Consider the following 144,179-nt stretch of genomic DNA (forward strand, 5'->3'; position numbering starts at 1 on the left):
TTCTCAGAGAGCCTCCTCAGCGTCGACGAGTCTGGCATTTCACTCAGGCCAACTGGCACGGTCTTCAAGCAGCCATCAATCATCTGGACTGGTCTCCCATCTCTACCGCCTCTGACATCAACTCATCCTGGGAATTCTTTCAAAGTAAATTGCTCTCTCTCATGCACAGATTTATACCATCTCGTCTTCAGTTGTCATACCCTTCCTCCCGTCCATGGTACACGGAATCTTGTGGTGAGGCTGTTGCCCTGAAACAACTTGCTTTCGTCTCCTGGAAAGCAAATCCAACGGAAGGAAATCTCATTTCCTTTCACAAAGCCCGAAACAAGTGTGTGTCCACCCTCAGGAGAGCCAGGAAACAATATCTCACCATTCTCAAGACCGAACTCTCTTATCTGTCTCCCTCCTCCAAATCCTGGTGGCGTCTGGTCAAATCTGTTTCTCGTGTTTGTTCCCCCTCCATCCCCTCCCTCACCTCAAACGGCTTAACGGCTGACTCCGCACGTGAAAAAGCTGAATGCCTCAACTCTGTGTTTGCCTCTAAATCTTGTGTCCCAAACCCATTCCTCTCTGTACCCACCGTACCCAGTCGTACCCAGCCGCTCCTGGACTCTGTGTCCTTTCCTACTGACAAGGTGGAAAAGTTTCTGTCAACCCTCGACTCTGATTCTGCAACTGGTCCTGACGGCATCAGCCCACGGGTCCTAAAATCATGTTCTTCTGCTCTTTCACTCCCTCTTTCTGTTCTCTTCACCCTCTCTTTTGCTTAAGGTCATCTGCCATCTGCTTGGAAATCAGCCCCCCCCCCCCTTCCCATGCCTCCTCCCCCCAAGCCCTCTCCCTTCCACACATCTCCCTGCTCTCAAATGTTGTGTTTGTGTGCTTCACCTTCTCTCCCCTTCTTGTTTTCCGCTCCCGCTTTTTATATATTTTGTTTGTCTGGTTGATTTGTTTGTGAAGTAAATGTTAGCTCTTTCACGAGCCTCGATTCAGTATACAAAAAAAAAAAAAAAAAAAAAAATAACATCACCGCTTTGCACAAAAAAGGTGCAAAAACAGATCCCAGCAACTACAGACCAATCAGCCTTCTCCCAATTATCAGCAAAGTCATGGAATCCATCATTGCTTCAGATATTAAATCTTTCCTCTTCTCCAATGGCTTGATCTCTGATCATCAATTTGGTTTCAGACCTGGTCACTCTACTCTGGACATGCTGCTTCTGCTTTCTCAAAAATAGATGGAGGTCCTCAATGCCAAACAGGAAATTAGAGCTGTCTCCCTTGACATTTCACGTGCCTTCGATACGGTCTGGCACCCTGCTCTGCTCTCCAAACTCTCCTCCTTTGGTATCCATGGAAATCTCCACGCATGGCTGGCGGACTTCCTCTCTGGTCGTAGTCAACGTGTGGCCCTGAATGGGTTTCTCTCATCTCCTCATCCTGTTCAGGCTGGAGTTCCCCAAGGTAGTGTTCTGGGCCCTGTGCTTTTTCTGGTCTTCATCAATGATCTCTCTGACTCTCTTGAAAATCCTCTCTATCTCTTTGCTGACGACTCTACTCTCTGTCGCTCCATTCCTCATCCCTCAGATCGGCAGTCTGCAGCCTCCTCACTCTCTGTAGACCTGGACAAAATCACAGACTGGTCAAACAAGTGGAACATGTCTTTCAATCCTGACAAATCTCACACTCTTACAATGTCTCTCCAAAAGGACCGACTGGACAACCCTCCCATCTACTTTCTCAACAATCCTCTCCAAGAAGTTGTGTCGCTCAAGCTTTTGGGTCTCACTATCTGCCATGATCTTTCTTGGGAAAACCACATTTCCAAGCTGGCCTCCAAAGCCAGTCGCCGACTGGGCATCCTCCGTCGTGCGAAGTCCTTCCTTGGCACACCTGAGCTCCTCACCACATACAAGGCTTTCATCCGCAGCTCAATGGAATACTGTTCCCCCCTCTGGGCTGGTGCTCCTGCCTCACACCTTGCTCGGCTTCACGCTGTTGAGGCCAAAGCTTTCAGAATCATTGGAATCTCCTGCGATGTAGTCAACGCAGAGGGCCTTTCACTCACTCACCGCAGGCAGGTTGGTGGTCTTTCTGTCTTCTACCGACTCCTCTCCGGCCTTGCTCCCCCAGCTCTCTCTGTGCTCTGTCCCCCCAATATTCCTTCAGGTCGCACAAGATCTGCCTGCAACCCTCTTATGGTTAAACTGCCAAAGTCTAGGCTCTCTGCTCACCTTCACTCTTTCATTCCCCTTTTCTCCCGCCTCTGGAACAAACTCCCCCACTCCCTTCAATCCCACTCCTCCCTCCAGGTCTTTAAAACAGCTGTTCACCACCATCTCTTATCTTCCCCCATCGAAAACCTTGATCATTTCTACCCCCGGTAATTCACCCCAGAGTCCTTGCAGTGTTCATATGTTTTAATCCTCTCCCACCTCCCCCCAAGTCCTCCCGATGTCCCTGCTCTCAAATGTTGTGTTTGTGTCCTTCCCCTTCTTCCCCCTCTCTTTTGTGTCCTCCCCCCTCTCTCCCCATCTTGTCTGCCACTCCCCTTGTTTTTTGTGTTTTGTGTGTCGGTTTGTCTTTTTGTGTGATTAATGTTTGCTCTTTCACGAGCCTCGATCTTGTATACAAAAAAAAAAAAAAAAAAAAAAGTGCTTGGATTTCATCAGAGATGGGCAGGCGTCAAGTACCTGGATTTCATCAAAGATGGGCAGATGGAATGTACCTGGATTTCAAAGATGGGAGGTTTTTTTTAATGAATTCGGGGAAAATGTCAGCGGCCCCTGGAGCTTGGCCTTTTTTGGCTGCGGACAGTGCGGCGTCCATCTTTCTTTGTGCGTGGGGCTGATATGTGATGACTCAATGGGCTTTTAGACAGGTCCAGATTTCAATATTTGTGCTTCAAATAAAGTGTTGTGGGCATTTCGTGTGAAAAGTCGGCAAACAAGTTTTTTAGGATAATTTGAGGGTGTTGAATGAAAAAAATTGTTTGCCAGGCTGAATTTTGGGGTTTTGACCCTCAAATTCCCCAAAAACAAAATGGCCGCCATTTTAACCATATTTTGCACTGTAGCTCGGCTTTTATATACTAGCTAGGGAGATACCCGTGCTATGCACGGGTGGGAGGCCAGAAGCAAACAGACAATGCAGGCACGGCGAATGCTAAAGAATGAAACCAATAAATTCCACATTCCTGTAGCACCTCCAGTCACACGTCAGACATGGACAGCAAGTTCGTGAAGGACTTCCATGAAAAACGTACCCGTTCACAAACAAACGGGTACGTTCACGTATAGAAACATCGATCGTGGGACCGTGGCGAATCTACATATGGCGAACCGTGAAGTTCACGTTCAGAAAGTAGAAACCATCACGGCATGTCGTCATTAGAGATCAGTGGTCGTCATTCACTTGAACTCGATATCTCTTTTTTCATTCCAAACAACATAACTCCAATTAATCACAAAATAAACTTTTAACAACATTGTTAATGTGTCCTTCATTGTAAAAACTACCAAAACAACAGTTAAAAGGATTTTGAGCCGATAGCTGTTACGGCCTTGGCAAGATCGAATGAGACAGCGATCTGTTAGCGTATTCACCACCCAAATAGCCATGTGGAATTCTCTCATTTAGAGATTAAATGTCGTTTGAACTTTGGCCGAGGTCATTATTTACTTTTAATGATGTTTAAATAAGAATGATGTTTCATGATGTTTATATTGGTTTTGGGTCGTCTTTTCCACATATCTCATGGGATTGTAAGTTGGAGTGATGGCGGGGAGCGAGGAGGTTGGAATTCTCTCAAGCAGGGATTCAACCCGTGTCCTTATAAAAGGTCTTTGTTCGAGGTCACCGAGTTCGATCGGTGCAGCTGTGCAGCGATCGGTGCAGCTGTTTGTGCGGCACCCGGGAAAACAACATCGTCACAATGAAAACATCGTCACAATGAACGTTATGCGAACGCAAACGTTATGCGGGAGTCCAAACCTGAGAATGCTGAAGACCAAAGCTGAAATTGGGAAAACTAAAGAGCCTATTTTACTCCTGGAGATCCCAGGATTACCCACCCAAAATATCGTTGCGATCGGTTCAACAGTTTTTACGGTACCTTCGAATGGACAGACAGACAGACAGATGGACGGACATTTGGTGAATTATAGTAAGATCACAGCAGGTTAAAAATTGTGACAATACCCATGTTTGTGATACTGAGGAATTCCAGATATGCTGTTACCGAAGTTACGACGAGTTTGGTTTGCGTGCCATCTTGAATTCCAAGATGGCCGCCATAATTTAGCCCAATACAGTAATAAATGAGCCCAGCCTGCAGGAATAAGCAATAGAGGAAGTTGAAAAGTGCATGGTTATACACAGGTTTGTGATACCAAGGATTCCAATATGTTGCGTAAATCTAAGTTGCAACCAGTTTGGCTTGCTCGCCATTTTGAATTCCAATATTGCCGTCATTTCTCAGTTTCTTCGTATTGCATGTAATTTTTTTTAATTTTTTTTAAATCAGGCCAAAGAGACAGATTAATCAAACATCTATACCGTAAATACATAACAGACATGCATGAATACACAACCAAACACATCCACACACCATCCACACCACCAGCCTCCCCCCCACCCCCTCCCACACAGATCCCTCACACACACACACACACACACACACACACAAGTATACAAACATAAACACAAGTGTAAAATATTACTTAATTCATGCTTAAGTTAATATTGATTATAATAGTTTTAAAATTGACATTACTAATTACGTGTTTGATAATTTTTGATTTTTTTATAATATGAATAAAGGCAGAGGTCATGCTGAAATCAATGGCTTGAATATGTTTTTCCATCTGAATTGTGATGCTTGATAAATAAAGAAGTTTATTTTAATTATGATGTTGTTACTTTGTAAATAACATACAAGATGAAATATGAAATTCCAAAAGTATTAAAAGAGAATTATAATTAGAGCAGTCTAACTTAATGTTAATCAATATTTAACCACAAACTATTTGGGCAGAGGTCGAGTTGACTCCAACAGCATGGGCAGAAGGCGGTGAATTCCCCAACGGTCAGGAAAGAGACGGAGAGGAGTGGCGACCCCCACTCCCCTGGTCTCTACCACACACTTATCCGTGTGTACCAGCCATAGAAAGGCAATGCCATCATTGCCCGAGGAGGCTCGACGTCATCATCAGGTATGCAACTCTGGTATTAATTATTTTCTCCATATTCCCATATCAAAGGTTTAGTGAAGATTTGATGGCAAAAGCTCAAATGGTAAAAACGGTATCGCCTGGACAGACAAACACACTACATCATTGGCTACCATTATCATTATCAAGGGTTGTATTTGTCGAATTATAACATCATAATGAAGGCAGAGATGACATCATCATCATCAACATATCTTATTCCCCATGGGGAGTGCTTAACAATAAGCCATGTTTCAATTATTTCCATTGAGCGGTTTCGGAGATATAGAGATGCAACGTTTTGCCAAGATGGCGTTCGTACCACGTGACCTATGACGTCGTACTTATGAATAAAAAATATATACAGGTGGAGGCACTCATATAGTGGAATTTTCATGTCAATCGGACCAACGGTTGCTGAGAAAATGAATTTTAAAAATGCAGACACGCACGTACACACCCGATCGCTTGTCCCTGCTTTTCGCTTTCCGAGCGCAGTGTAAAAAACCCACAGTGTGTAAATACGTCAATCAGCAACAAAGAAGCCACCAGACTTACCTGTCACAGCTGTTGCAACCCCTTCAACACTGCTCATTTCCATACATTTCTCTCCACTTGCGAGGCAAATTCGAGTCTTGCTCTGCTCCTCCTCCTGAGATCCCTCGTCATTCAGACAGGCAGGCAGCAGGCTCTTCCGTCTCTTCATACCTTGAGAGAAATCACAAACTTGTCAAAAACTTTGAATATGTCTTTTTAATCCTGACAAATCCTACACTCTGTCTCCCTCTCTCTGAAAGGACCACCTGGCAAACCCTCCCATCTACTTTCTTATCAATCCCCTTGAGGAAGTTCAGTCCCTCAAGCATTTGGGTCTCACTATCTGCCATGATCTTTCCTGGGATAACCACATTTCCAAGCTGTCCTCCAAAGCCAGCCTCCGACTGGGCATCCTCCGTCGTACAAAGTCCTTCTTTGGCACACCTGAACTCTTATCCACCTTCAAGGCCTTCATCTGCAGCTTGATGGAATACTGCTCTCCCCTCTGGGCTGAATCACCTGACTCACATCTTGTTCAGCTTGAGCCGTGGAAACCAAGGGCTTCAAGATCATTGGAATCTCCTGCGATTAAACTGAGTCTATGGGGCTATCACTCACCATCGCAGACAGGTCGGTGGTCTCTCTGTCTTCTACCACCACCTTTCTGGTCTTGTACCCTCTACTCTTTCCCAGCTTTCCTCGTCGGTGTTTGCCCCTCTCTGTCTCCTGTTCCTTTTATCCCATAATGTCCTGATTCGTCTAGTGTACCCGCACTTACACGAGCCTCGACTAGTAATGTACAGGAAGTTTTTTTTCATTAATCCTTCTACGTTATTTACCTTTTCAGAGATTATCACAAAGTGATACAAAGCTTCCCAAAAACATGTTCACCTCATTTTATGAAGCACAAGCCGCCAATAGACAAGACTTGAACCGCGGAAGAGCACTCAAACAATAACATCCAAACAAGTACACGCAAACAAGTACACGCGAACAAGTACACGCAAACAAGTACACGCAAACAAGTACACGCAAACAATAACATCCAAAGAAGTACACGCAAACAAGTACACGCAAACAAGTACACGCAAACAATAACATCCAAACAAGTACACGCAAACAAGTACACGCAAACAAGTACACGCAAACAAGTACACGCAAACAATATCATCCAAACAAGTACACGCAAACAAGTACACGCGAACAAGTACACGCGAACAAGTACACGCAAACAAGTACACGCAAACAAGTACACGCAAACAAGTACACGCAAACAATAACATCCAAACAAGTACACGCAAACAAGTACACGCAAACAAGTACACGCAAACAAGTACACGCAAACAATAACATCCAAACAAGTACACGCAAACAAGTACACGCAAACAACTACACTCAAACAAGAACATCCAAACAAGTACACCCAAACAATTACACCCAAACAAGTACACGCAAACAAGTGCAGTAAAACTTCCTTCAACGCGGGGGATGCGTTCTGGGATAACCTCGCGTTGGAGGAATCATTAGGCATATGGGGAAATTGGGGATATGTTCCAGGCTCCCAAAAAACTGACCCTAAAACAGTCTTCCTTGCTTTTTTTACATGTTTATTTGTATGGAATGGTGCGGCATTATTAAATATACATTAAAATAAGTGTTCGTATCATAATAGTACTGTATTATTGCAAAATAAGTCACCTTGTTGTGAGGTGGTTGTTGGAGGTTTGGGTGATGATTTGCTGGTGGAAGGGGTTAAAGTGCTGTTGGTGGCTGTTGAAGTAGGCCTAAATAATTGTGTTATGAGCACTTGCTTCTCTCTGTGAAGTTCTGTGTAGTGTGTATGTATTTAAAGCTGAATCTATGGCCCACTTGAACTTCAAGCTGCTTTGCACAAAAGGATCCATCCTCACAGCAATTCATTGGGCAGTTGTTGTTGCCTTGAAGAGCTCCTCCAGCAGTTTGGTGGTTCAGTCTGCCTTTTCTGGATCTTCATCATATTCTTCATTGTCTTCTTCATGAGATGTCTGGGTCTCAAGTTCTTCAAGTTCTTCAGTGGACAGTTCTTCTCCATGGGACTTTAACAGTTCTTCTACTTCTTCTTCTTCCACGTCATCAAATCCTTCCCCTCCAATATGTTTCGCAAGATCAATGATCCTCTTCACTTCTTTTTTCCGACTTGGGAAACCTCTAAAATCATGGGTAATCCCAGGCCATAGCTTTTTCCAGCAACAGCTGAGGGTCTCACTTCGATCCAGACACTCAATCTTTTCTCCATTTTTTCAACAAGGGCGTCTCTCCTGCTGACGTATGATGTTGCGATGGAGGCTCCTGCACGAACGCTGGGACGGATTTCATCTTCGGCCTTCCGTACCGTCCCAATGGTCGATTCATTCACGCCATATTGCCTGGCCAAAGATGAAGCAGAAACTGATTACAAGTTATTCAGGATATCAAGTTTGACCTCCATGGTCATTGTTTTCCTCCTCTTCTTGTCTGGTTGGTTCAAATTGGGTCTTTTGGGAGCCATAATGATCGACGTTAGCTTACTTGATGGCGGCAGGTTCGGAGATGGCGGCAGCTGGCAATTCGTGCCGCGCGTATATTTAAATGAAATAGTAATTAATCAAGGTAATGAAGAATAGGGAAAAATAATAAAATCTTTGGGGAAACGCCGGGCGTTGTTGTCGCAATTAATCCGGAATATAAAATCGAACTGCGATCGCCGATGACGGCAGGTGGCGACTCGTGTCATCGTATGTATAAATTAAATATTAATTAACCCCTGTCCACACAAGGGGGGTCTTTTTAGCCTTGTATTTAGCCTAAGAACGCCTGCCTTGTGTGTACAAGGGTTAAGTAAAGTACAGTAACAAGGAATAAGATTAATATATATCTTTGGGAAAACACCAGCCATGATCGCGTAAATGCGAAACACACCCTCGTGTTGGGGAGGTTTTGACGCATTTCTTTGAGCGCGTAAATTGGAAAACCGCGTTCGAAGAAGCCGCGTTGGAGAAAGTTTTACTGTGCACCCAAACAATTACACTCAAACAAGAACACCCAAACAAGTACACCCAAACAAACTGGCTCAAAGATCAACACTCACTTGCTTTGAAGATTCCAACTCGTCGTGACTTTTTCTTTAATTATAACCTTAGTATCGTTTCGATAATACAAATGAAACAGCAGGTTTAACGAGCAATTCGAAGGAAACCAAAATCAACGCGTGTCACTCGTCAAGAATTGCTGCAGCAACGAACGTCCCATTGACCATTGTGACGTCGACGTAGGGGCGTTCGGATAATTAATGACGTCAGTCACTAAATCGGTAGTTTATTGGATACCAGAATCAACATTCATTTGATAAAATACAATTTTAAAATAAATGATTTAGGGGGCATGATGCACGAGCAACCCTGAATGTGGTTGGGGGAATATTAAAAAAAAATTAATATATATATACTGTATGTATGTATGTATATACAGTGGGGAGAACAAGTATTTGATACACTGCCGATTTTGCAGGTTTTCCCACTTACAAAGCACGTAGAGGTCTGTAATTTTTATCATAGGTACACGTCAACTGTGAAAGACGGAATCTAAAACAAAAATCCTGAAAATCACATTGTATGATTTTTAAGTAATTAATTTGCATTTTATTGCATGAAATAAGTATTTGATACATCAGAAAAACAGAACTTAATATTTGGTACAGAAACCTTTGTTTGCAATTACAGAGATCAGACGTTTCCTGTAGTTCTTAACCAGGTTTGCACACACTGCAGCAGGGATTTTGGCCCACTCCTCCATACAGATCTTCACCAGATCCTTCAGGTTTCGGGGCTGTCGCTGCGCAACACAGACTTTCAGCTCCCTCCAAAGATTTTCTATTGGGTTCAGGTCTGGAGACTGGCTAGGCCACTCCAGGACCTTGAGATGCTTCTTACGGAGCCACTCCTTAGATGCCCTGGCTGTGTGTTTCGGGTCGTTGTCATGCTGGAAGACCCAGCCACGCCCCATCTTCAATGCTCTTATTGAGGGAAGGAGATTGTTGGCCAAGATCTCGCGATACATGGCCCCATCCATCCTCCCCTCAATACGGTGCAGTCGTCCTGTCCCCTTTGCAGAAAAGCATCCCCAAAGAATGATGTTTCCACCTCCATGCTTCACGGTTGGGATGGTGTTCTTGGGGTTGTACTCATCCTTCTTCTTCCTCCAAACACGGCGAGTGGAGTTTAAACCAAAAAGCTCTATTTTGGTCTCATCAGACCACATGACCTTCTCCCATTCCTCCTCTGGATCATCCGGATGGTCATTGGCAAACTTCAGACGGGCCTGGACATGCGCTGGCTTGAGCAGAGGGACCTTGCGTGCGCTGCAGGATTTTAATCCATGACGGCGTAGTGTGTTACTTATGGTTTTCTTTGATACTGTGGTCCCAGCTCTCTTCAGGTCATTGACCAGGTCCTGCCGTGTAGTTCTGGGCTGATCCCTCACCTTTCTCATGATCATTGAGGCTCCACGAGGTGAGATCTTGCATGGAGCCCAGACCGAGGGAGATTGACTGTCATCTTGAACTTCTTCCATTTTCTAATAATTGCGCCAACAGTTGTTGCCTTCTCACCAAGCTGCTTGCCTATTGTCCTGTAGCCCATCCCAGCCTTGTGCAAGTCTACAAATTTGTCCCTGATGTCCTTAGACAGCTCTCTGGTCTTGCCCATTGTGGAGAGGTTGGAGTCTGATTGATTGAGTGTGGACAGGTCTGGAGATGGCTTTGCGGTCGGTCTTTGCGGTCTTTGTGGTCGGAGACGGTCTGGAGACGTCTTTTATGCAGATAACGAGTTCAAACAGGTGCAGTTAATACAGGTAATGAGTGGAGAATGGGAGGGCTTCTTAAAGAAAAAACTAACAGGTCTGTGAGAGCCGGAATTCTTACTGGTTGGTAGGTGATCAAATACTTATTTCATGCAATAAAATGCAAATTAATTACTTAAAAATCATACAATGTGATTTTCAGGATTTTTGTTTTAGATTCCATCTTTCACAGTTGAAGTGTACCTATGATAAAAATTACAGACCTTTACGTGCTTTGTAAGTGGGAAAACCTGCAAAATCGGCAGTGTATCAAATACTTGTTCTCCCCACTGTATATACTAGGGCATGCCCGTACTATATATATATCTAAAATTATATCCCCCCCCTATTTACATGAAATGGTTTGGTCCAAAGCGAACGGCTTGCGAGTGGTGACAATCCCCCCCCTCTATTTACATGCAATGGTTCGGTCCAAAGCGAACGGCTTCCGGAGTTTGGTAAAGAAATCGCCATCGCGTACACAAACGCGCAGGAAAGCGAATGAATCGCAAATTCGTTTTTATTAGTTGTAAAACATAATGCCCAATTATTCAATTAGCGCCAACGTATTTTGGCTGTTTGCAATTTAATCGCAAGGCAAAGTAGAAAGAGAAGAGGGAAAAAAAGAAAAGCCTTGCCTTGCTGCAAACAGCTGCTGCAAACAACAACAACAGGGAAGGCTGCACTGTCCGGAAGTTGGCATATCGCAGTTACGATTATTTTAGTGTTAATGGCCAATTATTCAATTAGCGCCAACGTATTTTGGCTGTTTGCAATTTAATCGCAAGGAAAAGTAGAAAGAGAAGAGGGAAAAAAAGAAAAGCCTTGCATTAACGCATTAACGCTTGCATTGCATTAACGGTTCGGCACACGTGATAGCTCGCTGCTCTCTGATTGGTTGAAGCGTTTTTTGGACATAGCTCGGTAGGTACTTGTCCGATTAATTTCAAACCTTGAAAAGGCACATCCTCGGGTCCCCAGCAATATACCTGGCAAGTTTCAAGTATATCGGACCCGTGGTTGTCGAGAAACAGCGGTCACAGACACACAGACAGACACACAGAGATTACTGGCATTATAGATAGATATATATATATATATATATATATATATATATATATATATATATATATATATATATATATATATATATATATATATATACTATATATATACTATATATATATATATATATATATATATATATATATATATATATATATATATATATATATATATATGTATATACTATATATATACTATATATATATATATGTATATACTATATATATACTATATATATATATATATATATATATATATATATATATTTATATATATATATATATATATATATATATATATACTGTATATATATATATATATATATATATATATATATATACTGTATATATATATATATATATATATATATATATATATACTGTATATATATATATATATATATATATATATATATATATATACTGTATATATATATATATATATATATATATATATATATATATATATATATATATATATATACATATATATATATATATATATATATATATATATATATATATATATATATGGAGGAGGGAGTGGGGAGGGGGTGGGGTGGGGAGGTGGTGTATGCAGGCGAAGCTTTGGTGGTGGGGAGAGGGGGATACAATAAATCGTTCGCTGTGATTCATTCACACAACTAGGCCAACCCCACATCCCTTGCTTGTGTGTACCGACTACCCAAATCCAACCTTTCAGCACCCAATGTGCGTACGTATTATAAAAACAAACTACTCCGAAACTTGACACATGCAGATCAATGCATGGCTTGTTTTGCGATGAAGTGCTTGGATTTCATCAGAGATGGGCAGACGTCAAGTACCTGGATTTCATCAAAGATGGGCAGACGTCAAGCACCTGGATTTCATCAAAGATGGGCAGATGGAATGTACCTGGATTTCAAAGATGGTAGGTTTTTTTTAATGAATTCGGGGAAAATGTCATCAGCCCCTGGAGCTTGGCCTTTTTTGGCTGCGGACAGTGCGGTGTCCATCTTTCTTTGTACGTGGGGCCGATATGTGACGACTCAATGGGCTTTTAGACAGGTCCAGATTTCAATATTTGTGCTTCAAATAAAGTGTTGTGGGCATTTCATGTGAAAAGTCGGCAAACAAGTTTTTTAGGATAATTTGAGGGTGTTGAATTTTAAAAAATTGTTTGCCAGGCTGAATTTTGGGGTTTTGACCCTCAAATTCCAAAAAAACAAAACGGCTGCCATTTTAACCATATTTTGCGCTGGAACTCGGCTTTTATGTACGAGGGAGATACCCGTGCTATGCACGGGTGGGAGGCCAGAAGCAAACAGACAATGCAGATACGGCGAATGCTAAAGCATGAAACCAATAAATTCCACATTCCTGTAGCATCTCCACTCGCACGTCAGACATGGACAGCAAGTTCGTGAAGGACTTCCATGAAAAACGTACCCGTTCGCAAACAAACGGGTACGTTCACGTATAGAAACATCGATCGTGGGACCTTGGCGAATCTACATATGGCGAACCGTGAAGTTCACGTTCAGAAAGTAGAAACCATCACGGCATGTCGTCATAAGAGATCAGTGGTCGTCATTCACTTGAACTCGATATCTCTTTTTTCATTCCAAACAACATAACTCCAATTAATCACAAAATAAACTTTTGACAACATTGTTAATGTTTCCTTCATTGTAAAAACTACCAAATCAACAGTTAAAAGGATTTTGAGCCGATAGCTGTTACGGCCTTGGCAAGATCGATTGAGACAGCGATCTGTTAGCGTATTCACCACCCAAATAGCTATGTGGAATTCTCTCATTTAAAGATTAAATGTCGTTTGAACTTTGGCCGAGGTCATTATTTACTTTTAATGATGTTTATATACGAATGATGTTTCATGATGTTTATATTGGTTTTGGGTCGTCTTTTCCACATATCTCATGGGATTGTAAGATGGAGAGACGGCCGTGATGGCGGGGAGCGAGGGGGTTGGAATTCTCTCAAGCAGGGATTCAACCCGTGTCCTTATAAAAGGTCTTTGTCCGAGGTCACCGAGTTCGATCGGTGCAGCTGTGCAGCGATCGGTGCAGCCGTTTGTGGTGCACCCGGGAAAACAACATCGTCACAATGAAAACATCGCCACAATGAACGTTATGCGAGCGCAAACGTTATGCGGGAGTCCAAACCTGAGAATGCTGGAGACCAAAGCTGAAATTGGGAAAACTAAATAGCCTATTTTACTCCTGGAGATCCCAGGATTACCCTCCCAAAATATCGTTGCGATTGGTTAAGCAGTTTTTACGGTACCTTCGAACGGACAGACAGACGGACGGACATTTGGTGAATTATAGTAAGATCACAGGAGGTTAAAAATTGTGACAATACCCATGTTTGTGATACTGAGGATTCCAGATATACTGTTACCTAAGTTACGACGAGTTTGGTTTGCACGCCATCTTGAATTCCAAGATGGCCACCATAATTTGGCCCAATACAGTAATAAATGAGCCCAGCCTATAGGAATAAGCAATAGAGGAAGTTGAAAAGTGCATGGTTATACAGATGTTTATGATACCAAGGATTCCAATATGTTGCGTAAATCTAAGTTGTAACCAGTTTGGAGTGCTCGCCATTTTGAATTCCAAGATGGCCGTCATTTCTCGGCTTCTTCGTATTGAATGTAATCAGGCCAAAGAGACAGATTCTCAAACATCTATACCGTAAATACATAACAGACATGCATGAATACACAACCAAACACATCCACACACCATCCACATCACCAGCCCTCCCCCCCCCCCCCCCCCCTCCCACACAGATCCCTCACACACACACACACACACAAGCATACAAACACAAACACAATGTAAAATATTACTTAATTTATGCTTAAGTTAATATTGAATATAATAGTTTAATAATTGACATTACTATTTACGTGTTTGATAATTTTTGATTTTTTATTATATAAATAAACACAGTGGTCATGCTGAAATCAATGGCTTGAATATGTTTTTCCATCTGAATTTTGATGCTTGATAAACGAGCATTCTGAGTATTGCGCTGCAATACATGTCCCCTACCGGCAGTCTGTCGTCCGGAAAACTGTTGGGGAAATTACCAAGGGTTATTTACCCACAGGTTCTGAATCGTTCCCAATCGCTAATTACCCCAGGACGGGCTCACCTGTGATTCACACTCGGGACTTCGATTTGCACACCTTGCAGACAGGTCAGCAGAAGCACGAGAAAATAAGTTGTTGATAAAGAACCTTTCGAGTCGCTAAATATCAGTAATTTATTATATTTTCCGGTTCACGATCAATGATCGATGTGTATATATATGTTGCTCGGCTTGGCTCCGCCCCTCCCGAAAGCACGCGCTGTGTCGCGCTGTTGACGTTCGCGAGACAAGGCTGAGGGCATGCGGTGCGGCTTGAGGAGAACTCTGGAATAAACAAGAGATATCCATTTTTAAAATATTTTCGTTTAACTAACGATATCTGCCAAACCACGTGACCTATCGCAAATTCCAAAAGGACATTTTATTAGACTGACATGCTGAACAGATCTGTGAAGTTTCCCCTCGATTGGATCAAAAATGAGGGAGGGCTCGGTTTTAAAGGTTCATGCTTAAAAACGTCATAACTCTGAAACCATGTGATGCATGACATCATGCTCGCTGACTTTTTTGTTCGTCATGGGTATGCGATTCTGTCTGCAAAGATTGGCCTCGATCTGTTCAGCCGTTGCAGAGAAAAAGGGGTTTTTGTGTTTTCACGAAAAACAATATGGCGGCCGAACCACGTTAACTGTGACGTCATAATTACCATTAAAATATTTTCCAGACCGAGTCACCCCGACGATGAAAATTTGATCTCAATCAGTCCAATTATTGCAGAGAAATTGGTTTTTAAAGGAAATTTAAACTTAAAATGGCACTGAGTTAAGGATCATCAGAATTATCAGAATTCCCAAAGTTCAAAGTGCCATAACTTTGACAAAAATGATCGAAACGTCGTGAAGTTGATCTGAAACTTATCATGAGGAAACCATGTGCCAAGTTTGAAATCATTAGCATTAAGCGATTAGACAAAAAGTCCGGAAAACTGTTCTTTGCGTGACGGACTGACGGACGGACAGACTGACGGACTGAAGGACTGACGGACGGACAGACGGAGGGACGGCGTGCAAACCTATAGTCCCCTCCGGTGTACACCGGTAGGGGACTAATAAAGTAAGTTTATTTTAATTATGATACTGTTACTTTGTAAATAACATCCAAGATGAAATATGAAATTCCAAAAGGATTTAAAGAGAATTATAATTAGAGCAGTCTAACTTAATGTTAATCAATATTTAACCACAAACTATTTGGGCAGACGTCGAGTTGAATCCAACAGCACGGGCAGAAAGCGGGGAATTCCCCAATGGTCAGGAAAGAGACGGAGAGGAGTGGCGACCCCCCCCCCCTCCCCCCCCCGCCACTGGTCTTTACCACTCACTTACTCGTGTGTACCAGCCATAGAAAGGCAATGCCATCATTGCCCGAGGAGGCTCGACGTCATCATCAGGTATGCAACTCTGCTATTAATTATTTTCTCCATATTCCCATATTGAGGGTTTAGTGAATATTTGATGACAAAAGCTCAAATGGTAAAAACGGTATCGCCTGGATAGACAAACACACTACATCATTGGCTACCATTATCATTACCAAGGGTTGTATTTGTCGAATTATGACATGATAATGAAGGTACAGATGACATCATCATCAACATATCTTATTCCCCATGGGGAGTGCTTAACAATAAGCCATGTTTCAATTATTTCCATTGAGCGGTTTCGGAGATATAGAGATGTAACGTTTTGCCAAGATGGCGTTCGTACCACGTGACCTATGACGTCGTACTTATGAATAAAAATATATATACAGGTGGAGGCACTCATATAGTGGAATTTTCATGTCAATCGGACCAACGGTTGCTGAGAAAATGAATTTTAAAAATGCAGACACGCACGTACACACCCGATCGCTTGTCCCTGCTTTTCGCTTTCCGAGCGCAGTGTAAAAAACCCACAGTGTGTAAATATGTCAATCAGCAACAAAGAAGCCACCAGACTTACCTGTCACAGCTGTTGCAACCCCTTCAACACTGCTCATTTCCATACATTTCTCTCCACTTGCGAGGCAAATTCGAGTCTTGCTCTGCTCCTCCTCCTGAGATCCCTCGTCATTCAGACAGGCAGGCAGCAGGCTCTTCCGTCTCTTCATACCTTGAGAGAAATCACAAACTTGTCAAAAACTTTGAATATGTCTTTTTAATCCTGACAAATCCTACACTCTGTCTCCCTCTCTCTGAAAGGACCACCTGGAAAACCCTCCCATCTACTTTCTTAACAATCCCCTTGAGGAAGTTCAGTCCCTCAAGCATTTGGGTCTCACTATCTGCCATGATCTTTCCTGGGATAACCACATTTCCAAGCTGGCCTCCAAAGCCAGCCTCCGACTGGGCATCCTCCGTCGTACAAAGTCCTTCTTTGGCACACATGAACTCTTATCCACCTTCAAGGCCTTCATCTGCAGCTTGATGGAATACTGCTCTCCCCTCTGGGCTGAATCACCTGACTCACATCTTGTTCAGCTTGAGCCGTGGAAACCAAGGGCCTCAAGTTCATTGGAATCTCCTGCGATTAAACTGAGTCTATGGGGCTATCACTCACCGTCGCAGACAGGTCGGTGGTCTCTCTGTCTTCTCCCACCACCTTTCTGGTCTTGCACCCGGCTACTCTTTCCTAGCTTTCCTTGTTGGTGTTTCCCCCTCTCTGTCTCCTGTTCCTTTTATCCCATAATGTCCTGATTCGTCTAGTGTACCCGCACTTCCACGAGCCTCGACTCTTAATGTGCAGGAATTTTTTTTCTAGAATCCTTCTACGTTACTTACCTTTTCATATATTATCACAAAGTGATACAAAGCTTCCCGAAAACATGTTCACGTCATTTTATGAAGCACAAGCCGCCAATTGACGAGACTTGAACCGCGGAAGAGCACTCAAACAAGAACATCCAAACAAGTACACGCGAACAAGTACACGCAAACAAACTGGCTCAAAGATCAACACTCACTTGCTTTGAAGATTCAAACTCGTCGTGAGTTTTTTCTTTAATTATAACCTTAGTCTCGTTTCGATTACAAACGAAACAGCAGGTTTAACGAGCAATTCGAAGTAAACCAAAATCAACGCGTGTCACTCGTCAAGAATTGCTGCAGCAACGAACGTCCCATTGACCATTGTGACGTCGGCATAGCGGCGTTTGATAATTAATGACGTCACAGTAACTAAATCGGTAGTTTATTGGATACCCGAATCAACATTCATTTGATAAAATACAATTTTAAAATAAATGATTTTGGGGGAATTATGCACGAGCAACCCTGAATGTGGTTGGGGGAATATTAAAAAAAAAAAAAAAAAATATATATATATATATATATATATATATATATATATATACATATGTGTGTGTGTGTGTATATATATGTGTGTATATATATATATATATATATATATATATATATATATATATATATATATATATATATATATATATATACACACACATATATATACACACACACACACATATGTATATGTATATATATATATATATATATATATATATATATATATATATATATATATATATATATATATATATATATACAAAGGTGGGCGGTCCGCTTCGAAAGTCCGCTTATCCGCTTATCCGCTGCAGCGGACTAACGTTTTCGAAGCGGATAAGCGAATCGGAACAACCCCCGGAAACCGAAGCGGATAAGTGTACGCGGACTACCGAAAAATTAAAGCGCATCGCGATTCGCCAAATCAGCTGTTAGCCTGAGCCGTTACTCTAGAATTGTGAATATTTATTTAAGTGAATAATAAGTGAAAACTGAATATTTTATTGGACGCTAGAGCGGCAATAACGTCAAGATGGAGAGATTTCTGACTCTCCAGCCCAGCGGCAGTGCCAGGGACAGGCACACGAGCGACGCAAACCAGCAGTCCCAGCACAGCGACATCCAGGGCGAGGAGAAGGCCTACATGGGGTGCCTTCTCCCCCACCTCCAGGTGCTCAAGGACTCCCTGGAGGCGCTGTCCATCGACGGCAGCATCGTCCACGCCCAGAACCTGGTGGCCAGCCTCCTCCAGCAGCCGTCCTGCGCCAGGAAGGGAACAAAGGGCTTTGACGGCAGGTTAGTTCTTATATTATTATTATATTTTATCGCAACGAGTTGAAAATTAATAAGTGCTTCTTTCTTCTTTTATTATATTATTATTAAATGATTAAAAAATCCTTGCCGGTCTAATGATTCATTTGAAATGAATTAAAATCAGTTGAATGACATTTAATTTTTCAATTTACAAATCTGAAATTATTTGACATTTGTTTTATAACTTTTCTTTTACTTCAGGTTCAGCCACCTCTTCGTGGACATGGACCTTTTGATGGCCACGGCGCTGCACCCCCAGCACAAGCTCGCCACGGTCAGGGCCATCTGCAGGAGGCAGAACAACGACGCCATCTGCGACCTGGTGAGGGGCAAGCTCATCAGGGACCTGCTCGCCCTCGTCCTGCCTGACGAGCACCTGGACCCTGCCCCCCAGCAGGGACGCCAGCCCGGCTCGAGCAGTACGGACTACCTGTTCGCCATGGAGGAGGGGCAGCAGGAGGAGAACCTCGAGGAGAAGATCAGGGAAGAGGTCAACAACTGGTCGAGGAAGCCGCTGAGGGGGAACCCGGGGCTCTCGCCCAATCTCTTCCCGCTCGAGTTCCGTGATGCTTGGGTAACTCTATTTCTCAGGCATAACACGCCGCTCCCGAGCTCTGCCTCGGTCGAGCGCGTGTTCAGCTACGGGTCGGACATCCTCAGCCCTAAGAGGTCGGCCCTGGCTGCACCGAACTTCGAGGCCCTCGTCTTCATGAAGGGCAACCTCCAAATCCTCAAGAAGGCCCACGAGGTGGAGGAGGAAGACGAGGACTAGTCAACAGACTGCTAGTCTGTTGACTAGTAGACTCTCTTGTCAAAGAAAGGACGGGCAAATTGATTTTTCTTTAATGTAACTTGCATATATTAAAATTATATTTAAATTAACTGTAGAGTAGAGTAGAGTCGAGTGGAAAACTTTATTTCAATAAATTTTGAATAAATTTTATTTAAATAAAAATGTATATTTTTGATCTTAAAAGCTTTGTTTGTCTTTGTAGTAGTTAGAAATGGCTATTTAGGCTTACAAAGCATTAAATTCCCTTTAGAAACGTCAAAAATCGCTTTAAAAACGTCGAAGCGCTTTTAAAAAATCGAATCGAAGCGGATAAGCGGATAACCGGTAAGCGGGCTAAGATTTTCGGCCGCTGAAGCGGATAAGCGAATCGGACTACACGGGCTGGCGGAGCGGATAAGCGGTAAGCGGACTTAAAATTTTCCGAATCGCGCCCACCTTTATATATATATATATATATATATATATATATATATATATATATATATATATATTGTTGTGGATATGAGCATTGTGTTTTTTTTGTTTTTATTGCTTTATTCTGGACCCTCCTGCCTCCAGTCTGTGTATAAAGGTCAAAGGTCGTTCCGTAGTTATTTCATAAGCACTCACGTTAGCCAATCATAGATTTCCCCCTTGTTGACAGTTATTTCCTTATTCTGTGTAGTAGGGTAAGGCCTTGTCTTCCATTAATTGACACTCCATTGCACCGAATTCAAATAAATAGATCCCCTTTTATTTTCATTCCCAAAGCCCCATTCCCAAAGCCTCGATTGCCAACTGCATTCAGCGCCATTGCCATGTGCTCCGGCTCGGAGAAGCAGGGCATGTCTCCACCTCGTCATAGAGGGGAGGAGTGAGCCAGCCCCGAACAACCAACCAAGCACGAGGGGTTTGGTTTGAGAGGGCGGAGGAAGAGCGATCGGGGAGGTTCGAAAAGGTTCAAGGGTGGGGCTATATATAACCCATGGGAGACGCCCCCACCTGAGATGAGTTCTGAGTTCTGCAAAGAGACGAGCTTCAGAGAGAAGTGCGCGAGGAGGGAAGAGAAGCGAGAAGGAAGCCGCTGAGACAAGTGCGACAGAAGCGCGGGGGAAGCCTTTAACACAAGTGCGCGAGAGAAGCGCGGGGGAAGCCTCTGAGAGAAGTGCACGACGTCGCCCTGCTCGCTCCCAGCCTGACGAGGCCCGGCTTGCTGTGCGCCTTGCCAAGCCTTCCAGCTTGTGGTCCGAGCTGAACCTTCCTCCCGGTCCAGCCAATCGTTCCTGCCTCCATTCCCCATTCGTGTGAGTCCGTCTTCGTTTGTTCTGTCCTGGGTTAAGTAAGACTGTAATAGATAAGCTAGTATTTTCACTGTGTCTTTCTGGTCCGTCCCTCTTTCTGCTTTATTTTCTTATCTTTCCTTCTTCCTTGGTTTCTTTCAATCCTGTAAATAGTAATAAATAATAATCGTATTTCAAACCTTTTTGTCTCCTTCTTCTTCTTCACATCCATGTCGCCTTTGTCTTTTCCCTATTGAATATCTGTGGCGCGATTCGGCCAACGTTCAGGAATCGGGTTAGTCGGGGTAACTGTTCAGGCGCGGCGGCCATCCGCTCGGCAAATCCAGTAACATCTTATCCGCGTCCGTAACAATTGGTAGTCAGGAGTTGGGATTCGAACCTGGGACTAAATTTATTTAGCCCAAATTTTGGGACACCAATTGTACTATTGGCCGTAACAAATGGTGCCAGGAGCGAGAACGGACCTGAAGCGCTTCGTGCGCTCAAATTACGAGTGGGCCGAAATTTTTTTTATAAAAACTTAAATTTGAAAATCGTGCCATGGACAATCAAGGCGATCGGATGCAGGTGGGGGCAATAGAAGAGGGGTTAGGGGTAACCCAGGACCGGAGGGAAGAAATGGAGGAGAACAATGAGGAGGTGGTTGAGGAGGTATCAGGCGCACAAAATGGCGCCCTCGCGCACGTGGTTGTGGATGCACAAAATGGCGGCTTCCCGTACGTGACGGCGATAGCCGGGCCCCCTGTGCAAGACTGGGTGAGCATTAAACTATTGCTAATCCAGATGAATGCAAAAATGGACGCCATGATAGACGAAACAAGGTGTGATAGGGGAAAATTGGAGGGAATAAATGACCGGGCCAAAGAAGTAAATGAGGGACTGGCGAGGGACAAGGCCAGGTATGAGGCAAAGCGGGTGGAAGGGGACAGAGACTGCAGGTTGAGCGAAAAGGTCCCAAGGGTGCACGACGAGGTAACGCGGGTCGAGGAGCACTGGTTGAGTGAAGTGGAGAAAAGCGCGGGTAAAATGACGGGTATAGAGATCGCGACCCGTGATATGGGGCAGCCGGCGACCGCTGAGGTAGAAGAGGGAATTTTAATAAAGCCAGCGGTCGTCGAGGTGAATAAAGAAAAAGTGCTGGGAATTAAAATTGAAGAGACGACGGGGGTAGCCCCGGAATTGCAGGGAGAAATGGATTATGCTCAAAGTCCCTGCTCACATCACGATGCTGTGCTTAACCCAAATGGAAGTTTGCAGGTGCGCGTGGAGAAAAGGATCCCCCAGGTGAGTCGTGCTGTGTATTGTGCGGGGCGATTTAGTGGAAGGATGTTTGGCGACAACAGGATTGTCGCGCGATTGGTATCGATATGGCACCCGGGCGTTGGTGAAGGGTCCCGTGTGAGTAAAAATGGCACGCGTGTGAGGAAAAAGTGTGCGTCAAAGAGTGAGCGTGTTATAAAGTGTGGGAGTGATACCGAGTGCGAGCGAGAATGCACGTCGGGGTGTACGGAGTGTGACACAGGGAGTGAGAGCGATACGGAGTGTACGTGCGAGGGTGAGTGTGACACGGAGAGTAAGGTGGTGGTGGAACGTGTGCGAGGAAGCACACCTGAGTTGGTTGTGGCGCGGGTGTGGGAGAGCCCATCTGAGCGCGTTAGTGGGTGGATGCAAGAGTGCACGCCCATGGTGAGTGGTACGGAGTACGTACCGAGGGAGAGTGCGCAAGACGGTGCGCGAGGTGTGTTAAGGGAGTGTGCGAACGGTGAGTGTGCGCGAGAGGTGTGGTGTGTAACAGGGAGTGCGTTGGTGGAATGGACGGAGTGTGTGAAATGTACGGACGGCGTTGGAACGCCGGGTTTTGTGACTGTCAAAAGGGTCGCGTGTGCGTGTGGGCATGCGAGTAAAGCATCGACGTTGAACTGGGCAGCGTTTAGGGCGATGGATAGCCGATGCGAGCACTCGGGGCGTGGTGCGCTTTGTTGGATGCCAGGCCCGGCGCGGATCGATGCTGCGTCGCTTCTCTTCGAAGCGTCGTTGCTGATTCGGGCTTGGCCCCGCCCTGTACGGTCGAGTCCGGGCCTTGTCGGGCGAGGCGACCGGTCCGGTTCAAGGGCGAGTGGGAGGAAGCGGCACGGTGCCCCCTGGCGGGGGCGGGGTTCCGACCGGGCGAGCCTCGGTCATCGGGCCCGGGACCGCAAGGTACCACGCCGAGATGGTGCGTGGAATCTCGGCCCGACCAAACCACCTCCCTTGAACCGAAAGCCGGACGGATTCAACCTGCAGGCGACCAAACAACCCGCGTTCATTGCTCGGCTTTGCGAAGCCGAGTTTTAATGATGTGACGACGCACCGAGGCTCAGATAAAGTGGCCTGTGATGATGATGATAGTGTTTTTGATCCGAAATTTAGAAAAGTGAATAGAATTGGCAGTAATTGGAAAATTTTTGATTGGTTGCAATTGGATGAGCCAAATTGATAGTGGAAGATACCTGATGTGGTGGGATGGCAACTCTGCCATCTCTCACAACGGGGGCAAAGGAGCACTAGTCTTATGGGGTTTATGGCAGTGAAAATTAGCCCGGGAGGGTTAGGATATAGTGTGTAGGGATCTCGAGAAGATGACAATAGGTAACGGTAAGGTTTAGGTAGTGACAATGATACCTGTAGTGGGGACGCAGGTAGATTAGTTTGGATTATAATGACGAGGGAGTGCAATAAAGTAAGGGACGACTGGGAAGCGCGAGTTTCAGAGGGGAGTAGTTAGATGAGATGATGCCGTGTGTGTGAGGATCGAAAGTGTATTGAGCAGTGTTTGAGTGAGTGATAGTGATGTGGGTTGTGCTGACCAAATGGTCCAGGAAGGAAGGAGGGTGCAGGTGGCACCAGGTGATTGCACAGGTGTGCAACTACAGGTGAATGGAGAATGGTTGTATGGAATAAATGGTCTGGAGTATATGGAGTATTGGAATGGATGGTCGTGGAGTGAGTATGGTGGAAACTGTGGAGTGGAGTGGATGGTGCGAAGGTGTGGATGGGGGAAAGGAGGATGGACCCCATCACGAATACCCGGGGAGGGTCGTGTAAGAGTCAGGTAGAGGGCACAGGTAAATTGTGGTTGGATATTGGCATCTGTGGTGCGGGTAGTTGCACAGGAGTGTAGTGATGGGTGCATTAGTGTTGTGGAAATGGCTGGGCGTGTAGCCTGTTAGTGTGTGTAGATGGTTGGGCACTCCACCACTGTGAGGATGTCGGCCAGGTGAGGCCGTAGGTGGGCTCTGGGAGCCGGTAGTTGTTGTGGATGGGGCCCGAGGATCCGGAGGACGGACCCGGGTAGCCCAGTGCCAGAGGGCACCAAGGGGTGACAGAGCCAGGAGGGGCCTTCCCCAATTAGATAGGTTAGGGTGAGGAGCTAGGTAAGCTCGGGTGGCAACTGCAGTGGTGGAGGTGTGCAGGTGGGTAGGCCTGCTGGGAGAGCTACACGCCCCAGTCCTGAAATTGTGCAAGGGCACCGGGAGATGAATCGGGGGAGTGAGACCCCAAATTGATAAGCACCACCGTTTGGTCAATGGGAATTGGTTTCTAGAACCCATAGTGTAAGTTGGCCAATGGATTGGAAGGGAAAGACCCCGGGTAGTGTAAAGTGTGTTAATGTCATTTAGAGGATAGTAGGATTAGGAATCTCCTCGCACCATCTACATCCACTCGCCTGGGATGACGTACCTCCACACCATGCCAGGTTGTTTTGTTATTTTTATTTTATTGATGCAAATGTTTGGATTGTGAGACGCATCATGACGTGGGTGTGACATTGTGCTGATGTTCCATCTCTTCCTCCTTATGAGGATTGATGATGAATTGGGTGATGGCAAATTTTGGTTATAGGGATTGTGGTGACAAATTTGGTATAGGAGAGATATGGGGAAGACGTGACTATAGTGATGAATTTGTAATGTGTAGATTTTGTAAATATGGGGTAAGGGCAAGGGTAGAGTAGGTGACAGGGGGGGTGACGTACGGTAGGGACGAGCTTTCTCCCTTCGCTCTCCGTACGCACTTCGCCTTGCATTGCCTTGTTTGATGTGTACCCTTGAGACCTTACCCCTCGCTCATCTGTCTTTTCCCCGCTTGTCTCCCACATGAGGACTGTGCGCCACTGGGCACCGAGGGGAGCGTGCGAGAGTCCGCCATTGTGCGCCCGAAACTCCCGGAACCAGCTGTCTGCATCGATGCACCACCTTATGGACCACATGTCTGTGGCCGAGCACCACTTATGGACCCCATGGGTTGGCGCAAGGCCCCTCTGCTGGAACCGGCCATGAAGGCCCGAGATCTTGCTGGCGGACCTTGGCCACAGGGCACCTATGCCCCACAGGTGAACCACACTAGTCGGCCCTGTGGGCCATGAATAAATGAAAATGGACACGTTTGGTGCATTTTATTTTATGTGCAAATAGGCCGCCAGCAAAGAAGATGACAACATCAGGAAGATAACAATAGCCAGCAGAAGGAGCCGAAGAGGAAGACACCACCAAGGGTTTGTTTGGTTTTTATTTTTATGAACTATGATGACTGTGCACCGATTGGTGCTTGAGGGTGCTTTGGTGCGTTTTTGGGTGCTTTCATGGGCCATCGATGCAGGGCAGACTCCCCCCCCCCCCCCCCCAAAGAACGATCACAGGTCCTGGGTTAGTATTGTAAATAAAAGTAGAGTCATTGTAAATAATGCGCCCCCACCGTAAATGTATAGTTTGAAGACCATTCCGCAATTCGGTTAGCTGTGGGCGTGAATCTGTTAGGCAGGGTGCAATGGAGCAGCGGGACATATTTATCTATGATTTAAAACTGTCACACTCAGGGTCAGGTTAAATGTAGAGGGAACCACACCTACGTGCCACACTAAAAGTAAAGGTAAGAGGCCCGTGACGTGCCTAAGAGGAGGAGGGTGCAGTGGTGTGGATATGAGGATTGTGTTTTTTTGTTTTTATTGCTTTATTCTGGACCCTCCTGCCTCCAGTCTGTGTATAAAGGTCAAAGGTCGTTCCATAGTTATTTCATAAGCACTCACGTTAGCCAATCATAGATTTCCCCCTTGTTGACAGTTATTTCCTTATTCAGTGTAGTAGGGTAAGGCCTTGTCTTCCATTAATTGACACTCCATTGCACCGAATTCAAATAAATAGATCCCCTTTTATTTTCATTCCCAAAGCCCCATTCCCAAAGCCTCGATTGCCAACTGCATTCGCCGCCATTGCCATGTGCTCTGGCTCGGAGAAGAAGGGCGTGTCTCCACCTCGTCATAGAGGGGAGGAGTGAGCCAGCCCCGAACAACCAACCAAGCACGAGGGGTTTGGTTTGAGAGGGCAGAAGAAGAGCAATCGGGGAGGTTCTAAAAGGTTCAAGGGTGGGGCTATATATAACCCATGGGTGACGCCCCCACCTGAGATGAGTTTTGAGTTCTGCAAAGAGACGAGCTTCAGAGAGAAGTGCGCGAGGAGGGAAGAGAAGCGAGAAGGAAGCCGCTGAGACAAGTGCGACAGAAGCGCGGGGGAAGCCTTTAACACAAGTGCGCGAGAGAAGCACGGGGGAAGCCTCTGAGAGAAGTGCACGACGTCGCCATGCTCGCTCCCAGCTTGCTGTGCGCCTTGCCAAGCCTTCCAGCTTGTGGTCCGAGCTGAACCTTCCTCCCGGTCCAGCCAATCGTTCCTGCCTCCATTCCCCATTCGTGTGAGTCCGTCTTCGTTTGTTCTGTCCTGGGTTAAGTAAGACTGCAATAGATAAGCTAGTATTTTCACTGTGTCTTTCTGGTCCGTCCCTCTTTCTGCTTTATTTTCTTATCTTTCCTTCTTCCTTGGTTTCTTTCAATCCTGTAAATAGTAATAAATAATAATCGTATTTCAAACCTTTTTGTCTCCTTCTTCTTCTTCACATCCGTGTCGCCTTTGTCTTTTCCCTATTGAATATCTGTGGCGCGATTCGGCCAACGTTCAGGAATCGGGTTAGTCGGGGTAACTGTTCGGGCGCGGCGGCCATCCGCTCGGCAAATCCAGTAACATCTTATCCGCGTCCGTAACAATATATATATATATATATATATATATATATATATATATATATATATATATATATATATATATATATATATATATATGTATATATATATATGTGTATATATATGTATGTATATATATGTATGTATATATATGTATATATATATATATGTATATATATATATGTATATATATATATGTATATATATATATGTATATATATATATGTATATATATTGTAACGATTTTGAGAAGTGTGTAACGATTTTGGGAAGTGTGTAACGAATTTGAGAAGTGTAACGGTTTTTTGAGAAGTGTAACAATTTTGGAGGAAGTGTAACGAATGTGAAAACGTTACAATGTGAACGTTACAAACGTACGGTACCACCCTGTTAATGTAAATAATGGTCGCAGTCAGCGTCCTAGTTAATTGCATGGAATATACATGCAGGTCACGATATATCTTTTAAATAGTGTATTTCCTTATTCCATGTAGGCTAAGTATGTGTTTTCCCACTAGATTGACTTTGCATTGTATCAAACAAAATAAGCGTAGGCCCTTCCAATTTCCCCAAAACCTCCCTTCCATTTGCCTTCCGCATTTTGGTCGGTTTTTCTCTTCAACCACCATTGGCCACGAGGTAAGGTTGGAGAAGAAAGGCGTGTCTCCACCTCGTCAGAAGAGGGGAGTGAACCGGCCCTAACAGCCAATCAACACCGCGGTGAGTGACCCGGTAGGCGTGCCCTCGGAGTCGGCGGCTTGATTTCGCCCGAGGTGATAAAAGCGCCTGCAGGGGACCTCTTTGAGAGATGACTGGAGAGGAGCAACGAGGCTGCACCGAAGAGAGGCGGTGAGATGCGAAACGCTCCAAGCCAAAGAGGAGAGGTACTCGGCAAAGAGACCAGCTTTGGAGAGACGCGCTGAAAGGAGGGAGACGGCCCCGCCCCAAGAAGAGGAGCAGGTGTGCCGAACCAGCGCGTGGCGTCTCCCGCAGTGGATACGGACGGAGGGTTTCCCGCCAAAACCGCGAGGAATTGCGACCGGCGGCCTCCCGACCTTGCCTCCATCTCAAGCCTTAGTCCTTACCTGCCTGCATTATCCCCTGAGTAAGTGTGAACGTCCTGTCCTGCTCGTTTGTCTTGGGGCTAAGTAAAAACGAATAGTGTAAGTTAAGGATTCGCTGTGTCACTGTTTCTTCCATCCTTTGCTTGTGTGTGTATAATAAATCTGTTCTTCCTCCGTATTCTTCTTCTTCTTTTTCATTCTCTTGCGATCGCTTTAGAGATTTCCCGATTGAATATCCGTGGGGCGATCTGGTCAACGTCGGGTGAAATCGGGTTTTAATCGGGGAGTAACTGTTCGGACGCGGTTAAATACACCACCGCTCGGTCAATATAACATCTAAAAGCCGCGTCAGTAACAATTGGTGTCTGGGAGTGGAATTCGGGTCCCGAACCAAATTTTTAAAACATCTAGGAAAAAATTTTTGGTCAAAATTACGAGCTGCCGAAATTTATTTTGTTTTATAAAGCAAAACCCGAATTTTGAGATCGCGCCATGGACAATCAAGGCGATCGGATGTCGGTGGGAGAAATAGACAGGGTGGAATCGACCCAGGACCTCGGGGAAATGTATATGGAGGATAGGGAGGAGGAGAAAAATAGCAATGTGGTTGCGGAGGTTTCAGACGCACAGAATGGCGCCCTCGCGCACGTGGTTGAGGGGGCCACGGTCGCGGAACCAATGAGCGCGGCCCAAATGCAAGCCTTCATGGCCCAATTCATGGTGGAAATGCAGAAAGAAAACGACAGTATAGTACAAATGCAGGCGTCCCTCAACATGCAGAGTGAGCAAAGGAGGGCTGATAGTGAAAAAATGGAAAGCAGAATTATGGGGCAAATGGGGGTAATGAGGGACGAAGCGAGGGGTACCGGTGAGGGATTAGACAAGAAATTTGGGAAGTTAGACAATAATTTTGAGGAGTTAGACAAGAAATTTGGGAAGTTCGACAAAAATTTTGAGGGGTTAGACAACGGGATAAAAGAGGTAAAGAATGGGTTAACGGGGGTGGAAAACAGAATGGCTGCCCAGGAGAATCAGTTAGAGGGGGTGAGAAATGGGTTAATGGGGGTAGAAAACAGAATGGCCGCTCAAGAAAATCAAATGGAAGGGATGCAAAAGGGGTTAGAGGGGGTAGAAAATAGAATGGCTGCCCAGGAGAATCAGATAGAGGGAGTGAAAAGTGGGTTAGAGGGGTTAGAAAACAGTATGGAAGGCAAATTGAGGGACATGAGGGACCAAGCGGAAAGGGAAGTTAACCAAATGGGGCAGCAGATAGAGGGGGTCAGAATGGGGGTAGAAACCAAACTGGATGCTCACAGGGAGGAAATGGAGCAGATGAGGGTGGCATCTGGGCAGGAGATGCAAGTGATGGGAGAGGAGATCAGAAGAGGGGTAAGTGAGGAGGTTTCGGGGCTGCGCGAGGAGGTAAAGCGAGGCGAAAAGCGTATAGAGAAAGAGGTGAGAAATAATACGGCAAAGTTACAGGGGGGAATGGAAGATCTGACGAAAGGAGTAGAACAGCTGACAGAGGGACAAACTAAGTTAGTGGAGCAGGTTCAAAAGAACACTGCGGTACTAGGAGGGTTAAAGGCGACACAAAAAGAAATTAAAAACGAATTAATAGCGACGCAGAGGCAATGTCAGATGGTACGGGAGGAACTGACAATGAGGGTGGAGGAGGTGACAGAGATAATGGAGACAAAGGACCGGCAGGTGAGGATGCACATAGAGACGGTCACGGTAGCCTTAGAGGACGAACTTGAGGGGACGCACCGAGAAATAAAAGAGGTTAAACAAAAATTAGAGGAAGTGGGAGAAGAGGTGAGTGAAATTAAGAAGGGACGAACAGAAACTAAAAGAGAAATCCAGGAGGAAGTGATGGAATGTGTACAAGGTCTGTGTTCAAATCATGATGCGGTGCTCACTAACCAAATAAAGAGTTTGCAGGTGGCAAAGGAGGTGCGGAGACAAAGTACGGAGGTGAGTGGCAATGTATATGATGTGAGGGGAGATTCAGTCGGCTTGGGGATTGGTTTGGATCCGGGTGTTCGTGAAAGGCCGTTGGTGAAGTGTGTGACAGGTCAGGTGTGCGAAAAAAGAGGTGTGCGAGAATGTCCGACCATGGGGTGTGTGAGGAAAAAGTGCACGCCGAGGAGTGAGTGTGCCGTCAGGAGTGAGCCGGTCGGAGCGCGTGTGCGAGGGGGTACATGGAAGCGCGGTGTGGTGAGTGTTACGGAGGAAGTAACGAGAGAGTGTACACCTGTGGTGAGTGTTACAGAGGATGTAACGAGAGAGTGTACACCTGTGGTGAGTGGTACAGAGGATGTAACGAGAAAGTGTACGTCTGTGGTGAGTGTTACGGAGGAAGTAACGAGAGAGTGTACACCTGTGGTGAGTGTTACGGAGGAAGTAACAAGAGAGTGTACACCTGTAGTGAGTGTTACGGAGGAAGTAATGAGAGAGTGTACACCTGTGGTGAGTGTTACAGAGGATGTAACGAGGAAGTGTACGCCTGTGGCGAGTGTTACAGAGGATGTAACGGGAGGGTGTGCGCGAGAAAGGTGTGTAACGGACGGGTGCATGAGGAAAGAGTGTGCCGTCGAAAGTAAGGGTGAGTGCGCTGTCAAGAATGGAGGTGAGAGTATTGAGAGTGACAAGGAGAGTGAGTTGGTTGTGACAGGTGAGCGAGGATGTACACCTGGGATGGAAGGATGCACACCTGGAATGGTAGAGCGTGTGTGGGAAGGCACATTTGAGTTGGTAGTGAGGCACGTGGTTGGGTGTGCGAATGAGAGCACACCTGTGATTGTCACAGAGGAGGTGACCGAGGAGGGGGCGCGAAGCGGTGTATTGGTGAGGTGTGCGAGCAACGAATGTGTGCCAAAGTGTTCGGTGGTCAGGTGTGTGACCAAGGCTGTGAGTGGAATGGGTGTACCTGGGTGTGTAAGGAAAGGTACAAGGAGCATGGGCACAGCTGGATGTGTGAGCAAGGAACGGGCTGCGGGGTGTAAGCGTCCAGGTGAAGCATCGACGTTAGACGGGGTAGAGTTTAGAACGACTTATAGCCGAATCAGGCCCTCGGTGCGCGTCGGGCAGCTTCGCGTGCCGCGAGGATCAGCGGGGATCCGAACCACGGCGGTTTCGAAAGAACCGCCGTACGCGATCCACGCTATGCCTCGCTTGGAACGGCCGCGGCCGGGCTCCACTAGGCGGAGCGGGCAGCTGGATAGGAAGGGTCGTTATGGCGACCACGTTTTGTTGAGACGTGCCGGCAGGTCGAGATCGGGACATTGGATGGCCCCACGCCGAGGTGATGCGTGGGATCTCGGCCCGGGTAAGCCCCCGCCCATGCCCCGAATGCGGGACGCATCCAGCCGCCAGCACAAAAGAATTCGCGTTCATTGCTCGGCTGTACGAAGCCGGGCTGTAGATGTGAATTGGCGCACCGAGAGGATGTAATAAGTAGACGGATGATGATGGTAGTGATTTGAAACGAAATTTAGAAAAGTGAATAGAATTGGCAGTAAATGGAAAATTTTTGAATTGGTTGGAATCTGGACGAACAAAATTGATAGTGAAAGGCCCCCGATGTGGTGGGATGGCAAATCCACCATCCCTCACAGGTGGGGCAAATGCGCAATAGCTTATGGGGTTGATGGCAGTGAAAACTAGCCCGGGTGGGTTAGGTTATATTGTAGGGATCTAGCGAAGAGGACATTAGGTGACGTTAAGTTAGTTAGTGACTGATACCTGTAGTGGGGACGCAGGTAGATTAGTGTGGATTATAATGACGTGGGAGCGCAATAGTTTAAAGGGACGACTGGGAAGCGCAAGTTTCAGAGGGGAGTAGTTAGCTGAGATGATGCCGTGTGTGTGAGGATTGAACAGGTGAGAATGGAACAGGTGTGATTGCACAGGTGTGCAACTGAACAGGTGAATGGAGCAGTGTATGAGGGAGTAGTGGTGATTGCGTGTTGTGCTGACCAAATGGTCCAGGAAGAAAGGAGGGTGCAGGTGGCACCAGGTATGATTGCACAGGTGTGCAACGACAGGTGAATGGAGGACAGGTGTGTGGAATAAATGGTTGTATGGAATAAATGGTATGGAGTAGTGGAGTGAGAATGGTGGAAATTGTGGAGTGGAGTGGATGGTGCGAAGGTATGAATGGGGGAAGAGTGGACCCCCATCACGGATACCCGGGGCGGGTAGTGTAAGTGTTAGGTAGAGGGTACAGGTAAATTGTGGTTGGATATTGGCATCTGTGGTGCGGGTGACAGAATGGTATGTGGATGGGTGCGTTGGTGTTGTGGAAATGGCTGGGCGTGTCGCCTGTTAGTGGGTGTAGTTGGTTTGGGCACTCCACCACTGTGAGGATGTCGGCCAGGTGAGGCCGCAGGTGGGCTCTGGGAGCCGGTAGTAGTTGTTGTGGATGGGGCCCGAGGATCCGGAGGACGGACCCGGGTAGCCCAGTGCCAGAGGGCACCAAGGGGTGACAGAGCCAGGAGAGGGGCTGTCCCCAGTTAGTTAGGTTAGGGTGAGGAGCTAGGTAAGCTCGGGTGGCAACTACAGTGGTGGAGGTGTGCAGGTGGGTAGACCTGTTGGGAGAGGTACACGTCGCAGCCCAGAAATTGTGCTAGAGCACCGGGAGATGAATCGGGGGAGTGAGACCCCAAAATTGAGGAGCACCACAGTTTGGCCAATGGGAATTGGTTATTAGAACCCGTAGTGTAAGTTGGCCAATGGATTGGCAGGGAAAGACCCCGGGTAGTGTAAAGTGTGTTAAAGTCATTTAGAGGATAGGTAGGATGAAGGATCTCCTCGCACCATCTGCATCCACTCACCTGAGGTGACAGTAGTCTAGTAGGAAGACTAGGTCCCCCTGCACCCCCCGGAGATATACTTCTAATCAGTGTTTCTAGATTGGAAAAAATGTGTAGAAAATGACTAGCTATGGCCCCAAGCTGAGAAAATGTCCCACATACCATTTTTATGCAAATTACTGCTGCAAATTTTATGCAAAATTATGCAAATTTTATGCAAATTTTTGATGAGGAGTAGAGTTGAGGGGTCTTTGAGGGCTTCATCGAGGTGCTCTCGGTTGCAAGACTGGGTCATTCTGAGAAGCACAGCAGGGTCAGAGATCATGATGTTCTCCTCCTCAGTGAATCTCTCCATCAACAGCCTCTCCATTGCCTCACACACTGTTTTGAGGCAAAAGAGGGACTTTGCGTAGGCCTTTCCACTGAGAACACCTTTGAGAGATCCACTTGTTACTAGTTGTGCCCTCAAAGAGAATCTCTGCATATCCAGAACCACGCATCTTGGTGTCCAGTGAGCATCCCGATGTAGTTCATGGATGTGTGGAAGGGTCCAATCGTTACTACATGACTAGCAAATTCATTTGGCCAGCGCCAGATGATGGGAAGGGCTTTCATGCAGACACCCAGATCAAATGTATTCAGGACCCATCTCTGACCCACCTCAGCAGTTGCTGCCTCGGAACGCTTCAGTAGCTCACGAACAACTGCGTTGTCTGTGATCGGTCTGTGTCTGGTGCCTGCATGGCATGGCAATGGCCTGCAGCCTGTGCCTGGGCTAGGGGGTTTCACCTCTGCAACTGGTTCTCCCCCACCCAGCAAATCAACAGTCGACTACTGCACGCCTATCCACCAACCGATCACAGACAACGCAGTTGTTTCGTGAGCTACTGAAGCGTTCCGAGGCAGCAACTGCTGAGGTGGGTCAGAGATGGGTCCTGAATACATTTGATCTGGGTGTCTGCATGAAAGCCCTTCCCATCATCTGGCGCTGGCCAAATGAATTTGCTAGTCATGTAGTAACGATTGGACCCTTCCACACATCCATGAACTACATCGGGATGCTCACTGGACACAAGATGCGTGGTTCTGGATATGCAGAGATTCTCTTTGAGGCACAACTAGTAACAAGTGGATCTCTCAAAGGTGTTCTCAGTGGAAAGGCCTACGCAAAGTCCCTCTTTTGCCTCAAAACAGTGTGTGAGGCAATGGAGAGGCTGTTGATGGAGAGATTCACTGAGGAGGAGAACATCATGATCTCTGACCCTGCTGTGCTTCTCAGAATGACCCAGTCTTGCAACCGAGAGCACCTCGATGAAGCCCTCAAAGACCCCTCAACTCTACTCCTCATCAAAAATTTGCATAAAATTTGCATAATTTTGCATAAAATTTGCAGCAGTAATTTGCATAAAAATGGTATGTGGGACATTTTTTCAGCTTGGGGCCATAGCTAGTCATTTTCTACACATTTTTTCCAATCTAGAAACACTGATTAGAAGTATATCTCCGGGGGGTGCAGGGGGACCTAGTCTTCCTACTAGACTAGTCAGCGTCCTAGTTAATTGCATGGAATATACACGCAGGTCACGATATATCTTTTAAATAGTGTATTTCCTTATTCCATGTAGGCTAAGTATGTGTTTTCCCACTAGATTGACTTTGCATTGTATCAAACAAAATAAGCGTAGGCCCTTCCAATTTCCCCAAAACCTCCCTTCCATTTGCCTTCCGCATTTTGGTCGGTTTTTCTCTTCAACCACCATTGGGCCACGAGGTAAGGTTGGAGAAGAAAGGCGTGTCTCCACCTCGTCAGAAGAGGGGAGTGAACCGGCCCTAACAGCCAATCAACACCGCGGTGAGTGACCCCGGTAGGCGTGCCCTCGGAGTCGGCGGCTTGATTTCGCCGAGGTGATAAAAGCGCCTGCAGGGGACTGCTTTGAGAGATGACTGGAGAGGAGCAACGAGGCTGCACCGAAGAGAGGCGGTGAGATGCGAAACGCTCCAAGCCAAAGAGGAGAAGGTACTCGGCAAGGAGACCAGCTTTGGAGAGACGCGCTGAAAGGAGGGAGACGGCCCGCCCCAAGAAGAGGAGCAGGTGTGCCGAACCAGCGCGTGGAGTCTCCCGCAGTGGATACGGACGGGGGGTTTCCCGCCAAAACCGCGAGGGAATTGCGACCGGCGGCCTCCCGACCTTGCCTCCATCTCAAGCCTTAGTCCTTACCTGCCTGCATTATCCCCTGAGTAAGTGTGAACGTCCTGTCCTGCTCGTTTGTCTTGGGGCTAAGTAAAAACGAATAGTGTAAGTTAAGGATTCGCTGTGTCACTGTTTCTTCCATCCTTTGCTTGTGTGTGTATAATAAATCTGTTCTTCCTCCGTATTCTTCTTCTTCTTTTTCATTCTCTTGCGATTCGCTTTAGAGATTTCCCGATTGAATATCCGTGGGGCGATCTGGTCAACGTCGGGTGAAATCGGGTTTTAATCGGGGAGTAACTGTTCGGACGCGGTTAAATACACCACCTCGTCCCTCGGTCAATATAACATCTAAAAGCCGCGTCTGTAACAATATATATGTATATATATATGTATATATATATATATATATGTATATATATATATGTATATATATATATATATATGTATATATATATATGTATATATATATATATATATATATATATATATATATAATATATATATATATATATATATATATATATATATATATATATACATATACAGTATATATATAGAGGAGGGAATGGGGAGGGGGTGGGGAGGTGGTGTATGCAGGCGAAGCTTTGGTGGTGGGGAGAGGGGGATACAATAAATCGTTCGCTGTGATTCATTCACACAACTAGGCCAACCCCACATCCCTTGCTTGTGTGTACCGACTCCCCAAATCCAACCTTTCAGCACCCAATGTACGTACGTATTATAAAAACAAACTACTCTGAAACTTGACACATGCAGATCAATGCATGGCTTGTTTTGCGATGAAGTGCTTGGATTTCATCAGAGATGGGCAGGCGTCAAGTACCTGGATTTCATCAAAGATGGGCAGATGGAATGTACCTGGATTTCAAAGATGGGAGGTTTTTTTTAATGAATTCGGGGAAAATGTCATCGGCCCCTGGAGCTTGGCCTTTTTTGGCTGCGGACAGTGCGGCGTCCATCTTTCTTTGTGCGTGGGGCTGATATGTGATGACTCAATGGGCTTTTAGACAGGTCCAGATTTCAATATTTGGGCTTCAAATAAAGTGTTGTGGGCATTTCGTGTGAAAAATCGGCAAACAAGTTTTTAGGATAATTTGAGGGTGTTGAATGAAAAAAATTGTTTGCCAGGCTGAATTTTGGGTTTTGACCCTCAAATTCCCCAAAAACAAAATGGCCGCCATTTTAACCATATTTTGCACTGTAGCTCGGCTTTTATATACCAGCTAGGGAGATACCCGTGCTATGCACGGGTGGGAGGCCAGAAGCAAACAGACAATGCAGACACGGCGAATGCTAAAGTATGAAACCAATAAATTCCACATTCCTGTAGCACCTCCAGTCACACGTCAGACATGGACAGCAAGTTCGTGAAGGACTTCCATGAAAAACGTACCCGTTCACAAACAAACGGGTACGTTCACGTATAGAAACATCGATCGTGGGACCGTGGCGAATCTACATATGGTGAACCGTGAAGTTCACGTTCAGAAAGTAGAAACCATCACGGCATGTCGTCATTAGAGATCAGTGGTCGTCATTCACTTGAACTCGATATCTCTTTTTTCATTCCAAACAACATAACTCCAATTAATCACAAAATAAACTTTTGACAACAGTGTTAATGTTTCCTTCATTGTAAAAACTACCAAAACAACAATTAAAAGGATTTTGAGCCGATAGCTGTTACGGCCTTGGCAAGATCGAATGAGACAGCGATCTGTTAGCGTATTCACCACCCAAATAGCTATGTGGAATTCTCTCATTTAGAGATTAAATGTCGTTTGAACTTTGGCCGAGGTCATTATTTACTTTTAATGATGTTTAAATAAGAATGATGTTTCATGATGTTTATATTGGTTTTGGGTCGTCTTTTCCACATATCTCATGGGATTGTAAGTTGGAGTGATGGCGGGGAGCGAGGAGGTTGGAATTCTCTCAAGCAGGGATTCAACCCGTGTCCTTATAAAAGGTCTTTGTCCGAGGTCACCGAGTTCGATCGGTGCAGCCGTGCAGCGATCGGTGCAGCTGTTTGTGCGGCACCCGGGAAAACAACATCGTCACAATGAAAACATCGTCACAATGAACGTTATGCGAACGCAAACGTTATGCGGGATTCCAAACCTGCGAATGCTGGAGACCAAAGCTGAAATTGGGAAAACTAAAGAGCCTATTTTACTCCTGGAGATCCCAGGATTACCCACCCAAAATATCGTTGCGATCAGTTCAACAGTTTTTACGGTACCTTCGAATGGACAGACAGACAGACAGATGGACGGACATTTGGTGAATTATAGTAAGATCACAGCAGGTTAAAAATTGTGACAATACCCATGTTTGTGATACTGAGGAATTCCAGATATGCTGTTACCGAAGTTACGACGAGTTTGGTTTGCGTGCCATCTTGAATTCCAAGATGGCCGCCATAATTTAGCCCAATACAGTAATAAATGAGCCCAGCCTGCAGGAATAAGCAATAGAGGAAGTCGAAAAGTGCATGGTTATACACAGGTTTGTGATACCAAGGATTCCAATATGTTGCGTAAATCTAAGTTGCAACCAGTTTGGCTTGCTCGCCATTTTGAATTCCAATATTGCCGTCATTTCTCAGTTTCTTCGTATTGCATGTAATTTTTTTTTTTTTTTTTAAATCAGGCCAAAGAGACAGATTAATCAAACATCTATACCGTAAATACATAACAGACATGCATGAATACACAACCAAACACATCCACACACCATCCACACCACCAGCCTCCCTCCCCCCGCCCCCCTCCCACACAGATCCCTCACACACACACACACACACAAGTATACAAACATAAACACAAGTGTAAAATATTACTTAATTCATGCTTAAGTTAATATTGATTATAATAGTTTTAAAATTGACATTACTAATTACGTGTTTGATAATTTTTGATTTTTTTATAATCTATCTATAATTCCAGTAATCTCTGTACGTTTGTACGTTTGTACGTCTGTACGTCTGTACGTCTGTTTGTCTGTGACCGCTGTTTCTCGACAACCACGGGTCCGATATACTTTTAACTTGCCAGGTATATTGCTGGGGACCCGAGGATGTGCCTTTTCAAGGTTTCATATTAATCGGACAATTACTTACCGAGCTATGTCCAAAAAACGATTCAACCAATCAGAGAGCAGCGAACTAGCGCGTGTGCCGAACGTGGCGGACACACTCTGCCTCGGATGGCACATTTGAGAGCGTATTCATTTATTTCACGTTTGCAAACTATGTTGGCGTTAAACTATGTTTTAAAACTAATAAAAACGAATTTGCGATTCATTCGCTTTCCTGCGCGTTTGTGCACACGATGGCGATTTCTTTACCAAACTCCGGAAGCCGTTCGCTTTGGACCAAACCATTTCATGTAAATAGAGGGGGGGGATTGTCACCGTACTCGCAAGCCGTTCGCTTTGGACCAAACCATTTCATGTAAATAGAGGGGGGGGATATAATTTTAGATATAGATATAGTACGGGCAATGCCCTAGTATGAATAAAGGCAGAGGTCATGCTGAAATCAATGGCTTGAATATGTTTTTCCATCTGAATTGTGATGCTTGATAAATAAAGAAGTTTATTTTAATTATGATGTTGTTACTTTGTAAATAACATACAAGATGAAATATGAAATTCCAAAAGTATTAAAAGAGAATTATAATTAGAGCAGTCTAACTTAATGTTAATCAATATTTAACCACAAACTATTTGGGCAGACGTCATGTTGACTCCAACAGCACGGGCAGAAGGCGGTGAATTCCCCAACGGTCAGGAAAGAGACGGAGAGGAGTGGCGACCCCCACTCCCCTGGTCTATACCACACACTTATCCGTGTGTACCAGCCATAGAAAGGCAATGCCATCATTGCCCGAGGAGGCTCGATGTCATCATCAGGTATGCAACTCTGGTATTAATTATTTTCTCCATATTCCCATATCAAAGGTTTAGTGAAGATTTGATGGCAAAAGCTCAAATGGTAAAAACGGTATCGCCTGGACAGACAAACACACTACATCATTGGCTACCATTATCATTATCAAGGGTTGTATTTGTCGAATTATAACATCATAATGAAGGCAGAGATGACATCATCATCATCAACATATCCTATTCCCCATGGGGAGTGCTTAACAATAAGCCATGTTTCAATTATTTCCATTGAGCGGTTTCGGAGATAAAGAGATGCAACGTTTTGCCAAGATGGCGTTCGTACCACGTGACCTATGACGTCGTACTTATGAATAAAAAATATATACAGGTGGAGGCACTCATATAGTGGAATTTTCATGTCAATCGGACCAACGGTTGCTGAGAAAATGAATTTTAAAAATGCAGACACGCACGTACACACCCGATCGCTTGTCCCTGCTTTTCGCTTTCCGAGCGCAGTGTAAAAAACCCACAGTGTGTAAATACGTCAATCAGCAACAAAGAAGCCACCAGACTTACCTGTCACAGCTGTTGCAACCCCGTCAACACTGCTCATTTCCATACATTTCTCTCCACTTGCGAGGCAAATTCGAGTCTTGCTCTGCTCCTCCTCCTGAGATCCCTCGTCATTCAGACAGGCAGGCAGCAGGCTCTTCCGTCTCTTCATACCTTGAGAGAAATCACAAACTTGTCAAAAACTTTGAATATGTCTTTTTAATCCTGACAAATCCTACACTCTGTCTCCCTCTCTCTGAAAGGACCACCTGGCAAACCCTCCCATCGACTTTCTTAACAATCCCCTTGAGGAAGTTCAGTCCCTCAAGCATTTGGGTCTCACTATCTGCCATGATCTTTCCTGGGATAACCACATTTCCAAGCTGGCCTCCAAAGCCAGCCTCCGACTGGGCATCCTACGTCGTACAAAGTCCTTCTTTGGCACACCTGAACTCTTATCCACCTTCAAGGCCTTCATCTGCAGCTTGATGGAATACTGCTCTCCCCTCTGGGCTGAATCACCTGACTCACATCTTGTTCAGCTTGAGCCGTGGAAACCAAGGGCTTCAAGATCATTGGAATCTCCTGCGATTAAACTGAGTCTATGGGGCTATCACTCACCATCGCAGACAGGTCGGTGGTCTCTCTGTCTTCTCCCACCACCTTTCTAGTCTTGCACCCTCCACTCTTTCCTAGCTTTCCTTGTTGGTGTTTCCCCCTCTCTGTCTCCTGTTCCTTTTATCCCATAATGTCCTGATTCGTCTAGTGTACCCGCACTTCCCCAAGCTTCGACTATTAATGTGCAGGAAAATTTTTTCTAGAATCCTTCTACGTTACTTACCTTTTCATATATTATCACAAAGTGATACAAAGCTTCCCGAAAACATGTTCACGTCATTTTATGAAGCACAAGCCGCCAATTGACAAGACTTTAACCGCGGAAGAGCACTCAAACAAGAACACTCAAACAAGAACATACAAACAAGTACACGCGAACAAGTACACGCAAACAAACTGGCTCAAAGATCAACACTCACTTGCTTTGAAGATTCAAACTCGTCGTGAGTTTTTTCTTTAATTATAACCTCAGTATCGTTTCGATTACAAACGAAACAGCAGGTTTAACGAGCAATTCGAAGGAAACCAAAATCAACGCGTGTCACTCGTCAAGAATTGCTGCAGCAACGAACGTCCCATTGACCATTGTGACGTCGGCATAGCGGCGTTCGGATAATTAATGACGTCACAGTAACTAAATCAGTAGTTTATTGGATACCAGAATCAACATTCATTTGATAAAATACAATTTTAAAATAAACGATTTCGGGGGAATTATGCACGAGCAACCCTGAATGTGGTTGGGGGAATATTTAAAAAAAATTAATATCTATATATATATACATAGGGAGGAGGGAGGAGGGGGTGGGGGGGGGTGGGGTGGGGAGGTGGTGTATGCAGGCGAAGCTTTGGTGGTGGGGAGAGGGAGATACAATAAATCGTTCGCTGTGATTCATTCACACAACTAGGCCAACCCCACATCCCTTGCTTGTGTGTACCGACTACCCAAATCCAACCTTTCAGCACCCAATGTGCGTCCGTATTATAAAAACAAACTACTCCGAAACTTGACACATGCAGATCAATGCATGGCTTGTTTTGCGATGAAGTGCTTGGATTTCATCAGAGATGGGCAGACGTCAAGTACCTGGATTTCATTAAAGATTGGCAGATGGAAAATACCTGGATTTCAAAGATGGGAGGTTTTTTTCTTGAATTCCGGGAAAATGTCATCGGCCCCTGGAGCTTGGCCTTTTTTGGCTGCGGACAGTGCGGCGTCCATCTTTCTTTGTACGTGGGGCCGATATGTTACGACTCAATGGGCTTTGAGACAGGTCCAGATTTCAATATTTGTGCTTCAAATAAAGTGTTGTGGGAATTTCGTGTGAAAAGTCGGCAAACAAGTTTTTTAGGATAATTTGAGGGTGTTGAATTAAAAAACATTGTTTGCCAGGCTGAATTTTGGGGTTTTGACCCTCAAATTCCAAAAAAACAAAATGGCCGCCAAAAGTTGATGGACGCCCGGATGGCTGGCGTGGCGGCCATATTGAAAATTGCAGCGCGCCCATTTTTGAAAGGAACCTTCCTCTTCTCAACCCCAATACACACTGCAAAAATGGTTTAATCGGAAAAGCCGTTCTGCTCGAAATTGACGGAAACCAATTTCAAGATGGCTGCCGTGGCGGCCATATTGAAAATCGCAGCGCGCCCATTTTCGAAAGGCACCTTCCTCTACTCAACCCCAACACACACTGCAAACATGGATTTCATCGGACAAGCCGTTCAGCTCGAAATTGACGGAAACCAATTTCAAGATGGCTACCGTGGCGGCCATATTGAAAATCGCAACGCGCCCGTTTTCCAAAGGAACCTTCCTCGACTCAACCCCAACACACACTGCACAAATGGATTTAATCTGACAAGCCGTTCTGCTTGAAATTGACGGAAACCAATTACAAGATGGCTGCCGTGGCGGCCATATTGAAAATCGCAGCGCACCCATGAATCTTCCTCAACTCCACCCCAACACACACTGCAAAAATGGACTTAATCGGACAAGCCGTTCTGCTCGAAATTGACGGAAAACAATTTCAAGATGGCTGCCGTGGCAGCCAAATTGAAAATCGAACCGCACCCATTGTCGAAAGCAACCTTCCGCTACTCATCCCCAACACACACTGCACAAATGGATTTAATCTGACAAGCCGTTCTGCTTGAAATTGACGGAAACCAATTACAAGATGGCTGCCGTGGCAGCCAAATTGAAAATCGAACCGCACCCATTGTCGAAAGCAACCTTCCTCTACCCAACCCCAACACACACTGCAAAAATGGATGTAATCGGACAAGCCGTTCTGCTTGAAATCGACGGAAACCAATTTCAAGATGGCTGCCGTGGCGGCCATATTGAAAATCGCAGCACGGCCATGAATCTTCCTCAACTCAACCCCAACACACACTGCAAAAATGGACTTAATCGGACAAGCCGTTCTGCTCGAAATTGACGGAAAACAATTTCAAGATGGCTGCCGTGGCAGCCAAATTGAAAATCGAACCGCACCCATTGTCGAAAGCAACCTTCCTCTACCCAACCCCAACACACACTGCAAAAATGAATTTAATCGGACAAGCCATTCTGCTCGAAATTGACGGAAACCAATTTCAAGATGGCTGTCGTGACGGCCAAATTGATAAATCGTAGCGCGCCCATTTTCGAAAGAAACCTTCCTCGACTCAACCCCAACACACATGCAAAAATGGATTTAATCGGATAAGCCATTCTCCTTGAAATTGACGGAAACCAAAAGTTGACGGACGCCCGGATGGCTGGCGTGGCGGCCATATTGAAAATCGCAGCGTTCCCATTTTCGAAAGGAACCTTCCTCGATTCAACCCCAACACACACTGCAAAAATGGATTTAACCGGACAAGCCGTTCTCCTTGAAATTGACGGAAACCAAAAGTTGACGGACACCCGGACGCCGCTCGTGACGACAATACCCCTTCGCCCAATTTGGGCTGAAGGGTGAAAAGTGGTTTTTCAACACTAACACAAATGCAAAAAGTGGTTTTTCAACACGAACACAAGTGCAATAAATATCACCGCAAATCGGGCATAACCCCTCAGCCCATGCATGGTGAAAGGAAGCATTGATGATAATTTTTTATTTGAAGCAAAGTTGTATACCGAGTAGGATTTTGCAGTGAAGAAATTTCATGTTAGTGGCGATGTGTGGATATATAATTATTGAACAGAATTTAACCGTGGCGGCCATATTGAAAATCGCAGTGCGCCCATGAACCTTCCTCTACTCAACCCCAACACACACTGCAAAAATGGATTTAATCGGACAAGCCGTTCTGCTCGAAATTGACGGAACCAATTTTAAGATTGCTGCCGTGGCGGCCATATTGAAAATCGCGGCGCGGCCATTTTCGAAAAGAACCTTCCTCTACTCAACCCCAACACACACTGCACAAATGGATTTAATCTGACAAGCCGTTCTGTTTGAAATTGACGGAAACCAATTTCAAGATGGCTGCCGTGGCGGCCATATTGAAAATCGCAGCGCGCCCATTTTCGAAAGAAACCTACCTCGACTCAACCCCAACACACATGCAAAAATGGATTTAATCGGACAAGCCATTCTCCTTGAAATTGACGGAAACCAAAAGTTGACGGACACCCGGACGACTCTCGTGACGACAATACCCCTTGGCCCAATTTGGGCGGAGGGGTGAAAAGTGGTTTTTCAACATTACCACAAATGCAAAAAGTGGTTTTTCAACACTAACACAAGTGCAGAAAGGGGTTTTCAACTCCAACACAAGCGCAAAAAGTGCTTTTTCAACATTAACACAAGTGCAAAAAGTGCTTTTTCAACATTAACACAAGTGCAAAAAGTGCTTTTTCAACACTGGCACAAGTGCAGAAAGTGGTTTTTCAACACTGGCACGAGTGCACAAAGTGGTTTTCCACACTAACACAAGTGCAGAAAGTGGTTTTTCAACACTGGCACAAGTGCGGAAAATGGTTTTCAACACTGGCACTAGTGCGGAAAATGGTTTTCAACACTGGCACAAGTGCGGAAAATGGTTTTCAACACTGGCACAAGTGCGGAAAATGGTTTTCAACACTGGCACAAGTGCAGAAAATGGTATTCAAGACTCGCACGAGTGCAGAAAGTGGTTTTCAACTCCAGCACAAGTGCATAAATATTTTTTTCAACACTAACACAAGTGCAAAAAGTGTTTTTCAACACTAACACAAGTGCAAAAAGTGGTTTTCAACTCCAAAACAAGTGTTTAAAAGTGCTTTTTCAACACTAAGACGTAAGACATGTGCAAAAAGTGTTTTTTCAACACCAACACAAGTGCAAAAAGTGCTTTTTCAACACTAACAAAAGTGCAAAAAGTGGTTTTTCAACACCAACACAAGTGCAAAAGTGGTTTTCAACACCAACACAAGTGCAAAAAGTGGTTTTTCAACACCAACACAAGTGCAAAAAGTGGTTTTTCAACACTAACACAAGTGCAAAAGTGGTTTTCAACACCAACACAAGTGCAAAAAGTGGTTTTTCAACACTAACACAAGTGCAAAAAGTGGTTTTCAACTCCAAAACAAGTGTTTAAAAGTGCTTTTTCAACACTAAGACAGACGTAAGACATGTGCAAAAAGTGTTTTTTCAACACCAACACAAGTGCAAAAAGTGCTTTTTCAACACTAACAAAAGTGCAAAAAGTGGTTTTTCAACACCAACACAAGTGCAAAAGTGGTTTTCAACACCAACACAAGTGCAAAAAGTGGTTTTTCAACACTAACACAAGTGCAAAAAGTGGTTTTTCAACACAAGCACAAGTGCATAAAGTATTTCAAAGAGGTGGATCTGGGTGTTGCCCCTTCAGCAGGCTGATTTCCTCGTCTCCCAATTTGATAAGGCGTTACCTTTCGCCACAATTAGCAATTACCACACAGCTGTTGTGGTGTGTTACAAAGATTTCCGAGAAGGTCTTTCTGTTACATAATCGGTTATCCTGACCAAACTTTCCAAGTTCTTCTGTAGAGGCCTTCATTGAAATAGCTCGTTCTTTTTTTCTTCTTTTTTTTATGGAAATCGCCCCAAACAAGACATAAAGCCACTCTGAGGGGAAAAGGGAAGGTTAGAAATAGATAAGGATAAAGCAAAATAAAAATAAATAAATAAAGAAAACATAGCAGGAAAACATCCAAGAAACAGGAAGTAGCATTAGAGTAACAGCTTCTCACAAGAAAGCCTTAGAGAAAAAAAATTGCATTTTTTCCAATGTCGAAGGCTGGAATCGGAGCTGGACACACACACACACACACACACACACACACACACACACACACACACACACACACACACACACACACATATATACACATGCACACACTACTGCACAACCTCGACACTATTCCATGGATTCACGGATCAATGGGCGCAAAAACCATCCCCCACCAGCCACACACATAACAGTTATAAAACCATCTTCCGGCAGCAACACATGAACACAAAGCAGCTCTAAACAGCCATCTGCCACGAGCCGCTGTTACACTCGTGGGGTGGATTATTTAAGGATGGTACACTCATGGGGTTGGGTTTGCAATGGCGAGAAGCTGTGATCGTTGGGGTGTACCTTATGTGAAATTCCAGGCCGGCTGTGAAACCAGATTTTGCTCTTTTCTTTCTCCTCCCCTATCGACTATATTTTTATTATTTTGTTAAAAGAAAAACAAAGATCTTCTGTATCGACTTTCTCCCTCCCACCAGAGCTCTACATAATTGAATAGAGAAAGAACCTTTGGGAAGAAAAAAAGAAGAGGAGAAGAGTGCGTCGGATCGGGGGAAAAAGGTGCAAACCGAATGCAGCACTATGGTCGAAGTTTTGAGGAGAAACTCGGCCTGTGTGAGCTTTTTGAGGATTTTTGATTAATCTCTCTGAGGGCTGCCTGTTGGAGGCACAGTCGGTGCAGGAGAGATTTGGGTGGAGGAGGCTGTTCTCGGTGCACGTGGGATCGATCGTGAGGAAGTGGGAGAGGAAGCCAGAAGCTTGTGCTCCTCATCAAGTTCCGTCTGAGCCGGCCGGAGGCAACGTGCGGCTTCATCGTTCATTGTCTTGCAGGAACTGCTCTGGGCAAGTCGTTTGTGGAGTTTGAAGAGACCCACTGAGAAAGAGAAGAGTGGAGTGGAGTGGAGGCTCCACCCTCGGGACACGTGGCTGGGGCGAGGCAGCCAGGACGCCATCTGAAACAGGCCTGAATTCCCCTCCTCCCCTCCCAGTTTTATTTTACCTTTTATTTCCTTTATATCCTGGCGAATATTTCTTTGTCATTTTGCGACCCTCTCTCTCCCCTTTGGGATTAGCTAGGGTATACCGGGTGGGTCGTTTAATTGTCTCGTCTGTTTTGTCTTGGCGCCTGTCTGTCCTCTAATTACTTGATCTTTGCTGCTGCATATCAGCGGGTTTTCCTTTCCTTATGATTGAGCTTTTCCTTGGTGTTGCACCCTGTGTTTTTTCTTGGTTTTGAGTAAAGTATTTGCATTTATTTCCTTGTTTTGAATTTGCATTGCATTTCTGAATTGGCGTACTGTGTGTTGAAGATTGGGGGGGAGTGTAAAAAGTTGCGTCAGCATTTGGATGGTAGCTTCGCTCGGTCACTTCTGATTGCTAATATGGCGCGACCCGCCCATGGGGAACGTATTGGTCTCCCGAGCACATCAATTAGGATCTCCGGTGCAATAGGCAGTACCCCGAGCCCTTCACACAAGGGCCAGGTCGTAACAAGTGGTGTCAGGAGTGGGATCTTAGCCCAAATTAGAAAATGAGTGTGGAAATGGCAAATGCCGAGGTGGTAGTGTTTGGAAAAGGTAAAGAACTCGCTGATTGGCGTGTCGGCGATCTTAGGTCAGAGCTGAGAAAACGTGATCTCGACGTCAGTGGTTTAAAATGTGTGTTGGTAGATCGTCTTAGGGAGGCAATGAGAAAGGAGGAGGGTATTGATATGGACAAGTCTGAAGTTCAATTTGAGGAAATGGTGAAAACAATGCAGGAAGCTTTGCCAAAGAGGAAAATAAATTTTGCCCTTAACCCAGGGGTGGATGGTAGTGGCTTTTTAGATGGGGCAGTTATATCTGGGGAAAGGGTAACTGAGTCCAGCCAACTGGAGGGTATTGAAAAAAATTCTCCCGGTCGCCCATTCAATCACAGTAGCCCAGGAGCAGGCAGTGACAGCAACTGGGTGTCGCCCATGCCGAGGGACATCGGCCAGCAGTCGAGTTCCATTATGGCCATACTGGGGGTGCAAACTGAGAAAATGGATGGTCAGAGGGCTGAAATAAATGAGAAGATGGATGTTCAGAGAGCGGAAATAATTGAAAGAAATAAGAGATAGATGTTCAGAAAGCCGAGATAAATGAGAAGATGGATGCTCAAAGAGTTGAAATCACTGAGAAGATTGATGCTCAGAGTGCTGAGGCCAAAAATATTGTTGCGGTTTTCCGAAGCCCGTTCCCGTTACAAAGGGGAGATTAAGCCCCTTTTTCTCTCTGGGTCTTCGAAACCGCGAGACTGAGTCGCCACTTCCGGGCAGACGTGGAAAAGGGTTTCGGGACAATTTCACACGTACCTTGAGTACCCACGCCGCAGCGGCAGCGGGAATCGAGTCTCACACGAACCACGTGTAATTGAGTACACCCGAGCGGAATGCGTACCACGTGACTCATGCTATTACCTTTCTATAGAACCCGATTAGAGCGATCTAATTCGTACCATGCGAGGTCAATGATGGAAAACACAAGACGGTCGAATCAGAAGGAATAACAGGGTTTATTTACACTATTTACAGGAATTTGAAGGAAAGGAAAGGGACACAGGGCAGAACTTAAACAGTCTTATACTTATTCCCAGACAATGGGCCCACTTACACACACAGGGAGATGGAGGAAGAATGTTTGCGCCCAAACGCGCCTGCTTCGGTCGCTCCTGGAACAGCTCACCCTGTCGCGGCCCTCGGGCGGTCACAGCACGTATCCCGGTGAAGGCAGGCAGGAGGGAAAATCCTCGCGGCGCGTATCCAAGCAAAGGCAGGCAGGAGGAAATATCGCGCGTCTGTGGCCCGGCGCTGGTCGTCTTTACAGCGCGATTAATACTGCGCAGAGCGCGGGGAGCAGGGCAAGTTGATGTACAACGGAGTTATACAGTTCATCCGATATGACTCGACACAACGCAATCTCACGCGCGTATTCTCACAACTGAGCGCTCCGAACTGACCTCCTCGCAAACTCAACTCACCGACTCAACTCCGTGCTCGTCAACTGACTCGTAACTGATCTCACCCGAACTCCCGTGGGGGGGGCTCTGGGCACAGGGTTATATGGCCCCGCCCGAGCCCGAATCGAATGTTACAAACCCCACCTCTTGCCGCAGTTGTAAGCCACTCCCCTCGAGCCCTGATTGGCGGCTCGTGCTTACCGGCCACTCCCACTCCTCCTGCCCCGCCTTCCTTTGGCCTCGGTCGACTTGTTCAGGCCTGCCTCATGGTATTTCGCGCCAAACCCAAAAGCATCGAAGCATCATAAGGACACCTAATTTCCATTATCCTACTCAACGCAAAACTAACACAGGAAAAGGACTACGCTTACATTTACTAAGACATAACTGAATTATCGCGAGGCTACATGTTGTAGTGTAACTAACTAGGAGGGGAAATTAACCTTTATTATAAAACCACAAAACCGCAACAATATGAAAGGACAGATGACTGGACTTAAGGAAGAAATGGAAACTTGTTTCCAAGTAATGGAGAGGAAGTTGGAAGGGATTAGGACAGATAAAATTAAAGAACAGAATACGTGGTGTATGGGGGACATATCGCAACCCGGGGATATCTCCAAATCTGCTGTCGAGCTCAGCGGGCTTAACGTTTACGTTACCATGGGGATGATGGCGGGTAACGCATGCAGTCAAGACATTGCATGTGGCCCTTATAATGGGGAAGAAAACTTAGAGGCGTATTTAGCACAATTTGAGTGCGTTGCCAAGTTGAACAGTTGGACAGTTAGTCAAAAGGCGGCTATGCTGGTAGCGTCATTGAGAAGAAGGGCATTGGGGATACTGAATGGCCGGCTAGAAGACCCACTGGGCTATGATGAAGTGGTAAAATGCCTCACCAGACGTTTCGAGACAGCACATCAGGTTGAGTTGGCATGGGTACAGCTCATGCAGCGGAAGTGGCGACCCCCGGAGACGTTCCAGAATCTGGCGGGTGACATTGAATGCTTAGTAAAGCTGGTTTACCCGGAGGTGAAGGGACAGGGATTTGAAAATCTGGCTTGTGAGTATTTCATAGCAGCCATAGGTGGGGAATTGCAATCACAAGTTCGTCTACAACGGCCTCAGGGTCTGTATCAGGCAGCGGGGGTTGCTTCTGAATTGCGGATCATTCATACACATCGGTCGCCCCCATACGCACGGGCAGTAATTCGTCAGGCACATCACCTAGGAACCGAAGAGGTGGAGACTCCCAAGCGGTATGAAGGACCGGCTGATGGTATTGAAAGGGGAGAAGGTTACGCCACCAAACAGGATGTGCAGAGGCTTCATGAGGTGATACAGCAGGGTTTTGGGACCTTAGGGAAGCAACCTTTGGGGGACCACCAGGAAACAGGGTGTTTTCTGATCCCCAGGGAAGGGTCCCCACATGCTGGAGGTGCGGAATACAGGGCCACTTGCAGTCGGAGTGTAGGTGGCACGTACGTCAGCAGGAGTTCGTAGGAGGAAGAGGACCGAGACAGGATGTAAATGAAACAGCATGGCAGTTGCTCCGATATGGGGGGCGTTAAGCCATATCGCAGAAGGGAGATCAGAGGGCCCCAAACGAGATGGAGCTAGCCATTCGGGAAACCGGACGTAGCCGGTCGTGTGGGGCGACAGCCGGCTGTGAATGGGGAAGCTTCAGTCGTGGTGCTTGGTTTGAGTGGAGTTGGGGAACAGCTGCAGAATGTCGCAGTTTCTTGTACAGTGGAGGGGAAACAGATTCGAGCAATTGTGGATACGGGGTCGAATGCAACCGTTGTACATCCGGACATGCTGCGACACAAAAAAAAGGGATGGAAACCACTCGCCCCTGGAGCAGGGTGTCATCTGAAATTGGCCAATGGGGAGATAGTGCCAATACTCGGGAGTGGAGTCATCAACTTGCGGTTGGTTGGGATGGAGTATAACACAAAGGTGTGGGTGGCGGAACTCTGTGACCCTTGCTTGATTGGACTGGATTTCCTGGCCGAAAACGGTTGCCAGTTGGATTTTGATCGGATGTGCTTGAAGATTGGAAAGGACATGGTTCTATTTCAGGAGCAGAGAGAAAAAGATCCAAAGGATGCAAGTGTAATTGTGCCCGTGTCTGTGACTGTACCACCAAACTCAGAAATGCTGATCATCGCTCAGCGAGCTATCGTCAGGGTGTGAATCATCCCCGCTGGGACTAGTGGAACCGATGGAAGAGCCAATGACTTACGGAATCGCAGTTGCACGAACGTTAGCAGGGTACGAAGGAACACGGGTCCCAGTGCAGGTGCTAAATGCCACCGATCAGCCAAGGGTTGTGAGAGCGGGCACCCAGCTAGCTACCTGGACGTCGGGGATAGAGGTGGTAGAGTGTAATGGGAGGTCCGGAGTAGAGGACCCCACAGGGCGCGATGATGGTGAGTGGCCTGAAGAACTCGCAGATCTAGAACAACGCAGTATTGCAGGACTCAGTGAGGATCAAGCCAAACAAGTCCACTGGCTAATTGCCCGTAACCGAGACTTGTTCATGCTAGCGGGTAAGAAGCTGGGCCGCACGAAAATGGTAAACCATCGGATTGAGACGGGGCGGCAAGACCGATTAAGCAACTGCCAAGATGGCTACCATTTGGAAAAAGGAAACAATTCTATGGCATGGTAGAACGTTTCAATCGAACCTTAGGTACCCAGCTGGCAATGTATGTGAATGATACTCACACCGACTGGAATGAGGGGTTACCGCTGATTCTACTGTCATGCAGAACGGCGGTGAGCGAAGCCACCGGTTGCACACCCGCACTCCTGATGTATGGTCGAGAACTAAGACTCCCCCCAGATTTGATTTATGGAGGACCACCCGATCAATACATCCAGACCTGGCCCCACTATGTCGAAGGCCAACAACGTGATATTGAACAGGCGCATCAGTTTGCTCGGGACTGGTTGCAGCGCTCCGGACAGCGCATGAAAACTAGGTACGACACACAAGCCCGGGGAAAGCAGTTTAAGGAGGGAGACCTGGTGTGGGTGAGCAACATGAGGCGGCGGAGAGGGCTCTGTCTCAAGTTTGCCGATCATTGGCAGGGTCCGTGTCTCATGATGAAGCAAGAAAATGACGTCATTTATCGCATGCGGCAGGGACAGCGAGTTGCGCCACGCGTCCTCCACCGGAACAGGCTGAGGGAATATAATGGGGACTCCATCCCTGAGTGGGTACGACTCGGCCAAAATAAGTTGGGGAAAAGACCGAAAACCCACACCCCAAATAACTGCACCCCACAACAGCATGACCCAGGGGATGGAATTGGTAATAGCAATTTGGCCGCCCAAAGTGGGAGGGGAAAACGCAATATTCAGCGCCCAGCTTATCTTCGCGACTATGACTTGACTTGAGAGGCTGTGGGGATAGGTCTATCAGGAGGGGTTGTTGTCTTTGTTCCCCACTTCCCTCTCCTAGATTCAGCGGAAGCTTCTGGCAATATTCTGCGTGGCGTTCCCCATCTTCGCTTCAAGCTTGGAAGAGAGAGGGAGGGATGCAAGTTGGTTGCCTTGCTCGCTGTCGCTTGAATCCTGTAAACCATCAGGACACAACAGTTGTTTTTTTTTTGTTGTTGTTGTTTATTATTATTATTATTAACTGTGCTATGTGACTCTATTGTGATGGAGGACCATGCTCCCTATGTTTTGAATTTTGTGTCAGTATATGTTCTGTGTTATAGGACTAAACAGGGGTGTAGAGTAGAGAACCCACATTTACTTGGATTCGATTATATAGTCAAGCCGGGACGGCTCTGGAACCAACCAAAATGCAACCAAAAAATCTTGTCTATCTACCCATGACAGGTAAAACCATTTATAGAATAAATTTTCGGATTACCGACCAAGATAATCGTATGATTTCTTTTAATGGAGAAATTATATCCATCAGAATTCATCTTCGTGAAGTTTTCTAAGAAATAAATAATGGTTATTGTAAGGAAACACGAGTTGAGAAAATAGAAAATAATTAAAAAAGATGGGGAAGGTATGTTCCTTTCACCATATCGTGAGGGTAGAGGTATGTATCTTGGTAGAGGATATTATAAACCGAAGAGACAACGAGGTGTAGAACAATTTAGAAATAAAGGAGATGGGATAATTGATACTCTAATGGGTATAGGTTCAACAATTCTTAAACCTAAGGACCTCATCGGTTCAACCGCTTCTGCCGTGGGAAATGTAGCGAGTGCTATAAAGAGTATAAAAGACGCTCAAAAAGTCTCATAAATTACAAGCTATCAAAGAAATTAAGAAAGGTAAAACTCAATTGTCTCCTCAAGAACGTCAAAAAATAATTCAAATACTTGGGTCGGGGTTTCAAAATTTTTAACATTTTTTTTACAAAATAAATACAAGTATGGAAGCGATTGATCTAAGACATCTATACAAGTATCTATGATTTGGATGATACCATTATCATCTCAAACTCTACTAAAAAGGAAGACTACTTTAAGGTAAATGCTATTACAGGAACAGATTGGAATACAAACAGAACAAAAAGTTTTGAAATAAATAATCAACAAACTTATTTGAATCTAGCTGATAGTTTCTTGTTGTGTAAATTTTCATTCACTAAAGCTACAAATAACACAAACGCTACACTCGTAAATGATTTCTTCTGGAAAATGTTTGATAGTGTTCGTTTGTATATTGGAACACAAGAAGTTGAAGCGGTTGATTATGTATATGCGACATCTGAAATGATGAAATTTATGCTGTATTCGTTCAGTGATAGAATGGGTAAAGGTTCTGTTGAAGGTTTTATCCCTGATATAGCTACAGGAACAAACACTGACCCTGGTTATAATCAAAGAAAGGCAATGTATAACGATGATACAAAAGCCGAAAATAGTTTTATCGTAGCCGTTCCCCTTAAGGGTATATTTGGATTCTGTGATTATGATAAAGTTCTGTACAGACTTAAAATTAGATTTCAACTACAAAGGAATGATAATGAAAATAGAATGCTTTTTGGTATTGCTAATGCTTTTGGTGATAATAATAAATTTAAAATTAATGACTTGTGTTGGTATATCAGTGTTGGTATACTTGTGTTGGTATACCAAATTCCAACACAATGACTTGTGTTGGTATATCAGTGAATATACTCCTAATCTTAAAACGGAAGAGATGTTGAATAGAAGACGTAACTCAAAGAAACCGCTAAGTGTATCATACCTTAAAAGAAGATGTCAACACGTTAAACTGAATCCAACGACCAACACGTGGAATTTGGGTGTTCTAGAAGGAAAGCCACTATACCTTTGGCTTATTTTTAAGAAACCAGATGGAGATACTGCTACTGATAAGAATATTGCGCTGAGTGATAATGCCAAGGTGAAACAACTTCAAGTTTCTTTGGATGGAACATTTTATCCACGAGACAGATTAGAAATTGATTGGGAAAAAAATGATTACGCAGAAGCCGACAAATCTTATCAAAAGGTACGTGAAAGTAATGGTAATAATGAACCCGTTTTGGATATGGTTGCGTTTCAAAAACTTTGTACAATTTACGCAATTGACTTGAGTGCTCAAAAGGAAACTATAAAGTCCAATAGAGTAGATACTTCTCTATACATTGAAAGAGGGCAGAGTGAAGAAGTTAATACATATTGTTTGCTTTTGGAATAAACAGAATTGCAGATCAATACGGATAATGGTGTAATGATTAATCTTACATAGTTTTTTCTAATAAATAAATGAGTAGTAAAGTGGGGGTATATGTTAATCAGGTTAATCTTAATAAACTATCATCTTGTATTAAAGAGCAAAAGCCTTGTATGATTAATGTTAATGCAATTCAGAGAAAAGGAGCCATTAGAATTGATGTTTTACTGAGGAGAGAACAGGTGAAAACTTTGAACGACACTGGTCATCTTAAAATTAAAATGTCAAAACCTATGTTGAAAAAGTATTTAATAAAAGAAACAAGCGGAGGATTTCTCCCGTTTCTAATTCCTTTATTTGCGGGTTTAAGTGCGACAGGAGCCTTGACGGGAGGTATTTCAGCTGCGGTAAAAACCGCTAATGAAAGGAAGGCTCAACTACAAGCTCAAAAGGAGTTGGAGAAACAAATTAGTGGAAATGGTGTAATTGTGGATTTTGCTCAAAAACCTGAAAGCCTACCTGATAAAGCTCGATTGTTGGTTGGAGATATGCAGAGTGTGTTCGCCACGTTCGGCACACGCGATAGCTCGCTGCTCTCTGATTGGTTGAATCGTTTTTTGGACATAGCTCGGTAAGTAATTGTCCGATTAATATGAAACCTTGAAAAGGCACATCCTCGGGTCCCCAGCAATATACCTGGCAAGTTTCAAGTATATCGGACCGGTAGTTGTCGAGAAACAGCGGTCGCATACACACACACACACACACACAGACAGAGATTAGTGGAATTATAGATAGATAGATACGGCCTTCTTTAAAAAAATTCAATTGTAAGCAGATAATTAAATTTAATGAGGAAAGGTGTGTGGTCAGTATAACCAGGTGTTGTAGTCCTTGAGCCAGACCAAAAGTAATGCTCCGGCGGGGGGAGTAATTCTCATTATGATTTTCCATTAGACCAATGTCTCAAGTGTCAGAAAAGGTGTGATGGACATCTGAGAACGGTAGCTTAGTGCCCGGATGGACGCCATCTTTGAAACCACCCAGCTCGAAAATGCCCATTTGGTGGGGTACATTGTTGCACGTGTATCTGGACTTCTATACTAGCTATCGATGTGCGGTTGACGACTAAATATACGTCCGATGTGTACCGTCTAAATAAAAAATAATATGAAGCATTTTGTTTTAGATTAATTATTATAAAAATCAATTATCGAAAAAAAATAATATATTTTTCAATATTTTATTATTAGACTTGTACTTTTTTTAGTGAAACAACACTGGTATGATTTTCCAAATTATGCATTGTGCTACACCGTTTATCTGTCTATAAAAATAACTCAAAAACTAAAACATATCATCCACCACGAGTGTACACAAAAAATATATGAAAAGGCATGCACTTTCCACAAACCGAAACTATGTCAGTTGGAATTTCCCGCCGATAATCAACCCACAGAACCCAGTGCCGAAAGTGACGTCAGTCTATTCTATATCTATATTCTATATCTCAGTCTGAGATTTGTTGCGGTGACCTGATTAATTTCTGAGGGGGGGGGGGGGGGGGGGTGGCTTAAGAACTAAAAGTGAACATGTTAGATGGCGCCACATACAACTCTATTATAGAGTTGTATTGTGGCGCCATCTAACATGTTCACTGACTTGGATGAGTATGTCTATGTAAGCTGGCGAGCTTTTCGGATATCAGAGTAATCTAACATCAGTCTTTTTGTTCTTTCAGCTGAGATGGCCGCTGTCGAGGCGAAACGGGCGAAGATTGAACCTGAGTCCGGAACGTGCATCCTGTGCAGCAAGAAGTCGCCACTCTCTGAACTAAGCAAGGCAGCGGGCAACAGTTCTTGGAAGACATTGTGTGACGCAGCCGCAGTTAGAAACTTTTATCCAATTCTAAAGCTAGTCCAAGAAGGCGCAGTTGAACTTCCTAATATTCCAATATTATACCATAGGGCTTGTAGATCAGACTTCACTCACAAAAACCACCTAGCTACTTTGACCAATGCAGCTAGAAGTTCTTCAGTTGATACTGGCGATGCGGTGCGACGGCGATCATCACGGGAAGAGACAGGATCAACTTCAACGGTCTACGATGATAAATGCATTTTTTGCCAGCGTGCTTCAAAATTCATAAAAGGCAGTCGTACCCGTGAAACAGTTGTCTTGGCTGTTGAACTTCGAGCAGATAAGACAATAAGAGATGCTGCGACAGCTCGCAACGATGAGAGAGTTTTGGCATTGACTACACGAGATATGGTTGCAGCTGAGGCTCACTACCACTTCTCCTGCTATAGAAACTACACACGGCCCCAAAAACCTCAAGTAGAAACTGACATTGAAGATAATATCGAGAAAAAAGAAATGATACGATGTATATTCAATTTCATTCGCACTGACTTGTTCTTGAACCCGAGGATTGTTCCAATAGTTGATGTTGCAACAGATATCCTGTCTTCAGATACATTTTCAGTTGATGTTCGTGACTCCATCAAGAAGAATCTGCAGCGCACATTACAAAGAGAGTTTGGAGAATCGCTCATCTTCTTCAATGTGAAACACCGTGTATACTTGATGCCCGATAATCTGACAAAGCGAGAGATTGCTGCAGAGTGCGTAAACCTGAAAGCAGAAGTGAAAGCATTTGAACGAACGGACGGTGAAAGTAACATTGTGCGTGCAGCTACTTCACTGCGACACCAGATCAAAGATGCTCATTACAATGAACGTTGGCCGCCTCAGCCAGCAGAACTCACTTCAGATTACGTGAAGATACCAGATTCTCTTCGTGTATTTCTGCATACTTTGATTTGCGGGAGTGGGGGTAGCTCTGCGCGTGCCGACACACTGGTATGGTCGATGGCTCAAGATATCATCAATGCTGTACACCGGGGTACCATCAGAACATCGAAGCATGTCCTACTTCCGTGGGTCATGAAAACGCTCACAGGTAATACAGAGGTCATCAGAATATTGAATCGACTCGGGCACGGATGTTCGTACACAGTTCTGGAAGAAATCGAGACAGCGCTATGCATAGACAAATTAGCAAGTGTGGAGAAAGATACAGTACCACTTCCGTCACATGTGCACCCTTCGGTCCCGACTGTATTAGCATTCGATAACATCGACAGGCTAGAGGAATCGCTGAGTGGTGGCGGAACATCGCATCGCGTCAACGGTATCATCGTCCAACCGAAGTCGCAGTCGTGTTTGCCGCCCCAACCTCCATCGGCAGTATCCAAAGCAGATAAGAAGCGATCTATCCCGTCATCCAGCGATTTAGTTCCAATATACAGCGGTGGGAAACGAGAGGGCCCACCTGCAATCAAGCCTGCAGATCTTTCTGACACTCTTGCAGGCGCAACATCCCTTGCGCAGCGCCGAAATCACGTATGGATTATGACTCGCATGCTGGAACCATGCGACCAGACAATCAGTTCGTGGACTGGTTTCAACATCATGACTAGAGATCGTGTTCAGGTGACGGAAGATGTAGTTGGCTACCTGCCGACTATAAACGCGCCTGCCACAGATATGGCAACAGTGCAAGAAATCCTCAGAGAAGCTCTGAACATCATGTCATCACTTCAGCTTGAGCGTATACCGGTGGTGCTAGACCAGGCACTATTTGCTAAGGCGACCGAAATAGCATGGAAAGATGTCGATCGATATGGAAGAATCGTGCTCATGATGGGGAACTTCCATACCATCTGTAACTTCATGTCGAGCATTGGGAAAATGTTTGGAGATGCAGGCCTTCGGGATGTAGCTGTTGAGTCAGGAGTAATCGCTGAAGGTTCCATCAACAGGGTTCTGGAAGGCAAGCAATACAACCGTGCTGTGCGACTCCACAAGTTGATGTACGAGGCACTAATGCGCATCATTTGGAAGGGCTTCCAGGTGTGGATAGAAAGCAATCATCCTGACAAGGAACCCCAGATTCGAAGCACTGACCTCAAAATTCGCAGCATCAAGGAGGATGTTTGCCACGAGACTCTCGCTGCTGCTCTCGATGATGATTCATGTGTACAGAGCTTTGACATGTTCGCGAAATACCTACATTTTCTGCGAACCAAACATGGAGACCTGGCTCGCTTCTGGATGATGTATATTGATATGGTAGAGACCCTGCTGGGGTTGATTCGTGCGGATAGAGAAGGCGACTGGATGCTTCACTTGGCTTGTGTCAGAAGAGTGATCCCTTGGTGTTTCGCAATGAACAAGGTGAACTATGCTAGATATCTACCAGTGTACTATGCACAGATGACGCAACTCCACGAAACATGCCCGAGTTGTACAGGCATTTCAATCAAGGCTACTTCTCCGTACAGCTTAGACCAGGGAATCCATTTGCCAGAATCGCTGTTGATCAGACAACAGAAGAAACAGTAAACAAAGATACGCAAACAGCTGGAGGAACACGAGGTTTTAGTCTTCGACAAGGGGCTGTGTCACGATACTATCTAACTGCAGAAAATCGGGCTACTGCACTGAGGCAACTACGAGAAACTATCCTTGTGAATGGCAGCGACACATCTCACGCCAAGCACCCTGACTTGTCTACTTCTCGCATCAAACGTGATGAGTCTGGCGTCACAGCTATCTGTGATCTACTGGAAAATGACTGGACCAATCCATTCGCCGATGATCCGTCATGTCTTCTCAGTATATCTACCGGAGCGGCTGCGAGGGAGGACGTTTCTAATGACCTACTCAACACCCTGCAAAAGGGGGAAGCGGCGTATCAAAGCTTCCAGAAACGTCTTGAAGAGGGAACAGGCTTTCATGACACATTGAACAAGCTAAACTTGAAGACCTTTGGTAAGATCAAGCAGAAAGTTGTGAAGGGCACAAACAAGGAGATCGTCCTGAGAGCTGACAGACAACTGTTTGCCACCATGATACTCATCGCCAAGACAAGGAACCTCGACATGCAACTTGTCCTTTGTCACCCACTAGGGCCGTTACCATGGTCTTTGGCAAACGTTGATGGGTCAATGAAAAAAACGAACAAAGCTGCACTTGCAAAACACATGGAAGGTCTTGTGGAACCAGCCGAGAACGTTGACAAGCGAAGTGCAACAATAATTGATGCGATGGCTCTCATACAAAAGATGCATGGCGAGAACGACACGTTCGAAGAACTATCTGACCGCATCCTTGCTGCAGCGCTTCACGCTGGTCAAGGCAGTGAGCGCATCGATGTTGTCTTTGACACATACACAGAAGAATCCATCAAAGCAGCTGAGCGTGTGAACCGCGGTTCAAATGAAGACATCAGTTTCAGCGAGATCAGACCCGCACACAAAATCATGAACTGGCGGCGTCTCCTTGCTTGCAGCCAGACAAAGGAGAAACTGGTTGTGTTTCTGGCGGAGTCGTGGAAACATGAAACAAATCGCGAAAAGCTAGGCAACAGAACACTGTATGTCACCTGTGGTGAAAAATGTCTGGTACTGACCCGCGATAGGTGGAAGTTGGTGCAAGCACTCGAATGTAGCCACGAGGAAGCAGACACGCGTATGTTTCTCCACGCAAAGCACGCCGCTACCCACTACAAGACGATCATCTTAGTGGCAGATGACACCGACGTTCTGATCATCAGTCTTCATCTCAGCAGAACCATCGATAGTCAGCTCTTCATCAGACGAGGAACAAAGGTTCGAGTCAGAATGATCGACGTTGGAAAGTTGGCTGCGGTATTGGGGTCTGGAGTTTGCAGTGCATTGCCAGGGCTTCATGCATGGAGCGGGTGTGACACTGTGAGTGCTCTGGCTAGCCAAGGAAAGATAAAGGCTTTGAAGCTTGTGCAAGCGAATGAGCTGTATCTTCAAGCATTCACAGATCTGGGATCTTCGTGGAATGTACCAACAGACGTCTTGAATAGCATTCAGGCCTTCACGTGTCAGCTGTACGCCAAGAACACGAAGATCGTCGGTGTTAATTCGCTCCGTTATCACATGTTCTGTGCAAAGAAGGGCCAGATCGAATCTGGACAATTGCCGCCTTGTGAAGACTCCTTGATGCAGCATACGCTTAGGGCCAACTATCAGGCGGCTATCTGGCGACGCAGCCTTGAAAACCTACCAGACGTCCCAACACCATCAGCAGGACATGGTTGGGAACTCGATGATGGCGGTTCGCTCACAATCCGATGGATGGCGGGTCTACCAGCTCCAGATGTCGTCTTGAATCTCATCTCATGCACATGCAGAAGGACGTGTCGACCGTCAGATTGCTCCTGCATACTGAATGGGTTGAAGTGCACTGTTGTGTGTAAGCTGCAGGGATGCTCCAACATGGTGCAGGATGATGCTATCGTGGCTCAGGATGCCAATGACTCTGATGGCGACTCTGATGATTAACTTTGTGTGCACTGTATATTGTATAGCATATGTTGTTCTCTATTATAATGCAGGCCAAATTGCCTGAAAATCTTTATAGACAGATAAACGGTTTAGCAAAATGTATAATTTGGAAGATCATACTGGTGTTATTTGACTAAAACATGACATGTTCAATGATACCTCCGCTTGCTTATTAGGAATATACATCGTATGGTGTTAAAATCAGCTCCATACGTCTTTCCAAACTCTAGTAATGAATAATTAATATAATTGGCGGCCATTTTGAAATCCAAGATGGCCACCAAAGTGCAGATTTCCTATGTAACAATTTCCGCCTGCTTATTAGATATCGTATGGTGTTAAAATCCTCTCCGTACGACATTCCTAACTTGCGTTATCGTCAGAATAGATAATGCCAGCGGCGGCCTAAGTCATTTTATGCCTCTTTACATTTATTTGTTGTAAACTTGTGGTGGATGATATGTTTTAGTTTTTGAATTATTTTTATAGACAGATAAACGGTGTAGCACAATGCATAATTTGGAAAATCATACCAGTGTTGTTTCACTAAAAAAAGTACAAGTCTAATAATAAAATATTGAAAAATATATGATTTTTTTTCGATAATTGATTTTTATAATAATTAATCTAAAACAAAATGCTTCATATTATTTTTTATTTAGACGGTACACATCGGACGTATATTTAGTCGTCAACCGCACATCGATAGCTAGTATAGAAGTCCAGATACACGTGCAACAATGTACCCCACCAAATGGGCATTTTCGAGCTGGGTGGTTTCAAAGATGGCGTCCATCCGGGCACTAAGCTACCGTTCTCAGATGTCCATCACACCTTTTCTGACACTTGAGACATTGGTCTAATGGAAAATCATAATGAGAATTACTCCCCCCGCCGGAGCATTACTTTTGGTCTGGCTCAAGGACTACAACACCTGGTTATACTGACCACACACCTTTCCTCATTAAATTTAATTATCTGCTTACAATTGAATTTTTTTAAAGAAGGCCGTATCTATCTATCTATAATTCCACTAATCTCTGTCTGTGTGTGTGTGTGTGTGTGTATGTGACCGCTGTTTCTCGACAACTACCGGTCCGATATACTTGAAACTTGCCAGGTATATTGCTGGGGACCCGAGGATGTGCCTTTTCAAGGTTTCATATTAATCGGACAATTACTTACCGAGCTATGTCCAAAAAACGATTCAACCAATCAGAGAGCAGCGAGCTATCGCGTGTGCCGAACGTGGCGAACACACTCTGCCTCGGACGGCACATTTGAGAGCGTATTCATTTATTTCACGTTGGCAAACTATGTTGCCGCTATGTTGGCGTTAAACTATGTTTTAAAACTAATTAAAACCATTTCATGTAAATAGAGGGGGGGGGGGGGGGGGGTTGTCACTGTACTCGCAAGCCGTTCGCCGTTCGCTTTGGCGTTGCGAATGGACCAAAACATTTCATGGACCAAACCATTTCATGTAAAGCGTTCGCCGTTCGCTTTGGCGTTGCGAATGGACCAAAACATTTCATGGACCAAACCATTTCATGTAAATAGAGGGGGGGGATATAATTTTAGATATATATATAGTACGGGCATGCCCTAGTATATATAAAGCAGTAAAGTATGTTTGTTTGTTTGTTTGTCCTCTTATAACTCGAGAACTACTCATCGCAGAGAAAAACCAAAGGCATATTCGGAATCAGTACGTCTCAGAGCAACTACAGCACACCTTAAATTTTAAAAAAACTTCGGGTTTTAAAATTAGCGTATTAGCGCAGAAGCGCTAGCAGAAGAGGGAGGGAATCGAAACATGGGCCACTGTACGTTCGTTTAATACGTACGCGCTTGGATGGGCGGGGCGTATGGCGTTCATGAAATGGTCGAATGCGGAAGTGCTTGAAGCCGTTGCGAGCGACTCGCACGATCTCTTGTCATGGTCCACAAGATTATCACAGAGACGTGCAGCTTCCAGCATTACGAGATATGATCGAGACCTACCTTTGAGACCGGTCCCAGCCTTCTAGGCCCCGTGGTTGGTTCAGACGACCCCGACAAAGGACGTGTTGGATTTTATCGCGAGCCGATTCGAGCGCCGACGTGCCGGCGAACAAAACCAGTCATATCTTTTTAACGCGTGGTTCGATTTTTACAAAATAAACTTTTTCTTGAAGGGCTGAACCGTGCGCTCACAACGATACCGAGTTTGACCCTGGGAGAGCCGTTTTGCGCCGGCAAAGGCGCCTTGTTTTCCGTGATGACCATGTCGTGCTGCATAGATTACCATAAATTATAATATACTAGGGCATGCCCGTACTATATATATATCTAAAAGTATATCCCCCCCCTCTATTTACATGCAATGGTTTGGTCCAAAGCGAACGGCTTGCGAGTACGGTGACAATCCCCCCCCCCCCCTCTATTTACATGAAATGGTTTGGTCCAAAGCGAACGGCTTGCGAGTACGGTGACAATCCCCCCCCCTCTATTTACATGAAATGGTTTGGTCCAAAGCGAACGGCTTGCGAGTACGGTGACAATCCCCCCCCTCTATTTACATGAAATGGTTTGGTCCAAAGCTAACGGCTTGCGGAGTTTGGTAAAGAAATCGCCATCGCGTGCACAAACGCGCAGGAAAGCGAATGAATCGCAAATTAGTTTTAATTAGTTTTAAAACATAGTTTAACGCCCGAGCGAGTTTAACGCAATCGCAAATCGCATCGCAAAGCGAAAGAATCGCAAATTAGTTTTAATTAGTTTTAAAACATAGTTTAACGCCAACATAGCGCCAACATAGTTTGCCGACGGGAAATAAATGAATACGCTCTCAAATGTGCCTTCCGAGGCAGAGTCTGTTCGCCACGTTCGGCACACGTGATAGCTCGCTGCTCTCTGATTGGTTGAATCGTTTTTTGTACATAGCTCGGTAACTACTTCTCCGATTAATATGAAACCTTGAAAAGGCACATCCTCGGGTCCCCAGCAATATACCTGGCAAGTTTCAAGTATATCGGACCGGTAGTTGTCGAGAAACAGCGGTCACAGACAAACATACAAACATACATACATACATACATACATACATACATACATACATACAAACATACACACAGAGATTACTGGAATTATAGATAGATTACCGGCGGCGCGTTCCGTGACGTCACGGCTCACTTAATTGCAATTATCTCTGGGATTCCTTGGCCGAATCGTACCAACTTCTATATCTATCTATAATTCCATTAATCTCTGTGTGTATGTGTGTATGTGTGTTTGTATGTGTGTATGTGTGTATGTGTGTATGTTTGTCTGTGACCGCTGTTTCTCGACAACTACCGGTCCGATATACTTGAAACTTGCCAGGTATATTGCTGGGGACCCGAGGATGTGCCTTTTCAAGGTTTGAAATTAATCGGACAAGTAGTTACCGAGCTATGGCGATTTCTTTACCAAACACCGCAGGCCGTTCGCTTTGGACCAAACCATTTCATGTAAATAGAGGGGGGGGTTCTGTGGTCGTTGCGAATGGACCAAACCATTCATGTAAATAGAGGGGGGGGTTCTGTGGTCGTTACTGCCACGTGGTTTCAAAGTTTTTTTTTGTTGTTGTTGTTTGCACGCATGTTTTTTTGCACCCACGTACGGGCACGCCCTAGGATGTTTACACACACACACCCCTACACAAATTTTTTTTTTTTTTTTTTTTTGGCAAGGAACGGGCACCCACGTACGGGCACGTCCTAGCTTATATATAGTACGGGCATGTCCTAGTATATATAAAGCAGTAAAGTATGTTTGTTTGTCGTCTTATAACTCGAGAAATACTCATCGCAGAGAAAAACCAAAGGCATATTCGGAATCAGTACGGGCACCTTCTTCCCCCACACCCTCCCCTCCCCCCTTCCGCTCCCCCTACCCCCTATTCCCCTCCCTTCCTCCTCTCCCCCCTTCCCCCTCCCCCCCGTTCCCCTCCCCTCCTCTTCCCCCTCCCCTCCTCCTCCCCCGCCCGGCAATGCCGGGTACTTCTGCTAGTAGTTAATATGACAGTAGAAAAATGGGGGTATGATATGCCTGATTTGGGGTATAATTGGTCCTTTTCAATAAACCTACAAGATTTACATGATTTAAATCAGTCTCGTAAAGAAAAATGTTACCCGCTTGGTGAGGATAAGGAGTTATGTGGAAGTACAATTAGCAAACAACAAATACATGATTTCAGGAATAGAAAATTATATGACGGCAAAACAATAGTTTATATGACAAAGAAGGAAGCTAATGAGATAAATATAGAAAGCCGTGGAATACAAACCGATTTGGTAGTGGGAAGATGGGGTGGTATTACCTGTCATAATATTAATCTCACATATATTTCTGATACATAAATGGCAGGAAGAAGACTACAAGAGAATTATAATTTTTGTATTCAAGGATACCTAAAAGAAAAGGGTGCTCGGTATTACATACCTTATGAATTGGAACATATACATGGGAATTTTGTTATTAAGAACTGGCCTCATACTGATATCACCAAACCCACAAATGGAGACTTGATTAAAATATTAAATAAAAATGAACTTCTCAAAGTTATGAAATATAAAACTCTTTTAGAAATCATCAACAAATCTTATTGGTATCCTATTATGAGAAAAATAATTACAGATACAAGAATATCTCAAAATCCAGATGAATATATGTATGATATTCTTTGGGGCTCAAACTCTAGGGTAGCAAGGGATGAGGAAGGAGTTGAAGAGAGTGAGACAAGAGAGAAGGAGGAAAGAGAGAAAAAGGAGAGGGAGGAAAGGTAGAAAAAGGAGAGGGAGGAAAGGGAGAAAAGAGAGAAGGAAGAGAGTGAGAAAAAGGAGGAGGAAAGGGAGAGGCACGAGAGAGAAAAAAGAGAGAAGGAGGAGAGAGAGAAGAAGGAGAAGGAAAGGGAGAGGGAGAAAAAGGAGGAGGAAAGAGAAGAGAGAGAGAAGGAAGAAAGTGAGGAGAGAGAGAGGGAGCAAAAATATAAAAATATGGCCATTTCTGAGATTAATAAAAGAACAATCTCACCGAAGCACCGAAGAGGAAAATAAAGAATTAATGACTCTTGGGAAGATATTGGTTTCAAAATTTGCTGAGATGAGTTCAGGGATAAGATGTACATGAAGAAGAGAAAGGTCATATAGTTGATGATGTTGGGTTTATTGATTTTGGTTAAAGTTTAAGTTTTTTTCTTAAATAAATGGAGGAGAGAGTGAAGCCATTTCTAAGGATTCTTTATGTTTTAAAAATGAAGATCGAAATGCATATGTTGAAAACCAAAAAGGTTTTGGCACTATGTAGGACTTTTGTATATGTATAAATATGAGTTATTGTCTCAAATGTAAAAAGAAAACTAAATCTAAAAATATCTCTTATGTTAAAGCTAAAAATAATAGAGTTTATCAAAAAGGAATATGTCAAGTGTGTGGCTCTAAAAAGTGCCAATTCATCTCTCCTAAAAGTGGAGGAGCCATACAAAAGTTTCTGTCAGGAAGTAAATTTACAACAACTGGAATTCCTGGGGAACTTACATCTACCTGGATATTCTTTCTGTGGTCCAGGAACAAACTTGGATAAAAGATTAGATGAAGCTAACAATCCTAAACCCTGGTCTAAACCTCTAAATAGGGTTGATGAAGTGTGTATGAAACACGATATCGATTATGGTAATAGTACTACTCTTGATGAAAAACATGAAGCTGAGAGAGAAATGTTGTATAATTTGTCTTTGATACGAAATCCTACGTTGAGAAAAAAGTTGATCGATTTATCGTGAAGAAAATGATAAGTGCTAAATTGAGGTTGGGGCTTGGTCACCCAGGTGTTACAAAAAACTTTTAAGCTCTAATGATGTTATTAAGACTGAAGAGCTCAATAAAGTTTTGGCTGATGAATTACATAAACCAATAATCACAAAGTTTAAAAGAAGGAAGGTTTATTCAAAAAGGTTGCCCCTCTGGGCTGGTGCTCCTGCCTCACACCTAGCTCGTCTTCACGCTGTTGAAAGCAAAGCATTCAGAATCATTGGAATCTCCCGCGATGAAGCTAACTCCAAGGGCCTTTCACTCACTCACCGCAGGCAGGTTGGTGGTCTTTCTGTCTTCTACCGACTCCTCTCTGGCCTTTCCCCCCCAGCTCTCTCTGGGCTCTGTCCCGCAAATATTCCTACAGGTCGCACAAGATCTGCCTGCAACCCTCTTATGGTTAAACTGCCAAAATCAAGACTCTCTGCTCACCTTCACTCCTTCATTCCTCTTTTCTCCCGCCTCTGGAACAAACTCCCTCACTCTCTTCAATCCCACTCCACCCTCCAGGTCTTTAAAACAGCTGTTCACCACCATCTCTTATCTTCCCCCATCCAAAACCTTGATCTTTTCTATCCCCGATAATTTCACCCCAATTCCACTTTTTGAAATACCAACTTCTGACCTGGAAGTCCTTGGTGTCCTTGTGTTTTATACTTCTCCCACCCCCCACCCCTTCCCACGCCTCCTCCCCCCGAGCCCTCTCCCTCCCACACATCTCCCTGCTCTCAAATGTTGTGTGCTCTCAAGTGTTTGTGTGCTTCCCATTCTCTTGTCTTCCGCTCCCTCTTTTTATATATTTTGTTTGTCTGGTTGATTTGTTTGTGAAGTAAATGTCAGCTCTTTCACGAGCCTCGATTCAGTATACAAAAAAAAAAAAAAAAATAATAATAATAATAATAATAATAAGGGATTGATTACATTTGGTCTGCTGACTTGATTGAACTTGTTAATGATAAGGGATACAAGTATGCTTTAACCGTAATTGATTTGAGGAGTAGATTTGCATGGGTTGTCCCTTTGAAAAACAAGCATTCTGAGTTTTGCGCTGCAATACATGTCCCCTACCAAAGTTCAAAGTGCCATAACTTTGTCAATAATGATCGAATATGCAAATTTATGCACGGTTGATGCTAGTTTTCAAACTTGATCTGAGGTATGCTGAGACACGTGTGTCACGCCTCGCCTCATTGATAAGCCCGCAAGGTCGATCCGTGGAGCAGCCTGCACGTATTGCACTGTGTGAATTATATAATTACCAACTCACGGTCTGAGGTACTAGCGATTCAAGAGATATCCATTTTTTTAAATTTTCGTTTAATTAACGATATCTGCCAAACCACATGACCGATCGCAAATTCCAAAAGGACATGTTAGTAGACTGACATGCTGAACAGATCTGTGAAGTTTCCCCTCGATTGGATCAAAAATGAGGGAGGAGCTCGGTTTTAAAGGTTCATGCTTAAAAACGTCATAACTCTGAAACCATGTGATGCATGACGTCATGCTCACTGACTTTTTTGTTCGTCATGGGTATGCGATTCTGCCTGCAATGTTTGGCCTCGATCTGTTCAGCCGTTGCAGAGAAAAAGGGGTTTTTGTGTTTTCATGAAAACCAATATGGCGGCCGAACCACGTGACCTGTGACGTCATAATTACCATTAAAATATTCTACAAACCGAGTCCCCTCTACGGTGAAAATTTTATCTCAATCGGTCCTATTATTGTAGAGAAAATCTTTTTCAAAGGAAATTAAAACTTAAAATGGCACAGAGTTAAGGATCATCAGAATTATCAGAATTCCCAAAGTTCAAAGTGCCATAACTTTGTCAAAAATGATCGAAACGTCGTGAAGTTCCACCTTGATCTGTAACTTATCATGAGGAAACCATGTACCAAGTTTGAAATCCTTAGCATTAAGCGTTTAGAAAAAAAGTCCGGAAAAATGTTCTTTGCGTGACGGACTGACAGACTGACAGACTGACAGACAGAGGGAGGGCGTGCAAACCTATGGTCAGTCCCCTCCAGTGTACACCGGTAGGGTACTAATAAAAAAGGTGATACTTTAATGTTAGCCTTCAAGCTAATATTTGATCGGGATAAAAGGAAACCGAAGAAGTTATGGACTGATATGGGTACAGAGTTCTTCAACAAAGTGTTTATGAATTTCCTTAAAGATAACGGTGTTATATTATGCAGTACCTTTAATGAAGGAAAGGCAGTTGTTGTTGAGCGTTTTAATCGCACCTTGAAAGAAAGACTATATAAAAAATTCACACAACTCGGTTCTCAACAATGTGTATCTTTAATACAGGATATTGTTGATGATTATAATAATACAGTTCATTCATCAACAAAGTTAAAACCATCAAAAACATTTCCAAAATTAGGATTTGAAAAGGAGATAAATTTGAGAAAACCAAAGTTCAAAGTTGGTGATATTGTAAGAATATACAGATGGAAGTCATTTTGTGAAGGGGTATGCACAGAGATGGACCACTGAGCTTTTTAAAATTGTTGATGTAATGGATACAGTCCCTTGGACTTATAAATTGTATGATTTACATGGAGAAGAGATTTTAGGTTCATTTTATTCACAAGAAAGCTCTTTCACGTTATGAAGCTTTGTTAGCTCTTTCACAAGCCTCGATTCAGTGTACAAAAAAAAAAAAAAAAAAAGAATTGCAGAAGACAAAGTTGAAATAACCACATTCACACAAACCACAACCACACCAAAAAAAACACATTCACACAAACCACATCCATACATTACACATCCCCCACCCAGATTAGTTAATTAATTCCCACACACAGCTCAATTATTTAATTAGAAGAAAAAAATTCACTCATTCCATAAACCACGCCCACACAAACCACGCCCACACAAACCACACCCACACAAACCACACCCACACAAACCACACCCACACAAACCACACCCACACAAACCACACCCATATAAACCACACCACACAAACCACACCCACACAAACCACACCCATAATCCCCATCATCCCCCACCCCCTTGTGCACCCCCACCCCTGACCCTCCACCCCCCTCATCCCACCCCCACCTTCCCCACACACACACGGGGAGGGGAGGGGTGAGACGAGGGGTCGAAGGGCGCTCCCCCCCTTTATTCTCTTTTTATAATTAAGAATTAAATAATTGTAGGCAAAGCAAATATAATCATACCATATTAAAAACATTAAAATCTTTATATTTATGAAAACATTTTTCTTGAGGTATATATTCAGTTTCTTCCCAGCACAAGCCAAAGGCAACTTCACCAGGAGTCTTTAGGTTCTGAATCTCTTTCTGTTTAAGACAAGGTGGAAGAGAAAATATTGATATAGGGTGAAGCAAGGAGAAGGTAAAGTGGATGAGGATATATAATAAATAAACCATACCTCCAAAAGATCGAGCTTTGTGTCAAGGTCGTCGAGATGAAAATTTAGGGTATCACAGGTTGGAAGTAAATAACCACTCTTTAGGATCTCAAAATAGTCCCAATCAAAGCTGTGATCGTGGTCGTGGTTGTGGTCATCGATCTCAACTCTCATCTCTGTTAATAAAGGGTTTGTTTGAGGTGTTATATTCTGTTTAAAAAAAGAAAGAAAAAACATGAGGAGGTATGATTAAAAGATACATCGTATTGTCAATAAATAAATAAATAAATCTCAACGCTCATTTATTGGTGTTGGGCTAGTGGTTAGTGTGCCGGCTTAGGATCCTAGGATCCTGGGTTCGAATCCTGGTCGATCGCTGAATTAACGCCAGGGGGGTTGACTCAGCCTGTCATCCTTCCGAGGTCGGCTAATTGAGGACCAGTTCACTGGTAATTCCCTGTTTGTCGTTAAAGGCGGCAAAAAGGGTTGGCGTCAGGAAGGGCATCCGGCCGTAAAAAAAAAAAACATTGCTTCAAAAAGGGGACCGAAAAACAACAACAACCATGGTTCCCGAAAAAGGCCAACCCCCGCTTGCGGGGAAAAATGGCCTCTAAGGTGGTTTTTTATATATTTTTTCTCATTTATTGGGGCCAGTCAGAGAGATGAATAATGAATTACCAGGGATAGACGATGATGGTGGTTTCGAACAAGAGGCAACATCTCGTCTGTGTCTTCTTCGAGGTTAATACTGCAGATAAAATAAAGACAAATTACTGTGCTGAAGGAAGCCAGACAAAACATCACACACACACACGCACACACACATACACGCATTCTAAGGCAGCCTCATTTAACATCAACGTATTTTATTTTGTATCATACCTTCCACATGAATCTTCAAAGAACGGTGAAACATTGAATAAATTAGTTGAGTGAATATTCTGAGGCCTCCATCCCAGAGATAGGTTGTTAAAACCCGTATTCAGATCGTTGTGAAACTCTTGACGAACAACTTGAAATTCTGCCAGGACCTCATTAAAAATATTCCATTCCTCATGAAGGTCATTCGCAATACTTGAATTGCTGTAATAAAAAGGAAAATAAATAATTCGTTATATAATTAATCACATACAAAGCTCTCATTAACAGTTTAATACCAAATGAAACTTACCAATATCCGGGTGAGTTGATATATTCTTCATCAGAGGAAAGACTGGAATAAGACAAGTTGACGCTCATCTCCGTCGATTTGCAATGTTTAAAATTGAACGAACACGGCTTTTATAATGTCAAATGTATTTAGGGAAGTGAAACTGCCTGTCAGTGTTTCGTGGAACTCAGGGTGTGTATGTGAAAAGCAGGAAACAAAACAATGAAAAATTCTGGGAAGGAATCCAAGTTAGACAACATGGCATTTCTCAAAAGTGAGGAGATTAATGAGAAAAGGATCGAGTATGGTTAAAATATGCAATATATGTGCGTCCCTGTCTTTTTGTCTTTTTTTTCTTCTTTACTGTTACATAAATGATTGAACCAGGTTATAACCAAACCAAGGAATGGAGGTGTAATCAACCTTGGTATATAAATGGAAAGCATAACGGATGTGAGAAATACCAAATAGGTATAATTGAGGAGATAACGGGGGTGAAGGTAAATGAAACAAATAAAAGAATAAATTTCAATACTAATAAGTTGGAGGATGTGAGGAAAATAAATATCTTGGAATGGACAGAAAATTTTGATGGTTGTCAAGAAATCGAGTGAAAAATAATTTACTATAATCTTTAAATGATATGTGGCTAGGGGGGTGGTCAAACAAGGTCATTAAGAGAGGTGTATCATTTTATCTTGGTTCAAAATAAATACTTTGAGCAAGGAGCAAGGAACAAAATGATAATGTATTATTCGTCAATATACTGGATGGAGATGAACGTTTAAAAAAAACTTAAGTTTATTGCCTACTCCAGGACCAAAAATATTCATTGGCTCCTTGTTTGAGTTTGCAACAGTTGTCAATACACACACCAGGGGTTTGATTTGATAGATATTAAACCGGCTAGACTTGATCATGTCTCAGTGGGGGAGAAATAAGGGTGCACAATTTTATGGTGGGACAGCCGGTCAGAATGTTTTCCCCCTTTTTCACCATTCACTTACATGTAAAATTAGAGGTGGTCCAGAAGCAACATTTTCCCTCGATTCACAACGCTGGATGAATTCAAATTGAAGAGAGTCCGATTCGACGCAAGTGCTACCAGGACCACTCTCGGCTTCATTCCAATTGACAAACCGATCCTCACCGCGTCGTATGAAGTTGCGTACCTGATCGCAAAGCAGGGCAAACCGCACACCGTTGGCAAGACACTCATCAAACCGGCCGCGTTGAAGATGGCCAACATCATGCTGGGAAAAGCTGCTGAAAACAAGTTATCTCTCGTTCCACTCTCAAATGACACCATCAGATGCAGAATCGACGATGTGAGCGACGACATCCTCACCCAGGTAGTTGCAGATTTAGTCACCAGCCTGACGAAATTCAGCCTTCAACTTGACGAGACCACCGACATTTCGAAATTGAGCCAGCTCATCTTATTTGTGCGTTATGTCAAAGGAGACGAGATCAAGGAAGACTTTCTGTTCTGCAAGCCTTTCACAACAATGACGAAGGCAGCTGATGTGAAGAAGCTTGTGGACGACATCTTCAGAAGCAACGGCCTCTCGTGGAACATGGTGTCTGCAGTTTGCTCGGACGGAGCTCCAGCCATGCTGGGATGCAACTCCGGTTTTGGAGCGCTGGTGAAGGCTGATGCACCACACATCATCGTCACACACTGCGTCCTGCACAGACACGCGCTGGCATCAAAAACCCTGCCTCCAAAACTGGCCAATGTTCTGAAAATCGTCGTTGAAACTGTGAATTACGTGCGAAGCCGTGCTCTGAATCATCACATCTTCAAAGAGCTGTGCAATGAAATCGGCTCTGAATTAGAAGTCCTTCTCTACCACTCTAACGTTCGATGGTTATCACGAGGGAAGGTAGTTTGCCGTGTTTTTGCCTTGCGTGTAGAATTAGCCCTGTTTTTGCGAGAAAACCAGCATTGCCATGCAACGCATTTCCAAGAGTCAGAGTTCATCCTCGCCTTGGCGTACTTGGCTGACATCTTTGACGCACTCAATCATCGCAATTGCCAGATGCAGGGCGGTGGAGTGAATGTCATCGGATCTGAAGAAAAGCTGAACGCTTTCCGAAAGAAGTTACCGTTGTGGAGGCGGCGAACAGAGAACGACAACTTCGCGAACTTTTCGCTACTGGACGAGTGCGTGAGCGGGATCGAAGATGAGTCTGAAGTTGGAGGCACTGCTGTACCGGGGTGCGGCAGCCATTTACATTCGACGTTGCAACGGCAGATGTCAACGACGAATACCTCGACGACCTCATCGAACTTCAGCAGAGCCAGACTCAACAACAACTCTTCAGCACAACAACGCTCTCAACCGGTTTCTGAGGTAAAAGCCGCACGGGGAAGCTAGCTCTTCTCCACGGATGGAAGAGGTAAGCTATATGGAAGAAGGGATGGAAGATGCGGGAAGTCTTGGGAGTGAGTCAGAAGTAGTGGGGGTATACATCGGGTGGTGGTGGAACCTCCACCGCAATCAAGGCGGTCCCGAACGACAATCAGGCCTTAATGCAATTCATTAAGGACCAATTGGGAGGATTGGAGAATCGACAGAAGGCCGAAATGAGGGCTCAGAGGGAGCACAGTGAGCGAACCAGTAAAGAAATGAATGACAAAATGGAGGGAATGAATGAGCGATTGAATAACAGCATGAGTGATAAAATTGATTGGTTGAAGGGAGAGATGGGAGAAATGAAAAATGACATGAAGGGATTGAGTGATCGATTGGAGGGACACATTGAAGGAATGGGAATTAAAATTAATGAATGTACGACTAAATTGTGGGAAGGACGAACGAATGGTGCCATTGGGGCCCAGGAGAAGCCAATGGTGGCAGAAATAGAATCGGAACGGGGGGGAAGGCAAATTGGGGATTGCACCGGGAATGGCAATTGAAGGAAATGGGGAGTGCTCACAGGTAGATGGGGAAACTGCATGTGAAGAGGTGAATGGAGAATTAAATTGTAAGGGAGGATGTTGCCCACATCGTGGCCTGGAGGTGTATTGGGATTGGGTGGATGCCCCCAACACCTCAACAGGGAAATGAATTTGAATCCTTGCTGTGCCAGGGCGGTGGTTCGGAGCAAGAGGGGGTAACATTATTGGGGGCCTGGGTAATGGAGCCGAACTGGGTATTTATTGGGGAAGGCCTGTCGGAGCCGGAATTGATGGGTAATGATGATGAAAATGATTTGACCCAGCGGCTGGGGACCTGGGACAGTCCCGTGGAGGTAGGGTTTGACCAGGCCCAAAGGAGTTTGGGGGAGGAGGTGAGTCGGTCCGAGGAGGAGGTTGTGGTGACCGAGGGGACCCTCACCATACACTGCGGTTTGGTAACGGAGGCTCCGAAATTACAGAACCAGTTGGGGGAGTGTGTTGGCTCCGGGCTGGATTCGGACAGAGAGGGATCGGGAGATCGAGCCTCCGACGATTTGGTCCCTGTAGGGAATGTGGACCAGCTGCAGGGAGGGGCAGAACAACCTGTGGTTGGGGTTGTTACCTGCAGCTGCGGTGATTGGACACCTGGGGCCAAAAATTTAAAAGGAGAAAGAAATTTAGATTTAAATGGGAATTTGTTTTGGAGCAGCCTTGGTTGGAGTTGGTCCCTGGGCTGCGGGATTCGGACAAGGGGAGGTCATTGGTGATGGCCTCGGGGAAAATTTGCCCCTTTCGAAATTTGAGTATGCCAGCCAGCTGGGGGGCTGTGCTGGCGAGATTTGGACGTGGGGTCCAGCCATGGGTGGCATGGTACGACCTGGGCTCCACGGGGGGTCTGGTGGAGTGTGGCGTCCCTTGTCCGTCGGGGCGCAGCCCAAGCTGGTGGCTCGGGCCGGCAGGGTCACCGGACCCTGGTGGGGGCCAAGACCTCCAGGGGGTCCGAGGTGGTTTCTCAAGCCTGGGATGGCATTTATTGAGGACCACTAGGGGGAGGTGTTGTGGGTCACGCTTTGGTGGTGGCACTGCGGACGGCCAACATGGGCCTTATGTGGTGACCGCCCAGGCATGCGGCCTGGCACCCTCTCCCTGAGAATCTGGGACAGCCAGCATGGGTGCACTGCCATGCTTATGCTGGGCTATGGACGCGGGTCGAACCGCATGGACAGGGATGGAGATAGCCTGCCGGACAACCATTGGGGCATCTGTGGAACGTGATGGTGTGAGGGTGACCTTCCACAGATGTTCCGTTATGATTTATGGACTCTCGGTTTGGGAAGAGAGCCATGGGGATGTGAATCGGGAATGTGTAATGAGCCGAGCATATGGGCCATGCTCGGCTGGCATGTATATGGCAAAGCATCTTTCTTTGGTGAAATGAGTGAATTGTGACAAATGTTTGGCATGGTTAAACTGTGGGTTAGATACAAATTTAAGGGTGAATTTTGAAATGTCATGGTGGTCACTGCACAGTTGCACCATTATTGATCCAGGTGTGCTAGACCAAAGTGTTGGAGGCTGTGATAAAATTGACAGGGTAGCAGGACACAGCCTTCAACTGGTTGCGGGGGCGACTGTGCTGATATTTGGGACGCGGAGTCATGGGGATGGAGTTGGGGGTCTGAGGGTCAACGCGGTGCTGTGCGTGTCCGAGGTGTGTGGACCATGTCTTCTGGGTGTGTCTCCTGGTGGAGCATGGCTGTTGACTGGACCTTGGTGTCATCACGTGTGGGTGAGCACTGGGGGGCTGCAGTTCTGTGGACTGGGGGACGAGGGCGGCGTAGATGACATGAGGGGAATGCCATGCACTGCGACAGTCTCCCCCAGGGCCGAGGTTGTGCGTGCGGTAGTGTTTTTGGCAGCAGGTGCTCACTGCATTGGCCAGCTGGGGCTGGTGCAGCTGTGTTCTGCGCAGGGGGGCCGAAGGATGGATGGTGGGTCGCAACCTTATGGATGCTCATGGGCCATGTTGGCGTTTCGACTGCTCGGCTTGTCCCGATGACCCTTGCACGGTAGAGGTGCGGAGCTGTCGTGGCCACAGGTAGTTGTATAGTGATAATCACCGTTGGATGCGGACCCACATACCTGCCAGTGTAGTGGGGACAAAAGAAAAATTTGGTAAAATTTGATCGGCCCAATAATAAATTTGGGGATTTTGAAGGGTGGATGGTGGCACCTTTGGACTTGACCAACCGGAAGTTACCTGCACATCAAGGTAGGGGTAAGGCCTTGATGGTGACTGTCCCAGGCTTCAGGACTTGCTATGCAAATTGGGGACATGTAATTTCGAGTTGGGAGGTGGGTGAGAGTGATGACATGGCTGGTGAGGGGGATGGAATGTGTGCCACACAGAGTCTTGTGGGTGGCATTTGTTTATGTGTGGAGGTGATGTGTTTCTATGTGGTCGTGAGAGTGGAGATAATGGAGAGTTGAGTGATTATTGTGTGTTGGAAATGAAAATGTGTTGGTTAAATGTGAACGGGGATTTCACAACGGCAGGCCATGGCACAAACTCTTGTGACATCTTTTTGTACCATCTATGGCAATGTGTTGAGAATTGAATGGCAGCGGGGGAGGAAAAGTGTTTTGGGATCTTGTGGGTGGGGAAGGTGTGTGTGTCCGCAGGTACAGATCAGGCTCTGAGGAGCGATGCCTGCGCCCCCCCCCCCCCCTCTGCGGCAATTACCCCTGGCAGCCAGTGGTATCTGGAAATTGGAACTCGTCGACGGAGGGTCTGGTTGGGCGCACTGGGGTAAAGGAGACCCCCGGCGACCCGTGGAGCTGCACAACAGCAGGAGGCAACGGAGCCTGGTGTGTGGAGACCCTCACCGGCGGGGTAACGGCGGAAAGGGCTGTTGGGCTGTCACGGGGCCAAGAGGTAAAGGGGGGGGAGCATGAACTTGCAAGTCGGTTGACTGTTTTGGGACTGCGAGCACCACAGCCTGAAGCGCCCCCACCATCTTAGTAGTGTGGTACCTCCCCGCTGCCTAGTTAAGGAATACACACATGCATACGACATCAATGCCATGGTCCTGCAGGGGGGTGCATTGAAATACGTGCTTGGTTATGATTTTGTGTGCAAGGAGTGACGGAATGAGTGAGTGGATAAGAGGTTTGTGTTGTATGAATGAGGATGAAATCCACCGAGCCATGTCACTCACCTGTAACATCTGGACAGGGCCCGCAGAAATTTAGGGGCGCATTGGGATGTAGGGCCTCTTCCTATTTAGGGGCGCACCCTCTTCGATGAAGAAAAGGACAAGTTCTGGTGTGCGATAGAGAAGCTGATGGAAAACGTGAAAGATGAGGACGTTGTTGTGGTAGGAGGAGACCTAAATGGACATGTGGGAAGGAGTATGGATGGTTTTGACGGAGTTCATGGGGGTTACGGATATGGTGTGAGAAATGGAGAAGGTGAAAGGATTTTGGAGTTTGCTGATGGAGCTGATTTGTTGATTTGTAATACTCAGTTCCAGAAAGAGGATAATAAGCTTGTTACATACACGTCAGGTGGGTCGACGACAACCGTTGACTACCTGATGGTGCGTAGGCGAGATAGGGGGCACCTCCGGGACACAAAGGTGATCCCGGGGGAGGAGGCTGTTTCACAGCACCACTTGGTTGTCTGCGACGTAAGGGTGAAAGGTGCGAGGAGAGCTCGCCGGGTGAAGTACCAACCGAGAATGAAGGTGTGGAGGTTGAAAGAGGTGACAGTAAGGGAGGCATTAAAAGAGAGGCTGAGTAGGGTCGAGGATGATGTGGTTGAGCTTGAAAGTGGTTGGATGTCGATGAAAGCTAGTCTGTTGGGAGCCGTTGGTGAGGTATGTGGATGGACAAAAGGACCACCGAGGCACTCGGAAACATGGTGGTGGGATGATGAAGTTGGAAAGAGGATTGACGAGAAGAGGAAGAAGTTCAAGGAGTGGCAGAAGGCGAAGGGTACGGGAGCAGAAACAGCAGAGCATGAAAGTTATAAGGCAGCCAGGAAGGCTGCAAAGACAGAGGTAGCAAAGGCGCAGGAGGCATGTAGGAAAATGTTCGGAGAACGCTTGGATTCGGAAGAGGGTCAGAAAGCAGTATTCAGGATTGCAAAGCAGATAGCGAAAGAGAGGTGTGATGTGATGGGGGTGAGTTGCTTGAAGGATGAAGTGGGACAAATCGTTGTCGACCCAGATGGAATTAAAGGAAGATGGAAAAGATATATGGAAATGCTGTTGAATACAGAGAATGAATGGGATGGCAACATTGAGAGTAACCCAGTTTTAGGACCGGCAGAGAAGATAACTGAGAAGGAAGTTGAGGAAGCGATAAAAGCAATGAAGGGTAGAAAAGCGGGAGGGCCGACGGGAGTTGTGGGAGATATGTTGAAGGCAGCAGGAAGTTGGGGTGTGAAGAGAATGACAGAGATCTGTAATTTGGTGGTGAAAGAAGGCCGCATTCCAGTGGCTTGGGAACTGAGTGCCCTCGTCCCTTTATACAAGGGGAAAGGTGACCCTCTGGAGTGTGGCTCGTACCGAGCGATAAAGTTATTGGAGCATGGAATGAAGGTATTGGAAAGGGTGTTGGAGAGGAGGATAAGGAAGAAAGTGAAGATCGACGAAATGCAGTTTGGATTCATGCCAGGAAGAGGAACGACAGATGCGCTTTTCATTGTGAGGCAGTTGCAGGAGAAGTACATGGAGAAGAGGAAGAAGTTGTTTCTTGGGTTTGTTGATCTGGAGAAAGCATTCGATAGGGTACCACGCAAAGTATTGAGATGGGCATTGAGGAAGTTAGGAGTGGAGGAATGGTTGATCAGAGTAGTGATGGGAATGTACAAAAGAGCGCGCACAGCTGTAAGGACGAAGGACGGGAACAGTGGTGAGTTTGAGGTGAAGGTGGGAGTGCATCAGGGGTCGGTACTAAGTCCACTACTATTTGTAGCTGTGATGTAGGTGCTGGCTCAGAACGTAAAGGAGGGTTTACCGTGGGAGTTGTTGTATGCAGATGATCTGGTGTTGATTGCGGAAAGTATGGATGGACTGAAGGAAAAGATGAACACGTGGAAGGAATGTATGGAGACAAAAGGTCTGAAGGTGAATATCGGAAAGACGAAGGTGATGGCAAGTGGTAAAGCATGTGGTGAGGTGGAAAGAACTGGGAAGTGGCCCTGTGCTGTGTGTAGGAAGGGTGTCGGAGTGAACTCCATTCAATGTACAATGTGCGCTGAGTGGGTTCATCAAAAATGTAGTGGTCTGAGAGGGTCATTAACCAGTGTGGCAGCTACATTCAAATGTAAGGTGTGCACAGAGGGAGCTGCAGATGGAGGAAATGTTGAGTTGGATCTTGGAGACGGCGTGAAGCTGGAAGGTGTGAAAACATTTTGCTACCTCGGAGACATGCTGAATGGAGAAGTTGGATCTGACTCGGCAACGGTTGCTCGAGTGAGATGTGCATGGAAGAAGTTTCGGGAACTGAGTGGCGTGCTGATGGTGACGGGAGTGTCGTTGAAGCTGAAGGGAAAGGTGTATGCTGCATGTGTGAGAAGTGTTATGATTTATGGGAGCGAGACATGGGTAATGAACGTAGAGCAGCAACGAAGGTTGGAAAGGGTGGAAATGCGAATGGTTCGACGGATGTGCGGAGTATCGTTGAGAGAGAGGAAGACAAATGATGAATTGCGAAAGATGATGGGAATAGAGCCTGTGATTGATGCTGTGAAGAGGAACAGGTTGAGATGGTTTGGTCATGTGTTGAGGAAGGATGAAAGTGACTGGTTGAGAAGAGTGATGGAAATGAATGTAGAAGGAAGCAGAGGACGGGGAAGACCGAGAAAGACTTGGCTAAAGATGGTGGAAGAAGAAATGCGGGCAAGGGGGTTAACAAGGAGAGATGCAGAAAATAGGGCAAAATGGAGAAGATTGTCATGGGGACCGCAAGGCTAACCCCCGCTCTAGCAGGGAAAATGGCCTTTAAAATGCATGTTGTTGTTGTTGTTGTTGTATTGACATGGCCGCGCAGGTAAGGTTGTGTCTTGTGGCATCCACCGGGGGACGCGGTCTGTAGACCGGGGTTGTACAAATATTTTATAGAGTTTTGGAAATTTGTAAGTTTGGTAAGTTTTGTGGTTAAGTTAGATTTTGATGTGTTGTTTGTTTTCTCCCACCGCAGGAACGAATCGAAATGATTGTAAATATGTGCCTGCATGATTGTTAAGGGGATTAGGATGTTAAGAAGTATAGGTAGGAAGTCCGACTCACTTCCCACAGCCCTCCTGATTTATTTCATAGGTTAATTAAGTGTGTGACAGTAAGCGTTAAGACTGGAATTGTCGCGCCTGCAGTGAACCTAGCAGGAGCTACGGTTCCAGTTGGGGGGCTGTGCTATGTCTGGGGGTCGAGAAATATCTAGAGCCAGATAGATCTGTGTATGTAGGTATCCGACTGTCGTGATAGGGAATCTACCTGTAATAAGTTCTGCATGTTTAGTCGGTTTGTCGGTGAAGAAGTATACCTGTGGATATACCAGGATGTTCGAGTGTTAGATAGAGTAGGGATTAAGAATAAGCCAGCTAAAGCCAGCTACCCCTCCGCTAGGCCTCGAGTAACACGCTACATGCTATGACCACACTCCAGGCCTGTGGAGGGCACTGATTAGGTGGCGCGCCGAGGCTGACGTCACCGCAGCAAGGTTATAAGAGGGCGCGCCGAACTCTATGCGCACTGCGCAGTCCTAGTCCTAGCCTGAGTTCACTGGCTTGCTTCTGGGAGTTCTCTTGAGTTGAGTGGAGTTCGCTTGCTTCCTGCACGTTCCTTTATCTCTCTGGCACGTCCAACCCTTGGGAGAGCTGACTGGGACTTGGCAGACCGATCGTGTGTGGAGATCGACCTCGTGTGGAGTCACTAGCCTGCGTTGGACGCGTGGTGCTTGGAGCGAGGCCTGGTGGTGCTTGGAGCGAGGACTGGTGATGCTTGGGGCGAGGCGGGGTGGTGCTCGGAGGCGGTCGGAGAGGGCCGCGTGGGACGTCGACTGAGCCAAAGACAAGACGAGGGACAGATAAGGCCGCACCCACGGAACATTCACAATTACATTACGGACGTTTTTCTTTTGTTAATCCATTCCTGTGTCTCGTTTCTGTTGTTGAGTCCGGTGTGTGGGATCCCAACGTAGGATTTACATGATTTGATTACCGTCGCGTTTCATTGTTATCGGGTGCCGGGAATAAATCTTTATTTTTGTACATTTGAAATCTTGTGTGTCGAGTACATTAATTCCCCGCAGGATCGAAGCCGCGGTCGGCGCGCCCCAGGTAAGCGCTTTTTCTGCAGCTTTCCACTTCCCTTCCTCCTCCCGCGTTTCATAAGTAGAATTCGCGTTTGGTCGTCGCCTCCATTAAAGCTGTTCTGGTCTTCCGCGGTCCCTGGTGTTAACCAAAGGGTCTGCACGACAGCATTGTCCTTGCTTTGCCATGTTTGCGCTATTAACGAGTGCCAAGTTTTAAATTGTCATAACTTTGTCAGTTTATGTCCTAGAATGATAGTTGTGGTATTGAATGGTAGCGCGTGGGTCACAATGTAGTTTACAATATGATTTGAACTTATAAAGTCTCACAGATATACCTCAAACAAACTTAATGTCGAAATTTGATTTTTTTTTTTGACGCGCCGGATATCTATAAGGGGTGTGTTTATATGTACCCCAATAACTCATATTACATATGTCTGAAACTTACTTATGAGGGTTTGAAACGAACTGACACAAGCTCAGCTTTCATTTGGTACGTTATATGTATGTATAGCTGCTGTAATGACCCCATAATTCACCAGAATGTGAAAATGTGCCAACGGATCACGACGCGAAGCGAAATTGGTCACGTTTTGAGAGTACCCCCATACATTGGCCCCAAATGACAAGTTCATCCCAACTTATGCAATGTTAACATTTGATTTCATGTTCAGGACACTCTGGGGCATCAGAAAAATATAGGGTCGGAGGTTTGTGGGGGGGGGGGGGGGGGGGGGTGCACGGCCAGCTTCAGCAGCCCATGGCCTATAATGATGTGCATTCATATTCATAAAATAAAAAAATTCCCTTATGAATTACGAACCACTGGGAATCTATCCCCTTTTTATGCCTCCACCAACAAAGTCGCTGGAGGCATTATGTTTTCAGGTTGTCCATCCGTCCGTCCATGATAGGTTTTAGTTACCACGATAACTTGAGAACGGCTGGAAGGATCTTCGTCAAACTTGATGCAGGTATGTATAATGAAGTAACGATGAAGTCATTCGATTTTGGGGTCAAGTGGTCAAAGGCCAAAGGCCCATGACCAAAGGTCATGTTGAGTAAAAATCCTGTTACCGGAATAACTTGTGAACCAGTCATGGGATTCTGACCAAATTTGGTACACTTATGGATAATGATGTAAAGAAGAACCGTTTAGATTTTGCCGTGAAGAGGTCAAAGGTAAACGTCTGCAATCGGTCTATAACTTCAGGATGGCTGAAGTGATCCAATTCAAACTTTCTACAGGGACATATAATGATGTAAAGATTAACTGATTATATTTTAGGGTCAAGAGGTCAATGGTCAAAGTCTGAAATAGGTCTATAACTTGAGAACGACTGAAGTGATCGAATTCAAACTTGCTACAGGTATGTATAATGATGTAAAGATTAACTGATTATATTTTGGGGTCAAGAGGTCAAAGGTCAAAGTCTGTAATATGTCTATAACTTGAGAACGACTGAAGTGATCTAATTCAAACTTGCTACAGGTATGTATAATGATGTAAAGATTAACTGATTATATTTTGGGGTCAAGAGGTCAAAGGTCAAAGTCTGTAATAGGTCTATAACTTGAGAATGACTGAAGTGATCGAATTCAAACTTTCTACAGGTATGTATAATGATGTAAAGATTAACCGATTAGATTTTGGTGTCCCGAGGCCAAAGTTCAGAGGTCACATCTGATAACTTGAGAACAACTGAATGGATTTAAATCAAACTTGGTACAATTATTATAATGATGTATTAATGTGGGCAGAGACATATCGGTCAACACCGTGATGTCCAAGAGTGTCTTGTCTAGTTTCCCATTGGAACAATGCCCCGACATTTGTGGATTCACCATTTGTGGTATGTTTCAGGAACGTATCCCTCGCAAATGTCGAGGTTCCACAGTATTTACATGTGTGCATGAAGGTGGATACTTTGAGACCTGGGAAGGCTCCGTTCCAACTATTGAAACCCGCATATGGAGATAACAACTAACGGCCCTCACGCACGCACACACACACACACACACACACACACACACACACACACACACACACACACACACACACACACACACACACACACACACACACACATTCTATGGAGCCATCCTCCTCACATGACTCCTTGGCTTTAAATCTGACAAGCTCCAGGAAATAACCTCTGTGGGTGTTCTCTCCATTCTCTTCCTCACTCGAACCAAACAAATTGCAAAGAACAAACCTTTTTGATCCTCTGTCCGGGCGATCGCTGCAAAACTTCATTCTTTAATATTCAGCCTGATGTTAATCAATCGATAGTCCGCACTGCATGCCGCTCTACGGTGACAGTGCCATCCAGTCTCCAGGCATCTCCTGCAGTCCTTCTGACAGACAATAGCAAAGTCAATGCAATGACACAATGAAACGACACATCTCACACACACACATCTCACACACACACATCACTCACTCACACATCACTCACACACAACACACACACACAAACACACAACACACAACACACACACACACACACACACACACACAACAACCATTTATCTTCTATTGAGGTATTATACTTACCTGATTCTTGGCTTTAAAGTTGCCAAACTCCTGGAAATTACCTCTCTGGGTGTTCTTTCCATTCTCTTCCTTCCTCAGACCATAAAGATTGTAAAAAACAAACCTTTTTGATCTTCTGCCTGGGCATTCAATGCAGAACTTTATTATTGTCAAACTCAACCTGATGTTAATCAATCGATGGTCCGCACTGCATTCCGCTATATGCTGGCAATGCCATCCAGCCTCCAGGTAACTCCTGCACTCCTGACAAACAATGGCAAAGTCAATGCAATGACACAATGACATAATGCGTCACACACATACACACACCGACCATTTCTCATTTATTGAGCTATCCTCCATACACGACTCCTTGGCTTGAAAGCTGAAAAGCTCCAGGAAATAACCTCTGTGGGTGTTCTCTCCATTCTCTTCCTTACTCGGACACCGCACTATGACACAGCACAATGACACAACACAACAACCCCACACTATGACACCCCACACACATCTCGTTTTTTCATTTCTGTTCCTCACAATTCTATCTCTCTCTTATACACACACACACACACACACACACACACACACACACACACACACACACACACACACACACACACACACACACACACACACACACACACACACACACACACACACACACACACACACAACACACACACACACACATACATACACATATACACATACATACACACACACACTACATACACAGACACACACACACATACGTACACACACATACATACATACACACACACACACACATACTGCGGACACACATACACACACTGCGGACACACATACACACACACACACACGCAATACACTGACCACATATCTTCTATGGAGCCATCCTCCTTACATGCCTCCTTGGCTTTAAATCTGAAAAGCTCCAGGAAATAACCTCTGTGGGTGTTCTCTCCATTCTCTTCCTCACTCGGACCAAACAAATTGGAAAGAACAAACCTTGGTGATCCTCTGTCCGGGCGATCGCTGCAAAACTTCATTCTTTAATATTCAGCCTGATGTTAATCAATCGATGGTTCACACTGCATGCCGCTCTACGGTGACAGTGCCATCCAGTCTCCAGGCATCTCCTGCAGTCCTTCTGACAGACAATAGCAAAGTCAATGCAACGAAACGAAACGACACGAAACGACACGAAACGACACGAAACGACACGACACGACACGACACGACACGACACGACACGACACAGGTTACACAGCCATTGTGTTTGGGGGAAGTGATGTGACATCTTTATAGGATTTCTTTCCTCTCCAAACACACCAGGGCAATCATGAAGACATTTTCTCCTCCACATGCCAATCCACAGGTTTTGTCCATTTCCCTATCCCATAAATGCGGAGTGACAACCAAGGAAGCAGCACGTACCTTTTAAAAAGTCTTCTCTACGACTCATATCAGGGTCAGAATTGAAATATCCAACCTCCATCGAAATTACAAATTTCTCACTTTTCCTGAAAAAAATTTTCACTGAAATATCAGGCCATTTTTTGGTTTGTTCCGCACAAACTCAGAGCAGTCGCTCGCATACAAATGTCTCCGGGTCTGTATTGAAATACAAAAAGCATTAATTGTGTCACTAACTGCAACAGGAAAAAATAAACCTTTGAAGTTGACAAAACAGTAAATGCTGAGCAGTAAAAACTTGTCCACAAAACAAATACAATTTATATTTCTATTTAAAAATGCGGAAAATAATGAAATGTCTCACCTCAATAAATTTATGTTGGAAGTGGTAAAATTTCCCCCTCACCCGATTTATCGTGAATAAGGACAGAGAACAGTTCTTGCTTTCCTTATCACATTCTTCTGTATCCATTTTGCTCCACTGTCGTACATTTTTGCAAAATATTGGCAGGTGCTATTTAAAGAGGTGCTCAGTGGTGAACTTCCCAATGTTTCTTCAGACTTCGCTTCCATGGCGTTGTTGTCATTGGGACTTTCATTGCTGCACCACATTGACATGACACAAAATGGAACTCTCTTAGGAGACCAAATAGCACATCTAGATCATCAAAAGCAGTTATCATACTAAAATACGCCATTTGTGTTTGTCTGATGAATTTTTGACGCCAATACATTCTGTCGTTACTTGTCCAATCTCAACCAAACTTGACAGGATGACGAAGGGTTACACAATGAAGGTTGTAGCGCATTCATTTCCCCCCCCCCCCCCCCCACCTCCCCAAGGGGGTTTTCTCCCCCGAGCGGGTTTTCCCCACCATTGCAGTCAATGGGGTTGCACGTTCAGGTGTATATAAATGTTAAATTAGGTTTATCGTCGCGTTTGTCCAAAGAAGCTTTATCGTGGCGTTTTTCCAAAGACGCTTTTAATAACAAAATTAATGATAATCACATATTATTAATGTTATGACAAAACAAAATTGATACTAATAAAGTCGCACTTCCCCAAGGCGTTTTTACTGCAGTGATGACGTGTATAAACAGCTTATCTTACAATAATTCACCAAATGTCCATCTGTCTGTTCGAAGGTACCGTAAAAACTGCTGAACCGATCGCAAATATATTTTGGGTGGGTATTCCTGGGACCCCTGGGAGTAAAATAGGCTATTTAGTTTTCCCAATTTCAGCTTTGGTCTCCAGCATTCTCAGGTTTGGTCTCCCGCATAACATTCGCGTTCGCATAACGTTCACTGTGACGACGTTCTCATTGTGACGATCTTACTATAACTCACCAAATGTCCGTCTGTCTGTCTGTTCGAAGGTACCGTAAAAACTGCTGAACTGATCGCAAAGATATTTTGGGTGGGTAATCCTGGGATCTCCAGGAGTAAAATAGGCTATTTGGTTTTCCCAATTTCAGCTTTGGTCTCCAGCATTCTCAGGTTTGGACTCCCGCATAACATTCGCGTTCGCATAACGTTCATTGTGACGATGTTCTTATTGTGACGATGTTGTGACGATGGATGTGTTCACGTTGGTGTTTGACGTGACGGTGTGTAACGTAATTTCGTAATGTTTTTCGTTTCGTAATCCTTTAATGAACGTTTAATGTTTAATGAACGTTTCATGTTTAATGAACGTTTAATGCCCTTCGATGTCCGGGGCCGCACACGCGGTACACTGGACGGGCCAGCGTGTACCTTGCCCTTTGCCGTCAGGCTCCGGTAAACCGCTGAACCCCATCCGTGATGGGGACTGGGGCTTGAGACAGTGTCCCACGAACGAGGAATTCCCAGTAAGCGCAAGTCATCAGCTCGCGTTGATCAAGTCCCTGCCCTTTGTACACACCGCCCGTCGCTACAACCGATCGGACGGTTTGGTGAGACCCTCGATCTCGGCTCGTGCCGGTGCACCGAAAAGATGAGCGAGCTTGACTGTCTAGAGGAAGTAAAAGTCGTAACAAGGTTTCCGCAAGTGAACCTGCGGAAGGATCATTATCGGGACAACATGAGAGCGAGCGAGACGCGAGACGTATGTGGTACGTTGTCGTCCATGTGCTGTTTAGATTTTGATGATTTGCGTGTGATATGATTCAACGGATGTTTATATGAATCGTTTAAAATAAAAAAGCCTTCAATTTCTGATATTTTACCTTTTCATTTAGGCTTCCAGATTGAAGCCCCGCCCTTAGGGCAGGAACTGTTGCTAGTCTTACTATAATTCACCAAATGTCCGTCTGTCTGTCCGTTCGAAGGTACCGCAAAAACGGCTGAACCGATCGCAACGATATTTTGGGTGGGTAATCCTCGGACCCCCTGGAGTAAAATAAGCTATATTGTTTCTCTAATTTTTCCAAGTTTTCCAATTTTCCAGTTTTTCCAAACACGATGGAATAATATGTACCGATATGAACAGTGATGTGGCTTTTGTTGAAATTCTACAGATGGAATTAAAATTTTGGACCCAGATGGAATTAAAGGAAGATGGAAAAGATATATGGAAATGCTGTTGAATACAGAGAATGAATGGGATGGCAACATAGAGAGTAACCCAGTTTTAGGACCGGCAGAGAAGATAACCGAGAAGGAAGTTGAGGAAGCGATAAAAGTAATGAAGAGTAGAACAGCGGGAGGGCCGACGGGAGTTGTGGGAGATATGTTGAAGGCAGCAGGAAGTTGGGGTGTGAAGAGAATGACAGATCTGTAATCTGGCGGTGAAAGAAGGCTGCATTCCAGTGGATTGGGAACTGAGTAACCTCGTCCCTCTATACAAGGGGAAAGGTGACCCTCTAGACTCTAGAGTGTGGCTCGTACCGAGCGATAAGGTTATTGGAGCATGGAATGAAGGTATTGGAAAGGGTGTTGGAGAGGAGGATAAGGAAGAAAGTGAAGATCGACGAAATGCAGTTTGAATTTATGCCAGGAAGAGGAACGACAGACGCGCTTTTTATTGTGAGGCAGATGCAGGAGAAGTACATGGAGAAGAGGAAGAAGTTGTTTCTTGGGTTTGTTGATCTGGAGAAAGCATTCGATAGGGTTCCACGCAAAGTATTGACATCGGCAATGAGGAAGTTAGGAGTGGAGGAATGGTTGATCAGAGTAGTGATGGCAATGTACAAAAGAGCGCGCACAGCTATAAGGACGAAGGACGGGAACAGTGGTGAGTTTGAGGTGAAGGTGGGAGTGCATCAGGGGTCGGTACTAAGTCCACTACTATTTGTAACTGTGATGGAGGTGCTGGCTCAGAACGTAAAGGAGGGTTTACCGTGGGAGTTGTTGTATGCAGATGATCTGGTGTTGATTGCGGAAAGTATGGATGGACTGAAGGAAAAGATGAACAAGTGGAAGGAATGTATGGAGACAAAAGGTCTGAAGGTGAATATCGGAAAGACGAAGGTGATGGCAAGTGGTAAAGCATGTGGGGAGGTGGAAAGAACTGGGAAGTGGCCCTGTGCTGTGTGCAGGAAGGGTGTCGGAGTGAACTCCATTCAATGTACAATGTGCGCTGAGTGGGTTCATCAAAAATGTAGTGGTCTGAGAGGGTCATTAACCAGTGTGGCAGCTACATTCAAATGTAAGGTGTGCACAGAGGGAGCTGCAGATGGAGGAAATGTTGAGTTGGATCTTGGAGACGGCGTGAAGCTGGAAGGTGTGAAAACATTTTGCTACCTCGGAGACATGCTGAATGGAGAAGTTGGATCAGACTCGGCAACGGTTGCTCGAGTGAGATGTGCATGGAAGAAGTTTCGGGAACTGAGTGGCGTGCTGATGGTGAGGGGAGTGTCGTTGAAGCTGAAGGGAAAGGTGTATGCTGCATGTGTGAGAAGTGTTATGATTTATGGGAGCGAGACATGGGTAATGAACGTAGAGCAGCAACGAAGGTTGGAAAGGGTGGAAATGCGAATGGTTCGACGGATGTGCGGAGTATCGTTGAGAGAGAGGAAGACAAATGATGAATTGTGAAAGATGATGGGAATAGAGCCTGTGATTGATGCTGTGAAGAGGAACAGGTTGAGATGGTTTGGTCATGTGTTGAGGAAGGATGAAAGTGACTGGTTGAGAAGAGTGATGGAAATGAATGTAGAAGGAAGCAGAGGACGGGGAAGACCGAGAAAGACTTGGCTAAAGATGGTGGAAGAAGAAATGCGGGCAAGGGGGTTAACAAGGAGAGATGCAGAAAATAGGGCAAAATGGAGAAGATTGTCATGGGGACCGCAAGGCTAACCCCCGCTCTAGCAGGGAAAATGGCCTTTAAAATGCATGTTGTTGTTGTTGTTGTTGTATTGGGATGGCCGCGCAGGTAAGGTTGTGTCTTGTGGCATCCACCGGGGGACGCGGTCTGTAGACCGGGGTTGTACAAATATTTTATAGAGTTTTGGAAATTTGTAAGTTTGGTAAGTTTTGTGGTTAAGTTAGATTTTGATGTGTTGTTTGTTTCCTCCCACCGCAGGAACGAATCGAAATGATTGTAAATATGTGCCTGCATGATTGTTAAGGGGATTAGCATGTTAAGAAGTATAGGTAGGAAGTCCGACTCACTTCCCACAGCCCTCCTGATTTATTTAATAGGTTAATTAAGTGTGTGACAGTAAGCGTTAAGACTGGAATTGTCGCGCCTGCAGTGAACCTAGCAGGAGCTACGGTTCCAGGTGGGGGGCTGTGTTATGTCTGGGGGTCGAGAAATATCTAGAGCCAGATAGATCTGTGTAGGTAGGTATCCGACTGTCGTGATAGGGAATCTACCTGTAATAAGTTCTGCGTGTTTAGTCGGTTTGTCGGTGAAGAAGTATACCTGTGGATATACCAGGATGTTCGAGTGTTAGATAGAGTAGGGATTAAGAATAAGCCAGCTAAAGCCAGCTACCCCTCCGCTAGGCCTCGAGTAACACGCTACATGCTATGACCACACTCCAGGCCTGTGGAGGGCACTGATTAGGTGGCGCGCCGAGGCTGACGTCACCGCAGCAAGGTTATAAGAGGGCGCGCCGAACTCTATGCGCACTGCGCAGTCCTAGTCCTAGCCTGAGTTCACTGGCTTGCTTCTGGGAGTTCTCTTGAGTTGAGTGGAGTTCGCTTGCTTCCTGCACGTTCCTTTATCTCTCTGGCACGTCCAACCCTTGGGAGAGCTGACTGGGACTTGGCAGACCGATCGTGTGTGGAGATCGACCTCGTGTGGAGTCACTAGCCTGCGTTGGACGCGTGGTGCTTGGAGCGAGGCCTGGTGGTGCTTGGAGCGAGGACTGGTGATGCTTGGGGCGAGGCGGGGTGGTGCTCGGAGGCGGTCGGAGAGGGCCGCGTGGGACGTCGACTGAGCCAAAGACAAGACGAGGGACAGATAAGGCCGCACCCACGGAACATTCACAATTACATAACGGACGTTTTTCTTTTGTTAATCCATTCCTGTGTCTCGTTTCTGTTGTTGAGTCCGGTGTGTGGGATCCCAACGTAGGATTTACATGATTTGATTACCGTCGCGTTTCATTGTTATCGGGTGCCGGGAATAAATCTTTATTTTTGTACATTTGAAATCTTGTGTGTCGAGTACATTAATTCCCCGCAGGATCGAAGCCGCGGTCGGCGCGCCCCAGGTAAGCGCTTTTTCTGCAGCTTTCCACTTCCCTTCCTCCTCCCGCGTTTCATAAGTAGAATTCGCGTTTGGTCGTCGCCTCCATTAAAGCTGTTCTGGTCTTCCGCGGTCCCTGGTGTTAACCAAAGGGTCTGCACGACAGCATTGTCCTTGCTTTGCCATGTTTGCGCTATTAACGAGTGCCAAGTTTTAAATTGTCATAATTTTGTCAGTTTATGTCCTAGAATGATAGTTGTGGTATTGAATGGTAGCGCGTGGGTCACAATGTAGTTTACAATATGATTTGAACTTATAAAGTCTCACAGATATACCTCAAACAAACTTAATGTCGAAATTTGATTTTTTTTTTTGATGCGCCGGATATCTATAAGGGGTGTGTGTATATGTACCCCAATAACTCATATTACATATGTCTGAAACTTACTTATGAGGGTTTGAAACGAACTGACACAAGCTCAGCTTTCATTTGGTACGTTATATGTATGTATAGCTGCTGTAATGACCCCATAATTCACCAGAATGTGAAAATGTGCCAACGGATCACGACGCGAAGCGAAATTGGTCACGTTTTGAGAATACCCCCATACATTGGCCCCAAATGACAAGTTCATCCCAACTTATGCAATGTTAACATTTGATTTCATGTTCAGGACACTCTGGGGCATCAGAAAAATATAGGGTCGGAGGTTTGTGGGGGGGGGGGGGGGGGGGGTGCACGGCCAGCTTCAGCAGCCCATGGCCTATAATGATGTGCATTCATATTCATAAAATAAAAAAATTCCCTTATGAATTACGAACCACTGGGAATCTATCCCCTTTTTATGCCTCCACCAACAAAGTCGCTGGAGGCATTATGTTTTCAGGTTGTCCATCCGTCCGTCCATGATAGGTTTTAGTTACCGCGATAACTTGAGAACGGCTGGAAGGATCTTCGTCAAACTTGATGCAGGTATGTATAATGAAGTAACGATGAAGTCATTCGATTTTGGGGTCAAGTGGTCAAAGGCCAAAGGCCCATGACCAAAGGTCATGTTGAGTAAAAATCCTGTTACCGGAATAACTTGTGAACCAGTCATGGGATTCTGACCAAATTTGGTACACTTATGGATAATGATGTAAAGAAGAACCGTTTAGATTTTGCCGTGAAGAGGTCAAAGGTAAACGTCTGCAATCGGTCTATAACTTCAGGATGGCTGAAGTGATCCAATTCAAACTTTCTACAGGGACATATAATGATGTAAAGATTAACTGATTATATTTTAGGGTCAAGAGGTCAATGGTCAAAGTCTGAAATAGGTCTATAACTTGAGAACGACTGAAGTGATCGAATTCAAACTTGCTACAGGTATGTATAATGATGTAAAGATTAACTGATTATATTTTGGGGTCAAGAGGTCAAAGGTCAAAGTCTGTAATATGTCTATAACTTGAGAACGACTGAAGTGATCTAATTCAAACTTGCTACAGGTATGTATAATGATGTAAAGATTAACTGATTATATTTTGGGGTCAAGAGGTCAAAGGTCAAAGTCTGTAATAGGTCTATAACTTGAGAATGACTGAAGTGATCGAATTCAAACTTTCTACAGGTATGTATAATGATGTAAAGATTAACCGATTAGATTTTGGTGTCCCGAGGCCAAAGTTCAGAGGTCACATCTGATAACTTGAGAACAACTGAATGGATTTAAATCAAACTTGGTACAATTATTATAATGATGTATTAATGTGTGCAGAGACATATCGGTCAACACCGTGATGTCCAAGAGTGTCTTGTCTAGTTTCCCATTGGAACAATGCCCCGACATTTGTGGATTCACCATTTGTGGTATGTTTCAGGAACGTATCCCTCGCAAATGTCGAGGTTCCACAGTATTTACATGTGTGCATGAAGGTGGATACTTTGAGACCTGGGAAGGCTCCGTTCCAACTATTGAAACCCGCATATGGAGATAACAACTAACGGCGCGCACACGCACACACACACACACACACACACACACACACACACACACACACACACACACACACACACACACACACACACACACACACACACACACATTCTATGGAGCCATCCTCCTCACATGACTCCTTGGCTTTAAATCTGACAAGCTCCAGGAAATAACCTCTGTGGGTGTTCTCTCCATTCTCTTCCTCACTCGAACCAAACAAATTGCAAAGAACAAACCTTTTTGATCCTCTGTCCGGGCGATCGCTGCAAAACTTCATTCTTTAATATTCAGCCTGATGTTAATCAATCGATAGTCCGCACTGCATGCCGCTCTACGGTGACAGTGCCATCCAGTCTCCAGGCATCTCCTGCAGTCCTTCTGACAGACAATAGCAAAGTCAATGCAATGACACAATGAAACGACACATCTCACACACACACATCTCACACACACACATCACTCACTCACACATCACTCACTCACACACAACACACACACACAAACACACAACACACAACACACACACACACACACACACACACACACACACACACACACACACACACACCAACCATTTATCTTCTATTGAGGTATTATACTTACCTGATTCTTGGCTTTAAAGTTGCCAAACTCCTGGAAATTACCTCTCTGGGTGTTCTTTCCATTCTCTTCCTTCCTCAGACCATAAAGATTGTAAAAAACAAACCTTTTTGATCTTCTGCCTGGGCATTCAATGCAGAACTTTATTATTGTCAAACTCAACCTGATGTTAATCAATCGATGGTCCGCACTGCATTCCGCTATATGCTGGCAATGCCATCCAGCCTCCAGGTAACTCCTGCACTCCTGACAAACAATGGCAAAGTCAATGCAATGACACAATGACATAATGCGTCACACACATACACACACCGACCATTTCTCATTTATTGAGCTATCCTCCATACACGACTCCTTGGCTTGAAAGCTGAAAAGCTCCAGGAAATAACCTCTGTGGGTGTTCTCTCCATTCTCTTCCTTACTCGGACACCGCACTATGACACCGCACAATGACACAACACAACAACCCCACACTATGACACCCCACACACATCTCGTTTTTTCATTTCTGTTCCTCACAATTCTATCTCTCTCTTATACACACACACACACACACACACACACACACACACACACACACACACACACACACACACACACACACACACACACACACATACATACACATATACACATACATACACACACACACTACATACACAGACACACACACACATACGTACACACACATACATACATACACACACACACACATACTGCGGACACACATACACACACTGCGGACACACATACACACACACACACACCCAATACACTGACCACATATCTTCTATGGAGCCATCCTCCTTACATGCCTCCTTGGCTTTAAATCTGAAAAGCTCCAGGAAATAACCTCTGTGGGTGTTCTCTCCATTCTCTTCCTCACTCGGACCAAACAAATTGGAAAGAACAAACCTTGGTGATCCTCTGTCCGGGCGATCGCTGCAAAACTTCATTCTTTAATATTCAGCCTGATGTTAATCAATCGATGGTTCACACTGCATGCCGCTCTACGGTGACAGTGCCATCCAGTCTCCAGGCATCTCCTGCAGTCCTTCTGACAGACAATAGCAAAGTCAATGCAACGAAACGAAACGACACGAAACGACACGAAACGACACGAAACGACACGACACGACACGACACGACACGACACGACACAGGTTACACAGCCATTGTGTTTGGGGGAAGTGATGTGACATCTTTATAGGATTTCTTTCCTCTCCAAACACACCAGGGCAATCATGAAGACATTTTCTCCTCCACATGCCAATCCACAGGTTTTGTCCATTTCCCTATCCCATAAATGCGGAGTGACAACCAAGGAAGCAGCACGTACCTTTTTAAAAGTCTTCTCTACGACTCATATCAGGGTCAGAATTGAAATATCCAACCTCCATCGAAATTACAAATTTCTCACTTTTCCTGAAAAAAATTTTCACTGAAATATCAGGCCATTTTTTGGTTTGTTCCGCACAAACTCAGAGCAGTCGCTCGCATACAAATGTCTCCGGGTCTGTATTGAAATACAAAAAGCATTAATTGTGTCACTAACTGCAACAGGAAAAAATAAACCTTTGAAGTTGACAAAACAGTAAATGCTGAGCAGTAAAAACTTGTCCACAAAACAAATACAATTTATATTTCTATTTAGAAATGCGGAAAATAATGAAATGTCTCACCTCAATAAATTTATGTTGGAAGTGGTAAAATTTCCCCCTCACCCGATTTATCGTGAATAAGGAGAGAGAACAGTTCTTGCTTTCCTTATCACATTCTTCTGTATCCATTTTGCTCCACTGTCGTACATTTTTGCAAAATATTGGCAGGTGCTATTTAAAGAGGTGCTCAGTGGTGAACTTCCCAATGTTTCTTCAGACTTCGCTTCCATGGCGTTGTTGTCATTGGGACTTTCATTGCTGCACCACATTGACATGACACAAAATGGAACTCTCTTAGGAGACCAAATAGCACATCTAGATCATCAAAAGCAGTTATCATACTAAAATACGCCATTTGTGTTTGTCTGATGAATTTTTGACGCCAATACATTCTGTCGTTACTTGTCCAATCTCAACCAAACTTGACACGATGACGAAGGGTTACACAACGAAGGTTGTAGCGCATTCATTTCCCCCCCCCCCTCCCCAAGGGGGTTTTCTCCCCCGAGCGGGTTTTCCCCACCATTGCAGTCAATGGGGTTGCACGTTCAGGTGTATATAAATGTTAAATTAGGTTTATCGTCGCGTTTGTCCAAAGAAGATTTATCGTGGCGTTTTTCCAAAGACGCTTTTAATAACAAAATTAATGATAATCACATATTATTAATGTTATGACAAAACAAAATTGATACTAATAAAGTCGCACTTCCCCAAGGCGTTTTTACTGCAGCGATGACGTGTATAAACAGCTTATCTTACAATAATTCACCAAATGTCCATCTGTCTATTCGAAGGTACCGTAAAAACTGCTGAACCGATCGCAAATATATTTTGGGTGGGTATTCCTGGGACCCCTGGGAGTAAAATAGGCTATTTAGTTTTCCCAATTTCAGCTTTGGTCTCCAGCATTCTCAGGTTTGGTCTCCCGCATAACATTCGCGTTCGCATAACGTTCACTGTGACGACGTTCTCATTGTGACGATCTTACTATAACTCACCAAATGTCCGTCTGTCTGTCTGTTCGAAGGTACCGTAAAAACTGCTGAACTGATCGCAAAGATATTTTGGGTGGGTAATCCTGGGATCTCCAGGAGTAAAATAGGCTATTTAGTTTTCCCAATTTCAGCTTTGGTCTCCAGCATTCTCAGGTTTGGACTCCCGCATAACATTCGCGTTCGCATAACGTTCATTGTGACGATGTTTTCATTGTGACGATGTTGTGACGATGGATGTGTTCACGTTGGTGTTTGACGTGACGGTGTGAACGTAATTTCGTAATGTTTTTCGTTTCGTAATCCTTTAATGAACGTTTAATGTTTAATGAACGTTTCATGTTTAATGAACGTTTAATGCCCTTCGATGTCCGGGGCCGCACACGCGGTACACTGGACGGGCCAGCGTGTACCTTGCCCTTCGCCGTCAGGCTCCGGTAAACCGCTGAGCCCCATCCGTGATGGGGACTGGGGCTTGAGACAGTGTCCCACGAACGAGGAATTCCCAGTAAGTGCAAGTCATCAGCTCGCGTTGATCAAGTCCCTGCCCTTTGTACACACCGCCCGTCACTACAACCGATCGGACGGTTTGGTGAGATCCTCGATCTCGGCTCGTGCCGGTGCACCGAAAAGATGAGCGAGCTTGACTGTCTAGAGGAAGTAAAAGTCGTAACAAGGTTTCCGCAGGTGAACCTGCGGAAGGATCATTATCGGGACAACATGAGAGCGAGCGAGACGCGAGACATATGTGGTACGTTGTCGTCCATGTGCTGTTTAGATTTTGATGATTTGCGTGTGATATGATTCAACGGATGTTTATATGAATCGTTTAAAATAAAAAAGCCTTCAATTTCTGATATTTTACCTTTTCATTTAGGCTTCCAGATTGAAGCCCCGCCCTTAGGGCGTGTACTGTTGCTAGTCTTACTATAATTCACCAAATGTCCGTCTGTCTGTCCGTTCGAAGGTACCGCAAAAACGGCTGAACCGATCGCAACGATATTTTGGGTGGGTAATCCTCGGACCCCCTGGAGTAAAATAAGCTATATTGTTTCTCTAATTTTTCCAAGTTTTCCAATTTTCCAGTTTTTCCAAACACGATGGAATAATATGTACCGATATGAACAGTGATGTGGCTTTTGTTGAAATTCTACAGATGGAATTAAAATTTTGGACCCAGATGGAATTAAAGGAAGATGGAAAAGATATATGGAAATGCTGTTGAAACAGAGAATGAATGGGATGGCAACATAGAGAGTAACCCAGTTTTAGGACCGGCAGAGAAGATAACCGAGAAGGAAGTTGAGGAAGCGATAAAAGTAATGAAGAGTAGAAAAGCGGGAGGGCCGACGGGAGTTGTGGGAGATATGTTGAAGGCAGCAGGAAGTTGGGGTGTGAAGAGAATGACAGATCTGTAATCTGGCAGTGAAAGAAGGCCGCATTCCAGTGGTTGGGAACTGAGTAACCTCGTCCCTCTATACAAGGGGAAAGGTGACCCTCTAGAGTGTGGCTCGTACCGAGCGATAAGGTTATTGGAGCATGGAATGAAGGTATTGGAAAGGGTGTTGGAGAGGAGGATAAGGAAGAAAGTGAAGATCGACGAAATGCAGTTTGAATTTATGCCAGGAAGAGGAACGACAGACGCGCATTTTATTGTGAGGCAGATGCAGGAGAAGTACATGGAGAAGAGGAAGAAGTTGTTTCTTGGGTTTGTTGATCTGGAGAAAGCATTCGATAGGGTTCCACGCAAAGTATTGACATCGGCAATGAGGAAGTTAGGAGTGGAGGAATGGTTGATCAGAGTAGTGATGGCAATGTACAAAAGAGCGCGCACAGCTATAAGGACGAAGGACGGGAACAGTGGTGAGTTTGAGGTGAAGGTGGGAGTGCATCAGGGGTCGGTACTAAGTCCACTACTATTTGTAGCTGTGATGGAGGTGCTGGCTCAGAACGTAAAGGAGGGTTTACCATGGGAGTTGTTGTATGCAGATGATCTGGTGTTGATTGCGGAAAGTATGGATGGACTGAAGGAAAAGATGAACAAGTGGAAGGAATGTATGGAGACAAAAGGTCTGAAGGTGAATATCGGAAAGACGAAGGTGATGGCAAGTGGTAAAGCATGTGGGGAGGTGGAAAGAACTGGGAAGTGGCCCTGTGCTGTGTGCAGGAAGGGTGTCGGAGTGAACTCCATTCAATGTACAATGTGCGCTGAGTGGGTTCATCAAAAATGTAGTGGTCTGAGAGGGTCATTAACCAGTGTGGCAGCTACATTCAAATGCAAGGTGTGCACAGAGGGAGCTGCAGATGGAGGAAATGTTGAGTTGTATCTTGGAGACGGCGTGAGGCTGGAAGGTGTGAAAACATTTTGCTACCTCGGAGACATGCTGAATGGAGAAGTTGGATCAGACTCGGCAACGGTTGCTCGAGTGAGATGTGCATGGAAGAAGTTTCGGGAACTGAGTGGCGTGCTGATGGTGAGGGGAGTGTCGTTGAAGCTGAAGGGAAAGGTGTATGCTGCATGTGTGAGAAGTGTTATGATTTATGGGAGCGAGACATGGGTAATGAACGTAGAGCAGCAACGAAGGTTGGAAAGGGTGGAAATGCGAATGGTTCGACGGATGTGCGGAGTATCGTTGAGAGAGAGGAAGACAAATGATGAATTGCGAAAGATGATGGGAATAGAGCCTGTGATTGATGCTGTGAAGAGGAACAGGTTGAGATGGTTTGGTCATGTGTTGAGCAATGATGAAAGTGACTGGTTGAGAAGAGTGATGGAAATGAATGTGGAAGGAAGTAGAGGACGGGGAAGACCGAGAAAGACTTGGCTAAAGATGGTGGAAGAAGAAATGCGGGCAAGGGGGTTAACAAGGAGAGATGCAGAAAATAGGGCAAAATGGAGAAGATTGTCATGGGGACCGCAAGGCTAACCCCCGCTCTAGCAGGGAAAATGGCTTTAAAATGCATGTTGTTGTGTTGCTGTCTCTACTATCAGCATATAAATGTGATTGTGCCCTCCTTCCCGTTACAGTGAGCAGAGTGAATGTCCAGATGACCGAGTATAACTTCGTTTTATCATGGGTGTTTTATAATGAACTGTGTTACACTCCATTAATAATCAGGAAAATATAACTTTTTTTTTCGGTAAATAAATGTATCGTTCGTTCGTTCGTGTGGTTGCCAACTTCAATCAAGATTGGTGCTTTAATGTATGATAAATAGTGGCAATCACTATATTGTTCGTTTAGATTCAAGAAAAAAGAAACAAATAATAAAAATCAACTATAAATGGCCACTCGTTCTAAAACACCATAGCGTTAGTGTGCGCATCCGTGTACTTGTTGCCCCCCAAAAACATGGCGGCCGGGTCTCCATGGTGGCACGGCGGGGTTCTATACATGGCATAGTGAGTGCAGCCTCTAATCTATAATATAACTCCATGGGGAGCAACAGCTTCCATAGGAAGTAAAAAATATTATACACCGCAAACACGTATGCTTAGCTTTTTAAACAGTCGCTCATGCTCTTAATAAACATAAAATGAAGAAATTTGGAGGAATCTCGACATCCGTGAAGTTAGGTTTACTTGCAGAACTGAGCGAAGATCTACTGCACTCTATATACCCCACAAATGTTGGGTTAATAACATGGCCCTTTCTGCCGCTGCTATGGCATTTTTCGAAGCGAACTTTTGAAACTCGCTCCTGCTGTTTCACACGAAATTGAAAGGGAGAAGCTCGGGTTGTGCTCCTTTACCAAGCAGCTAGCTAGCGCTTGCCAAGCCAGCCGTTCCTTAACGGTTTTGAATGGAGTGCTTGCTCGAATGCTTAAACCACTTGGCGATCACTTCACAAGAAACTTGGTAAATGAACACACCCAATGTTCTTGAGACCCGACCATAGATCGACTGTAATCTATATACTCCAAAGAGGAATGACCCTTCCTGCCCCTACCGGAGTCTGCGGGTGTACTAGTTCCATGAAATGCTTCAATCATTAAACTTAAATTTCATTCCGCATGTCGAGTATCTCCTCCAGGCTCCTTCCCAAACAGGAATCGATACTTTTCAGTCAATTATAACATCAACAAAAGTGTAAAACAAGTACACATACATTCAAAGTACACCGCCCCCATGCCAAATAATTAAATATCCTCCAGCGCGGCATAGCCGGCGCGCCTCCGGCGCCCGGCAATACCGCAGTGCAGCTCATAGAGACTGGATTTGGAGAGAGAGAGGTGCGCAATAATTGATTGATTAATTGTATAATTAAAATAAACTAGCCGAAACCCGTGGAACATCCACGGAAGGGAGGATGTGGTGTATGGATAGAGTGTACCATTATGGATGGCATAGGGGATTTGCTTGTCTGAGTAAGAGTTAGGAAGACAGATGAGAATGAAGAGTGCGTATATGAACAACGATCGCCGACACCGGCACAAATGCATGCTCTGGATTGTCCACTCAGTGGACGGCTTGCTTTCGCCTTCGCCTGTCCAATCAGCGGACGGCTTGCTTCGCCTTCGCCCAGCAGACGCCAATACGATGGCGTCGTAAGATGGTGTCGTATCGGCAGTTATTCGGATGCTTTTGGGCCCCAACGTCAGCTAATTCAGATTTTTCGAGTATGGCTGAACGTGATAAACAAAGAGCGCGGTTCGTAGATCGTAAATCCATTAGTGCCGTGGGCATCGGGTCACTGGGTGCGGCGTAAAACGGATAACAAAGTCGAGTCCTTACGCTATTATTATATAGATTATTAATAAAGGCCTCAAGACCTATTCAACTTGAATTAAAAAACGCGACATTTCGGCTATTCAAGAACACATTTGTAACCTGTCAATCAAAAAGGAAAATGTTTTGTTGATCGTCTTCTCAACAAAACGTGTCGACAAAACCAAAGGAATATTCAGGATTTTCACAAAATCACGACAACTTGAAAGATACGCCAAAAACCTGAGGTGAATTCCGGTGATGCAGTCATCTTCTTCATCTGCTCCTCATTTTCTTCATGTGAAAATGAATCGATTTAAAATTCCATAGAACTGTGTCGTTTATGTATATTTTTATTTTATTACATTCACGTAGTTTCACATTCTTGACTTCGTGGAGCTTCAATCTTTTGTGGTTCAAAAAAATAAAATAAAGATGGATTCTTCTTCATCGCATCGCATCGCATTCTCTTCCTGTGAAACTGTTGCATAGAACTGTGTCGTTTATGTATATTTTTATTTTATTACATTCACGTAGTTTCACATTCTTGACTTCGTGGAGCTTCAATCTTTTGTGGTTCAAAAAAATAAAATAAAGATGGATTCTTCTTCATCACATCGCATCCTCTTCCTGTGAAACTGTTTCATAGAACTGTGTCGTTTATGTATATTTTTATTTTATTACATTCACGTAGTTTCACATTCTTGACTTCGTCGAGCTTCAATCTTTTGTGGTTCAAAAAAATAAAATAAAGATGGATTCTTCTTAATCGCATCGCATTCTCTTCCTGTGAAACTGTTTCTCCATTTAACGTTTCCAAAACAAAACTTCAAAAACTTCTTCACTTCGATTCGAAAAAACTTCAAACTTCAAAAAACGTTTCCAAAACATCACTCCATTTAACTTTATTAAAATGACGATAAAGACGTTTCCTTATATATCCGAATTTAAAATGTTCAAGGGAATAAAAAGACCATTTGGTTCACACCACCCATGATCACACCACTCGACTGTCCAATCAGCGGACGGCTCGCATCGCCTTCGCCCAGGAGACGCCAATACGATGGCGTCGTAAGATGGCGTCGTATCGGCCGTTAATCGGATGCTTTTGGGCCCCAAAGTCGACTAATTCAGATTTTTAGAGTGTGGCTGTACGTGATAAACAAAGAGCGCGGTTCGTAGATGGTAAATCCATTCGTGCCGTGGGCATCGGGTCACTGGGTGCGGCATAAAAGGGATAACAAAGTCGAGTCCTTACGGTATTATTATATAGACTCGCCGAAACCCGTGGAACTTCCACGGAAGGGGAGGATGTGGTGTATGGATAGAGTGTACCATTATGGATGGCATAGGGAATTTGCTTGTCCGAGTAAGAGTTAGGAAGAAAGATGAGAATGAAGAGTGCGTATATGAACAACGATCGCCGACACCGGCACAAATGCATGCTCTGGATTGTCCACTAAGTGGACGGCTTGCTGTCGCCTTCGACTGTCCAATCAGATGAGACAGCTGGCTTAACGTCCTCTGATGCGACGTCACACCTGCGAGGTATCAGGAGGCGGGAACCGAATCCAAAACAGAAGCTAAAATAAAGACCATCGGAGATCTCCTGCGGCAGCGTTTCTAACCGATGTGGTAAAGTACAGTACAGGACATTCTCATTGATCCGTTGATTAACTATAACTGACCTGCGCCGCCCTGCTGTAGCTTGACATGTTAGCAGGTACTCTGACCTTTTTCACAACTTAAAATGGCGTTTCATAAAATCCTGCTGTGACTCGACATGCGCCGCACCATAATCATTGGCTCATAAAACCCTACACTGCTGCAGAGGTTTATACTACCACCGGAAGCCGGCACTTGGTTGTCCACAGAGGGAGGGAAGAAACACACCATGTGGAATGAAAAACAAAATGCTTTAAAATATTCAAGAAAGAAACATTTTTTTTCATTTAATATTCCGTAAGTATTTATTGTACGACTAACGATTGTCAAAATAAGAACCTGCTTTGGGCAATCGCACACTATACCGTCGAGGCCGCTTTTACAGAATAAGAAGGAAATAATTAAATTAATGCTTTCCTATTTACATCGTTGAGTCAATACGTCAAAAAAATCATTTTTTAAACCTGTAATCACTGGTTGTAGGGAATGCAGATTTGACGATCAGCTGATTTATGTGTGTGTGTGGGTGTGTATTTTAGACTTGGACAATATAAGAAGGAAAATTGCTTTGCAATACATGCCCATTTGCAAGTTTCAGATCAATATCAGTAAGCAGTAAGCACGGCCCATTATTTAATGACACCACTCGACTGTCCAATCAGCGGACGGCTCGCATCGCCTTCGCCCAGCAGACGCCAATACGATGGCATCGAAAGATGGCGTCGTATCGGCCGTTAATCGGATGCTTTTGGGCCCCAAAGTCGACTAATTGAGATTTTTCGAGTCTGGCTGTACGTGATAAACAAAGAGCGCGGTTCGTAGATCGTAAATCCATTAGTGCCGTGGGCATCGGGTCACTGGGTGCGGCGTAAAAGGGATAACAAAGTCGAGTCCTTACGGTATTATTATATAGATAAAAGATTATCACAAAATATTTTCTTAATCAATTGCCTAATAGCATAACTAAACCACTAGTGCTTCATCCGAAGATGTATCTTTTAGGAATTTAATTAAATAAGTCATTAAAAAAAATATATTAATTAATTCATCAATAAATAATTAATCGATTAATCAATAAATAATTAATCGATTAAATGATTAATCGATAAATCAAAAATATCCTTGATAGCCACATCACTTGGTCACTGCCATGTCCAAATATTAGCTTCCCAGCTTAAAAGGTGCCTGAGATATTGGCCAAATGAGAAAGAAAATAAATAAATGATTGATAATGAAAATAAATAAATAATAATCATTAAAAAATTAAATTATTAATCAATTCGGTCACAGAACACATAAACCACCACCATTTCATCAGAATCTGTAACTGAAAAGATTTTTTTTTAAAAATAATTAATAGAATAATTAAATAATTAATCGAGTAATTGATTAATTGATTAATCAATAAATCAAAAATATCCTTGATAGCCACATCACTTGGTCGCTTATGTCCAAATATTAGCTTCCGAGCTCAAAAGGTGCCTGAGATATTGGCCAAATGAGAAAGAAAATAAATAAATGATTAATAATGAAAATAAATAAATAAGAATCATTAAAAAATTAAATTATTAATCAATTCGGTCAGAGAACACATAAGCCACCACCATTTCATCAGGATCTGTAACTAAAAAAAAATAAAAAATTTTTAGTCATTAATTGAATAATTAAATAATTAATCGATTAATTGATTAATTAATAAATCAAAAATAGCCTTTGCAACCAAATCACCTGGTCATTGGCATGTCCAAATATCAGCTTCCTAACTCAAAAGGTGCCTGAGTTTTTTGTATACAGAGTCGAGGCTCGTGAAAGAGCTAACATTTATCAAACAAACAAATCAAACAAACAAGTAAACAAAGTATATAAAAATGGGAGCGGTCGACAAGATGGGGAGAGAAGGGGAGGAAGCACACAAACACAACATTTGAGGGCAGGGACATCAGGAGATGTGTGGGAGGCAGAGGGCCTGGGGGGAGGCAGGATAGGTATAAAACGCAAGGACACCAAGGACTTCCAGGAAAGAAGACAAAAGTCACCTCAAAAAAGTGGATTTGGGGTGAAATTAGCAGGGGTAGAAAAGATCAAGGTTTTGGATTGGCGAAGATAAGAGATGGTGGTGAACAGCCGTTTTAAAGACCTGGAGGGAGGAGTGGGATTGAAGAGAGTGACGGAGTTTGTTCCAGAGGCGGGTGAAAAGAGGAATGAAGGAGTGAAGGTGAGCAGAGAGTCTTGATTTTGGCAGTTTAACCATAAGAGGGTTGCAGGCAGATCTTGTGCGACCTGCAGGAATATTTGGGGGACAGAGCCCAGAGAGAGCTGGGGGAGCAAGGCCGGAGAGGAGTCGGTAGAAGACGGAAAGACCACCAACCTGCCTGCGGTGAGTAAGTGAAAGGTCCTTGGAGATAGCGTCATCGCGGGAGATTCCAATGATTCTGAACGCTTTGGTTTCAGCAGCGTGAAGACGAGCTAGGTGTGAGGCAGGAGCACCAGCCCAGAGGGGAGAGCAGTATTCCATTGAGCTGCGGATGAAAGCCTTGTATGTGGTGAGGAGCTCAGGTGTGCCAAGGAAGGACTTCGCACGACGGAGGATGCCCAGTCGGCGACTGGCTTTGGAGGCCAGCTTGGAAATGTGGTTTTCCCAGGAAAGATCATGGCAGATAGTGAGACCCAAAAGCTTGAGTGACAGAACTTCTTGGAGAGGATTATTCAGAAAGTAGATGGGAGGGTTGGCCAGTCGGTCTTTTCGGAGAGACATCGTAAGAGTGTGAGATTTGTCAGGATTGAAAGACATGTTCCACTTGTTTGCCCAGTCTGTGATTTTGTCCAGGTCTGCAGAGAGTGAGGAGGCTGCAGACTGCCGATCTGAGGGATGAGGAATGGAGCGGCAGAGAGTGGTCATCAGCAAAGAGATAGAGAGGATTTTCAAGAGAGTCAGAGAGATCATTGATGAAGACCAGAAAAAGCACAGGGCCCAGAACACTGCCTTGGGGAACTCCAGCCTGAACAGGAAGAGGAGATGAGAGAAACCCATTCAGGGCCACACGTTGACTACGACGAGAGAGGAAGTCCGCCAGCCATGCGTGGAGATTTCCATGGATACCAAAGGAGGAGAGTTTGGTGAGCAGACCGGGGTGCCAGACCATATCGAAGGCACGTGATATGTCGAGGGAGACAGCTCTAATTTCCTGTTTGGCATTGAGGACCTCCATCCATTGTTGAGACAGCAGAAGCAGCATGTCCAGAGTAGAGTGACCTGGTCTGAAACCAAATTGATGATCAGATATCAAGCCATTGGAGAAGAGGAAAGATTTCATATCCGAAGCAATGATGGATTCCATGACTTTGCTGATAATTGGCAGAAGGCTGATTGGTCTGTAGTTGCTTGGATCTGTTTTTGCACCTTTTTGTGCAAAGCTGTGATGTTGGCTGATTTCCAAGCAGATGGCAGTTAACCTTGAGCAAAAGAGAGGGTGAAGAGAACAGAGAGAGGGAGTGAAAGAGCGGAAGAACAGGATTTTAGGACCCGTGGGCTGATGCCGTCAGGTCCAGTTGCAGAATCAGATTCGAGGGTTGACAGAAACTTTTCCACCTTGTCAGGAGGAAAGGACACGGAGTCCAGGAGCAGCTGGGTACGACTGGGAACGGTGGGTACAGAGAGGGATGGGTTTGGGACACAAGATTTAGAGGCAAACACAGAGTTGAGGCATTCAGCTTTTTCACGTGCGGAGTCAGCTGTGTAGCCGTTTGAGGTAAGGGAGGGGATGGAGGGGGAACAAACACCAGAAACAGATTTGACCAGACGCCACCAGGATTTGGAAGAGGGAGACAGATAAGAGAGTTTGGCCTTGAGAATGGAGAGATATTGTTTCCTGGCTCTCCTGAGGGTGGACACACACTTGTTTTGGGCTTTGTGAAAGGAAATGAGATTTCCCTCCGTTGGATTTGCTTTCCAGGAGACGAAGGCAAGTTGTTTCTGGACAACTGCCTCACCACAAGATTCCGTGTACCATGGACGGGAGGAAGGGTATGACAACTGAAGACGAGATGGGATAAATCTGTGCATGAGAGCAATTTACTTTGGAAGAATTCCCAGGATGAGTTGATGTCAGAGGTGGTAGAGATGGGAGACCAGTCCAGATGATTGATGGCTGCTTGAAGACCGTGCCAGTTGGCCTGAGTGAAATGCCAGACTCGTCGATGCTGAGGAGGCTCCCTGAGAATGGTCAGAGAGATTTTTTATTTTTTTTTTATTTTTTTTTATTTTATTTTATTTTATTTTATTTTATTTTTTTTCTTTTTTGTATACAAGATCGAGGCTCGTGAAAGAGCGAACATTAATCACACAGAAAGACAAACAGACACATAAAACAAATAACATCGGGAGCGGTAGACAAGATGGGGAGAGAGGGGGAAGGACACAAACACAACATTTGAGAGCAGGGACCGAGAGACATGGAGACATCGAGAGATCTGTGGGAGGAAGAGGGCTTTGGGGGGAGGCATGTGAAGGGGGGGAGGCATGTGAAGGGGGGGAGGCATGTGAAGGGGGGGAGGCATGTGAAGGGGGGGGGGTGGGAGAGGTATAAACATATGGACACTGCCAGGATTTCCAGGAAATAAGTTGGAATTTCAAACAAGGTGGATCTGGGGTGAATTAGTGGGGGTAGAAAAGATCAAGGTTATGGATGGGGGAAGATAAGAGATGGTGGTGAACAGCTGTTTTAAAGACCTGGAGGGAGGAGAGGGATTGAAGGGAGTGTGGGAGTTTGTTCCACAGGCGGGAGAAAAGAGGAATGAAAGAGTGAAGGTGAGCAGAGAGCCGAGATTTCGGCAGTTTAACCATCAGAGGGTTGCTGGCAGATCTTGTGCGACCTGTAGGAATATTTGGGGGACAGAGCACAGAGAGAGCTGGGGGAGCAAGGCCGGAGAGGAGTCGGTAGAAGACAGAAAGACCACCTACCTGCCTGCGGTGAGTGAGTGAAAGGCCCTCAGAGATAGCTTCATCACGGGAGATTCCAATGATTTTGAAAGCTTTGGATTCAACAGCGTGAAGCCGAGCCAGGTGTGAGGCAGGAGCACCAGCCCATAGGGGAGAACAGTATTCCATTGAGCTGCGGATGAAAGCCTTGTATGTGGTGAGGAGCTCAGGTGTGCCGAGGAAGGACTTCGCACGACGGAGGATGCCCAGTCGGCGACTGGCTTTGGAGGCCAGCTTGGAAATGTGGTTTTCCCAAGAAAGATCATGGCAGATAGTGAGACCCAAAAGCTTGAGTGACAGAACTTCTTGGAGAGGATTGTTGAGAAAGTAGATGGGAGGGTTGTCCAGTCGATCTTTTCGGAGAGACATAGTAAGAGAGTGAGATTTGGCAGGATTGAAAGACATGTTCCACTTGTTTGACCAGTCTGTGATTTTGTCCAGGTCTTCAGAGAGTGAGGAGGCTGCAGACTGCCGATCTGAGGGAAGAGAAATGGAGCGGCAGAGAGTGGAGTCATCAGCAAAGAGATAGAGAGGATTTTCCAGAGAGTCAGAGAGATCATTGATAAAGACCAGAAAGAGCACAGGGCCCAGCACACTTCCTTGGGGAACTCCAGCCTGAACAGGAAGGGGAGATGAGAGAAATCCATTCAGGGCCACACGTTGACTACGACCAGAGAGGAAGTCCGCAAGCCATGCATGGAGATTTCCATGGATACCATAGGAGGAGAGTTTGGTGAGCAGAGCTGGGTGCCAGACCGTATCAAAGGCCCTTGATATGTCAACGGAGACAGCTCTGATTTCCTGTTTGGCATTGAGGACCTCCATCCATTGTTGAGACAGCAGAAGCAGCATGTCCAGAGTAGAGTGACCTGGTCTGAAACCAAATTGATGATCAGAGATCAAGCCATTGGAGAAGAGGAAAGATTTCATATCCGAAGCAATGATGGATTCCATGACTTTGCTGATAATTGGGAGCAGGCTGATTGGTCTGTAGTTGCAAGGATCTGTTTTTGCACCTTTTTTGTGTAAAGCGGTAATGTTAGCTGATTTCCAGGATGCTGGCAGATGACCTTGAGCAAAAGATAGGGTGAAAAGAACAGAGAGAGGGTGAGATAGAGCGGCAGAGCAGGATTTTAGGACCCGTGGGCTGATGCCGTCTGGTCCAGTTGCAGAATCAGAGTCGAGGTTTGACAAAAACTCCTCCACCTTGTCAGGAGAGAAGGACACAGAGTCCAGGAGCAGTTGGGTTCGACTGGGAAAGGTGGGAACAGAGAGAGATGGGTTTGGGACTAAGGATTTCGAGGCGAACACAGAGTTGAGGCATTCGGCTTTGTCACGTGCGATGTCAACTGTGTGGCCATTTGAGGTAAGGGAGGGGATGGAGGGGGAACAAACACCAGAAACGGATTTGACCAGACGCCACCAGGATTTGGAGGAAGGAGACAGGTTTGAGAGTTCATTCTTGAGTGAGGAGAGATAGTGCTTCCTGGCACTCCTGAGGGTAGACACACACTTGTTCCGAGCTTGGTGGAAGGAACTGAGATTTCCTTCAGTTGGATTAGCCTTCCAAGAGGCAAAGGCAAGTTGTTTCAGGGCAACTGCCTCACCACAAGATTCAGTGTACCATGGACGGGAGGAAGGGTAAGACAATTGAAGGCGAGATGGGATAAATCTGTGCATGAGAGAGATCAGTTTGCTTTGGAAGAATTCCCAGGAAGAATTGATGTCAGAGGCAGTGGAGATGGGAGACCAATCCAGACGATTGATGGCTGCTTGAAGACCGTCCCAGTCGGCCTGAGTGAAATGCCAGACTCGTCGACGCTGAGGAGGCTCTCTGAGAATGGCCAGAGAGATGTCCACTTTGACAAGCACATGATCAGAAGAACCGATTGGAGCAGAAGAAGAGCAGCAGACATTAGCAGGGAAGTTTGTCATAACCAAGTCTAGAAGAGAAGATACTCCATTGGCTGAGATCCGGGTCGGGAAATTGACAGATTGTGTCAATCCCAGTGAGTCACAGAAGTCCTTTGCTGAGGTGCCATGACTAGTGAGAGAGGAACCCACACCCAACCAGGTGGCATGATGACAGTTGAAGTCACCACATATGAGGAAGAGAGAGTTGGGATGAGTGGATAGAAGTTGGTCCATGTTGTCAGACATTGAAATGTAGATGGAGTCATCACTGTTTGGGGGACGGTACAGAACACATATGAACAAAAGGTGGGAGCGGAGAGGAAGCCGTAACCAGAGGTACTCCTGCGGGTGAGGAGGAAAGAGAGCAGTGCAAGGAGAGTGAGGAAGAGAGTTTTTGACAAAGATAGCCAGCCCACCACCAGGCCGAGGCTCAGGTCTATCATACCGGAGGAGGGAGTAACCAGGAAGAGATATTAAGGAATCAGAGACATCTTGAAGGAGGAAAGTCTCTGTTAAGCAGATCAAGTCTGGATTGTCAGAAGCAACCTGTATGGAGAGATCAGTCAGGTTTGAGCGAAGGCCCCGGATGTTTGAGGTCCATACCGTTAATGAAGAGAGAGGGGGAGCATCGGGTACAGGACAGGGGAGGGGAGGAGTAGGGTAAGATGAAGGATGAGAGGGGGAGGTAGGGAGAGCAGTTGATAGTGTTTCAGATGTTGCAGAAGAGTTCCAAGAAAGGGAAGGATGAGGAGGATGAAAGGTTTGCTGGTGAAGGGATGCGGCACAGTGAGGGGTTGTTTGAGGGGGGGCAGAGGAAAGTAGAAGGTTTGGGGGGGTGGAGGTATGAGATAGAAGGGAGACGAAGTGGGGAGGAGGCAGCTTGGAGGAGGAGGGGGGAGGAGAGAGAATTGGAGAGGAATGGTATGGGGGGAGAATTGAATGGGAGGGATTGGGGGGGAGTTTTGAAGGGGAGGAGTGAGGGGGGAGTTTAGGAGGGGAGGGGCAAGGGGGGAGTTTTGGAGGGAAGGGGAAAGGGGGGAGATCAGGAGTGGAGGGGCAAGGGGGGGGATTAGGAGGGGAGGGGCAAAGGGGAAGTTTAGGAGGGGAAGGGCAAGGGGGGAGTTCAAGAGTGGAGGGGCAAGGGGGGAGTTTAAGAGTGGAGGGGCAAGGGGGAAGTTTCGGAGTGTAGGTGCAAGGGGGGGGATTTGGATGGGAGGGGCAAGAGGGGAGTTTAGAAAGTGGATGATTAATGAAAGACGAACATTGATAACAAATTGGGTTTGTTGTGATTTTCAAGTTAGCAATCCGGTTCAGAATGATGGAGGAGGGATGGAATGAATGTGAATTTAGACCATGTAGTGAGGGAGACGTATAAGATATTGAATTTCTTTTTTTTGAAGTGGAATGAGTTGGAGAGGAAATTGAGAAAAGCCTTTTAAATAGGAAGAAAAACAGCGTGTTGTAATATACCACTGAATAAAAAACAGAAGGGGAAAGGTTAAACATATTTAAAAATATTTAAACAGAACTATGAACAATCTTATATGCACAAAAATACCAACGGGGGGAGAGCCGGGAGGGACCACCACGAGTCACGTGAACCCGTGTTGGATGTCCACTTTAACAAGCACATGATCAGATGAGCCGATTGGAGCAGAAGAAGAGCAGCAGACATTTTCAGGGAAGTTAGTCATAACCAAGTCCAGAAGAGAAGATGCTCCGTTGACTGAGATCCGGGTCGGGAAATTGACAGATTGTGTCAGTCCCAGTGAGTCGCAGAAGTCCTTTGCTGAGGAGCCATGGCTGGTGAGAGAGGTACCCACACCCAGCCAACTGGCATGGTGACAATTGAAATCACCACATATGAGGAAGAGAGAGTTAGGATGAGTAGACAGAAGTTGGTCCATATTATCAGACAGCGAGATGTAGATGGAGTCATCACTGTTTGGTGGACGGTACAACACACATATGAACAAGAGGTGGGAGCGAAGGGGAAGCCATAGCCAGAGATATTCCTGGGGGTGAGGTGGAGAGAGTGCAGTGCAGGGCGAGTGAGGAAGAGAGTTTTTGATAAAGATAGCAACCCCACCTCCAGGACGAGGCTCAGGTCTATCATACCGGAGGAGGGAGTAACCCGGGAGAGATACTAAGGAATCAGAGATATCATGAAGGAGGAAAGTTTCTGTTGAGCAGATCACGTCTGGTTTGACAGAAGCAACCTGTATGGAGAGATCAGTTGAGTTTGAACGAAGGCCCCAGATGTTTGAGGTCCATACCGTTAATGAAGAGGAAGGGGGAGCATCGGATACAAAACAGGGGGGAGGAGGGGTAGGGTAAGATGTGGAAGAGGTGGAAGAGGTAGGGAGAGCTGTTGAAGGTGTGTCAGAGATTTCATAATAGCTCGGAGAAAGGGAAGGATGGGGTGGACAAAAGGTTTGATGGTGATTGGGTGAGGCACAATGAGGTGTTATTTGAGGAGGGGGAGGCGCGAGGCAGAAGGTTGGGGGAGATGGAGGTGAGAGTTGGAAGAGGGAAGAAGTGGGGAGGACGCTTTGAGGAGGGGGAGTGAGAGGAGGGAAATTGAGAAGAAATGAGGGTGGGGAGATTTGAAGGGGAGGGGCGAGGGGGGAGTTTAGGAGGGAAGGGACAAGGGGAGGGATTTGAAAGGGATGGGATATGGGGGAGATTTGGAGGGGAGGGGTGAGGGGGGAGTCAAGGAGGGAAGGGGCGAGGAGGAGTCTTGGAGGGGAGGGGTGTGGGGGGAGTTTAGGAGAGAAGGGGAAAGGGGGGAGATTTGAAAGGGATGGGTGATGGGGAAGATTTGGAGGGGAGTGGCAAGGGGGAAGATTTGGAGGGGAGGGGTGATGGGGAAGATTTGGATGGGAGGGGTTATGGGGAAGATTTGGAGGGGAGGGGTGAGATTGGATTTTAGAAAGTGTACGATTAATGGGAAACAAACATTTATTGCAAAATGAGTTTCTTGTGACCTTCGAGTCAAAAATACGTTTAAGGACGCTGGAGGGAGGATGGAGTGCAGGAGAGTTTAGGGAATGTAGAAAAGAGGCACTGAAAGAGATGGAATTTTTTTTGGGGATCGATAGATTTGGTGAGCAAGTCGAAAGCAACCTTTTAAAGAAGAAGAAGAAAAAGGTGTTATAATATATGAAGGAAAACAGAACTTGAGGAGAAAGTGTAAACATTATATTTATTAGGTTAATAACAGTGAACGTTAACAGTGAACAGTAATAACTGTTATTACAGTAACAGTAATAACAGTGAACGTCGTTCGAAGAACGAACGAACGAATAAACGAATGAGAACAAAGAATAAAAACAGAGAAGGAAATGTTTTTTTTTTGTTTTTTTGAGTTGATTTCAAACAAGGAAGTAGGCCATGGGGTGAAAAGACTGGGAAAAGCAGAGAACGAAAGTTATTGGCGCACAAAAGACGGACCGCTGAGAGGAAAACAAAGCCTCAAGGTTGTACACTGTACAAGGCCTCAAAAGACACGGCACGATTTAACACGATTTTCTATACAGGTACGAAAGATTTGCACCGAAAATCTTCCTCGGGACACACGATACGTACAACACCATAAAATAAATATAGTTATAACGAAAATACAAATGGGAACAATTATTACTTAACTTCAATTTCGATGGAGAGTGTGGACAGCTGCGAATAAACGAAAACCTCGCCGGCAAGACCGGAAGCGGAAGCGGCAAGACCGGAAGCGGAGTTAATGGTCAGAAGAGAAAGGAAATTTGATTAATTAAATAAGTACTTAATTAATCGCTAATAATTAAATAACTCCTCAATTAATTGATTAATCAAAAAACAAAAAATACAGTTTTTGACAAAGCACTTGCTCACTATTGTGCCGAAATTTCATCTTCCGAGCTCAAAGAATGGCTGAGATATCGCCCGGACAACCAAGAAAATAAGAAAGAAAGAAAGAAAACAAACTACCAGAGTGAAAACTGAGTACTCCCTTTCAGCGTGCGTCACTGCCGAGCCCCCTTCGGTGCCCAGCAATGACGATTTGCAATGCCTGGAGATGGCATAGGAAAGGTGCGGTGTACAACATTGCAGTGGATGTTAGAGCTTACTTGACCCGTGTTGCCTTTGAAGGAGAATCATTGGTCATTGGTGAAGAGGAGATGAAAGTCCCCTTTTTGAAAATGTTGGCTTCCTTATTTTTCTGTCTGCAACATTGAAAAGGAAGGTGTTTAGTACATTTCAGGTCATGCAGTGAAAAGGGAAGGTGTGATACAGTGACAAGAAAGACATGGCGAAGTGTGCAGACTGTCTTTACGAGCTGTGACTCTCTTGCTGCATACACACGTTACAATTATGACTACACCTTGAAAATGAAGGTAAGTGAGTATCTCTCCAAAGGGAGGGCACTCTTCATAGGTGTGAATGTTATTCATTGGCCCTGCAGTTGTCAGGCACAAAACGACCAGACTCAGTGTTTTTATGGTTCGAGCTTCTGTTCTGAGTCTCCGAGGTCGACAGTTCAAAACCCGGGCCAAGTTTAGCAAAAACTTCAAAAATGGTGCATGTTGCTCCCTCACTTGTTGCTCAGCATTTATAAAGAATGCAGCATGGACAAAGAACCATCGGTTGACAAACATTGCACAGGATTGTAAAAACCTCGAAGAAGCAACGCTACAAAACCAAAAGGCAGTTTACTGGTACACCGTGACCCTTTTCAACTTGTGCCGTGGGTTCCGTACCATTCCAAAGTTATTGCTCGCAGATAGAACAGTCAAACTTAAAGTTGCTTCCGAAGAATGGTATATTACTTCATGATTCGGGGCCCTGTCTGTTCCGCACTAAGTTTCTCGTATTTTATCTCTGAGGTGTGCAGCTCCCTATGGCCTTAGATCATGTACGAAAACTAGAACAATGCGACTATGTCGCCAATATGCCTCCGCATAGTCCCACAGCAGGTAGATGCCATCACTCTGCATATGTATGGGTAGGGGAATAGGCTATTTAGTTTTCCCAATTTCAGCTTTGGTCTCCAGCATTCTCAGGTTTTGACTCCCGCATGACATTCGCGTTCGCATAACGTTCATTGTGACGATGTTGTGACGATCTATGTGTTCACGGTCGTGTTTGACATGACGGTGTGAACGTAATTTCGTAATGTTTTTCGTTTCGTAATCCTTTAATGAACATTTAATGTTTAATGAACGTTTAATGTTCAATGTTCGTTTAATGTTAAATGAACGTTTTATGTTTAATGAACGTTTCATGTTTAATGAACGTTTAATGCCCTTCGATGTCCAAGGCCGCACGCACGCTACACTGGACGGGCCAGCGTGTACCTTGCCCTTCGCCGTCAGGCTCCAGTAAACCGCTGAGCCCCATGCGTGATGGGGACTGGGGCTTGAGACAGTGTCCCACGAACGAGGAATTCCCAGTAAGCGTGGGTCATCAGCTCGCGTTGATTAAGTCCCTGCCTTTTGTACACACCGCCCGTCGCTACTACCGATTGGACGGTTTGGTGAGATCCTCGATCTCGGCTCGTGCCCCGAAAAGATGAGCGAACTTGACTGTCTAGGGGAAGTAAAAGTCGTAACAAGGTTTCCGTCGGTGAACCTGCGGAAGGATCATTATCGGGACAACATGAGAGTGAGCGAGACGCGAGACGTACGTGGTACGTGATCGTCCATGCACCGTTTAGCCATGTACTGTTTAGATTTTGATGATTTGTGTGTGATATGATTCAACGGATGTTTTTATGAATCGTTTAAAACAAAAAAGCCTTCAATTTCTGATATTTTACTTTTTCATTTGGGTTTCCCAATTGAAGCCCCGCCCGTAGGGCGGGTACTGTTGCTAGTCTTATTATAATTCACCAAATGTCCGTCTGTCTGTCTGTTCGAAGGTACCGCAAAAACGGCTGAACCGATCACAACGATATTTTGGGTGGGTAATCCTCGGACCCCCTGGAGTAAAATAAGCTATATTGTTTCTCTAATTTCTCTAATTTTTCCAAGTTTTCCAATTTTCCAGTTTTTCCAAACACGATGGAATAATATGTACCGATATGAACAGTGATGTGGCTTTTGTTGAAATTCTACAGATGGAATTAAAATTTTGGACCCAGATGGAATTAAAGGAAGATGGAAAAGATATATGGAAATGCTGTTGAATACAGAGAATGAATGGGATGGCAACATAGAGAGTAACCCAATTTTAGGACCGGCAGAGAAGATAACCGAGAAGGAAGTTGAGGAAGCGATAAAACCAATGAAGAGTAGAAAAGCGGGAGGGCCGACGGGAGTTGTGGGAGATATGTTGAAGGCAGCAGGAAGTTGGGGTGTGAAGAGAATGACAGAGATCTGTAATCTGGCGGTGAAAGAAGGCCGCATTCCAGTGGTTGGGAACTGAGTAACCTCGTCCCTCTCTCTATACAAGGGGAAAGGTGACCCTCTAGAGTGTGGCTCGTACCGAGCGATAAAGTTATTGGAGCATGGAATGAAGGTATTGGAAAGGGTGTGGGCATTGAGGAAGTTAGAAGTGGAGGAATGGTTGATCAGAGTCATGATGGCAATGTACAAAAGAGCGCGCACAGCTATAAGGACGAAGGACGGGACCAGTGGTGAGTTTGAGGTGAAGGTGGGAGTGCATCAGGGGTCGGTACTAAGTCCACTACTATTTGTAGCTGTGATGGAGGTGCTGGCTCAGAACGTAAAGGAGGGTTTACCATGGGAGTTGTTGTATGCAGATGATCTGGTGTTGATTGCGGAAAGTATGGATGGACTGAAGGAAAAGATGAACAAGTGGAAGGAATGTATGGAGACAAAAGGTCTGAAGGTGAATATCGGAAAGACGAAGGTGATGGCAAGTGGTAAAGCATGTGGGGAGGTGGAAAGAACTGGGAAGTGGCCCTGTGCTGTGTGCAGGAAGGGTGTCGGAGTGAACTCCATTCAATGTACAATGTGCGCTGAGTGGGTTCATCAAAAATGTAGTGGTCTGAGAGGGTCATTAACCAGTGTGGCAGCTACATTCAAATGTAATGTGTGCACAGAGGGAGCTGCAGATGGAGGAAATGTTGAGTTGGTTCTTGGAGACGGCGTGAAGCTGGAAGGTGTGAAAACATTTTGCTACCTCGGAGACATGCTGAATGGAGAAGGTGGATCAGACTCGGCAAAGGTTGCTAGAGTGAGATGTGCATGGAAGAAGTTTCGGGAACTGAGTGGCGTGCTGATGAGGAGGGGAGTGTCGTTGAAGCTGAAGGGAAAGGTGTATGCTGCATGTGTGAGAAGTATTATAATTTATGGGAGCGAGACATGGGTAATGAACGAAGAGCAGCAACGAAGGTTGGAAAGGGTGTAAATGCGAATGGTTCGATGGATGTGCGGAGTATCGTTGAGAGGAAGACAAATGATGAATTGCGAAAAATGATGGGAATAGAGCCTGTCATTGATGCTGTGAAGAGGAACAGGTTGAGATGGTTTGGTCATGTGTTGAGGAAGGATGAAAGTGACTGGTTGAGAAGAGTGATGTAAATGAATGTGGAAGGAAGTAGAGGACGGGGAAGACCGAGAAAGACTTGGCTAAAGATGGTGGAAGAAGAAATGCGGGCAAGGGGGTTAACAAGGAGAGATGCAGAAAATAGGGCAAAATGGAGAAGATTGTCATGGGGACCGCAAGGCTAACCCCCGCTCTAGCAGGGAAAATGGCCTTAAAATGCATGTTGTTGTGTTGTTGTCTCTACTATCAGCATATAAATGTGATTGTGCCCCCCTTCCCGTTACAGTGAGCAGAGTGAATGTCCAGATGACCGAGTATAACTTAGTTTTATCATGGGTGTTTTATAATGAACTGTTTTACACTCCATTAATAATCAGGAAAATATAACTTTTTTTTTTAGGTAAATAAATGTATCGTTCGTTCATTCGTGTGGTTGCCAACTTCAATCAAGATTGGTGCTTTAATGTATGATAAATAGTGGCAATCACTATATTGTTCGTTGAGATTCAAGAAAAAAGAAACAAATAATAAAAATCAACTATAAACGGCCACTCGTTCTAAGACACCATAGCGTTAGTGTGCGCATCCGTGTACTTGTTGCCCCCCAAAAACATGGCGGCCGGGTCTCCATGGTGGCACGGCGGGGTTCTGTACGCGGCATAGCGAGTGCAGCCTCTAATCTATAATATAACTCCATGGGGAGCAACAGCTTCCACAGGAAGTAAAAATATTATACACCGCAAACACATATGCTTAGCTTTTTCAACAGTCGCTCATGCTCTTAATAAACATAAAATGAAGAAATTTGGAGGAATCTCAACATCCGTGAAGTAAGGTTTACTTGCACAACTGAGCGAAGATCTACTGCACTCTATATACCCCACAAATGTTGGGTTAATAACATGGCCCTTTCTGCCGCTGCTATGGCATTTTTCGAAGCAAACTTTTGAAACTCGCTCCTGCTGTTTCACACGAAATTGAAAGGAAGAAGCTCGGGTTGTGCTCCTTTACCAAGCAGCTAGCTAGCGCTTGCCAAGCCAGCCGTTCCTTCACGGTTTTGAATGGAGTGCTTGCTCGAATGCTTAAACCACTTGGCGATCACTTCACAAGAAACTTGGTAAATGAACACACCCAATGTTCTTGAGACCCGACCATAGATCGACTGTAATCTATATACTCCAAAGAGGAATGACCCTTCCTGCCCCTACCGGAGTCTGCGGGTGTACTAGTTCCATGAAATGCTTCAATCATTAAACTTAAATTTCATTCCACATGTCTAGTATCTCCTCCCAGCTCCTTCCCAAACAGGTATCGATACTTTTCAGTCAATTATAACATCAACAAAAGTGTAAAACAAGTACACATACATTCAAAGTACACCGCCCCCATGCCAAATAATTAAATATCCTCCAGCGCGGCATTGCCGGCGCGCCTCCGGCGCCCGGCAATACCGCAGTGCAGCTCATAGAGACTGGATTTGGAGAGAGAGAGGTGCGCAATAATTGATTGATTAATTGTATAATTAAAATCAATAAAATATTATCACAAAATATTTTCTTAATCAATTGCCTAATAGCATAACGAAACCACTAGTGCTTCATCCGAAGATGTATCTTTTAGGAATTTAATTAAATAAGTCATTAAAAATATATATTAATTAATTCATCAATAAATAATTAATCGATTAATCAATTAATAAGTAATCGATTAAATGATTAATCAATAAATCAAAAATATCCTTGATAGCCACATCACTTGGTCACTGTCATGTCCAAATATTAGCTTCTGAGCTCAAAAGGTGCCTGAGATATTGGCCAAATGAGAAAGAAAATAAATAAATGATTAATAATGAAAATAAATAAATAAGAATCATCAAAAAATTAAATTATTAATCAATTCGGTCAGAGAACACATAAGCCACCACCATTTCATCCGAATCTGTAACTAAAAAAAATAAAAAAATTTTAGTCATTAATTGAATAATTAAATAATTAATCGATTAATTGATTAATTTATAAATCATAAAATAGCCTTTGCAGCCAAATCACCTGGTCATTGGCATGTCCAAATATCAGCTTCCTAACTCAAAAGGTGCCTGAGTTAATGGTCAGAAGAGAAAGGAAATTTGATTAATTAAATAAGTACTTAATTAACCACCGTTTAGAGGCCATTTTTCCCCGCAAGCGGGGGTTGGCCTTTTTCGGGAACTGTGGTTGTTGTTGTTTTTTGGTCCCCTTTTTGAAGCAATGTTTTACGGCCGGATGCCCTTCCTGACGCCAACCCTTTTTGCCGCCTTTAACGACGAGCAGGGAATTACCAGTGAACTGGTGCTCAATTTGCCGACCTCGGAAGGATGACAGGCTGAGTCAACCCCCCTGGCGTTAATTCAGCGATTGACCGGGATTCGAACCCAGGATCCGAGGATCCTAAGCCGGCACCCTCGCCGCTAGCCCAACACCAGGGCTAAATAAGTACTTAATTAATCGCTAATAATTAAATAACTCCTCAATTAATTGATTAATCAAAAAACAAAAAATACAGTTTTTGACAAAGCACTTGCTCACTATTGTGCCGAAATTTCATCTTCCTAGCTCAAAGGATGGCTGAGATATCGCCCGGACAACCAAGAAAATAAGAAAGAAAGAAAGAAAACAAACAACCAGAGTGAAAACTGAGTACTCCCTTTCAGCGTGCGTCACTGCCGAGCCCCCTTCGGTGCCCAGCAATGACGATTTGCAATGCCTGGAGATGGCATAGGAAAGGTGCGGTGTACAACATTGCAGTGGATGTTAGAGCTTACTTGACCCGTGTTGCCTTTGAAGGAGAATCATTGGTCATTGGTGAAGAGGAGATGAAAGTCCCCTTTTTGAAAATGTTGGCTTCCTTATTTTTCTGTCTGCAACATTGAAAAGGAAGGTGTTTAGTACATTTCAGGTCATGCAGTGAAAAGGGAAGGTGTGATACAGTGACAAGAAAGACATGGCGAAGTGTGCAGACTGTCTTCACGAGCTGTGACTCTCTTACTACACGTTACAATTATGACTACACCTTGAAAATGAAGGTAAGTGAGTATCTCTCCAAAGGGAGGGCACTCTTCATAGGTGTGAATGTTATTCATTGGCCCTGCAGTTGTCAGGCACAAAACGACCAGACTCAGTGTTTTTATGGTTCGAGCTTCTGTTCTGAGTCTCGGAGGTCGACAGTTCAAAACCCGGGCCAAGTTTAGCAAAGACTTCAAAAATGGTGCATGTTGCTCCCTCACTTGTTGCTCAGCATTTATAAAGAATGCAGCATGGACAAAGAACCATCGGTTGACAAACATTGCACAGGATTGTAAAAACCTCGAAGAAGCAACGCTACAAAACCAAAAGGCAGTTTACTGGTACACCGTGGCCCTTTTCAACTTGTGCCGTGGGTTCCGTACCATTCCAAAGTTATTGCTCGCAGATAGAACAGTCAAACTTAAAGTTGCTTCCGAAGAATGGTATATTACTTCATGATTCGGGGCCCTGTCTGTTCCGCACTAAGTTTCTCGTATTTTATCTCTGAGGTGTGCAGCTCCCTATGGCCTTAGAGCATGTACGAAAACTAGAACAATGCGACTATGTCGCCAATATGCCTCCGCATAGTCCCACAGCGGGTAGATGCCATCACTCTGCATATGTATGGGTAGGGGAATAGGCTATTTAGTTTTCCCAATTTCAGCTTTGGTCTCCAGCATTCTCAGGTTTTGACTCCCGCATGACATTCGCGTTCGCATAACGTTCATTGTGACGATGTTGTGACGATGTATGTGTTCACTGTCGTGTTTGACATGACGGTGTGAACGTAATTTCGTAATGTTTTTCGTTTCTTAATCCTTTAATGAACATTTAATGTTTAATGAACGTTTAATGTTCAATGTTCGTTTAATGTTTAATGAACGTTTTATGTTTAATGAACGTTTCATGTTTAATGAACGTTTAATGCCCTTCGATGTCCAAGGCCGCACGCACGCTACACTGGACGGGCCAGCGTGTACCTTGCCCTTCACCGTCAGGCTCGGGTAAACCGCTGAGCCCCATCCGTGATGGGGACTGGGGCTTGAGACAGTGTCCCACGAACGAGGAATTCCCAGTAAGCGTGGGTCATCAGCTCGCGTTGATTAAGTCCCTGCCTTTTGTACACACCGCCCGTCGCTACTACCGATCGGACGGTTTGGTGAGATCCTCGATCTCGGCTCGTGCCCGTGCACCGAAAAGATGAGCGAACTTGACTGTCTAGGGGAAGTAAAAGTCGTAACAAGGTTTCCGTCGGTGAACCTGCGGAAGGATCATTATCGGGACAACATGAGAGTGAGCGAGACGCGAGACGTACGTGGTACGTGATCGTCCATGCACCGTTTAGCCATGTACTGTTTAGATTTTGATGATTTGTGTGTGATATGATTCAACGGATGTTTTTATGAATCGTTTAAAACAAAAAAGCCTTCAATTTCTGATATTTTACTTTTTCACTTGGGTTTCCCAATTGAAGCCCCGCCCGTAGGGCGGGTACTGTTGCTAGTCTTATTATAATTCACCAAATGTCCGTCTGTCTGTCTGTTCGAAGGTACCGCAAAAACGGCTGAACCGATCACAACGATATTTTGGGTGGGTAATCCTCGGACCCCCTGGAGTAAAATAAGCTATATTGTTTCTCTAATTTCTCTAATTTTTCCAAGTTTTCCAATTTTCCAGTTTTTCCAAACACGATGGAATAATATGTACCGATATGAACAGTGATGTGGCTTTTGTTGAAATTCTACAGATGGAATTAAAATTTTGGACCCAGATGGAATTAAAGGAAGATGGAAAAGATATATGGAAATGCTGTTGAATACAGAGAATGAATGGGATGGCAACATAGAGAGTAACCCAATTTTAGGACCGGCAGAGAAGATAACCGAGAAGGAAGTTGAGGAAGCGATAAAACCAATGAAGAGTAGAAAAGCGGGAGGGCCGACGGGAGTTGTGGGAGATATATTGAAGGCAGCAGGAAGTTGGGGTGTGAAGAGAATGACAGAGATCTGTAATCTGGCGGTGAAAGAAGGCCGCATTCCAGTGGTTGGGAACTGAGTAACCTCGTCCCTCTCTCTATACAAGGGGAAAGGTGACCCTCTAGAGTGTGGCTCGTACCGAGCGATAAAGTTATTGGAGCATGGAATGAAGGTATTGGAAAGGGTGTGGGCATTGAGGAAGTTAGAAGTGGAGGAATGGTTGATCAGAGTCATGATGGCAATGTACAAAAGAGCGCGCACAGCTATAAGGACGAAGGACGGGACCAGTGGTGAGTTTGAGGTGAAGGTGGGAGTGCATCAGGGGTCGGTACTAAGTCCACTACTATTTGTAGCTGTGATGGAGGTGCTGGCTCAGAACGTAAAGGAGGGTTTACCATGGGAGTTGTTGTATGCAGATGATCTGGTGTTGATTGCGGAAAGTATGGATGGACTGAAGGAAAAGATGAACAAGTGGAAGGAATGTATGGAGACAAAAGGTCTGAAGGTGAATATCGGAAAGACGAAGGTGATGGCAAGTGGTAAAGCATGTGGGGAGGTGGAAAGAACTGGGAAGTGGCCCTGTGCTGTGTGCAGGAAGGGTGTCGGAGTGAACTCCATTCAATGTACAATGTGCGCTGAGTGGGTTCATCAAAAATGTAGTGGTCTGAGAGGGTCATTAACCAGTGTGGCAGCTACATTCAAATGTAATGTGTGCACAGAGGGAGCTGCAGATGGAGGAAATGTTGAGTTGGTTCTTGGAGACGGCGTGAAGCTGGAAGGTGTGAAAACATTTTGCTACCTCGGAGACATGCTGAATGGAGAAGGTGGATCAGACTCGGCAAAGGTTGCTAGAGTGAGATGTGCATGGAAGAAGTTTCGGGAACTGAGTGGCGTGCTGATGAGGAGGGGAGTGTCGTTGAAGCTGAAGGGAAAGGTGTATGCTGCATGTGTGAGAAGTATTATAATTTATGGGAGCGAGACATGGGTAATGAACGAAGAGCAGCAACGAAGGTTGGAAAGGGTGTAAATGCGAATGGTTCGATGGATGTGCGGAGTATCGTTGAGAGGAAGACAAATGATGAATTGCGAAAAATGATGGGAATAGAGCCTGTCATTGATGCTGTGAAGAGGAACAGGTTGAGATGGTTTGGTCATGTGTTGAGGAAGGATGAAAGTGACTGGTTGAGAAGAGTGATGTAAATGAATGTGGAAGGAAGTAGAGGACGGGGAAGACCGAGAAAGACTTGGCTAAAGATGGTGGAAGAAGAAATGCGGGCAAGGGGGTTAACAAGGAGAGATGCAGAAAATAGGGCAAAATGGAGAAGATTGTCATGGGGACCGCAAGGCTAACCCCCGCTCTAGCAGGGAAAATGGCCTTAAAATGCATGTTGTTGTGTTGTTGTCTCTACTATCAGCATATAAATGTGATTGTGCCCCCCTTCCCGTTACAGTGAGCAGAGTGAATGTCCAGATGACCGAGTATAACTTAGTTTTATCATGGGTGTTTTATAATGAACTGTTTTACACTCCATTAATAATCAGGAAAATATAACTTTTTTTTTTAGGTAAATAAATGTATCGTTCGTTCATTCGTGTGGTTGCCAACTTCAATCAAGATTGGTGCTTTAATGTATGATAAATAGTGGCAATCACTATATTGTTCGTTGAGATTCAAGAAAAAAGAAACAAATAATAAAAATCAACTATAAACGGCCACTCGTTCTAAGACACCATAGCGTTAGTGTGCGCATCCGTGTACTTGTTGCCCCCCAAAAACATGGCGGCCGGGTCTCCATGGTGGCACGGCGGGGTTCTGTACGCGGCATAGCGAGTGCAGCCTCTAATCTATAATATAACTCCATGGGGAGCAACAGCTTCCACAGGAAGTAAAAATATTATACACCGCAAACACATATGCTTAGCTTTTTCAACAGTCGCTCATGCTCTTAATAAACATAAAATGAAGAAATTTGGAGGAATCTCAACATCCGTGAAGTAAGGTTTACTTGCACAACTGAGCGAAGATCTACTGCACTCTATATACCCCACAAATGTTGGGTTAATAACATGGCCCTTTCTGCCGCTGCTATGGCATTTTTCGAAGCAAACTTTTGAAACTCGCTCCTGCTGTTTCACACGAAATTGAAAGGAAGAAGCTCGGGTTGTGCTCCTTTACCAAGCAGCTAGCTAGCGCTTGCCAAGCCAGCCGTTCCTTCACGGTTTTGAATGGAGTGCTTGCTCGAATGCTTAAACCACTTGGCGATCACTTCACAAGAAACTTGGTAAATGAACACACCCAATGTTCTTGAGACCCGACCATAGATCGACTGTAATCTATATACTCCAAAGAGGAATGACCCTTCCTGCCCCTACCGGAGTCTGCGGGTGTACTAGTTCCATGAAATGCTTCAATCATTAAACTTAAATTTCATTCCACATGTCTAGTATCTCCTCCCAGCTCCTTCCCAAACAGGTATCGATACTTTTCAGTCAATTATAACATCAACAAAAGTGTAAAACAAGTACACATACATTCAAAGTACACCGCCCCCATGCCAAATAATTAAATATCCTCCAGCGCGGCATTGCCGGCGCGCCTCCGGCGCCCGGCAATACCGCAGTGCAGCTCATAGAGACTGGATTTGGAGAGAGAGAGGTGCGCAATAATTGATTGATTAATTGTATAATTAAAATCAATAAAATATTATCACAAAATATTTTCTTAATCAATTGCCTAATAGCATAACGAAACCACTAGTGCTTCATCCGAAGATGTATCTTTTAGGAATTTAATTAAATAAGTCATTAAAAATATATATTAATTAATTCATCAATAAATAATTAATCGATTAATCAATTAATAAGTAATCGATTAAATGATTAATCAATAAATCAAAAATATCCTTGATAGCCACATCACTTGGTCACTGTCATGTCCAAATATTAGCTTCTGAGCTCAAAAGGTGCCTGAGATATTGGCCAAATGAGAAAGAAAATAAATAAATGATTAATAATGAAAATAAATAAATAAGAATCATCAAAAAATTAAATTATTAATCAATTCGGTCAGAGAACACATAAGCCACCACCATTTCATCCGAATCTGTAACTAAAAAAAATAAAAAAATTTTAGTCATTAATTGAATAATTAAATAATTAATCGATTAATTGATTAATTTATAAATCATAAAATAGCCTTTGCAGCCAAATCACCTGGTCATTGGCATGTCCAAATATCAGCTTCCTAACTCAAAAGGTGCCTGAGTTAATGGTCAGAAGAGAAAGGAAATTTGATTAATTAAATAAGTACTTAATTAACCACCGTTTAGAGGCCATTTTTCCCCGCAAGCGGGGGTTGGCCTTTTTCGGGAACTGTGGTTGTTGTTGTTTTTTGGTCCCCTTTTTGAAGCAATGTTTTACGGCCGGATGCCCTTCCTGACGCCAACCCTTTTTGCCGCCTTTAACGACAAGCAGGGAATTACCAGTGAACTGGTGCTCAATTTGCCGACCTCGGAAGGATGACAGGCTGAGTCAACCCCCCTGGCGTTAATTCAGCGATTGACCGGGATTCGAACCCAGGATCCGAGGATCCTAAGCCGGCACCCTCGCCGCTAGCCCAACACCAGGGCTAAATAAGTACTTAATTAATCGCTAATAATTAAATAACTCCTCAATTAATTGATTAATCAAAAAACAAAAAATACAGTTTTTGACAAAGCACTTGCTCACTATTGTGCCGAAATTTCATCTTCCTAGCTCAAAGGATGGCTGAGATATCGCCCGGACAACCAAGAAAATAAGAAAGAAAGAAAGAAAACAAACAACCAGAGTGAAAACTGAGTACTCCCTTTCAGCGTGCGTCACTGCCGAGCCCCCTTCGGTGCCCAGCAATGACGATTTGCAATGCCTGGAGATGGCATAGGAAAGGTGCGGTGTACAACATTGCAGTGGATGTTAGAGCTTACTTGACCCGTGTTGCCTTTGAAGGAGAATCATTGGTCATTGGTGAAGAGGAGATGAAAGTCCCCTTTTTGAAAATGTTGGCTTCCTTATTTTTCTGTCTGCAACATTGAAAAGGAAGGTGTTTAGTACATTTCAGGTCATGCAGTGAAAAGGGAAGGTGTGATACAGTGACAAGAAAGACATGGCGAAGTGTGCAGACTGTCTTCACGAGCTGTGACTCTCTTACTACACGTTACAATTATGACTACACCTTGAAAATGAAGGTAAGTGAGTATCTCTCCAAAGGGAGGGCACTCTTCATAGGTGTGAATGTTATTCATTGGCCCTGCAGTTGTCAGGCACAAAACGACCAGACTCAGTGTTTTTATGGTTCGAGCTTCTGTTCTGAGTCTCGGAGGTCGACAGTTCAAAACCCGGGCCAAGTTTAGCAAAGACTTCAAAAATGGTGCATGTTGCTCCCTCACTTGTTGCTCAGCATTTATAAAGAATGCAGCATGGACAAAGAACCATCGGTTGACAAACATTGCACAGGATTGTAAAAACCTCGAAGAAGCAACGCTACAAAACCAAAAGGCAGTTTACTGGTACACCGTGGCCCTTTTCAACTTGTGCCGTGGGTTCCGTACCATTCCAAAGTTATTGCTCGCAGATAGAACAGTCAAACTTAAAGTTGCTTCCGAAGAATGGTATATTACTTCATGATTCGGGGCCCTGTCTGTTCCGCACTAAGTTTCTCGTATTTTATCTCTGAGGTGTGCAGCTCCCTATGGCCTTAGAGCATGTACGAAAACTAGAACAATGCGACTATGTCGCCAATATGCCTCCGCATAGTCCCACAGCGGGTAGATGCCATCACTCTGCATATGTATGGGTAGGGGAATAGGCTATTTAGTTTTCCCAATTTCAGCTTTGGTCTCCAGCATTCTCAGGTTTTGACTCCCGCATGACATTCGCGTTCGCATAACGTTCATTGTGACGATGTTGTGACGATGTATGTGTTCACTGTCGTGTTTGACATGACGGTGTGAACGTAATTTCGTAATGTTTTTCGTTTCTTAATCCTTTAATGAACATTTAATGTTTAATGAACGTTTAATGTTCAATGTTCGTTTAATGTTTAATGAACGTTTTATGTTTAATGAACGTTTCATGTTTAATGAACGTTTAATGCCCTTCGATGTCCAAGGCCGCACGCACGCTACACTGGACGGGCCAGCGTGTACCTTGCCCTTCACCGTCAGGCTCGGGTAAACCGCTGAGCCCCATCCGTGATGGGGACTGGGGCTTGAGACAGTGTCCCACGAACGAGGAATTCCCAGTAAGCGTGGGTCATCAGCTCGCGTTGATTAAGTCCCTGCCTTTTGTACACACCGCCCGTCGCTACTACCGATCGGACGGTTTGGTGAGATCCTCGATCTCGGCTCGTGCCCGTGCACCGAAAAGATGAGCGAACTTGACTGTCTAGGGGAAGTAAAAGTCGTAACAAGGTTTCCGTCGGTGAACCTGCGGAAGGATCATTATCGGGACAACATGAGAGTGAGCGAGACGCGAGACGTACGTGGTACGTGATCGTCCATGCACCGTTTAGCCATGTACTGTTTAGATTTTGATGATTTGTGTGTGATATGATTCAACGGATGTTTTTATGAATCGTTTAAAACAAAAAAGCCTTCAATTTCTGATATTTTACTTTTTCACTTGGGTTTCCCAATTGAAGCCCCGCCCGTAGGGCGGGTACTGTTGCTAGTCTTATTATAATTCACCAAATGTCCGTCTGTCTGTCTGTTCGAAGGTACCGCAAAAACGGCTGAACCGATCACAACGATATTTTGGGTGGGTAATCCTCGGACCCCCTGGAGTAAAATAAGCTATATTGTTTCTCTAATTTCTCTAATTTTTCCAAGTTTTCCAATTTTCCAGTTTTTCCAAACACGATGGAATAATATGTACCGATATGAACAGTGATGTGGCTTTTGTTGAAATTCTACAGATGGAATTAAAATTTTGGACCCAGATGGAATTAAAGGAAGATGGAAAAGATATATGGAAATGCTGTTGAATACAGAGAATGAATGGGATGGCAACATAGAGAGTAACCCAATTTTAGGACCGGCAGAGAAGATAACCGAGAAGGAAGTTGAGGAAGCGATAAAACCAATGAAGAGTAGAAAAGCGGGAGGGCCGACGGGAGTTGTGGGAGATATGTTGAAGGCAGCAGGAAGTTGGGGTGTGAAGAGAATGACAGAGATCTGTAATCTGGCGGTGAAAGAAGGCCGCATTCCAGTGGTTGGGAACTGAGTAACCTCGTCCCTCTCTCTATACAAGGGGAAAGGTGACCCTCTAGAGTGTGGCTCGTACCGAGCGATAAAGTTATTGGAGCATGGAATGAAGGTATTGGAAAGGGTGTGGGCATTGAGGAAGTTAGAAGTGGAGGAATGGTTGATCAGAGTCATGATGGCAATGTACAAAAGAGCGCGCACAGCTATAAGGACGAAGGACGGGACCAGTGGTGAGTTTGAGGTGAAGGTGGGAGTGCATCAGGGGTCGGTACTAAGTCCACTACTATTTGTAGCTGTGATGGAGGTGCTGGCTCAGAACGTAAAGGAGGGTTTACCATGGGAGTTGTTGTATGCAGATGATCTGGTGTTGATTGCGGAAAGTATGGATGGACTGAAGGAAAAGATGAACAAGTGGAAGGAATGTATGGAGACAAAAGGTCTGAAGGTGAATATCGGAAAGACGAAGGTGATGGCAAGTGGTAAAGCATGTGGGGAGGTGGAAAGAACTGGGAAGTGGCCCTGTGCTGTGTGCAGGAAGGGTGTCGGAGTGAACTCCATTCAATGTACAATGTGCGCTGAGTGGGTTCATCAAAAATGTAGTGGTCTGAGAGGGTCATTAACCAGTGTGGCAGCTACATTCAAATGTAATGTGTGCACAGAGGGAGCTGCAGATGGAGGAAATGTTGAGTTGGTTCTTGGAGACGGCGTGAAGCTGGAAGGTGTGAAAACATTTTGCTACCTCGGAGACATGCTGAATGGAGAAGGTGGATCAGACTCGGCAAAGGTTGCTAGAGTGAGATGTGCATGGAAGAAGTTTCGGGAACTGAGTGGCGTGCTGATGAGGAGGGGAGTGTCGTTGAAGCTGAAGGGAAAGGTGTATGCTGCATGTGTGAGAAGTATTATAATTTATGGGAGCGAGACATGGGTAATGAACGAAGAGCAGCAACGAAGGTTGGAAAGGGTGTAAATGCGAATGGTTCGATGGATGTGCGGAGTATCGTTGAGAGGAAGACAAATGATGAATTGCGAAAAATGATGGGAATAGAGCCTGTCATTGATGCTGTGAAGAGGAACAGGTTGAGATGGTTTGGTCATGTGTTGAGGAAGGATGAAAGTGACTGGTTGAGAAGAGTGATGTAAATGAATGTGGAAGGAAGTAGAGGACGGGGAAGACCGAGAAAGACTTGGCTAAAGATGGTGGAAGAAGAAATGCGGGCAAGGGGGTTAACAAGGAGAGATGCAGAAAATAGGGCAAAATGGAGAAGATTGTCATGGGGACCGCAAGGCTAACCCCCGCTCTAGCAGGGAAAATGGCCTTAAAATGCATGTTGTTGTGTTGTTGTCTCTACTATCAGCATATAAATGTGATTGTGCCCCCCTTCCCGTTACAGTGAGCAGAGTGAATGTCCAGATGACCGAGTATAACTTAGTTTTATCATGGGTGTTTTATAATGAACTGTTTTACACTCCATTAATAATCAGGAAAATATAACTTTTTTTTTTAGGTAAATAAATGTATCGTTCGTTCATTCGTGTGGTTGCCAACTTCAATCAAGATTGGTGCTTTAATGTATGATAAATAGTGGCAATCACTATATTGTTCGTTGAGATTCAAGAAAAAAGAAACAAATAATAAAAATCAACTATAAACGGCCACTCGTTCTAAGACACCATAGCGTTAGTGTGCGCATCCGTGTACTTGTTGCCCCCCAAAAACATGGCGGCCGGGTCTCCATGGTGGCACGGCGGGGTTCTGTACGCGGCATAGCGAGTGCAGCCTCTAATCTATAATATAACTCCATGGGGAGCAACAGCTTCCACAGGAAGTAAAAATATTATACACCGCAAACACATATGCTTAGCTTTTTCAACAGTCGCTCATGCTCTTAATAAACATAAAATGAAGAAATTTGGAGGAATCTCAACATCCGTGAAGTAAGGTTTACTTGCACAACTGAGCGAAGATCTACTGCACTCTATATACCCCACAAATGTTGGGTTAATAACATGGCCCTTTCTGCCGCTGCTATGGCATTTTTCGAAGCAAACTTTTGAAACTCGCTCCTGCTGTTTCACACGAAATTGAAAGGAAGAAGCTCGGGTTGTGCTCCTTTACCAAGCAGCTAGCTAGCGCTTGCCAAGCCAGCCGTTCCTTCACGGTTTTGAATGGAGTGCTTGCTCGAATGCTTAAACCACTTGGCGATCACTTCACAAGAAACTTGGTAAATGAACACACCCAATGTTCTTGAGACCCGACCATAGATCGACTGTAATCTATATACTCCAAAGAGGAATGACCCTTCCTGCCCCTACCGGAGTCTGCGGGTGTACTAGTTCCATGAAATGCTTCAATCATTAAACTTAAATTTCATTCCACATGTCTAGTATCTCCTCCCAGCTCCTTCCCAAACAGGTATCGATACTTTTCAGTCAATTATAACATCAACAAAAGTGTAAAACAAGTACACATACATTCAAAGTACACCGCCCCCATGCCAAATAATTAAATATCCTCCAGCGCGGCATTGCCGGCGCGCCTCCGGCGCCCGGCAATACCGCAGTGCAGCTCATAGAGACTGGATTTGGAGAGAGAGAGGTGCGCAATAATTGATTGATTAATTGTATAATTAAAATCAATAAAATATTATCACAAAATATTTTCTTAATCAATTGCCTAATAGCATAACGAAACCACTAGTGCTTCATCCGAAGATGTATCTTTTAGGAATTTAATTAAATAAGTCATTAAAAATATATATTAATTAATTCATCAATAAATAATTAATCGATTAATCAATTAATAAGTAATCGATTAAATGATTAATCAATAAATCAAAAATATCCTTGATAGCCACATCACTTGGTCACTGTCATGTCCAAATATTAGCTTCTGAGCTCAAAAGGTGCCTGAGATATTGGCCAAATGAGAAAGAAAATAAATAAATGATTAATAATGAAAATAAATAAATAAGAATCATCAAAAAATTAAATTATTAATCAATTCGGTCAGAGAACACATAAGCCACCACCATTTCATCCGAATCTGTAACTAAAAAAAATAAAAAAATTTTAGTCATTAATTGAATAATTAAATAATTAATCGATTAATTGATTAATTTATAAATCATAAAATAGCCTTTGCAGCCAAATCACCTGGTCATTGGCATGTCCAAATATCAGCTTCCTAACTCAAAAGGTGCCTGAGTTAATGGTCAGAAGAGAAAGGAAATTTGATTAATTAAATAAGTACTTAATTAATCGCTAATAATTAAATAACTCCTCAATTAATTGATTAATCAAAAAACAAAAAATACAGTTTTTGACAAAGCACTTGCTCACTATTGTGCCGAAATTTCATCTTCCTAGCTCAAAGGATGGCTGAGATATCGCCCGGACAACCAAGAAAATAAGAAAGAAAGAAAGAAAGCAAACAACCAGAGTGAAAACTGAGTACTCCCTTTCAGCGTGCGTCACTGCCGAGCCCCCTTCGGTGCCCAGCAATGACGATTTGCAATGCCTGGAGATGGCATAGGAAAGGTGCGGTGTACAACATTGCAGTGGATGTTAGAGCTTACTTGACCCGTGTTGCCTTTGAAGGAGAATCATTGGTCATTGGTGAAGAGGAGATGAAAGTCCCCTTTTTGAAAATGTTGGCTTCCTTATTTTTCTGTCTGCAACATTGAAAAGGAAGGTGTTTAGTACATTTCAGGTCATGCAGTGAAAAGGGAAGGTGTGATACAGTGACAAGAAAGACATGGTGAAGTGTGCAGACTGTCTTCACGAGCTGTAACTCTCTTACTACACGTTACAATTATGACTACACCTTGAAAATGAAGGTAAGTGAGTATCTCTCCAAAGGGAGGGCACTCTTCATAGGTGTGAATGTTATTCATTGGCCCTGCAGTTGTCAGGCACAAAACGACCAGACTCAGTGTTTTTATGGTTCGAGCTTCTGTTCTGAGTCTCGGAGGTCGACAGTTCAAAACCCGGGCCAAGTTTAGCAAAGACTTCAAAAATGGTGCATGTTGCTCCCTCACTTGTTGCTCAGCATTTATAAAGAACTAGGCCGTGCCCGTACGTGGGTGCCCGTTCCTTGGTGCGGCCCGCGTGCCCGTACTATATATATATCTAAAATTATATCCCCCCCCCCCCCCTCTATTTACATGAAATGGTTTGGTTCATTCGCAAAGCCAAAGCGAACGGCTTGCGAGTACGGTGACAATCCCCCCCCTCTATTTACATGAAATAGTTTGATCCAAAGCGAACGGCTTGCAAGTACGGTGACAATAAACCCCCTCTATTTACATGAAATGGTTTGGTCCAAAGCGAACGGCTTGCGAGTACGGTGACAATAAACCCCCTCTATTTACATGAAATGGTTTGGTCCAAAGCGAACGGCTTGCGGAGTTTGGTAAAGAAATCGCCATAGCTCGGTAACTACTTAACTACGCCATAGCTAGGACGTGCCCGTACGTGGGTGCCCGTTCCTTGCCAAAAAAAAAAAAAAAAAAAAAAATTTGTGTAGGGGTGTGTGTGTGTAAACATCCTAGGGCGTGCCCGTACGTGGGTGCAAAAAAACATGCGTGCAAACAACAACAACAAAAAAAAACTTTGAAACCACGTGGCAGTAACGACCACAGAACCCCCCCCCCCCCTCTATTTACATGAATGGTTTGGTCCATTCGCAACGACCACAGAACCCCCCCCCCCTCTATTTACATGAAATGGTTTGGTCCAAAGCGAACGGCTTGCGGAGTTTGGTAAAGAAATCGCCATAGCTCGGTAACTACTTGTCCGATTAATATGAAACCTTGAAAAGGCACATCCTCGGGTCCCCAGCAATATACCTGGCAAGTTTAAAGTATATCGGACCCGTGGTTGTCGAGAAACAGCGGTCACAGACAAACACACAAACACACAAACACACAGACACACAGACACACAGAGATTACTGGAATGATAGATAGATGCAGCATGGACAAAGAACCATCGGTTGACAAACATTGCACAGGATTGTAAAAACCTCGAAGAAGCAACGCTACAAAACCAAAAGGCAGTTTACTGGTACACCGTGGCCCTTTTCAACTTGTGCCGTGGGTTCCGTACCATTCCAAAGTTATTGCTCGCAGATAGAACAGTCAAACTTAAAGTTGCTTCCGAAGAATGGTATATTACTTCATGATTCGGGGCCCTGTCTGTTCCGCACTAAGTTTCTCGTATTTTATCTCTGAGGTGTGCAGCTCCCTATGGCCTTAGATCATGTACGAAAACTAGAACAATGCGACTATGTCGCCAATATGCCTCCGCATAGTCCCACAGCGGGTAGATGCCATCACTCTGCATATGAATGGGTAGGGGAATAGGCTATTTAGTTTTCCCAATTTCAGCTTTGGTCTCCAGCATTCTCAGGTTTTGACTCCCGCATGACATTCGCGTTCGCATAACGTTCATTGTGACGATGTTGTGACGATGTATGTGTTCACGGTAGTGTTTGACATGACGGTGTGAACGTAATTTCGTAATGTTTTTCGTTTAGTAATCCTTTAATGAACATTTAATGTTTAATGAACGTTTAATGTTCAATGTTCGTTTAATGTTTCATGAACGTTTAATGTTTAATGAACATTTAATGTTGAATGAACGTTTAATGTTTAATGATCGTTTAATGTTTAATGAACGTTTAATGCCCTTCGATGTCCAAGGCCGCATGCGCGCTACACTGGACGGGCCAGCGTGTACCTTGCCCTTCACCGTCAGGCTCGGGTAAACCACTGAGCCCCATCCGTGATGGGGACTGGGGCTTGAGACAGTGTCCCACGAACGAGGAATTTCCAGTAAGCGCGAGTCATCAGCTCGCGTTGATTAAGTCCCTGCCTTTTGTACACACCGCCCGTCGCTACTATCGATCGGACGGTTTGTTGAGATCCTCGATCTCGGCTCGTGCCCGTGCACCGAAAAGATGAGCGAACTTGACTGTCTAGGGGAAGTAAAAGTCGTAACAAGGTTTCCGTCGGTGAACCTGCGGAAGGATCATTATCGGGACAACATGAGAGTGAGCGAGACGCGAGACGTACGTGGTACGTGATCGTCCATGCACCGTTTAACCATGTACTGTTTAGATTTTGATGATTTGTGTGTGATATGATTCAACGGATGTTTTTATGAATCGTTTAAAACAAAAAAGCCTTCAATTTCTGATATTTTACTTTTTCATTTGGGCTTCCCAATTGAAGCCCCGCCCGTAGGGCGGGTACTGTTGCTAGTCTTATTATAATTCACCAAATGTCCGTCTGTCTGTCCGTTCGAAGGTACCGCAAAAACGGCTGAACCGATCGCAACGATATTTTGGGTGGGTAATCCTCGGACCCCCTGGAGTAAAATAAGCTATATTGTTTCTCTAATTTCTCTAATTTTTCCAAGTTTTCCAATTTTCCAGTTTTTCCAAACACGATGGAATAATATGTACCGATATGAACAGTGATGTGGCTTTTGTTGAAATTCTACGTACCAGGAGAGAGTAGATCGACTCCTGACGAACTCTTCCTATATAAACATGCGGCTCCGAAGTAACACGGCAGCGTGTGCAAAGCGACTGAGAAACAGGTGTAGCGGCCGCTTCCGTGTTACAGATTCGGCACGCACTCGTCACACATAGACGTGCGACTGAGAAAGACGTGTAGCGGCCGCTTCCATTTTGAAGAATTCAATCTTATTTCAAAATGGGCGCCATGTACTGTTTAGATTTTGATGATTTGCGTGTGATATGATTCAACAGATGTTAATATGAATCGTTTAAAATAAAAAAAGCCTTCAATGTCTGATATTTTGCCTTTTCATTTGGGCTTCCCAATTGAAACCACGCCCATAGGGTGGGTACCGTTGCCAGTTGTTATAATGGCATTTCTGTGTGAGCAACATAGAGTTATATTATAGACGAGAGGGCACACTCGCCACATGGCCCCGTGCCGACAAGGACGACCGGCAGCCATGTTTTTGGGGGGCAACATTTGTTGACAACGTACATTTACATGTGCATGACCTAGTTATGTCGCGAATATTTTCTAGTTGCAAGATGCCGAAAAGTTGTTCCTGCTACGGGTGCACAAATCGCAGCAACCAGAAGAAGGATGTTAGTTTTCACAGGTAAGTACTCTGTGTTTTTCTTTTTTAAAGTAGAAATTTTGGTCGGAATTTGGTCAGATTCATTGAGAGTGGCGGACAGGCATACAACAAGAAGCAAGGCTGTATGGCTCTCTTTTATGTCATGTGTCTTATTGTTGTCGCCATTACAACAAGCATTCTGAGTATTGCGCTGCAAGCTATATCCCCTACCGGCAGTCTGTCGTCCGGAAAACTGTTGGGGAAATTACCAGGGGTTATTTACCCACAGGTTCTGAATCGTTCCCAATCGCTAATTACCTCAGGACGGGCTCACCTGTGATTCGCACTCGGGACTTCGATTTATACACCTTGCAGACAGGTCAGCAGAAGCACGTCAAAATAAGTTGTGGATAAAGAACCGTTTGAGTCGCTAAATATCAGTAATTTATTGTATTTTCCGGTTCACGATCAATGATCGATGTATATATATATACAGTATGTTGCTCGGCTTGGCTCCGCCCCTCTGGAAAGCGCGCGCTGTATCGCGCTGTTGACGTTCGCGAGGCGAGGCTGAGGGCGCGCGGTGCGGCTTGAGGAGAACTCCAGAATAAACAAGAGATATCCATTTTTAAAATATTTTCATTTAATTAACGATACCTGCCAAACCACGTGCCCTATCGCAAATTCTAAAAGGACATTTTAGTAGACCGACATGCTGAACAGATCTGTGAAGTTTCCCCTCGATTAGATCAAAAATGAGGGAGGGCGGTTTTAAATGTTCATGCTTAAAAACGTCATAACTCTGAAACCATGTGACGCATGACGTCATGCTCGCTGACTTTTTTGTTCGTCATGGGTATGCGATTCTGCCTGCAATGTTTGGCCTCGATCTGTTCAGCCATTGAGCCATTGCAGAGAAAAGGGATTTTCGTGTTTTCACAAAAAACAATATGGCGGCCGAACCACGTGACCTGTGACATCATATTTACCATTAAAATATTCTGCGACAAATTCCTGCGGTAAAGGAATTCCTGCGACAGAGTGGTTATCGCTGTGACTGATCCACCTGCGTGTCAGGTTTGGCGTTGGATTCCGAGGAATCATCTTCGTGTCGTTTCGACCCGAGTACGGGCCGTCGGCCATTTTGACTCACGCGCTTCGCGCGTCGAGCAAACTTTCCTTGCTTCGCATCAGCCGTTTTCACCATTCAGACGTCTATCTGGGATGTGTGTGTGTAACGCGGATTTTGAAGGCAAACCCGAGGTTCGCCGATTTGGAGCTGTAAAACAATCATACGAGAAGGTGTGATTTCCCAGTCGCCTTGAGTGCACCTTTTCGCAGCTTCTGGCCGCATGACCATATTGGCCGCTTTGGCCGCGTATGCCTTTGTGCAGTTTTGGCGGTGTGACTGGGCCTGTCACCTGAACGGGATTCGGGTTTCGATTCAACATCGTTCTGACGATCGCTGGAGGGGATCAACTCTGAGCTCGAAGACAGGAATATAGAGACATTGGGGAATGTTCTTTTTCACTCACTTGGAGCACAGTGAGTTACTTTATACTAGCTGATGGTACCATCATAAGATATACATTGATTGTACTTTTGATTGCTATTATTGTTGTACTGTTATTCTTGTGTGATTTTTAATACAATATTTGTTTGTTGGTAACAATTGGTGTGGTTTCACCATTGATTTTTGACACAGAATAACAATTTTTTCTGCCGAGACTCCTCTCGGGGCTCGGAGGTACACCGTGACCAGGGGGTCGGGGAAGAGCACTTAACAGAAATTGGGGGCTTGTCCAATTGTCTCGGGGGCTCGAAATTGGGTCTTCATCCGGGATTAAATTCCCTAAGAACATTCATCTGGGATAGAATTCCCTAGCATTCCCAAAATTCCTAAATTTGGAATTTTTCTAACATTCCCAAATTTTTCAAAAATTTGGAAATTTTTGTGTGAAGGTTAACAGGTGTTAACTGATAGTCACCATGGTGTTTGATGCAGAAAAATTTACGGCGTCCCTTAATGAGGCACAGTTCCAAGCATTAAAAAAATAGGAACTCTTCATATTGGCCAGACATTTTAACTTGGAGGTCCGAGTTAATATGAAGAAAGCAGAGATGCAGACATTGGTGGTAGAATCTCTGGTGGGACAGGGAACATGGACAGAGGTAGCCTTGGATTGGTTACCCGAGGAAAAAGAAAATGTGGAGCTCCTGAAAATGGAGATGCAGCTGCACAGCCAGGAAAGGTTAAAAGCAGAGGAAAGGAGAGCTGCAAGAGAACTCGAGGAGAGAAGAGCAGAGGAAAGGAGAGCTGAAGAAGAAAGAAGAGCGGAGGAAAGGAGAGTTGAAAGGGAACTCGTGGACAAAAGAGTAGAACAGGAACGAGAACTCGAGGAGAAACGAGCAGAGGAAAGAAGAGTCGAAAGGGAGTTAAAGGAACGTGACATGTTGTGTCAGAGGGAAATTAAACTCAAGGAACTGGAATTAATGAGAGAACGGGGAGAGGTAGCATCCATGCCGGCTGGTTCGACAACTAGTCAGAACACCTGGGATGTTGGTAAGCATGTGAGGCTGGTTCCACCCTTCAATGAAAAGGAGGTAGCCAAGTTTTTTTTACACTTTGAGAAAGTGGCTCAAATGCTAAAATGGCCTGTGGGGTCCTGGACTATGTTAGTGCAAAGTGTTCTGGTGGGTAAAGCTGAAGATATATTTTCGGCTTTACCGATGGACAAATGGACAGATTATGAGATAGTGAAGAAAACCATTCTCAAAGCCTATGAATTGGTCCCTGAAGCTTACTGGCAAAAATTCCGGAATGCCAGGAAGAGGGAGAGTGAGACCCATGTGGAGTTTGCCAGAATGAAGGAAACCATGTTTGATCGGTGGTGTGATTCGAAGGGGATTGGGAAAGACTTCGAACTGTTGCAACAATTGATCTTGGTGGAGGAATTCAAACAGTGTGTCCACGAGGACATTAAAGTACATCTGGAGGAAAAGAAGGTACCAGAGGTGTATGAGGCAGCAACCGTGGCAGATGACTATGCCTTGACACACAGGATAGGGTTCCACAAACCTAACTTCCCACCTAGAGATAGCCAGGGGAGTTATAGTAGATCAGGGGCGGAGAACAAATATTCGTGGAGGCGGCCTAGAGATGACTATGAGGACAAATCTGAGACCGCGACTTTTAGGGACCGGAAGCCTACAGTTCCAAGACAGACTTATCTTCCGGGGGGGGGGGGGGGGGGCCCGAGACAGACCACGAGTTTTTCCTCCAGGCCTGCTTGCGCTTTTTGCAAGAAACCTGGACATTTTATGTCCCAATGTTATGACCTGAAAAGGAAAAACCAGGAGCGGAGTCAGACTAGTGCAACTCCGAATGCATTGGCAAATGCGAGAAATCGTCCTTGGAGGACAGTGCCTTGTGAAGGTTCCCATGCCAAAGTTACGGCATCACAGAACGACCTTGTTCAAGCGGGTTACAAACCTTTTATTTCAGAGGGGTTTGTGTCACTGGATGGAAACTTGACTAACCAGAGACATGTGAGGGTATTGAGGGACACAGAAGCACATCAATCTTTGATGCTTGAAGGCATTTTGCCATTGTCAGAGAAGACGGCAACTGGTGTTAGTGTTCTTTTACAGGGGTTTGGTGGCTATGTTAAAGCTCTACTTCATGTCATCCATTTAAAGTCTGATTTGGTGTCAGGACCGGTCACCGTAGGTTTCCAAGCCACTCTTCCTGTAGAGGGAATCTCTTATTATCGGGAATGATTTGGCCGGTGGTCGAGTTTCTGGTAATCCAATGTTAGCTGAAAAGCCCAGTATGGAAAATAACACCGCACAGTTAGAGCAGGAGATTCCGGGTATCTTTCCATCCTGTGCAGTGACTCGTGCTATGGGTAGGAAGCGCTCTGAAGAGAAAGAGAAGGAAGGCGATGTGGATTTGGGTTCCTTAGAGGTATTGGAGGAAAATTCTGAAAGAGGTAATAGGAAAGGGAGTGACATCAAGGAACTTAAGGAAAAGGTGGCACCTGGAACCAAAAAGGAAAGGGAGTGTCCGTCGGAGACACCTGGGAACGAGGCTGAGCAAACAGTGCTGGTCCGAAAGAGACTGGTTGAAGAACAACACGGAGACTCGGAGATCCGGAGTTTAATTGGTGAAGCCGTTACAGAGTAAGAGGCTATGAAGATACCTGTTGGTTCCCTCATGAAAGGGGAAATACTCATGAGAAAATGGAGACCACCGGAGATGCCAGCAAACGATGAGTGGAAAGTTCATTACCAAATTGTGGTGCCACCGCCGTACCGGAAGGATATATTGAGTTTGGCGCATGAGACACCTTTGGCCGGGCACCTTGGAGTGAACAAGACATGTGACAGAATATTGGTACATTTCATCTGGCCAGGATTGCGACGTGATGTGGCGGAGTTCTGCAAATCTTGCCATTCTTGCCAGCTGGTGGGGAAACCTAATCAGAAAGTCCCATCCGCACCTTTAAAACCCATTCCAGCTTTTGAAGAGCCATTCAGCCGTGTCATTATTGACTGTGTAGGCCCTTTACCTAAAACTAAGGCTGGACATCAGTATTTGTTGACCATCATGTGCGCTTCCACAAGGTTCCCAGAGGCAGTGCCTCTTAGAAAAATTACTGCGGCAGTTATTGCGAAGGCCTTGATTAAATTTTTCACTTTAGTTGGCCTACCTAAGGTCATCCAGTCTGATCAGGGTTCCAATTTCATGTCAACGCTTTTTCAGCAAGTGGTACACCTGTTGGGAGTGGAGCAAGTAAGATCAAGTACTTACCATCCCGAGAGCCAAGGGGCCTTGGAAAGGTTTCACCAGACATTGAAGAATATGATCAGAACGTATTGTTTTGAATGTGACAACGATTGGGATGAAGGAATACCGTTATTGTTGTTTGCTACGAGGGAATCTGTTCAGGAGTCATTGGGGTTCAGTCCTTTTGAACTTGTGTTTGGACATGCAGTGCGAGGACCGTTGAAATTGGTGAAAGAACAGTGGCTACAGGAGGAGTCACAGTCAACAGTGGTGGAGTATGTGGCTACGTTTAGGCACAGATTGGCAAAGGCTTGTGAAGTTGCGAGAAGAAACTTGAAAGTGATACAGGATAAAATGAAAGTGAGACATGACAAGAAATCTCAGATAAGAAATTTCAGTCCTGAGGACCGAGTGTTAGTGTTGCTTCCTGTTCCAGGTCAGCCACTACAGGCTAGATATTTTGGTGCCTATGCAATCGAAAGGAGGGTTAATGAAACAGATTACGTGGTGACAACTCCCGACCGACGGAAAAAGCGGCAGCTGTGTCATGTTAACCGACTGAAGAAGTATCATGAGAGGAAGCCTGTGGAAGAAATGGTTCCGGTCTCACCTGTCGTGCCTGTAGTCGGGGTGCATGAGAATCCGGAGGTTGAGGCCGGTGTGAAGTTTGATAACTTTGATGACCAGGCTTGTCCCAGATTGACGAACACAGAAGTGTTGAGTCATTTAGATGAGAAATTAGGTCATTTGACAAGGGAACAACAGGGACAACTATCCAGCCTAATTTTTGAGTTTGCACATTTGTTCACAGATGTACCTGGTCGTACTGACCTGGTATATCATGATATTGAGGTGGGGGAAGCCACTCCTGTGAAACAACACCCCTACCGGATGAACCCTGTGAAGATGGAGTATCTTCGGAAGGAAGTTCAGTATATGTTGGAGAATGACATCATCGAACCAAGCAGCAGCGAATGGAGCTCACCATGTGTGTTGGTTCCAAAACCCGATGGCAGTTTTCGCTGTTGTACGGATTTAAAACTGGTTAATGCAGTGACCAAGACCGACTCATATCCCCTCCCGAGGATTGATGACTGTATTGATAGAATAGGCCCAGCTAAATTTGTAACTAAGTTTGACTTGCTGAAAGGGTATTGGCAAATTCCTCTTACGGATAGAGCCAAGGAAATCTCGGCTTTAGTCACACCAAATGGGTTGTATCAGTGCAAGGTTCTTCCCTTTGGATTGAAAAACGGGCCTGCTACATTTTAACGGCTGAATAATAAGCTTATTGCAGACCTTGAGGGGGTGGAGGCTTATCTGGATGATGTCATCATCCACACCATGACCATGGAAGATAATATTAAACAAATCCATGCATTTTTCAAGAAACTGATTGAGGCAGGGTTGACCATCAACTTATCTAAGAGTGAGTTTGTAAAGGCACAGGTGGTGTTCCTAGGCCATGTAGTAGGTCAGGGTCAGGTGCAACCGGTGACAGCCAAGATAGAAGCCATTGATCGCTTCCAAGTTCCAAAAGGGGAGAAGGAGCTTATGAGATTCTTGGGTATGGCTGGTTGGTACCGGCGGTTCTGCAGGAATTCTTCTGATGTGGTAGCCCCTTTAACGAATTTGCTGAGGAAAGAGACCAAATTTGTTTGGGATGACAAATGTCAGGCTGCCTTTGCCCACGTCAAAGCAATATTAATGAGCTCTCCTGTCTTAGCCGCCCCGGATTTTCAAGCACCTTTCAAGTTGGCCATTGATGCAAGTGATGTGGGGGTTGGGGCAGTTTTATTACAGGAAGATTTGGATGGAGTGGATCACCCGGTGTGCTACTATTCCAAAAAGTTCAACAAACACCAGGCAAATTATGCCACCGTGGAAAAAGAGACCCTTGCTCTCCTGCTAGCGCTTCAGCATTATGAGGTGTATCTAGGAACTACGACCTTTCCTATAAAAGTCTTCACTGATCACAACCCCTTAACCTTCATTCAAAAAAATAAAAATAAAAATCAGAGGTTGATGAGATGGAGTTTGGCTTTGCAGGAGTTCAACTTGGAAATTGAGCATGTAAAGGGCAGGGACAATGTCGTTGCGGATGCTTTGTCCAGAGTGAACTAACTTTGGAAATATCTGTAGGTTGTTTGAAGTTTTGTTGCTTTCTTTTTGGGAAATATTGAGTATCGTTGCTCACGGGAATTGATGATTTGGGGTGTGAGTTTACTTTTGTTTGTTGGGAGAGTTTTGCCCACAAAGAAAGTTTTCACTATGTTCAAACTTTCTTTCTTGAGGGGGGGAAGTGTTACGGATTCGTCACTTCCGTTGTGGTGGTTTGCATCCACTGTAAATATTTCTGATTCCATGTATTATTATTGTTGTCATGTAAAGGGAATAGATATTTCTATTTTCAAAAGTTAAAAGTTGATGTTAAAATAAACAGGAAACCGGATCGGGAACCGGAAGACGAAGAAGAAGAGAGAGAAAGAGGGTTAGGGTTGAATGGAGCGAGTGAAGTCGGACAAGAAGCGAGTCGATTCAAGGTCCGGGGCGAACGTTGTCGAACGAAAGTCGCGAGTGAACTTTCGGGGTTCCTGGGAAAGGAATTCCTGCGACAGAGTGGTTATCGCTGTGACTGATCCACCTGCGTGTCAGGTTTGGCGTTGGATTCCGAGGAATCATCGTCGTGTCGTTTCGACCCGAGTATGGGCCGTCGGCCATTTTGACTCGCGCGCTTCGCGCGTCGAGCAAACTTTCCTTGCTTCGCGTCAGCCGTTTTCACCATTCAGACGTCTATCTGGGATGTGTGTGTGTAACGCGGATTTTGAAGGCAAACCCGAGGTTCTCCTATTTGGAGCTGTAAAACAATCATACCAGAGGGTGTGATTTCCCAGTCGCCTTGAGTGCGCCTTTTCGCAGCTTCTGGCCGCGTGACCATTTTCGCTGCTTTGGCTGCGTACGCCTTTGTGCAGTTTTGGCGGCGTGACTGGGCCTGTCACCTGAATGGGATTCGGGTTTTGATTCAACATCGTTCTGACGATCGCTGGAGGGGATCAACTCTGAGCTCGAAGACGGGAATATAGAGACATTGGGGAATGTTCTTTTTCACTCACTTGGAGCACAGTGAGTTACTTTATACTAGCTGATGGTACCATCATAAGATATACATTGATTGTACTTTTGATTGCTATTATTGTTGTACTGTTATTTTGTGTGATTTTTAATACAATATTTGTTTGTTGGGAACAATTGGTGTGGTTTCACCATTAATTTTTGACACCGAATAACAAATTTTTCTGCCGTGACTCATCTCGGGGCTCGGAGGTACACCGTGACCAGGGGGTCGGGGAAGCGCACGTAAAACAATCACTATATTGTTCGTTTAGATTCAAGAAAAAAGAAACAAATAATAAAAATCAACTTTAAATGGCCACTCCTTCTAAGACACCATAGCGTTAGTGTGCGCATCCGTGTACTTGTTGCCCCCCAGAAACATGGCGGCTGGGTCTCCATGGTGGCACGGCCGGATTCTGTACGCGGCATAGCGAGTGCAGCCTCTAGTCTATAATATAACTCCATGGGGAGCAACAGCTTCTACAGGAAGTAAAAATATTATACACCACAAACACGTATGCTTAGCTTTTTAAACAGTTGCTCATGCTCTTTATAACACAAAATGAAGAAATTTGGAGGAATCTCGACATCCGTGAAGTGCGGTTTACTTGCAGAACTGAGCGAAGATCTACTGCACTCTATATACCCCACAAATGTTGGGTTAATAACATGGCCCTTTCTGCAGCTGCTGTGGCATTTTTCGTGGTGAACTTTTGAAACTCGCTCCTGCTGTTTCACACGAAATTGAAAGGGAGAAGCTCTGGTTGTGTTCCTTTACCAAGCAGTTAGCTAGCGCTTGCCAAGCCAGCCGTTCCTTAAGGGTTTTGAATGGAGTGCTTGCTCGAATGCTTAAACCACTTGGCGATCTCTTCAAAATAAACTTGGTAAATGAACACACCCAATGTTCTTGAGACCCGACCATAGATCGACTGTAATCTATATACCCCAAAGAGGAATAACCCTTCCTGCCCCTACCAGAGTCTGTGGGTGTACTAGTTCCATGAAATGCTTCAATCATTAAACTTAAATTTCATTCCGCATGTCTGGTATCTCCTCCCAGCTCCTTCCCAAACAGGTATCGAGACTTTTCAGTCAATTATAACATCAACAAAAGTGTAAAACATTGCAGTGGATGTTAGAGCTTACTTGACCCATGTTGCCTTTGAAGGAGAATCATTGGTCATTGGTGAAGAGGAGATGAAAGTCCTCTTTTTGAAAATGTTGGTTTCCTTATTTTTCAGTCTGCAACATTGAAAAGGAAGGTGTTTAGTACATTTCAGGTCATGCAGTGAAAAGGAAAG

At 44.8% G+C, this 144,179-nt stretch overlaps 3 protein-coding genes across 3 annotated transcripts in view; all 3 read right to left on the reverse strand.

Annotated features, from left to right (window-relative positions):
- Positions 1-16,921, reverse strand: part of LOC137428666 (uncharacterized) — a 136,670-nt gene extending 119,749 nt beyond the window's left edge. Inside the window, exons 1-2 of the mRNA XM_078777272.1 lie at positions 16,774-16,921; positions 5,769-5,918 (exon numbers count right to left, since the gene is read on the reverse strand). Coding sequence (XP_078633398.1) covers positions 5,769-5,918; positions 16,774-16,921 — 298 coding nt within the window. The remainder of the gene's footprint in view (positions 1-5,768; positions 5,919-16,773) is intronic.
- A 52,497-nt stretch (positions 16,922-69,418) lies between these two features.
- On the reverse strand, positions 69,419-95,112 carry LOC144892240 (uncharacterized). Its single transcript, XM_078777838.1, has 13 exons — positions 94,889-95,112; positions 94,546-94,722; positions 94,122-94,263; positions 92,843-93,452; positions 85,372-85,608; positions 85,029-85,205; positions 84,600-84,741; positions 83,791-83,873; positions 83,290-83,431; positions 70,581-70,781; positions 70,377-70,446; positions 69,720-69,908; positions 69,419-69,627 (listed from the first exon to the last, which is right to left on the reverse strand). The coding sequence occupies exons 9-13, from the start codon at positions 83,328-83,330 to the stop codon at positions 69,499-69,501; spliced, it is 630 nt and encodes a 209-aa protein (XP_078633964.1). The 5' UTR covers positions 83,331-83,431; positions 83,791-83,873; positions 84,600-84,741; positions 85,029-85,205; positions 85,372-85,608; positions 92,843-93,452; positions 94,122-94,263; positions 94,546-94,722; positions 94,889-95,112; the 3' UTR covers positions 69,419-69,498.
- A 30,481-nt stretch (positions 95,113-125,593) lies between these two features.
- Positions 125,594-144,179, reverse strand: part of LOC144892095 (uncharacterized) — a 118,505-nt gene continuing 99,919 nt past the window's right edge. Inside the window, exons 13-15 of the mRNA XM_078777273.1 lie at positions 144,025-144,120; positions 131,450-131,545; positions 125,594-125,693 (exon numbers count right to left, since the gene is read on the reverse strand). Of these exons, the coding sequence (XP_078633399.1) occupies positions 125,594-125,693; positions 131,450-131,545; positions 144,025-144,120 (292 nt within the window). The remainder of the gene's footprint in view (positions 125,694-131,449; positions 131,546-144,024; positions 144,121-144,179) is intronic.

This window comes from Myxine glutinosa, chromosome 5 (assembly GCF_964187855.1).
Source record: "Myxine glutinosa chromosome 5, kmMyxGlut1.1, whole genome shotgun sequence".
NCBI classification, from domain to species: domain Eukaryota; kingdom Metazoa; phylum Chordata; class Myxini; order Myxiniformes; family Myxinidae; genus Myxine; species Myxine glutinosa.

Bases quoted from the DNA above. Each gene is read 5' to 3' on its own strand.
- LOC144892240 (XM_078777838.1), bottom strand. From the start codon at position 83,330: ATGAAGTTTTGCAGCGATCGCCCGGACAGAGGATCAAAAAG. The intron at 70,782-83,289 runs GTTTGTTCTTTG...TTTTTATTACAG, and splicing joins CCGGACAGAGGATCAAAAAG to CAATTCAAGTATTGCGAATG. The intron at 69,628-69,719 runs GTATGGTTTATT...TGTCTTAAACAG, and splicing joins CAAAGCTCGATCTTTTGGAG to AAAGAGATTCAGAACCTAAA.